We start from the raw sequence: 144179 nt of genomic DNA, 5'->3' as shown, positions 1-144179 counted from the left end.
ACAGAGAATGACTGTGTGGGGGCACAAAGCCATTTCAGCGCGGTCACACAAGATCTCTTGGAACTGAGACAAGAGTGACAAAATGAAGGGAGATGTGCAAAGAATTAGGGTAAAAGTATTCCAGGCAGAGGGAACAGGAAGTACAAAGGACTTCGGACAGTTAATATGTTTTGAATAGTTCTTTATATCTTAGAACACTTTCATATATATATTGTTTCATTTGATCCTCACTACCTGTAGTACCTTGAAGTAAAGATACTACAGGTAATATTATTCTCACCTTCAAATAATAAATCACACATCCAATGGTGGATCAGACAAGGACTTATGATGCCTCTGCTTCCTAATACATTGCGATACTTCCTGTGTCTCAATGATTAGGAAGATTCTATAACCATCTGAGCAGGTGGTTTAATAATTAGCTCCATTTTTTTCTTCCTTTCATGTAGGAAGTAGAGAAAGCTTGAACTCTGAGTCCAATGGAACTTTATTTGAGTTTCAGTCCTGCCACATTATTAACTGATATATGCTACCTTCTTGCCAGTTACCACAAATAGATCATCCACTTGCCTCTTAAAGCCAAACCCTCCCCTTGGACCCAGGATCCCAGCCCCTATAGCCTACTAAGGACATAAGGACATGACTGCAGAAATTCTCCCCTCTCTTGCATCATTACATTTTCTTTCTCTACCAGAGCATCCCCATCAGCCTATTAATATGTGACTATTTCTCCCACCAAAGACAAGACAAAGTTCTCCCCAACATGCCATGTCTTGGCTCCTCTCTTTTCTAATACTAACCCCCCCCCCCCTCCACGCAAAGCTTATTGTTACCAATTCTTTTATTCCTATTCACTATATTCTCCATAGTCCAGCTGATCAGGATAAAAACGTTACCTCTCTCACAGTCCTTATCCAATCTGACAGCAAGTCCAATTGTCTCTACTTTCAAAATATATCCAGAATCTAACCACTTTTTACTATGTCTGCTGCACCAACCCTAGTCCAAGCCACCGTCATCTCTCGCCTGGATTACTAACAGTCTCCTAACAGGCCTGCCTGCTGCTGCAGTCTATGCCCAGTGCAGCAGCCAGAGGGATCTTTTTCAAAAGTCAACCAGATTGGTCACTCCTTGACTCAAAACTCTCCAGTGGCTCTCATCTTGCTCAGAGTTAAATCAAAGTCCTTACACTGACCTGTAAGGCCCATGTGATCTGACCCCACCCCCCCCAAGCCCCTTTGACCTTATTTCCTACTTCCCTCCCCTTGGGTCACCCAGCTCTTGCCTCATGGACTTCTATCCCCTGACTCATCTCCTAGAATGTGAGCTCCACAAAGTCTTTGTCTGTCAGGGGTCTTTGTCTGTATGGGTCACTCATGTATCCCAAGGGCCTGGAACAGTGCCTGCCACATAGTAGGCATGTAACGTGTATGTGTTGAATGAGTAGTCCATGCCCACCTGACATAAAGTTAGGCGCAGATTTGCTTGGTTTTCATTTAATCTAATTGGTATATATAATTCCATCAGATCATGTCACAATGCCAATTACTGAATATTGTTCTCTCTTAAATAAATAAAACTACAAGTTGTGAAACTCTATCTCCCTATGTTTCATGCAGACTTAGCCATTTATTAATATCTCTCATATATTGAAAAGCTGTTCAATTGGCTGTAACCTTAGTTTCAGAATCTGACCTCCACATTGAGGGAAATATTGTTTCCTATTGTTCAGATTATTGGTTCACCACTACTTAAATAGTTAGAAAATAACCTCAAAATAAGCAATTTATTCCTTCCCAAAGAATCAGAATCAAATCTACTACTGAGTTTCTTTTGGGATCAGTGAAAGCTGCCATGAGAATACAGAATGTCTTTAACTCGTTCATGTAAATTGAAAATGGCTCCTTATGAAATAGAAACAAAACAAATACTTCCTTTTAAAACACTTTGTGGCTTAATAATTGAACTAGAACATTCTCTGGATTAATCAAGAATTTTTCCATACACATCAGAGGTGATGATAAAAACAAGGTGTTCAACGTATTGTGGTGATTATTTCACAATATATACACGAATCAAATCATTATATTCTACATCTGAAATTTATATGTTACATATCAATTACATCACAATTAAAAATAATACCCAAAGTGCTCAAATACAGCTAGAACACCCTTATATGGAAAAGCTGCTCTATTGGCTGCTACCGTAGTTTACATTATATAAATATATGACAGGGAAAACATAACATCCTCTATAATAAAAGGCTAATATGCAAATTGCCCCCTCAACCAGGAGTTCAATCAGGAGTTCGACCAGGGGGTGGCAGCCTGCCAACTGCCTGCGGTCCCTCTCCCCAGCAGGCCCCGCCCCTGATTGCCCCCCCCCCCCCCACCCGGCCAACCTCCTGCAGCCCCTCCCCCCAGCTGGACCCTACCCATGCACGAATTTGTGCACCGGGCTTCTAGTAGATAAATAAAATGATGGAGAAAGTAAAACATTTAAAATAATTAATTACATCTCTGGCTTTGATTTTTAAAAAATTATTGTACTGAAATCTCATAATTACTTCTTTTAACTCTATAACTGGAAACTTTATGGAAATTTTATAGGTTTTTTGCTTAACATTCTTGAACTGAGTTCACAATATGAGTGCTACCCTGTATCTCCTGTTGCTTATATATCTAAATTAAAAACAAACTTATTCTGAGAATGTATTTTACACTCTTCCAAAGTTCTTCTTGGACCTCTCAGAACTTTGAAATCTGATTATTTGAAGTCTTGATAGTTCCCCACACCCCTTTTCTTCTTTCTTAAAGAGAACTCAGCGAGGAGATTTCAAACCCTGGACACATTCTACTGGCCTCACAGAGCAATATTCAATCACATCTGGGTGCAGGCTTTGCTTTGCTTTGTTTTAAGGAACAGGATTCTCAATTTTCCACAAAGCTTTACAGAGGTGGTTACAATTGGGGACTGAAGAAAACCCAAAATTGATTGCCAAAGAACTCTTTTGGATTTCCTAGTCTTAACTCGGTTTAGTACAGTTCAGTTCAGTCTTACAGACATATATCTAACTTGTGGCCTGGTGCTTAAGCATTAAACCAATAAGGCATAACCAAGCCCTTTTTTAAATAAATATTTTTATTGATTTCAGAGAAGAAAGGAGAGGAAGAGAGAAATAGAAACATCAATGATACGAGAGAATCACTGATCATCTGCCTCCTGCAAGCCCTACACTGGGGATCTAGCCCATAACCCGGGCATGTGCCCTGACCAGGAATCAACTGTGACCTCCTGGTTCATAGGTTGATGCTCAACCATTGAACCATGCCAGTCAGGCAGGCATGACCCTGCATTTAATACAGTAAGTGCAGGGTAGACATAGGTGCAGGGTGCTCGGTAATGAAAGTGAGGCGTGCTTGCCTAGCCCCTCGAGTCAAAAAAACTTTCTGGACAAAATCATGCTGGGGCCAAATTTTCAAGTGAAGTATAAACCAGGCAAGACAAGGTGGAAAGGGCATTTACAAATTCCGACAATCCATTTTTACCTATTTGGACAGGAGGAAGGCTGAAACCTAGCATTTTAAGGGAGGCTGGATTTATTTTGCCTCCCGTTGTATGATTCTTCATAAATGTTAGTTGCCCTGGTCTGAATTTTGAGAGGAAAATGAATATATTCTTGATTAAGTCTGAATAAAAATTCACCTTTAACTCAGTAAAAAGACATTCAATTTAAAAATCAGTTTTAAAATTTTGACTGACTGTGGGAGATTTTTGAAAGAAGTATTCAGTTTGAGTTTTGCTTAACAATATTGGAAGAAATCTATTTTTTTTTAAGGACTGTATTCTGGTTTCTTCAATCCTTTGTTAGTTTATCTCCATGCACCCACTATGCTTGTTTCTATCACATGTGACTTTCCACATTAAAGCAAATCTGTGTTTGTAAAAAAAAAAAAAAAACTTCTGGTTTTAAATTCCAGTTTTTATTCCATGTATACCCTGTTATAAAAAAAGGTACAGATCATTGCTATTTTTGCCCAAATTTCTCCCTACAGAAATCCCTTTATTAAGAAATAAGAGTCAATGAAAAGTAGGGCTGTTTATATGGCTGCAAATATCACTGGGAAAATATTTCATGTTTACATTTTGCTGAACTATTTATAGTGGGGACTCATACTACTGTAAAGCCCTCTTTTCCCCATATAATGGATATCTTTGTGCCTGAATTCTATATACTTATATGGTTTGCACTTTTATTCAGTATGACCACATTTCATTCCACATTACTTTGTCCTCCAAGCCTAGCTATATTATAGCAACACCTTCTGGCAGAACAGAAACACTGAAAATCTAGTGAAATAAAACAGCGCCTGCCTAACAGTGTCTTAGCAGAAAACACAAGTGAAATGTCACTACTTAACAAATTTCTCATATCAATTATGAGGTTATTTTTCTATCCCCACTGGTGGTCTTGAAATCTCTCAATTTTAAGCATCTGAGTTTCTTCCTCTGAAGTAATACCTAATATCTATTGCTGTAGTTTATAGTTTAACTATTTACCATGGTGTATCTATAAATCTAAGTCTCCTAAAACATCTCTTGACTGAAGTACTGTATTGATGAGTGAACTTTGGAGTCCCTCTGCTGGTCAGTCAAGTCAGCTTTAAATGAGATATTTCTTACAACCTATCTTAACCACCAGCCTTACCCATCTGCTCTCTTATCTCTCTACCCCCACACCCAGCCACCCTATGCCAGCCCTACTCCTTGCCACACACAATTCCTAACCTCCTTCCTATAAGTGTATAAACACAATGTGAATAATTTCTATAAATTCCTAATAGTAGGTTGTGAGAACATTTTGCCCATGACATTGGATTGACAACAAAATACTCTCACATTTTATGACACTGCTAAAAGTTAAAACTATTGCCAGTTCCCTGGTTCCTCCAATAGAAATCATAGCTCTGGCTTTTCCTTTACTTAAATAAATTATAGAAATTCATCTTAATTTTTAAAGAATATCTTTCTTCATTTGCATGGCCCTTGATGACTTGCGTTTTCTTTCAGTCACCGGACTGAGTCCCTTTAAACATTCCTTTAATTTCACTAAGATCCCAAGCAGAGAGCAATTTTGCCCAGAGTAAACAGTAGCTTTGGACAGTCACTGTGCAAATGTCTTTCCTTCGGCTCCTTAGTTTTACCCACACAGGAGTGAAGTCTTCCTGGGACTGGCCCTTGAGCGATGAAGGAAGCTTTCAAATAGATAAAGTCTTGAACTGTGCTTAGAGGAGACTAAGAAGTTATTTACCTAAACAGAAATGAGATGTCTCCTTGACATTACATGTATTCCCCTTGCTGTTTGTGTCATTATCTGTGTTTCTAGTCAATGGTCTCAGAATTTCAGAGCATTCAGCATTCATTTCCCATGAGTTTGTGGTTATTCTGAGTGCATGTATGTTGCCTGCCTTCACTCTCAGTTGAAAGATATTCATTCATCTTTCAGGAATGTGTTTGCTTTTACTCAGAAAATGAGTATATTTAATTTACTGTTTAGAAGAGGAAAGGAATGAAAGTAGTTGATTGTATTGATACTGAGATCATCAAGACTCTTAAATCTTTCCAAACACATGGCTCCCTGAACACCTCTGAATTTACCCTCTTTCCCTCTTATTATAATGGATTTAATTAAGTACCAAAATGCCTCATTATGCATCACTAGTCATCAAATTTGATGTGTCAACCACCCATCTTATTAAATTAGACTGAGGAGAACTGAGTATACAACTTTGGTGGAAATAGTACAGATCATGCTTTTTAAAATCATAATAATAAAATATCATAAATCCACATATACACACATTTTATATTATTAAAAATAGTCAAACAGATAAAATGTCCACTAGAAGCGAAATATAAATAATGGTGCATTTGTTCAAAGTCAGCACTAATAAGGAATATTATAGTAAAAAAAATTTCAAGGGAAAGCATGAATGGCATCTGTCACTGCCTTTTCTTAATTGCTGCACCACAGCACATATGAATAAAAACAAACAAACAACAGCAGAATAACTTATTTTGCAGACACTTTTTCCCTGTGGTTTCTGATCTCCAATTCACTTTCATATACTGTGTGGCCTCAGGGTGTTCAATGTTTTTGAAGGTGTGTTGGAGTTCATGTTTTAATATTTGTAAGGGGGTGTAAGCAATTCAATATAGCAAATAGAAGATATGCCCCATTGTTGTTTGACTTTTTAATAAGTATTTACTTTTGAATTATAGCAACCCAATCTCCAACATCCTGGCATTCGTCATTAGTTGGTGAAGGTTTTCTGAGTCTGAAATGATGTGATTTGTAGACTTTCAGGAGGAACTGCTTCAATTGTTGTCATATGGTCCTAATGACTTCCAATTGGAGGATCTGGCTGACAATACTAGAAACATGGATGCTTAGCACCATCTATTGTTCAAGAACAAAACAACTGGATGATAAATAAAAGGGAAAGTCATTCTCAAGGTAGTACTTTTGAAGAGAGAGTTTGTATTAGTTTTCTATTACTGCTATAACAAATTATCAGAAACTTATTGGCTCAAAACAACACAAACATATTATCTTCAAGTTCTATAAGATAGAGGTCTGCAACAGGCCTCACTGGGCTTCAATCAAGGTGTCAGCAGGACAGCATTCCTTCCTTGGGGAGAAGCTGTTTCCTTGTCCTTCCTAGCTTGTAGAGGACACAGCTTTTAAAGGTTATCCACATTCCTTGGCTCATGGCTCCCTTCCTTCATCTTCAAAGCCAGCCACACTGCATTTATACAACCATTCTTCCATAGTCACATCTCCCTCTGATTCTGACCTCAGCTGGGAAAGGTTCTCTGCTTTTAAGGACTCATGTGATTAGCTTGGGCCCACCCACCCAACATAACCAGAATAATTTTCCCATCTCAAGGTTCTTAATGGCATCTGCGAATTCCCTTTTTCCATGTAGAATAACATAAGCACAGGTTCCAAGGATTAGAACCCAGACATCTTTGGAGAGTCATTATTCTGCCTACCTCAGGGTCTGAGAGTTAGAGCATTAATTAAAAATCTTGTGCAAAAATACCAAATTTAAGTCCTTGACTTTTGATGGAGTTTATTATAGACTTTTGGTGGTCTATTATCATTAATGTTGGAGGCAGCAAAGAGGAAGGCTGCACCATTTGTCATTTTTATCATATTAGTTCTTATGAACTCAGGTTGCAATTGTTAATTTTCTCTTCCTAATGCATAGTAGGTAAGTATTTTTTAAATGGCCATCTCTTAAGAACCTTATATGTTTAATTCCTTAGAGGAAATATCAGTCTTTATTTCTTACACAGACATGCCTATGATAAAGTTTAATTTGTAAATTAGGCCCAGTAAGAGATTACAGCAATAACAAATAATAAAATAAAACAATTATAACAATATACTGTAATGAAAGTTATGTGAATACAGTCTCTCAAACATCGCATGTACTCTACTCAAATTTTCTTGTAAAAGCACTTTATGGTTTCTGTTTGGCGTATCCAAATTGCCAGCATCACTACTGTTGTGCTCTGGGGCCATTATTGAGTAAAATAAAATAAGGATTACTTGACCACAAGCACTGCGATACCTAGACAGTTAATCTGATAACCTAGATGGCTACTAAGTAACTAAAGGTTGGGGAGAGAATGCAGTGTGGATACATCCAGCAAAGAGGTGAGTCACATCCAGGCAAGATGGATCAGAATACCATGAGATTTTCATCACACTAGTCAGAACGGTATGCAATTCAAACTTATGAATTGTCTATTTCTAAAATTCTCCATTTAATATCTTCAGACCATTTTTGACTATGGAGTACCGAAACTGCAGAAAGTGAAACTTCAGGTAAGGGGTGACTAACTATATAAATAACTTTCTCAGTCACCTTACAACATTGAAATGACATTTGTGATTATTCTTATTTCTTTTCTCTAGTAATGTTATTGATAGGTTAGTGATAGACAGCTTTGATAATCAGTACTCAACATCCAGTTTTATTGTATTCATAGCAGTAAAGCAGACATATGAGCTACTGGACTGTCAGGATGTTACTGGCATTCCATCACTAATCTAGAAAAACAGGCAAAGGGCCGGTGCTAGAGGGATGCCCAACAGATTGCCCATTTCTTCCCCAACCAGGGATCACTGGTGCATTTGAAAACAGAAGACATCTTATTTATAGTCCTCACTGATTTATAACTGGTGCCCACCACTTTGAGATCTCTGGGTGAGGAACTACCTGGAAAATAGTTTGTTCTGGCCACAATCACTCTGAGATGTACTTGATGCTTCTCACTTCAGGATGGAAACCACAGACATTTTGGAAAATAGCAGGATCTTTTTGTAATTTCTCAAATTTGGAAATAAAATAAAGGCACTGAGTTTTTGAAAGAACTTAAAAACTATGACCAGCCTGCCCACTGTGGCTCGGTGGTTGAATCAGTAGGTCATGGTTCCATTCCTGATTGGGGCACAAGGCCAGGTTGCGGGCTCGATCCCCAATAGGAGGCATGCAGGAGGCAGCTGATCAATGATTGTCCCTTTCCTTCCCCTCTGAAATCAGTAAAAAATATATATCTTTTAAAAAAACACTAATGTAACCGGTCAAGGTCTATCAGAATATCATTCACAAAATAACTAGAATGTATAGAGAGATTATGATTTGTAAATCACATTCACAACCATCTAACTTGATAATGACATTATGAGGCAGAAAGCATTTTACAGTTGAAGAACCTAGTGCTCGTGTCTAATTGAGTAGGATTCTGAAAGAGCATACTTGTTCACCAGGATATGGAGAAATGATCACTATTGTGTAACGCTGTTGGGAGAAGACTCTTTTCTCTTTTCTCTGTGAAATACAGTCAGTCAAGTTTTGATGACAGTGACCCCTCTTTATTAGTTAGTATATATGTTGAGTGTATACAACTACTGCTCCAAATAGTAGGCTTATTAGACAAGCTAGAAATGTATTTCTCTGACATGTGATGGTCCTGTCATAGGTGGTCCTGGACTGCTGGGCTGTCAGCAACAGAGGCTCCTTCAATGTTCTGCTCTGGAATCTCTCAAGCAGTGGTTCCCAAACTCCCATACCCAGAAATTCTTTTTTGATTGGCCCACAGTATAACCTGGGCATTGGAATTTTTATAAAGCTCCCTAGGTAATTCTAACATACAGCAAATGGATCTAACATTTTGACTATTTCAAAATGCTAAAACATGTCTTAAAGTCGTCAACCCAAAATGTCCACTGTAAATTATGTGTTCTAAGGAAAAGTTTAAGAATGTGAACAAAGACTGAAATAACGTGGTGTGCATCTCCAAGTTGTTTATGATAGCAATAAATTGGAAATCACCTATGGCAGAAACTACATATTCAGCAAAACCTGCCTTCCCTGCCTCCTGGACACACAGCAGGATTACACTTCCCAGCCTCTTCTGCTGGTAGAGGAGATTATAGGACTGCATTCTGGGTGATGGAGTATGGACAGAAGTGATATAAACAGCTCTAAGTTTTAGCCCAAAAATGCCTCCTGAGTGATCCTTCATGCTCTCTTGCCCTGATGTTGGTGAGATACAAAAATTCAGTGAAGAAACCCAAAGCTCTAAATTATGATAAAACTGCTAGGGGAAGGAGCCTGGGTCCTTCCTGGAATGACCCTGTGGAGAATATCCCCGACCAAGAACATACAGATTATGCATGCTTCATGTGAGGAAGAGATAAGCTTTTATTGGTTTAAGACACTGAGAAGTTTAGGGTACGACAGTTGAAGTTGACCTTAACACAAAATGTAGATGCCCATAATAGAGAAACTAGTTGAATAAACTTAAGTGAATTGCTTGCAACATAGACTTTCTTTGAATGACTTATTGACTGCAATCTGGGCAGTAGCCAAACCAGAATAGATATAAAAGCATGCATTTCCATTTTGCTTTATTATCATTGATTCTAATACCAGGCTATTAGATTAATGCACTATTATTCATTTGACCGCAATCATCATTGTGTGGCTGAGTTGGGGTTGTTCGGTTTCATTCTTGTTTTTGATATTATAAGAGGTAGCCCTGCTCCTCAAAGAAAGTATCCTGTAACTAAATCCTTTACAAATTAAATGACATTCTGACCAGTGATTTGCCATGGAGTCATAGAATTGGAGAATTAAGATGAATCAAGTGTTGGTTAAGCCAATAACTCAAATGGTTTGAATTCCAGCCACAACATTCAATCAAGGAGGCAACTGCCTCTTCCTTGAACACCTCTGATTATGGGACTCAATGAACATAGAAAAAAAAAGTAGCTGAAGCTTTTTGTGCCTGTTTTGCAGAACTAATAGCAAAGATTAAAAGAGGAAAGTAGGCAAGAAGACAAGCTGGCATTTATTGAAAGTCTATTGACTAGGTCTTGGGTATAGTACATCCATACATATTATTTCACTTCATCTTCACAACAACCCTGTAGGGTTGGAGTGCCCATTTCTCAGAAGACCTGAAGCTTGTTGAATTGAAATAATTCACTCTGCCAAGTTCATGTATCTCTGCCAAAGTGATAGATGCAGTGCTTACCCCACCAGAGTATGCCACCTCCTGAATCTTGAAAGAGGAAAAAAGGAAATGGCAGAGGATAAACAAAATTGGTTAATGATTGGTGAGATTACCTGTGGCATGAGTTTCCCTGGAGGACTGGGTAAAATAGATACCAGTAGGCACGTGGCTTCTAGAGTAAGACTGCTGGGACTTACATCCAACTTCTTCTGCTTTCTAGTAGCATAGCCTTGGGAAAGCTTCCTAACATCTCTAGGCCTCTGACTCCTTATCTGTGCATTGGGATCATGTGTAATAGCCACAACCTGTCATGATAGTGAGGCTGGTTTGAGATAATGTCCATAAAGTTCTTTGCACGATGTTTCACAGATGGTGGTGTTTGGTGCACAGAGAAGGGAAGGGTGGCAATAGTAGCATCAGTTAAGATGCAGTTTTCTCAGAGAAGTATAGATAGATATGAATGTGATATGAATGCATATTATAATTTTGAATTGCATATGTTTTATTTCAAGTCCATATTATTCTTATCAGGCAAAAATTCTGAAATATCCTGTGCTGTGTAAGTGAACATGATGTTATCGGTGTATTCTCTTTGAAATACACCTCTAGCCATTATCATGAATTTGTACTTGGTGTTTTCCACTCTTCTGCCTTAGACACTCCTTAGTTAATTCCTTAAACTAACAACCTAGACTCTTAGGGATATAGTTTATAATCATTAAACACTGGGGAGGGGGGAATATAGTTTCCTTAAATAGCAGAAACCATTACTTAGGATAGTAACCTCAGCTTTCATGTACACTTGACTCAGGTTTTGAATATTATGTCAAGATAATTAAATACTCCTCTTGGTTTCAGAACATATTAATATAAATAACAAACATAAATAAGGTCATATAGATATATATTAATCTGCTCAAAGCAAAACTGAGGAGTTTTCTTTGAGTGTTTCCATTTCGTAATTATATGCATGCAATGATTTCAGTGCTGAGAGAAAAGTGAAGGCTTGAATGCCTAATTGGGGTTATTGACAGTTCAATTCCAGTTGTCTCAGAATCAGGAGATGGGATGCAATTGTGAAAAAAGTGTCCTGGTGAGCTGCAAAAGACAAGCAGAACTTTGCGCTGCTGCTGAGGAATGAGACAGAAAGTTATATGGAACGGAGGAGAATTATTTGACTAGAGAATGGTAATGGTGGGGGGAAAGCAGTAGACTCTTTTAGCAAATAAAATCCAGTGGAACCCCATAGTATGAACAAGCTAAACACGGAGTTGCCCTGTTGAAGTAAAGTATGTAGAACATCATCTAAAAAATCCCTCCTCTGTTGAAACCTGGGCTCTTCGGACTACAGTTTGGAGATAAGTACCTATCCGAAAGCACAATAATCACCTGGGGATGCTTGTTGAAAATGCACATGTCCAGGTCCCAAGCCCACAAATTCTGATTCAGTAGGTCTGTGTGGATGTGGGAATCTTTATTAATAAAATGCCCTCCTACGGATTGTGATGTCCAATGAAGTTTGGAGAGTGCTAATCAAGCTCTTTAAGCTAAGGCTGTTAAAAAGAAAATTTTACAAATATTGTACCTCTTTGGGTATTTAACAAAGTAAAGTCATGTTATAGAATGAAATAGATTTGATGCTCTATATTAGCCTCACCCTAATAATGGAGGCAATGGAAACGGTTAAAGTTATATAGATAAAGGATGACCAAAGCTTGGCCAGAGGGCTTGGCAAAAAGGAAAAGGCAATACAAATGCCCTCAAAGAGAACAGAGTAGCATCTCATCTATCCTACAAAGCAGGCACAGTCACACCAAGTGGCTAAGCAGCATGGACTCCTCGCTCAATTCCTCAGCATGAATTCTGCTCTCTCCGCCTAGCTGTTTGACCTTGGCCAGGTTATTTAATCAGGACACAAGGAAGTACAGAGGTTACAGGAAAGCTTCCACCATTGATCTGCATCCACCTGTGGCACCACACTGGATAACTCCCAGGAGGAGCCCAGAAGCCAAAGGGAGCCACCATGGATGATCTTGGCTGCCATGAGAGAATGATGGCTCTCCCTTTCTGTACTTCTAAAACTTTATGGAAATATCTGTCATTTAGCAGAATTTAAACCAGAAGCATATTGGAAAGAGTTTCTGATAGTTATATTTCTGGAATTCTCCTCTGAAGATGAGAAGCTACATTGCTAACAGACAATCTAGCATCCCCATGTTGATTTCCCATGTTTCAATGCTTTCTGACTCTGCTCACTTACCCACCATGTTCTCTCCTGCTCCTGGTACTACTTGCCAGTCTGTTAAGAGTCCAGAATTTGCCATAGCCAAATGTTGGTACATTGCCGACTATAAATATGTATGCCACAGAAGTCTGGCAAGAATACATTTGAAAAGCAAGAAATACCATCCTATCTAATAATAGACAAACATGGTAATTAACCATACCTCCGCTATGCTTCCCATTGGCTAATCAGCAGGATATGCAAATTAACTGACAACAAAGATGGCGGCCGGCAGCCATGCAGCTGAAGCGAACATGAGGCTTGCTTGCTCCAGTGATGGAGGAAGCCAAGGTTCCCCGCCTGCTGCGGCCCAGCTCTGAGCTCCGGAAGCAACAATGTTGCAATTATAGAAGCTAAACAAACCCCAGATACCTGCTTTCAGCCAGCCGGGGCCTCAGAGCTTAGAGCACCAGTGACGGCAACAGAGTTTCAATTATAGAAGCTAAACAAACCCAGATACCTGCTTTCAGCCAGCCACGGCCTCAGAGATGGAGCTGGCTCTCAGCTCCAGTGACAGCCATAGAAGGTAAATAAATCCCAGAATAAATTTTTTAAAAAAAGAAAAAAAAAAGAGGCTGGGAGCTTCAGTCGCCTGCCAGCCTGAAAATGGCCCTCAGCCCCTCACCCAGACTGGCCAGGCACCCTAGTGGGGACCCCCACCCTGAAGGAGGTGTGACCAGCTGCAAACAGCCATCAGCCCCTCACCCAGGCTGGCCAGGCACCCAAGTGGGACCCTTACCCTGATCCGAGACACCCTTCAGGGCAAACCAGCCGGCCCCCACCCATGCACCAGGCCTCTATCCTATATAGTAAAAGGGTAATATGCAAACTGACCCTAACAGCAGAAAGACTGGGAATGACTGGTCACTATGAAACACACTGACCACCAGGGGGCAGATGCTCAATGCAGGAGCTGCCCTCTGGTGTTCAGTACGCTCCCACTGGGGGAGCTCTGCTCAGCCACAAGCCAGGCTGATGGCTGCCAGTACAGTGGTGGTGGTGGGAGCCTTTCCTGCCTGCTCAGCAGCGCTAAGGATGTCCAACTGCAGCTTAGGTCTTCTCCCCACTGGCAAGTGGACATCCCCTGAGGGCTGCCGGGCTGCCAGAGGGATGTCTGACTGCCAGCTTAGGCCCAATCCTCCAGGGAGCAGGCCTAAGCCAGCAAGTGGTCACCCCCGAGGGCTCCCAGACTGCGAGAGGGCACAAGCCGGGCTGAGGGAACCCCTACCCCCGAGTGCACAAATTTTTGTGCACCAGGCCTCTAGTACTAACTATATAAGGGCTTACTACATGATTTCTGTGAAGATGACCTGATTTCTCTCAGGGCTCGTGGGCACATAGTAATTTCCTCAGCTAACTGATACTAAATTCTTTTTGTATTCTCAAGGAGAAGTCCATTTTGAGAAAATTTCATAGCAACACTGCCTCGGGCCACTTGAAATACATAAGTCAATGGTTCCTTGACCATGTGTAATTGGTACTAACATAACTCACTCCTCTATACCCTTTCCACCCTGCCCCAGCATTATGCAAATACACTCCAAAACAGTAATGTTTGGAAATGAGAGAGACATCATTATATCATAAGATTTTTATAGGTAAGTCCAGATCCTCATCTGTCCTTAAGGCTATGTTCTAAAATAGAATTAAATTGACATCCCATCCCTTTTGGAAGCAGGCTGATGCACTTACTGCTATAGAGTACTATATAGAGAAATAACCAGGAACTTGCAAATTCATGTTAGAGTTCTACTTAGCTAATTAGTTGGCAATTAAGTCCTCCTGGGAAATAAAAAATTCCCCCATAGATTAGAGTATAGGCAAAAAATAAAACCATAAGAAATGATAAACCAAACCATGTCCATATTAGAAAGAGATTCAAATATACTCAGGAACCTAAAGGAACAAAGTGTCTATATGAAAAACTTCCAAGATATGTCTCTTTCTAAATTTTTTCATGAAATATTTTAAAAATAGAAGACATTTCTAGAGACATGCACATACATGAGCCTGGCACTGAAACCACCAAAAAAAAATTTAATGTCATATGAGATTTTTTTTCAAATTGCTACATCTAATTAAAAACATTTAACTTTAAAATGACTTAAATAATACATAATAATACAATAAGGAGAGCACACCTATCTTAAAAACCAGCTAGTGAGAAAAGAATTCAGAGGGTATCATTCTTATTTGTGAGCAACAGAAAGTATATGTTAATTTTTAAATGTTTAACTTCTTGGAACAAGAAAAAATGGCAGCATTCTTCAATCAAACTCAAGGAATGCTGGTCCTTTGCCTTTAATCATTGCTTGCTACACAAAAGATTAGTGATGACATTTCTTTGGTTAAGTTGTCCTTGTTTCCATCCCAAAGGTTAATATTATCAAATCACTTGAGAAGTACAATCACACTCTTTTAGAATTTGCTTTTCCCTCTTCTTTTTCTACAAGTGTAGTGATAATATACAAGTTAGTATATATATAAATATATATATATATATGAATTTATAGCTATAGTTTAGAGTATAGCTGGATTGATAACTTCCTAGAGATTTCTCACTTATTTCTCAGAATATTAGAAGATATATATATATACATATATAAATATATATTCATTCATCAAATTTTAGCTCAAAAATAACTATTGAATCTTGTAAGTGAAATCATATATATATGTATATCACAATATTTTAAGTTTAAATAATTGCTCTTCATTTCTATATCAATGTGACAATAGTTATTAGACAGAAAAGAACAAGATTAACATTTTTTGGAGACTAAAAGAAATCCCTAATCTTTCCTTAACAATAGTCAAATGGGTCCTGTTTACTAAACTACCTCCAGAAATTAATCAATGCTTCAGATTTATACTTAAAATATTTGTAAAATCCCCTCATGAACTAATTAACTCATTTAAGGAAAAATTAAGACAATTTAAAGACAGAGATTATTGAATAAGCCTTGGACTTATTCAATATCTGGTTTGCAACAGTGAATCAAGAAAATAGTATAGGCCTTAGAAGATGCAATGAGAGACAAATGCTAAAGAGAAAATATTTTAATTTAATTTCCATAAGTTGACCCCTATATATCTCAACCACTCTCAACCATTCTTTCAACCCATTAGAGAAAATACTTTATTTTTGAAATATTTATCCACAAAACTTGTGATTAATGGGCCATTAGCAAACATTCTGTTCAAAAACTTACTCTAGCCTGGCTGGTGTGGCTCAGTGGTTGAGGGTTGACCTATGAACCAGGAAGTCCCAGTCAGGGCACATGCCTGGGTTGTGGGCTTGATCCCCAGTGTGGGGTGTGCAGAAGGCAGCTGATCAATGATTCTCTCTCATCATTGATGTTTCTGTTTCTCTATCCCTCTCCTTTCCTTTCTGAAACCAATAAAAATACATTTTTTTAAAAAAGAACTTACTTTCTTATTTTCCATGGAAGTAAACAGTAATTAGGTTAACACCTAAACTAAGAAAAAAATAACAACACTTTCTCTTCCAAATCTATCAAAAATCTTTCTGAAACATTCTTTTCTCACACTTGGCCCTCCCTCTTTACTGCTATTATTTCATTTCTCCTCTGCCTACTCTATTATCCATTTATTCTTTCACACCACCTATGCGTGTTGTATGTGACATCTTCTTGTGCTTCTCAGTTTACTGCTGAAAATTTCATGGGAACATCTGTTGCTCAGATGTTCAATTCCTTCCCATCTTAATCACTTCTCATTCAACCAAAGAACGAAGGAATTTAGATGAGATTACTCATCTAACATGAAATTACAAAATCACATTGATAAAACTAGATCACCTGAACTTTTTTGTATTTACCAAAGGATGAAAAAAAATGCATCTATATTTAACTAGAAAGTTCTTATATCCAACCTACAAAACTACCATCATATCAGTTATCTTCAGTTCCCTATCAGGGTTGCAAAGTCAACATTGATACATATAGGAAATAGGCTGAACAAATCTTCCAATATTCTGAGGAAGTGAGGAATCTCTAGGAAGTTATCAATCCAGCTATACTTCTAAACTATAGCTGTAAATTCACATGGTCTAAGAAGCATTACCAAATTAATCCTACCCATTCTTTTTTAAAATATATATATATATCTTTTTACTGATTTCAGAAAGGAAGGGAGAGGTAGAAACAATCAATGATGAGCGAGAATCATTGATCGGCTGCCTCTTGCATGCCTCGCTCCCCGCACCCCCCCCCCCTCTCCCCGCCGCAGCCTGCCTCCAGGGACTGTGCCTGCAAGCCAGGCATGTGCCCCAACCAGGAATTGAACTGAAATTGAACCCGAATCAAACGGGTGGCCTCCTGGTTTCTGCCTTGAAGATAAATGCTGTGCTACACCCAGCTAAGCAATCCTCCCACTCTTAACAAGCTCAGGTAACATGTGACTTCCCCTACCAATCTTCCCCATATAAAAATCTTAAGTTTCTTTAGAAAAGGACTCATTTTCTGTTTACTAGGGTGTAAGAATTCTCGGGGACTTGCAGTCAAGGAATAAAATTTAAAGATAGAAAAGGGGGCACTAAGGGAAGTCACTGATGAGGAGGAGTGAGAACAGACAGCAGGAGTATATTCCTTTGTATTGAGTAGAAACAAATCAGAACTCACAGCTAATTTAAGACAGGAAGAAGAGGCCTCCATGGCATTTTGAAAGTGAAAAAGTTATTGCGTCTCCCTCAACAAAACAAAACCTATGCAAAGTCTGATGTAAAGAAAAATCCCAGAGTGTTTCTGGCAGCCAAAATCAATGAGGACCTCTCTAATCACTGGAGACAAGTTTAAAACGTTAAGTGAAATGAGTAAGAGTTGAAAAGTGCATTTTATCAGGAAATGTATGTTCAAGCCACTCAAGCAATGAAAATTAGATTATTTTAGAAAAGCCAGAATAAGAAGATAAAAGTGAAAGTAATGGGTTGTCTGGAAAGGCTGCAGAATAAGACATTAATTTAAACTCTATGGAAGAAGGTACAGAAACTATAATCTATAAAATATTCATCATCTTCTGCACATTATAAAGAATGCAGATTTCTCTACTAAAGGACTGATTTTTATGAGAGCAGATTTCGCTCTCTTAAGAGAACAAAATTACTCTTTTACCTTTAAAAAGTCCCAAATATCAAGCTGTGAGGTAAGCTATAGTATTAGTAAATATAGTACTTTTTAGTACCGTGTTAAAAGTTCAAGCATTTAGGAGCGTAACATCCCAAACCAAACCAAACTAATCTGGTAAGAATGACAATGCTACAAACAACACCTAGGAATCCACAGGTAAGACTGCCATACAGCTATAACAAGTAAAGGAGAAATGAGAACAAGCAGTTCAACCCAGAGCCATGAAAGGGTCAATATTAAACACAGAGAGGAAAATTGATCCATATTGTTAGAACTACAAATGACACTATACTAGGTTCTATCTATCTATCATCTATCTATCTATCTATCTATCTATCTATCTATCTCTCCATCCATCTATACATTTTAATCCAGGTATTTACTTAGTTAATAAGTAACGCTAAAGAAGGGGTGTGTGTGTGTGTGTGTGTGTGTGTACACGTAGGGAAGGCACTCATTAAATGCCCTAAATGAGAGGATCTAAGAGGAAACTATAGAATGATTCACCTAACTTTAAACTTCCAAAGATAAGAGATTTACTTCAAAGAAGCTTATTTTTCTTAGCATAACGAATGCTGATATTATCGTTTGGCAATTTATCAAAAGCGTTTTTGACTTCATACAGTCGCAAGTTCCACCTTTTTCATCTCTCAGAGTAAAGTTTCATGTCCATTTACTCATAAGAAAAAAGATGTTATATAATTAGAAAGAAAATAACTGACTTTAAACTTCAATGGGTTTCAAGGCAAAGGAAGCTAAGATTTACCAAAATAGCTTTAACCTTTATGCCAGGAAAAATTTAAATCTGGGAAAAACTAAACCAACTGGGACATTGCAAGTTGAAAAGAATAGTTGGGAAGGTAGAAATGATCATATTTAAAGAGATATTAGATGTCAATAGTTTTCTGGGTATTCTTCTCAACTAACAACCAGTTGATTAATAGAATGTGGAATCTGAAGAGGACCTGGAGATTATTTCTTAAAACCTCCACCTCCTTTTTTTTTTTTTTCCAAGAGGAGAATTTGGGACAATTCTCAGGGGAAAAGAAAAAAAAAAACACTGCAATGTAAGACACAATATTTTCATTAAGAATAAATGAGAAGTAATCCATAATGTATGGGTAAGGCTGCTGAAAGAAGCAATACTAACCAGGAGAAAAACTAAATTCAGTGGCTTGGGTTACTTTCATATGATTTAATGATTTAATGTCCTATTTAGCGTGTTAAAAATACTCCACAAGCATTCAGAGCTCCCACCATGGGAGAGTGCGAATGGTACCTATCATAAGTACCTGATCTGTAGAGCATACACTTAAAAACACAATTTATCATTTTAAGAGAAAGAATTGAAATCTATATATTTATACTCAGTAAAAACTCCCTGCAGGAGCTTATTCTCATATTTGAATTCAAAGAACTTTTAAAATTTTGGTTTAACATACCAGTTCTGGGAACACCACGGGCATGCTCATGCTGATAACTTTCTGTCAGAAGTGATTAAGGATAGAGGAGCCTGGTTAACAAAAGCCCTTTAGAAGAAAACAAAACAAAACAAAACAAAACATACGTTATTTCAATTCTTTGAAGCTGAAAGAGAGCAGTTTTTATCTAAAACTTCTAAGCAATGTGAATATCTTCAACAGGTGAAAAGGCATTCCCAATCATTCCTAGATGGCAATGCACTCATCAGTTGTAAGAATTAGAAAGTTGGACAATAAGGAAATTCCCAAGATGCAGCTGTTAATGGGAACAAAGTGTTTTGCAAACGGTATGAAATGCCTCTGCTAAAGTGAAGTGGAAAGGAAGTTGCCTAATACGAACAGGCCACCACTGTGTGGAGCAATAATGACTCATTCATTTTTCTTGCTGCAAATACATCTGTGGCATTTAAATCCAACGAAGCCAAATCCTCAGTAGAGCCTGTTGTTCTGTTTTAGCTCTGGGTAGTTCATTTTGGGAGCGAGACTGCCCATGACGTATGATTAACAACCTCTTGTTGGGAATGTGTCTTGTAGAGCTGGTGACCCTCTCATAAAAAGACTTTTTGTTTGCTGTCTCAAAAGGCTTAGGTCTTGGGCAAAATAATGGCCTGCTGTGGCTTATTGAAATGTCTCTTCTGGAAATTTCGAGCTGACATTGAAAGTGTGGTGGTGGTGATAACCCTAAAGTGAAAAATGATGATAGCGGGTTTCCTAATAACCAGCTTGTCACAGACTTGAAGCTTCAGGCCGTGAAGCATTGAGGCACTCAGTCCGTTTCTCTCTCCTTCCATAACCACAACACCTGGACCACTCCTAACAAAACTAAGGAAGAAAGTTCTCTAAGGGCATTTAAGTCTCATTCTATATTCAAATTTCCCCAAAGGCCTTGACCACCAATGTGGGTTCCCAGCCAGGGTGTGATCTATGAGCCCGCATCGCTGCTCGCTGCTGCTCCGTCCCTCGCGGCCTTGAAAATCTCAACGACCCCTGTAAACTACCTCCACCTTCACTCCCATCATTTTAAACTGAAATTGTTATTAGGATCATTGAAGATTCACAGGCTACATGTAAGCGATAATGCAGAGGCCCCGCACATGGCCAGCTCCCAAGGGCACGGACGAAGGCTCACCTGGCACCTGTAGCTTCGGAAACAGCTCTTTGGCCACATTCCCGGTCCCACATTTCCTAAGGATGCCGTGGACAGCCGGGCCGGAAGCTTCCAGAAGTTGGACGTGGTTTCACGGAGTCCCGTGCAGCCGAGGGGAGCTGCTGAAGGAAGGGGCGCTGAACAGCAGTCTTTGCAGCCCAAGCAGCGCGCAGGCCTCTGCTCAGAGCACGTCCTCCAGCCCGAGTGCTCTGGGGCCTCGGGAGCCACAGGAACCTGGACCACCTGTGCCCACGGAGCTCGCCTGGGCGCCAGGCAGCTGGGGAGGGAGGACGCAGAGCTCAGGCGTCAGGTCTGACCATCTCTGAATGGACACTCCCTCTCCTGGGAACTGACCTTGGGCCACTTCGCAATGGACATTCCCTCTCGCTGAGACCATATTCCACTGGCTAAGACCATTATCCTTCCCCTCCCCTGCCTCCACCTTCCCAGGATCCGACCCACCTGGAGAAGGCTCCGCCCAGGAAAAGCCCTCTCAGAGTCCTTTCCAACTCCTGACTCCCGGCCCTGGGGGCTCAGGCAGCCTGGTCTCCAGGTGACCTAATACATTTATAATCCTCACCACATGGCCTCCTGCGTTCCTCCTTCAGGGACCCTAACAGCTAACAAGGGTGGAAATGCCCGCTCTGAGAAGGCCCGCGCCCGAGGCCTGCAGGGTAGGTCCTGCCAGGGAGACCAGAAGCAAGGAGGCCCGGCTCAGCCGCCAGGCCCCACAGCCACCTGGTCACAGCCACGCCCTGTGGGACTTAGATGCAACAGGAATATTATATTTCATCTTTACCACAAAAACACAAAACTCTGTGTGACCCTGAAGGAAAAGGAGAAGCTCCCGAAGCGCTTGAAGGCCCAGAGCCTGGTGATGCAGAGGATGCACGCAGCCCGGGAGCCCACAGACACGGGGCTGGGGGAGGGGGGGCGGCCAGAGCAGCAGAGCTGATCTCATTTATGCCTAATCTCATTTAATGCTCCTGTTAAGTACTATTCTTACCCCCACTCTATAGTTGAGAGAGGCTACATGATTTGGCAATGGCAAAGCCAGGCCAATTCACTTACCTGCCGCACCACACGTGTCTTACTCTTCCAGAGCACCTCTCAGTGTTCCACAACATACAGCCTTACAGAGCTAGACTGTGTCCCGAGGGGAGTGAGGCTGGGAACACGGTTTTAAAATAGCTACAAAAGTCAAGGTCTCTTCTAGGGGATTTTTAGGGCAGTGATAAAGTCTAATAAAGTCTGTTAATTAAAAAAAAAAAATTAAGTCAATGACTCCTTCAGATGGACCCAACTAACAAAGTAACTGAAAATACTTTCTCTTTAGAAATTTCCAAACTGTGGTCCTTGAGCATTTGTACTTCACCAGCTGCCTCGCATTATCTGAAGTGGCAGGAAAATGGTGACAAAAACTCAGGCACTTAGCGGGTGCTCTGGGGACATATGTGGCTTTTTCCCTTCCACACGGACCTCCTCCGCAGCTGAACAGGGTGAGGGCAAACAGAGGAGAGAGTCTTAATTCCCATCCATGCCTGGGCCTGTGGAATTTGAACATAAGCTTGCTGCCTTGTCACTTGAACATTAAATCTTATATGTGAAGATACTCTTCAAGGCAGAGGACTTCGACGCGGTATCCCAAAATCTCTTTTCCATACTTTTTGGCAGCTCTAAACGAAAATTTTGCTACTGCTTTCAAAAATATTGTTTTCCAGTTCTTGCGGAAATTCGCAAGGGGAATATTATGTTTCATCTTTACCACAAGCAGAAATACTTCTGATGGAAATAATATTAGACAGGAATATCGTGGAAAATATGATCTACGCTTTCATATCGGGTAAGAATTTCATTGCATCTAAAGAGCCTGGCACACCTAGGGCAATCAGGGAAATGGCCCAGGACTGCCCGCTGGGGAACTTGCCCCTTTGACAAACATGCTATGCTCCCAGGCAAACTGTACCACCACACATTATCATACAAAACCAGAGAGACAAACGAATCTTAACAGCTAAGTGGAGGAAGATATCTGAACACGCCTCACCCTCCTCCGCCCCAAATCACAATCCAATATTAACTCATAATCTTTTTCATCGGCTTTGGTAATTGTACCCTTTGAAGACAATCTATGAATATGCATATGGCCTTTAGGCACTTTAATTGCCATCTCATCCAATTAACGGATAATTAAAAAGGCTCTGTCTGAGTATCTTTCCCCTCTTCCTTTTATCGCCAAAGAGTGAGCAGTGTCTGTGAGGAGGAAGTGCAGGAAGCAGTCCACATCCGTGACTTGTCAGGTGTATCAAAGACAAACACAGCCAGCTTCCTTCCTTCTCCAAATCCTTAGGTTTGGTGATTGCTATTCCCCTTTAACAGCTTCACTAGCTCTTATGGGACTAGTTATGAGATCTTCCCAGAGTTTCAGTGTGTTCTAAGAGTCATTTTCATGGAGAGTCTCATGGGCAGATCATTTTTAGAGAAAATAGGAAGTAAATCAAACTTATGACTAAATTGGTAGTGAGATCCATTTATAGATCGTGTAACCAGCTTTTTACACACTCATCAATGGGAGGAAATGGTATATCTAAGCTCAAGAAGTAGAACTTGATAGAATAATCAAATAAATATACTTCAGTGTGTTTTTTTATAACAATCAAGATGGGCTATGTTATGAATTAGCATATGGTAATGAAGTAACCCTCAAATCTCAATAACTCCATCCAGTGTTATTTCTCATTCATGCAACATGTCCAACATGGGTCAGCAGGGGTCTCTGCTTAATTTAGTCTCTCAGGGACCCAGGAGGACAGAGGCCTCATGCTAACTCATGATTCCATGATCACTGCAGCAGGAAAAAGGAAGTTTGCAATGAGCACCACCAATTAAATGTTTCCACATGGAAGTGACCCAGGTCACTTCCACTCACAGCTTATTGGCTGGAGCAAGTCACTGGCCAACCTTAACTTCAAAGGGTCAGGAAATTGCAATCTTAACCAGGCCTCCACAGGAGGAAAACCAGAATATTTGCGAATAGCTCTAATTATTACCATGCTGCCTATTCCCTGTGATTGACCCAGAGGAGATTAATAATTCAGTGCAGTTTGGTGAAGTTTGAGGATTTAGCATTGAGTGTTTCAACTATATGTGAGTGACCCCAGAAGTCTCTAATAATGTCAAGTAGGAGGTAGCTAGTTAGTTAATGAGTTAGTTTTGTGATTCTCTACCTGTTTTCACATTTGCTGCAATTTAAGGAAGTGATAAAAACTGTATCTCTTCAAAGCATGCTTAGTTGCCCCTTATAAAAACTTTTTATTGTTTTATGTACTAAAAAAAGTCTTTGTCTCCCTCTGAAGGGTTTGTTTTTCCCCCTCAGAAATAATTAGAATCTGTTGCCTTTGTAGAGAGCCAGGTTATAAACTTTGAAATAGCCCTGAGTTACCATATTTTCTTATGTGCTTTTAACCTTATTTTTCCCTTTGTAATTAATTTTATAATAATGATATTATATTCATCTTCTTTGTGGAAGAGATGGAGAGTAAATAAAGAATTTGAATTGGGGGGGAAAAAACTGTCACTGTTAAAAAAAAATACAATAGTTTTCCCAGTTATGTTATATTATGGTAATGTAAGATGTTACCACTGCGGGAAATGGGTGTGGGATACAAGGGATTCCTGTGAATTATTTCTTACAAGTGCATGTGAGCCTATAATTATCTCAAAGTAAAATAAAAAAATTAACCTACAATTAAAACAACAACAACCTACAATAGCCCCCAAAGATGGTTGACTGCTAGTACTAGTGTGTCAAGTCTTTTAAAAAGATTTGAAAATGGCAAGATTATCTTTCAAACCAATAATTTAATGAAGAAATGCCCAATTTACCAAGCAATAGAAATCATATGGCACGGACTTGCAACCACAGTCAACGAGTTAGTAAAAATAAAAAATGGCAAAAAAAATGCATACATAAAGTGCATGCTCTCTTTCATTCCCTCCCTTCCTTTCTCCATGTCTCTCTTCCTTCCTTCCTCTCTCCCTTTTTCTTTCTTTCTCCCTGTTTCTCTTTTTCTTTCTTTTTTCCTCTCTTATTTTCTTTTAAAAGATACAATAAAGTCCCTCCTGTTGCTAAGGCCTATGGTAAGTAATTGATAACCCTGAAAAAGTGTATGCCTACCTAGTGCTTATATTTTAATGGAGGAGACCATAATTCTGCAATTGTGATGCCTGCTTTGAAGAAAACAAAGAGTGCTGAGATGAAAATAATGGGGGTGAAGAGCCACTCTAGATAAGGTGGATATCTGAGGAGATGAAGGAGAAGAAATGTGTTGTGAAGGGCAGCATGGGAGTATTCCCAGCAGAAGGAACAGCATGTGCAAAAGGTCTTGGAAGGGGGTGGATCTGCAGGATTTGAGAACCTAGAAGTTGGCCAGTATGGCTGACAAGTGGTAAACAAGGACAAGGCAAGAGGTGATATTGAAAACATTGTGGGCAGAACACCAGTCTAATAATTCCACATGTGTTATAGGTAACTGTCAGGTAGGAATGACATAATTACTGATGTTTGTCTTAAAGTAAACAAATTCATTATTAAACTAATGGAACCTAAAGTTCTTATTCTTTGTCTCCCTGCTGTATAAATCATTACTATTCCCCATATTCTTCCATATTCAATTTCCAATGAGAAAGCTAATGAACAGGGAAGCTAAGCAAATACAAAATGGTAAAGTCAGAATCATAACTGTTGCTAAAGCCCTGCATATGCAAATAAAGTACCAGTGACATGGAAAATCGATTTGATGATATACATAGGACAAAATATAAGTATATTTTGATTTTCAGGGCCAGCTATTACCACTGGGAAGGATACTCTGCTCCCTACATCTTTTCCATTTGTCAAAAATTATGCTAAACACCTATGCAATCTATTTTATTATTAGAGATTAGGCTTGAATACAGTATACCTTGCAGGGTTAACACTATGACATAAATTTATATTAAAGACTAAATGACTATTCTGAAGAGTGTTTATCTCCTAAAGGTGGAAAGGGAATTGCAATAGATGAGAGGACAGCCAGAGGATTAAAATTTATGATAATACTTGATTAAAGTTGTGAGGTGGTTACATGGATGTTGAAGGTATTAATCTTTATAATATTTTGGATTTTATATATATTTCTTAATAGTTTTTTTTTAAAGTAGAGTATTACCTTCAGATTCTCTCCTGAATAGTTCTTAAGCAAATTATCTACGTATATCACATCCTACTTATATCAACAAATTGATTTTCCCTGTCACTGGTGCTTTATTTTTATATGTAGGGCTTTATCAACAGTTCTAATTCTGACTTTTCCATGTTGTATTTGCTTAGCTTCCCTGTTCATTTGCTTTCTCATGGGAAATTGAATATGGAAGAATATGGAAATGATAATGTGATAAACAGGGAAATTAAGGAGAGGGGTGGAATGGAAAGAATCATGGAAAAGACTGAGTACAGTAAGGACAGGTTCTCAGAGGTGAGGAAGCCTAGAATGAGAAGGGACCTTTGGGATCAAGTGATTGAATCCCTGCTTTCAGAGGAATCCATCTGTTCAAGGTTATGCAGTTGGGGGCAGAGCTGGTGGAGGAGGTAGGGGTCAGAGTCTCAAGTCCAGCACTCCTGATGCTCATCATTGCACTACAGCTTTCTTGAGCTTCCTTTGTGTTTTGGCACTGGAGATGCCAAATTTTATTTAAGTGATAAAAGGAATATCTAGGGGTTAGAAGTAGACCTCAAAATGGCATTTGTTGGCAAGCTGGAGAAAGTATCTTCAACAAGGATGATGAGGGGCAGTAGGGACAACTACCATGGATGAAAAGAAAATGGCACTGAAGAAATCACTAGTTGATTAATCAGAAAGAGTAAAGTGATGCCACAAATGAGCATCACATCAGGAAGTATAAAAATAATGCCACTTAAAGGGACTATGTCCTCACCATTGATCAGAATGTTGCTGAAGCTCATATCCAGGCCTGAAATCTGAAGGGTGAGAGTAACAAAGAGCTTTAAAAAGCTGAAAAGAATAGGAACAAAACATAAAGGAGAGAGAGAGAGAGAGAGAGAGAAAGGAGAATTGGAATTTCAGCTAGGGAAGTGAGAATTATTGATAACATTCTATCATATAGAAGCATATTACATTGGGCAAAATTAGATTTTTCTTCTGTTTGTAGATGTCTGTCCATAGGGAGAATAAGAAAAAAATTTGTGACAACAAAAAGATTTTAGACTTTAGAGAAAAACATTTTCTAACACTTTAAACATTAGAATGATCTCCTAAAAGGGCCAGGTGCTTCGCCTGTTCTGGTGATAGTTGAAAAAGAAAAAATTCCTGTATCTGTGCTGGTTCAGAGGCAATCCAGACCAATGTAAGAATTGCTTCTGGTCTACAATACAACAAGAACCACGTTTCTGGTGGAAGCTAAATCCAACTGACTTGACTCTCAGATTCCTAATTTCAGGTTCTAGAAAACTTACTACATCAGAACTGGAGAAGGATAACTCCTGGAGATCACTGGGGCCCAGCACCACACCTACAGTACCTCCTGAGAATACTCAGGTTCCTGCCAACCAACTTAGGTTATCAGCCAACCAACCGTCATTGGCACAGAACTTACTTTAATGTAAAAGGAAGCACTTACCTAAGTTCGTATTTTAAGAAACTTGTAACAGCTGCAACTTGGCTGGGAATCTTGTTTATCTTTTTTATTGTATGTATATGCCCAGAGGCTCTCTAATAGCTCTAAATATAAAGAATAAATAGTGCGCAGGAATTCGGTAATTAAGTCTCCTGTCGTTTCCTGTGTGGTAATGTTCACAGAGACCACCATGAGGACTTACTCACACAAGGCCGAGACAGAAAAGAAGTGCCAGGAGAAACCTCGGAAGGAATTAGCAATTTAGGAGGCAAATTTCTTTTTTTTTTTTTTTTTAAATATACTTCACTGATTTTTTACAGAGAGGAAGGGAGAGAGATAGAGAGCCAGAAACATCAATGAGAGAGAAACATCGATCAGCCGCCTCCTGCACATCTCCCACTGGGGATGTGCCCGCAACCAAGGTACATGCCCTTGATCGGAATCAAACCCGGGACCTTTCAGTCCGCAGGCCGACGCTCTATCCACCGAGCCAAACCGGTTTCGGCATAGGAGGCAAATTTCATAATCAAACTTGCATATGTTAGGTTTTGAACAAACTCAAGCCTACTAGTATCTTGAATTCCACGATGTAAAATCACTTCAACTTTGGAAAAAATGCCTTCATTTATAAAATTGAACCTGCCTTTCAAAGCACTCATTTCTAACCTCACCAAAGCTTCTTGATACTACCTCCATTTTATATGGCTCTGTTCAGCTGAGAAGTGTTTAGAGCGGCACTTTCACATTGGGAAGTGCAGATCAGTTACTGTGTTAAAATGTGGATTTCTGATTCAGTGGTTGAGCGTAGGCCTATGAACCAGGAGGTCACGGTTAGATTCCTGGTCAGGGCACATGCCTGGGTTATGGGCTCGATCTCCAGTAGGGGGCGTGCAGGGGGCAGCAGATCAATGATCCTCTTTCATTATTGATGTTTCTCTATCCCTCTGCTTCCCCCTTCCTCTCTGAAATCAATAAAAATATATGTTTTAAAATGCATACTCTCTGAAAATAACTAGGCAATAGGAAGCTAGGGTGATTTTCAATGTCAAAGGGTTATGCCTCAAAAGCAAGCTGGCAGACAAAAGCAGTGCCACGCAAGCCTCCACCCTGTGGAGGAGGTAGAAATCAGCCCAAATCACATGTCCAAGGGGTTATAGCAAACAGGTCTAATCAAGGCCATTTCAAAAAGGAAGAGCTGCAGTCTGGTTGAAAGGGTCCAGAAATAACCATAATGAACAAGAGGCAGTGATTTGTTTCAAAAGTGTCAATCTAGGTTGAAACTTGCTCCATCTATGCATGGGTGACCAGAGATAAAATCCAGGCTTGAGGTGTCTGGTCCCCCATCAAATGGACTGAGACAGTGAGTAGGGTGAATACTAAAGTGAAGAATTGTACCTGGGCAAAAATCCAATAAATTAGGATGGATGGACACACAGGTTGAGGGTTAGGGAGAAAGCTCAGTGGGATCCCAACAGCTCATCGAAGAGACACTAGATCAGTGGTTCTCAACGTTGGCTGCACATTAGAATCACCTGGGAATCTTTTTAAAATCCTGATTTCTGGGCTTCATCCTCCGGAAATTCTGTTTCTTTGTTATGGGGTGGGGCCACAACATTAGTAACAAAGAAACAGAATTTCCGGAGGATGAGGCCCAGAAATCAGGATTTTAAAAAGATTCCCAGGTGATTCTAATGTGCAGCCAAGGTTGAGAACCACTGCACTAGATGCTGGGATTAGGACAGCAAAGCTAATTTCATGCCCCTGAACCTCAGCTGTTAATGCACTATCAGAGCTGTTTCCAATTAACTCATGAATTGGGTGAGATTGAGCCCGAAGAAGAGAATTATTTAATATTTGGAAGTAAGTGGTACTTCGAAAAACAAAGGTGTGGAGCTGCCAAATATTGTGTACCTACTAGAGGCTAGGCACGCTGCTGGGTGCTTAATGATACTGTACTTCTTATACATGATTAAAGTAGTTTTCTCTGGGAAAACAGAGTGAATAAAATGTAATCCTTTGAAGAGTTACTAGTTATGTGGAAGAGACAACCATTGACATAATTGCAAGTTCTCACAGTCACCTAGATGAAAGGGGAAGTATAAAAGCAAAACTGTCTGTGGCCATCCTCACTTGACTGAATACAAGTCATTCAAATCGATGATTAGCAAGAAGAGTAACTTTTGAATAATATCGGGAGGAGTATTATTGCCATTAAAGAAAGTTTGCATTAAACTGCGGGAAACAGCCTTGCAGGAAGTGCAAGCATTAACCTCGTGATCATGACAAAAGCAAGCCCAAGAAAAATACTGTTCCTTCTCAGAGGAAATATGAACTCACCTTCTTCTCCCCAGAGAACAACTAAACTGGTGAGGAGCTATTTTGGATGATCTCTGTCCCCATCACTTATCCTCACTTGGCTTCTTATTACCTTTTACTAGTATATTCCCTTGTTAAATCTCTTTGGCGAAGCAGACCAATTTATTCTATTTATTTAGGAGTTAAAAAAATATATATAGTAACTTGCAAAATATAACTTTAATATATGGGGGAGATAAATAAAAGTCCAAATGATTACAAAGATGATTCTAAATTGAGCATGATAGTAAGTATGGATTTGAACCTGGTTGTCATGCAGTGTGAAGTCAGCCCTACATTTAGTAAATCTATGAAACTGAATTTTATCAGGGTGCTTCTTACCTAACTAAATTACCCACCCCTCAAGTACACCAAAATGGGAGTTCTTTCAGTCTACTGTGGCCACATAATATTTTCAAGGCATACATTCAGGCCACAAACACTAAGCCAATGACATTTTATGGGGCAATTAGTGGCCCAACACAGAAATATTTTTCTCACCAATGCCTGAAATTTCACTGGTGATGCCTGCATTCATTTAGTTAGTTTGGGTTGTGCAATTTTAGCAGTCCTGAAATTCTTATTTTCTCTTAAGAACTATGTTTACAAAAATTAGAGAAAATTATTGCTGGTACCTTATATGATTAACAATTTTCTGAACACTACGTGTGACTCAAGTTAAATAATTTGACTCAAAAGGGAATAAGATTGCACATGATTTTCTTTCTTAGGAAGCCATAAGTAAGAATATTGTTGTTGTATTAGGGTTCTATAAAGAAACAGAACCAATATATATAGAACTCATATATATTACATATTATATATTTTATGTATATAATGAAGACCTTCCTTATATATTATACACCATGTGACAAAAGTAGGTTTACAGCTGTATGTGAAAGAGCTTATTCTTGCATTTTTACTTATAATTGTATTATTTTCCAGGTGAACAACTGTAAATTTTTTGCCCCAACCTGTATGACAAAGACCTTTGAAGAGCATATCATGGGTTTCAATATAATAATTAATTAATTTAAATTATCTATATATATAAAAGCCTAATATGCAAAGTGTCCCCTTGGGAGTTCAACCAACCGGGAGTTTGATCGTTCTCTATGACGTGTGCTGACCACCAGGGGGCAGCACAGAACAAAGGAAGTCCCCGGCCAGCAGCTGGCAGCCATTAGGGACTCTACTCGTGCACAAATTTTGTGCACTGGGCCTCTAGTATTAATATAATAACATATATATGACAGAGAGAAAGAACTGGTTCATGGAATTGTGGGGGCTGGCAAATCCATAATTCATAGGTCAGGCTGACAAGCTGGAAATTAGATGAGACGTTTCAGTCTTGAATCTGAAATCTACACCACAAGCGAGGCAGGCTGGTGACTCAGGCAAGGTTTCTATGTTACAATCTTAAGGCTGAATTTCTCCTTTTTTGTGTCTTAAGGCCCTCAACTGATTGAATGAGGCCCACCCTCATTATGGAGAGCAATCTGCTTTACTAAAATTCTATCAATTTAATTAATCACATCTGAAAAAATAGCTTCTGGTCCTGGCCTGATGGTTCAGTTGGTTGGAGTGTCATCCTGTACAGCAAAAGGTTTCGGGTTTGATTCCCAGTCACAGTACACACCTATGCTGTGCATTCCATCCCTGGGCTGGGCACTTATGAGAGGTAACTGATCAATGTTTCTTTCTCTCTCTCTCTCTCTCTCTCTCTCTCTCTCTTTCTTTCACTCTCTCTCTCTTAAGATCAATTAAAACACACTCACAAACATATCCTTGGATGAGGATTTAAAAAAAATACCTTCTGCATAGCAACATCTAGGCTAGTGTTTGGCTGAACAACTGGGCATCATGGCCTAATCAAGTTGATGTATAAAATTAACCATTACAGTTATATTCATGTGGAATATGAAACATAACTCATATTTGTAAAAACTAAAAACATCTAATTACTTCTTAATAATTTTATCAATCATTGTTTAACCTAGCCCTGGCTTTTACATCTGGGCTTGAGCTTCAGTAGATCACACATTCCTAGGCTCCCTGCCCAAGCACTTTAGGAAAGCTAGATTATGCCACTTATCCTGTGGCAAGTGTTCGTGCTCTGGATGTAGGAACATTCACCTTCTCCACCAGGCACCGAGGGAGGGGCTGATCACCACAGCATCTATTTGTGAAGTATCTATTTGCCCTGACTTTGGGTTCATTCACTTATCCTATATAATAAAAGGTGAATATGCAAATCAATTGAACAGCGGAACAACCAGTCGCTATGATATGCACTGACCACCAGGGGGAAGATGCTCAATGCAGGAGCTGCCCCCTGGTGGTCAGTGCACTCCCACAGGGGAAGCGTCACTCAGCCACAAGCTAGGCCAGAGGTCCTCAAACTTTTTAAACAGGGGGCCAGTTCACTGTCCCTCAGACATTCCACACATGCGCACTGCGGGCCAGGGACGAGTTGGCTGCTAAGCAGGACAGGCAGCAGCGGCAAAAACACCCGGCAGGCCTGATAAATTTTTTCGGCGGGCCGCATGTGGCCCGCAGGCCGTAGTTTGAGGACCCCTGAGCTAGGCTCACAGCTGGTGAGAACAGCGGGGGTGGCAGGAGCCTCTCCCGCCTCTGCGGCAGTGCTAAGGATGTCTAACTTATGGCTCCTGGACTGCAAGAGGGCACAGGCCAGGCTGAGGCCCCCCCACCCCCACCGCCCCTGAGTACATGAATTTCATGCACTGAACCTCTAGTTTTGAATAAAATTCCACCAGTTTACACTTTACACATAAACTGTTATAAATTTTTTATAATATTAATTCATTAATCCTTATCACCCATGAAGTTGGTACTATTATGATCTCCAGTATAAGTAACTGATTCAAGATCAGAGTGTCAAATGATACCTCTTAACCATTCTCTTAATTATTAGACAACCTGCATGGCATCAGCTTAGAAGAAAAAAAATATTTAAAGGTTGAAAATTCACCCTTGCCCCCAGACCACCCCCCATTGTTTTGCTTGTTAGTAAACCAATGTAGAAGAGACACATTCTACCGTGAAGGAGACTGCTGTCTCATCTGATAAATCAGGGAAGTTCCAGTGAACGTATGTCATCACCCTCAGGAATGACAAGTCTATCTTTGTCACTCTTGTGGGATTTGGGAGTTGTCACTGTAAGAAACTTGACTAACGACCTTTTCCTGGGCCTTCCAAACTCGGCACGCAACTTCTTGACAAAGATCTTTATAAAGGCCAATGTTACGCAACTTCTTGACAAAGATCTTCATAAAGGCCAATATTCTGTTTGACAGGGCCTGGAGAAGGTCATTGAGCACTTTTACACTTTTACATTGTTGATAGTAACTCCTTGAAAAAACTTGGGTTTTGCTGCACTTGCAATTACTGAGCCAAATCATTAAAAAAATGAATATGAAATATGTGACCCTCACTCAAATATACTGCTTTTGGCTTTATTCTTTCAAAGATATATGCATATGAGGACAATTTATACACACATGGTTTGAATAAAAGGGCACATCATTGATGTTGACTAAGTTTAGATCAAATACCTTTTACTTTATAGTGTCTTTTATTCTAAAGCTGGCTAGCCATATATGGGTGTGCTGTTTTATCAGTGAAGTAGATTAATTATAAAAGTGAATGGCAAAAAGTGATATATTCCCCTATTCTGTGCAAAATTCCAAAGACAAAAGTAAACTTTACTAAAGATAGATTCATACCTAAAAGAAAGGACAGGCCTAGTTGGTTTGGCTCAATAGATAGAGCATTGGCCTACGGACTGAAGGGTCCCGGGTTTGATTCCAGTCAAGGGCACATACCTGGGTTGCGGGTTCAATCCCTGGTAGGGGGCATCCAGTAGGCAGCTGATCAATGATTCTCTTTCATCATTGATGTTTCTACCTCTCTCTCCCTCTTCCTTCCTCCCTGAAATCAATAAAAAATACATTAAAAAAAAGAAAGGACAATGCACATTGTATTTCTTATCCAAATGTTTGAAAATATGAGACACATTAATACTCTTCCCTGTTGTATGGTTTCAGGTCTTTCTGGTGTACTCAATTCTTTTCATTCCCTCAATGTCATTTTGGTTTTAAAAATACCACACTACATTTACATCCCATCACCAAAAACCTTGGAACAGCATGAAAAATGATAGGTAAGCATTATTATTTCATGCATCTAACCTTGCCAATTTCAAGGGACTGCACAAACAAGATTCTTTTAGGTTGTTTTATTGATGACAGAAGCAATGCATAATTAAAGATCTGACGAGGAACCTGCAAACAATGAAGACATTATTCCAGGTCCTTTAGACATTACAAAGTTCTTTCACACCAGACGGTTCCTATGTAACAAAGCCATTTTATAAGGTTTAATTGTGTTTCTACAAAACCTTCAAAGAATTAGATAGTTTCCTTTACCCACTACATTTTCCACAATTCCATCATTACACTTTTAGTGAGCTTAAATCCTTTTAGTATAACCTTTCAACAATTTTTCACAAAAGCCAACTTTTCTTTACAAAGTGTTTATTTCCTTTTACTTGATTTTTTCTTAAAGAGAATTTCAAGAATCACTACACTAGAGAAATTTGAGACTAGCAATGGCTGTGGCTTTTCATTACAATCAAATTTAGATGTGAGAACATGTTCTAAAAATTCCATAGTTAAGCTGAGATTCTCCTTCTCTATCTTTAAACTCTGATTTTAAAACTACTTCCTCAACTTATTTTCTCTCAGCCACCGTAACAAGTAAGCACACATTCTTCAGAACACAAGGTTGGGCTCCATGTATTAGCTAGTTGAGTGCACTGCAGGGTCATTCATTCTCATAGATCAACATGGAAACAATTTATAGATGCAAACAGAGTAGTCAGCTTATTTTTGAGATAATCCAAAATCTACTTACAGCCATACTCTTAAGAGAATCCTTGAACTCTTCAAAAACTCATCAATGAAGTAGAAATTGAAGCAGGTATCTGAATTTCTTTCTTAACCCTGAGAATAACTTTCATGACTACATAAAGTTAGCTCAAGGAAACTGCATGTTGTTGCACATTTTAGTTAAAAACTAAATGATAATCAATTGATTTCTAAATTGGTAATATTTTCCAAGGAAAGGGGATCGTGGTAAATACCATTTCTAAGGAGGAAAAATAGTCAGTCTATTCCAGTCACAGTCTACTCCTTGTCACTTATTTTTTATTCAGCCTCAAGAAGTTTCACAGATCTTGGAATAAAATGATTGAAGAATGACACAACAGATCTTGTAGAATATGCAATTATAAAATGAATTGTTATTCAAACAGGTAGTAATCTAAAGTGATTTCCATGTAACAGAACTCTCATCTTATTACCTGATGGCAATGGCCTAATTCTAATATCTGATGAACTGCCACTATATTTGGTTACTTCCCAATTGGCACTATTTATATTTGTCACCTGTTGAAAGCTGAAGATCCCTATGGCTGACAGAATAAGAAAAAAAGCTCCTTTGGAGAATGCAGAAGCAAGCCTGGTTCGTTTTGTCTCTTATCATTCTTTTCTTTCTCTACCTTCAGTTGTTCTTCCCTGACATCTTCTCTAGATAAATGTTTCTCCATCATTCAATAATGGGTAATGAAGAACCTAGCCATTGTGATAGTGGATATGCAGGGAAATCTGTCAATGAAACTACATTTTAATTCATTCCCATACCACAACTAAGAGTTGATTCTTACCATCCCAACAGCAGATTCCATAAGTCGAACTCTAGTTTTAGGCCCTACTAACTGGATCTACACTGGGATAAAAAAAAATATACTTTCAGACAGAATAAGTTTACTTAAAACTTCAATACTAGTACCCAGCAGATTTTAAAGACCACTTCATTTTCTAAGACTAAATTATATGCCTTTATCACTCATTAAATCAAATGTTTACATCTATCTGATCCCAATAAATTATTTACCTACAAAGACTACTACTAGTATATCCTGTTGCTGTTTCTTTACCAACTGCCCCCCCCCCCAAAAAATGAGAGAAGTATCATAACATATCCTGAAAATGAAAAATAAATCACTTTCTTCTACCTTTGTAGATTTAAAACAGCCTTTTTGGCAAGGATAAAAATGAGTCTCTTTGCAATAGTTTAAGTGGTCTTTTAAACCTCAAACTGTGAAAAATCATTATTAAATTAAAGTTAGTTTCCCACCTGCTTTTTCCTGAGTAGCTGGACCCACTATTTTCAAGCTAACTTTCTAAACACTTTGATTCATAATAGACATTTAAATAAATCACTGTAGGAACATTTTATTTCAGTATTATCTGACTTTAAGATCAGCAAAGATGCTGTAATTTGAAGTATTCCCTTGTTAGATGTACCATGACAACTCAACAGTGCTCCAAAAGAATGCAGTTAACAAGTGGACTAGAGGTTGGCAGTAAGTAGTAAACCAGGAGGAGGTAATGCACATCTCACAGGCAGTGGCTGAATGACCCCTAACTACCAAATAGACTGAGTAGTTCTGACTAGAGGAAAGAAAGGAATGGAGAAAACGACAATTTTCCTTTAAAAATGAGATGAAAATAGAGAACCTAGAGACAGAACCTAGACAGAGAACCTAGAGAGAGAACCAAGAGACAGTACTTGACTGGAGATCCTAGACAGAACCTAGAGACAGAACCTAGAGACAGAACCTAGCGAGAGAACCTGGCTGAAGAACCTAGACACAGAACCTGGCTACAGAACTTGGCTGGAGAACCTAGACAGAACATGGCTGGAGATCCTGGATAGAACCTGGCAAGAGAACCTGACTAGAACCTGGCAACAGAACCTGGCTGAGGAACCCAACTATGATGATCACCTGAATGCTGCCTCCGTGTCCTTCCTTCTTCACCGACTCCGTCCACACCTTTGGGGACCCCTGGACCTGCTGGGGCTGGACCCCAGCAACATCGATGTTCCTCTCTGTCTTTCCCTCTCTTCCACACTCTCTAAAAGATCAATGGAGGAGAACCAAGATGGCGGCGTAGGGAGCGGACCTGTGTGTGCTGCTCTCTCACAGCATCATTGAAACTATCAACTATGAAGTAAACAACCGCCACTCAGAACCATGGGGAAGTTGGCCCAGTGGGAGATCTACAACTGGAGGAAAAGAAAGAAGCGCAGTGAGACTGAATGGGAGCTACGGAGGCACCAAAACCAGAGGTACGCAGTCACACGCCACGCGGGCTGCAAATGGATTCTCGGTTTTTTACGAACCCTCGAATCCTCTGGGCTTGCCCGGGGCGGGTCTCTGAGGCCCCAGATCCCACAGGGAGAGGCGGCCACGGCCTTGCAGTGGTCGGAGAGCGAGGGAAGCTCTGATACGCGGCTGCTCGCCGGCACCGAGGGACAAGAAATCCTGGTGTCCCGGGGAGGCGAGGGGCGCGGAGACGCCGCCTTCGCTATATCATCCATGCTGGTGACTCCCTGTGACCCCGCCCTACCCTCAGGGCTGTGCCAGAGGCACAAGAGGGAATGACTGTGCTTTTACAAACTCTCAAATCCACTGAGCTGGTTCGGGCGGGTCTCTGAGGCCCCAGGCCCCAAGGCGAGAGACGGCACGGCCTTCCAGCGGTCAGGAAGCGAGGGAGGCTCTGGCGCTCGGCTGCTCGCCGGCACTGGGGGACGCAAAGTCCTGGAGTCCTGGATAGGCAAGGGGCCGCTGAGTCTCCGCCCCGGCGACTCCCTGTGACCCCGCCCTACGCAATTTACATTCCCATCTGGGCTGTGCCAGACCCACAAGTAGAAGCGCCTTTTCTTCTGCAAACTTTCAAATCCGCTGAGCTGGTTCAGGCGGGATCATGAAGCACCAGACCCTAAGGGGAGAGGCAGCACAGCCTTGCAGCCATCAGAAAGCGAGGGAGACTCTGTTGCACAGCTGCTCGCCGGCACTGGGAGACACAAAGCCCTGGCAGAGAGTCAAGGGGCCGCGGAGACTCAGCCAGTGCTATTTGCTCCGCCATGGCAACTCCCTGAGTCTCAGCCTTAATCAATTTACATCCCCATCCAAGCTGTGCCAGGTGCACAAAAAGACCCACCTGCGCTTTTGCAGCCTATCCCAACAAATTGCAGACTTCAACTGCTCGCAGCCATGAGAGACACACTCAAGAAGCAGACCCAGGAGAACCAGGATGGCGGCATAAGGAAGAGACCTGTGCGTGCTACCTCGCACAACAACATCGAAACTACCAAATATCAGACAAACACCTATCATACAGAACCATGGGAAACTTGGCCCAGTGGAAGCTCTACAACTGGAAGGAGAGAAAGAACATTGAGACTGAGTAGGATGTGACACCAAGTACAGAGCCCAACCCAACAAACTGCAGATTTCAACTCCTCGCATAGAAAGAAGCGCATAGAGACTGAGTAGGATGTGCTGAAGCACCAAGTACAGAGCCCATCCCAGCAGGTTGCAGATTTCAGCTCCTTGCATCTGGGAGGGACGCAATCGGGGGGCAGAGTCGGGTCCGGGGCCGGCCAGGGCTGGGCCTGACTTGGCCGGCACTGTGGAACTGCTGTACCAGCAAGCGCACAAACATGCCCACTGGTCCCAGTCTCTGGTGGGGCGCTGCGGGACAGCAGACAGGCAGTCTGTGCACTTGGTGGAGGGCAGGAGCGCTGGATGTGCAACCACCAGGAATGCCTGGAGATTTTGTCTAGTGGGGAGCCGCCGGCAGGGGACAGAGGGCCAAACTTCCTGTTTCCCCGGTAAGGCTGGGATGGCCCCGGTGAGGTTGAAACAGCCCCCGTGAGGTAGGGACGACCCCAGTCAGGTCGAAACGGCCCCAGTGTGGTAGGGACAACCCCGGTCAGGTTGAAACGGCCCCGGTGTGGTAGGGACAACCCCGGTGAGGTTGAAACGGCCCCCGTGAGGTAGGGACGACCCCAGTCAGGTCGAAACGGCCCCGGTGTGGTAGGGACGACCCCGGTGAGGTTGAAACAGCCCCCGTGAGGTAGGGACGACCCCAGTCAGGTCGAAACGGCCCCGGCGTGGTAGGGACAACCCCGGTCAGGTTGAAACGGCCCCCGTGAGGTAGGGACGACCCCGGTGAGGTTGAAACAGCCCCCGTGAGGTAGGGACGACCCCAGTCAGGTCGAAACGGCCCCGGCGTGGTAGGGACAACCCCGGTGAGGTTGAAACAGCCCCCGTGAGGTAGGGACGACCCCAGTCAGGTCGAAACGGCCCCGGCGTGGTAGGGACAACCCCGGTCAGGTTGAAACGGCCCCCGTGAGGTAGGGACGACCCCGGTGAGGTTGAAACGGCCCCCGTGAGGTAGGGACGACCCCGGTGAGGTTGAAACAGCCCCCGTGAGGTAGGGACGACCCCAGTCAGGTCGAAACGGCCCCGGCGTGGTAGGGACAACCCCGGTCAGGTTGAAACGGCCCCGGTGTGGTAGGGACAACCCCGGTGAGGTTGAAACGGCCCCCGTGAGGTAGGGACGACCCCAGTCAGGTCGAAACGGCCCCGGTGTGGTAGGGACGACCCCGGTGAGGTTGAAACAGCCCCCGTGAGGTAGGGACGACCCCAGTCAGGTCGAAACGGCCCCGGTGTGGTAGGGACGACCCCGGTGAGGTTGAAACAGCCCCCGTGAGGTAGGGACGACCCCAGTCAGGTCGAAACGGCCCCGGCGTGGTAGGGACGACCCCGGTGAGGTTGAAACGGCCCCCGTGAGGTAGGGACGACCCCGGTGAGGTTGAAACGGCCCCCGTGAGGTAGGGACGACCCCGGTGAGGTTGAAACAGCCCCCGTGAGGTAGGGACGACCCCAGTCAGGTCGAAACGGCCCCGGCGTGGTAGGGACAACCCCGGTCAGGTTGAAACGGCCCCCGTGAGGTAGGGACGACCCCAGTCAGGTCGAAACGGCCCCGGTGTGGTAGGGACAACTCCGGTCAGGTTGAAACAGCCCCGGTGTGGTAGGGACAACCCCGGTGAGGTTGAAACGGCCCCCGTGAGGTAGGGACAACCCCAGTCAGGTCGAATCGGCCCCGGCGTGGTAGGGACAACCCCGGTCAGGTTGAAACGGCCCCCGTGAGGTAGGGACGACCCCAGTCAGGTCGAAACGGCCCCGGTGTGGTAGGGACAACCCCGGTCAGGTTGAAACAGCCCCGGTGTGGTAGGGACAACCCCGGTCAGGTTGAAACAGCCCCGGTGTGGTAGGGACAACCCCGGTGAGGTCGAAACGGCCCCCGTGAGGTAGGGACGACCCCAGTCAGGTCGAAACGGCCCCGGCGTGGTAGGGACAACCCCGGTCAGGTTGAAACGGCCCCCGTGAGGTAGGGACGACCCCGGTGAGGTTGAAACGGCCCTGGTGAGGCTCAGACGGCCCTGGTGAGGTTGAGACTACTCCAGTGAGGTTGGGACAAATAAAGGGGACCAGTATGGACTGATGAACAGGTGTAGATACAGAAGCAGAGCAACATTGAACAGAATGTTAAACTACAATGGGGAGCCTGGGGAGGGTTGGGGGGGGATTAAGAGACCAACTGAAGGACTTATATGCATGCATATAAGATTAACCAATGGACACAAGACACGGGGCGGGGGGGGCGGGGGGTAGGGGCCGGGGGAATATCATGGGGGGGAAAAAGGAGACATATGTAATACTCTTTGTAATACTTTAAGAAATAAAAATTATTAAAAAAAAAAAAAAAAAAAAAAAAAATGAGATGAAAATATTTGTGATTTCTTGTTAACAGATGTGTTCTGGCTTTTGACCCCTTGTTATCTAGCTGCATTAAATGCTACTTTTATACCTAAAATTTTGTTAAGTATCATATAAACAGCATGAGGGTAATATATGTATATGTACCATTTATTTTCTAAAACTAACTTCCTAATCCCTATTGCAAGTTGTGTTAGATGTACATTTGTGAGAACTCAATAAACATTTATCAAATTAACTGATCAACTTGGCTGTAATCTCCATGATCCTTGTCAATGAATAGGTTATGATTATTGGGAAACTGGTACCCTTTGTCTCCTTTTTTGGGAAGATATCTGGAAAAGAAATAGCTAAACAAATTCTACTTGTAGCAAAGCAAAGTGAGAGGTGTTATAAAGTGTCCTCTGAAATTACTTGCCAGCATTACTATTTGTAACTTGGTTTTTTGCAAAGCCACATTACAAGGAAGAATTCTCTTTGATCATATTTAGAATCAGGACATGAAATAAGTGATCCTTACAATGTTCCTCTAACCCTTAAGCCCTTCACTTTAAGATATTCAATGAATATTTACGGCCTTAATATTTTCAATATCAGTCATTGAAAGTGGACAAATGCTATCATTTTCTGTTTAAAACACATTTTCCCCAATCATAATGATAAACTGAACATATATTTTTAAAAGGAAAATCTTTTTAAGAAATAAAGAATGGAGTGATTGCACAGAGTGGGGAAAATAAATAAGCTTATTTGGCAGCTGGTTTCACAGCACAAAGCCTTAAAGCAGAGTCCAAACTGCAGCTTCAATAAAGGGCTCCCACAATTCTTTGGACTAAGATACTTATCAATTGCCTTCAAGTGCCCCAAGCTGGTCTGATTTGAGAAAAGCAAGACTCCTTGCTTAGATACAACTATATCAAGAAACACAGCTGATATGGTGAAGAACTTTAACCAGGGTGTATAGCAGTGATGGTGAACCTTTTGAGCTCGGCGTGTCAGCATTTTGAAAAACCCTAACTTAACTCTGGTGCCATGTCACATATAGAAATTTTTTGATATTTGCAACCATAGTAAAACAAAGATTTATATTTTTGATATTTATTTCATATATTTAAATGCCATTTAACAGAGAAAAATCAACCAAAAAAATGAGTTCGCATATCACCTCTGACACACGTGTCATAGGTTCGCCATCACTGGTATATGGTGTGGGCTGCCCATATCTTCAAGGCATGCTGACATGACATGTCATATAGTTGACGTTATACTGCACTTTCTTCCTGCTAACTCTGACCTTTTTGTTTTCTTACAAAAATAAAATCTCTATATATAAAACCCTAATAAGCAAATAGACCAAATGGCAGAACAACTGAACCGGTCGCTACGATGTACGCTGACAACCAGGGGGTGCACATGGAACATGGCAGGCGTTGGTTGCAGGGGGATTGTGGAACAGGTAAGCGGGGGTGCCAGACCAAGGCAGGGCACTGGTCGTTGTCATTGAGGTGAGCCTCTGGTAGTTACTGAAAATTCTTTGCTCCTGCTTGCCGCAGTCCCACCCGCTGCTTGCACCTGCTGCTGGCGCCTGGCGCCTGCCCCAATCGCTAAGATGTGAGCGGCGCTGCCAGCCCCAATCGCCCCTGAGGGCTTCTCCACCTCCCCCTGCTACTGAGGGGCAATCGGAGCAGCAGCTGCTGCTCGCACCCACTGCTGGCGCCAGCCCCAATTGCTCCGTGTAGTCAGTGGGTGTGAGTGGTGGTGGCTGGCGGGAACGGGGCTTCAGGCAGAGAGGGGAGAGGGGGCCGAGGCTGGAGGGGCCGAATGGGGGCACGGAGGATGGGCTGAGAACTGCCCCTGTGCCCACTGCAACCTTGTGGCCCAGAGTTCTTTCAAGGTGCACGAATTCATGCACTGGGCGCCTAGTTTTTTGGTTTTAAAAAAAGCCTTTTGAGAAAAGAATAAAGTCTGTTTACCAGGGAGGAAAAACATGATTCTCTAACAAATTTTCTTGGTCACTTTGCTTTTTGTTTTTCCTTTGTGCTTTTGAAAGCAAAGGGTAAAGCAGGTATTATCAGTTTATCCATTCCTGCCAGCTGCATGGTCCCTGGTGTGGACTCTTGCTTTGGTGGACCACGAGTTAATCCTTAATAAGTCACTATAACTTAGGACCTTTCTTTTTTTTTTTTTTTTTTTTTTTTTTTTTTTTTTTTTTTTTTTTAATATATTTTATTGATTTTTTACAGAGAGGAAGGGAGAGAGACAGAGAGCTAGAAACATCGATGAGAGAGAAACATCGATCAGCTGCCCCCTGCACACCCCCCACTGGGGATGTGCCCACAACCCAGGCACATGCCCTTGACCGGAATCGAACCCGGGACCCCTCAGTCCGCAGGCCGACGCTCTATCCACTGAGCCAAACCGGTTCCGGCAACTTAGGACCTTTCTAATAGCAACTATTTTTAGGAAATGCTCATGTTGTGTCTATGTTGGAATGTTTCCTTTTAAAATCTTGGTTTCTACTGTCGTGCTTTGGGAAAAGCTTACAAACTTGGTCTGAAATGAAAAAAGAACCTGAGAAAATGTGGGAGGAAGAGAACATGCAAAATAAGTTAATCATTATCATTTCAAGTGCCGCCAGTTCTGTTTATATTCATGTACATGTGAATTGCTGAATCTCATTTGATCAACCAATTAAACATTAAATAGTTGCAGCCAATTATGCAAATATCAGCAACAATATTAATTTGTTGATCTTTTTGAGCGATTAGCCTTACATGTTCCTATGCTAGACTATCTTATGCCTTAAATGATCAATTAGTGTTACAATAACTAAATCTCGAAGAATGGATAATTGCCTCGTTACAATGTGCCACTCTTGCTGTATTAATCCACTGCAATTAAATAAAATAGTACACAAGGAAAAAGGCTGTGGAGATGTTCCCTTTAAATCTATTTCACAAATTAGCATCAAGGTCAATTTCTCGTCTTATTACTTAAAGAGGAATGGCAGATTGTGTTCTCTGTTAGATGAGACCTTCAGTATTTTTAAAAATATGTATTCTCAAATGTCACAAGTCTGGTGGGAAGGGCTTAAAATGCTCTTACATTTTGAGAAAAGAAATCATACAGACGTAATGTCAAAACATTGTTCTCTAGCTTTTGTAATGGACATGCCTTGCCATACTAAATTTAGGGATGCAAAGTATAAAAAGCATTTAGAGCAAACAAATGATTTCTATTTCTCTTAGGAATGTGAGCCTGGTCATGTATGTGCTACTTGACAGGTTAAAATTACCGGGAAGTCTTTTCTAGAATACTGTGTTAAAAATGAGGTCCCAGGATTTAGCCAAGGCGAACACATACCCTTAGAGTGCAATGTGGGGAAGGAGTGTGGAGGACAGAGAAAACTCCTGAGGGCTGAAAAGAACACTCTCCCAAGACTTCAGATCAACAATTAAAAGCCCCCTAAAAGATATTTTTGCCATTCTTTTTCATCTTAGATTTCTCTAATTTTCATTTTACCATTCCTATCTGAAAAGACCCCGTGGCCAAAAGTCTTGGGAAAGAATCAAAGCCCCATTTGCTATGTGCTGCTAAATGCCTTAAGGAAAAATTTTCAGTGCATCAAACTTTTAGAATGTTATTTTCCCTTGCTTTGAAAAGAGAATAAAATATGATCAGCAAGATGAAAGTTATTAGTACCGAAGGAAACCAAATCAGAATGTCTGAGAGCTGACCTTCCAAGGGTAAATGTTTGCTATTTTACTTTCACTTTCCCCTAGATAACCAGGATACAATTTTAACTCAGAGCTCCTAAACGAGGAAAATATCATCTATAATTGCTCTCCCAGTGCCCTAACCACGTGCTCATCCAATTCCCATTCAACCGAAAAGATCAACTGTAAAACCAAACGTATAAAAACCAGAGCATACCTCTCTTTGCTTCCCACTAAAAAACAAAAAAACAAACAAACAAAAACCTCATTATGATGATTTATTTTTTATTTAACACATAACATTTGTCATTTCCATTTGGTAGGAATGATATCATGACTTCTCTGTAGAATTATACTTTCAATTCCAGGACAGTCTTTACACATGAAGTAATTCCTCCAAGGAACGGTGCCTCTGAGTATCTCTAATGACTTAGCAGTCCATGGAAAACAAATGGCAATAAGAGGTAAGAATACACAATATCAGGATCAATCACCATTCTAATAAAGAGGTTTCATAATATAGAAACAAAGAAGGTTCACTTCTATAGAAGGTAAATATTCATTTATTCATTATTTACTGAGCACCTACTATGTGCCAGGCATTGGGGATACAAAGATCTCTAAGGCACAAGGCCCTCAGTGTTGTTGTGGAGCCTACCAAGCAGCCAATTACAATACAATGTGGAAATGTGCACGAATCTAGCTGACGCACAAGGAGAGCTAAGAGCAGACTGCAACCCCAGGAAGAAGGAAGACATTGACCTTAAAATGAACTTGGGGGCCTGCAAAAAAAAAATGAGACATGAGGAAATTCAGTTTTTCAAAGTTTTTGATTAAAAACAACAACAACACTTTCTGAGGATGAAAACATGTCAGAGGAAGTGTTACCTATAAAATTTACTCAGATCAGTTTTCCAACACACACACAAAAAGTCATTTGGTTGAGGAGCAGAATGTAACTTATGCTAAAGAAAAAACAAACATTATTGTATCTGAGTGACATACTAAGGGCGGCACCAAATTATTGAGAGAATGCTATGCTATATGGCTTACATTGCCATCTTTCTAAGGGAAGGTGAGATAAGCTTCTACTACCAAGTTTACAAAACACCATTTGATGGTTGCAATTCATTTTCTCTGGCATGAGGAAACAATCACCCTGCTAACCCTGATAATATATACTACATTATGCAAAACTAAAAACAGCTAGCCAAAGAACCTATCGTAATTCAAGAACAACAGTCTGTCCCATTAGCACACAGAAAATATCCTGTATTTTCTATTCAGGATAGGATGATTGTCCAGTCACTCTCTTCTCTTCCGTACTGCAACAAAAACAAGAAAACATGTTTCAGTTTATCAGCTAACAATGCTGGAATAGTTTATAAATAAACTCAAAATAAACAACATTGTACAAAAGGTTCGCTTCTGTTTTGAACATAAAAAATATATTCGCATGAAAAATAAGATTAGACAACCCTAGATGGTTTGGCTCGGTGGATAGAGCATTGGCCTGTGAATGGAAGGGCCCTGGGTTCAATTCTGGTCAAGGGCACATGCCCGGGTTGCAGGTTCGATCCCTAAAAGGGAGTATGTAGGAGGCAGCCAATCAATGATTCTCTCATCATTGATGTTTCTCTCTCTCTCTCCCTCTCCCTTCCTCTCTGAAATCAATAAAAATATATTTAAAAAATAAGATTAGACAGAAACAACCAAATATCTGGAATCACAAATCTTATAATTGTTGTTGAACTCAAATTTACAGTTGATATAGGTCCTTTCTATGCTCACGTGCATGCTGTTTCATTACCAGTTAGCTTCTGCTCTCCAAATGGCATAACTGGGTTTAACTCTGTCATCTTTACTCTGAGTATACACTGAGTGGCCAGATTATTATGACCACCCCATCAGTACTTTGTTGGGCCACCTTTTGCCTTCAATACTGTGGCGATTCTTCTTGGCATTGATTCCACGAGATGTTGAAAGGTGATGCGAGGAATCTGACACCAGGCCTGATGAATAGCGCTGTCCAGTTCTGTGAGATTTGATGGTTGTGGAACCAGCTGCCTGATGGCTTTTAACTTTGTCCCACAAATGCTCAATTGGATTGAGATCTGGTGATTGTGAGAGCCACCTAAGCAAGGTAAAGTCTCCCTCATGTTCTTAAAACCACTCCTGCACAATACGAGCACCGTGGCATGGTGCATGGTCTTGTTGGAAGAAGCCATCTCCATTGGGATACGCCATCAACATGATAGGATGAACTTGATCAGCAACGATACTTAGGTATGTTGTGCTATTCAGATGTTTATAATGATCTGGCCCTCTAGCAACTTCAGCGTGAAATTATAGCTAATTTGCTTACAAACATCAGGTAATCATAATAATCTGGCCACTCAGTGTATTTCCCAGATGAGTACATCAGTGTCACCTGGCAGCATGTTAGAAATGCAAAATCTCAGACTTCCTGAATCAGAAACTGGGCAGGTGTGTCCCAGCAACCTGTGTTTCAGCAAGCACTCTGGGTGATTCTGATGGGAGCTATGGTTTGAGAAGGACTGCTCTAGCATCCCCCTTCCCCCTTCTCCAGAGCCTTTTATGTTCACGGACAAAAATATTATATTGACAAGCCCAGTGGGTCTGAACAATGACTTTGTTTTCTAAGTGAAAGTTGTTTGTGTTATGTTATCATCCCTTCGAAAATCATGGATCTGCATCATAATCACAATTAGATTACCTGCATCAGCAAGTTAGCTTTTGCAGACCTAAATTTTCATATTTGAAATGGAATTAAATGAAAGATTAAAATATTCCAGATGTCAGAGACAGGAAGCCAATTCCATATTCATGTGTTCATTCATTTGTTCAACAAACATGTGTTTAAATGAGCGTTCATTCACACTTTGAGCAAGGACTGCATGCCAGTACCCGTGCCAAGAGCCTTACAGGCTTATTACCTCAGTTATTCCCACAGTAACCCCAGATAGAAGGTGCCATTGTCAATCCCATTTTATGAATGAGAAACTGAATATCAGGGAGATTAAATAAGTTTCTTAAGGATGTGGTTCGTAAATAAGAGAGTCCAAACTCCAGCCAAGGTCTCTTTCACACCAAAGACCAGATTCTTGACCACCATCTGGATTTCCTTGCACATGTTCACATAGTCATGCGTGGAGACCTGGAACTGACCCTCCCTACCCAAGTAGCATGCCATGAAGTCTGCCACTAGGCATTTGCCTACATCAGAGGATGCCCCCTTTTCACATGAATTGGTTCTGTAGTCCTAATCTCACTCGGCTGAAATTAATACAAAACATCTGAAAACTCTGAATTGGAAAGAACCTTAATAATCCTCTTATTTGGATGACCCCAATAAGTGGGGCTCTGGTTTTTACTTCTTCACTTCAGAATAATAATTCCACTTTGACTGGTTTTGTATACTGGGATTCAAGGAAAGATTCCTTTTGCAGAAGGCACTGCTGCTTAAAAATCAACTGTGAACTCATAAACCAAGCTTCTCATTGTATATATGAGGACACTGAGGCTCTAAGAAACTTGTAATCGCAAGTTCAGTTCTCCTACGTCACATTGTCCATGTGCTATGTTCAAGATGTCAGTGAGCAGAAACTACCGAATCGGAAAAATTACTGGGAGCCAAGAAAGGGCCTACCTACAACCTTCTGGTTTACATGAAAAGGAGAGTGAAGGAAGCCCAGTGATTGACTGTATGTGACCTGCTTAATCCACATCAGAAATGGATACCTAAAGAGTGTGGCCTCCACTATTGACTCTTGATTCATGGAGAATGTTGGATAAAACATTCCCAGATTCTGTCTGATTTATGTACGGTGTCAACATGATGTAAGGTAAGAGCAAAATATATGTTTTATTTTTCTTATTTGTATTCCCATTAATACATTAGACACCTTTCCCATTAATAACACTTGGATGTCAACATATTGACATTTTAGCAGATCTGTAGAACTATGATTCATGACCACTATAATTTCACCTTCAATCTCATCAGTTAAAGTAAATTTGTGTTCAATTAGTTGTTTTAGTTTTAGAACGATTGGAAAATCAATTTTGGTTACAATAATAGTCATAGGCCATATTGCTCTGTGAACCTGCATAATATGTATTAAGTTTTACCCCTCTCATCCTGCAATTCATGCTCTTATGTAAAATCATAGCATTCTGAGATGTATCCCAGAGATAGGATAATATGGATAATTCATAATGCTAGACTTAGGCAGTTAGCAATCAAACTTTTCATGTGCATGATGGATAATTCAATTTAACTTTGCAAGGGAAAATAATTCAAAGTAGAGATGGCAGATTTTAGCAGAGATAACAAATTATATGTTTTCCCCAAGAGTAGGTGTCCTGAGGAGGAGGGGAAAGAGAACACGTGCCTGCCTGGGCTAGGCTGTCCTTATACCATTGTCAGTATCATTACAAACCACAGCAGCAGGCCCACCCCTTCAGCACTGGGCAGGCCTTCTGTAAGTCACATTTATTAAATTTTGTTCATCGGAATCAAAGATGGGGCTAAAGCAACACAACAGATCACATTGACGCTGTGGGATGGTACTTTGAGCCAATGTGGAAAACTATCTGTGTGATGTGCAGAATTTTCATATTTCACGAATGCCAGTTAGAACCCTCAACCAAAACATGACTAATGTCAAGTTCATTACTTCATAATCAATGTATAATGGCAAGTAATTTTACAGGGCCCTTGCTAAAATGTTTTTATATTCAACAGAAAAAGTTCTTAATTCTTAGCAACATAAAAGGATAACCTATGTATCTAATAAAGATGGAATATGCAAATTGACCATCACACCATCACAAACCTAGCAGCACCCATCCCCCTCAGTCCCGCTGGAGTCCCCCAGTCCTTTCAGCCCTGCCAGGGGAATGGCAGGTGCACAGTGTGGCCGGACCCACCCTCAGGCCCCAGCCACCCAGGGCCAGCCCAAGGCACAGGCAAGCCTTGGATGGTGACTGCCCGGCCGCCCGAGACTCAGGTAACCAGGGCCAGCCGAGTCTTGCGAGTCTTTGCAGTGGCAGCAGCAGAGGTGTGAGGGGGGCATCGCCTTCCCCTGATGGCTGGGTCGCCTCCCACCCCTGAGGGCTCCCGGACTGTGAGCAGGCCGGGCTGAGGGACCCACCCCCTCCAGTGAAAGAATTTTCATCACTGGGCCTCTAGTAAAAATATAGTAAGTGCTGTCTACCGGGTAACAATCTGTCATTCTTCTTCAAATCCCATTCAATGGCCTTGCAAAGTTCTGTAATGCCATAGCATGTGGAGAAGTGTACATTAGGAAACAAAGAGTGGCTGAGAAGCTGGTCACAGGCCTGCATCCTTAAAGCAACCAGGAAATGTTCACTTAGAATGCACACACTCTGAAGGACAGCTCAGGACATCTACAGGGAAAAAAGGTGGAGCTCTACCTTCTTATGCAACTGAACCACATCAAGCTGTTCCACTGAAAACAAGAAAAATTCCATAACTGCAAAGGGTCTTTCAAAGCTGTAGCCTCTAGTGAGAAAATAGATTTTTCTGTCAGCCTTTTCTTTTTTCTTTTAATTTTTTAAACAGACTATCTTTTTTTTAATAATCCTCACCAGAGGCTATGTTTGTTTTATTGTTGTTGATTTTTAGAAAGAGGGGAAGGGAGAGAGAGAAAGAGTGAAACTTTGATATGAGAGAGAAACATCAATTAGCTGGCTCCCAAAACCCAAGTATGTTGTGCCTTAACTGATAATCAAATCCACAACCTATTGGTGTACAGGACAATGCTCCAATCACCTGAGCTACCTGGCCAGGGCTAAACAGACTATCTTGAAGTTAATTTTTCAAATTAAATTTATTGGGGTGACATAGGTTTTAAATGCACATTTCTCTGATACATCATCTGTGCATTGCACTGTGTCTTGCAGTCGCTACTTCCCCCTTCCTGAAACCTCAGAAGCAGCACAGCCCATTACTCAAACATGCTCCCCTCATAGTTAAGACCTGGGTTCCAGCTTTTAGCTAATTCCGACACCAGTCTTGATGTGTATGTCATTTTGAAAAATTCTAAACCAGATTATCTGAAAAACTTTTGAAGAATAATTTGGCATTATTCAAGACCTCCTCCCACCTCCTCTCAGAATGTGTTAATATACAAGACCAACCCATTGTTGCTCTTTGGTATGTGCTTGGTCTATTCCTCACCATTCATCCCTTTACTCATTTAATCAGGAAACATTCTTGAGTATGTACTATGGCCTAGAGTTTGTGCTGATGACTGGGATTACAAAAAGATAATTAATCCCTACATTCAAACAAGCCCAGCTCATAATTTAAAGGCCATCATGTAATAATCATGGGTAATAAGGAAGCTGGAGAAAGAAGCAGCATTGAAGTGGGTGAATGTATGTTTGTACTGAGGGAAGGGAACATTGTTCAAGAGAGATTTCAAAGCTTCCTAAAGAAGATGTGTCTTAAGGACAACCAATACCTTACCACATGGACACATTGGAGCAGGTACAGAGGCAGGAGGAAGCAGCAGACAGCAGAGCATATTGGAAAACAGAGAATACCCCAAGTGGTCAGAGCAGGTGAATAGGATGGTGAGTAACTGGAGTAGCCAAGAGTAATGGGAGGAAAAGGGATCACGGGCAACATGGAGAATGCTCTCCAAGTTTAAGTTTGGTTAAGTGTGAACACAGAATTGATTTTCTTTGTTGTTTAAAAAGAGAAAAATAGAAAACAAGAAAAAAAAAACTGCCATTTGACATGTTCCCCTCCAAAGAGGTATTGGTAGTGTGATCGAAGACCCAGGAAACTATCGGAATGATTAGCCAAATGGGATGAATATTTAGCTTCAGAGATTCTTACTCATATACAAAAATACACAGGTTAAATGACAGTCAAATCTATAGTTCATAAGGAATTCCCGCCCCTCTCCCCCTGACCCCCAGTTACCTTGGAAAGAATCTGAAGGGCTTTTTTGGCTGTTGCTACTCTTCTTCAATTTATCAGAGCCTTTCGTAGTTAATGTCCATGTTTCCATGTAATGTCAGAGAGTCAAATGTGAAACGTGACACAATTCTACGCTTTTCCCTCAATAGTTACTTAAATGACTTCTCTTGGAAAGAAACAGACAACCTGGTAGCTGGGCTGACAGCACCAATTTGCCATCTTGCAAGAGAATCATTGTGAAACTTTGGGTTTTGTGTCCGAAAACAAAATAATTGAAGAGGAAAGATGTGGTCTCAGATTCCGCATGATGGTCCTTTGTTACTTAACCGTTTGGAGCAGGGTTGGTGCTTTTGGTTTGTGACTGAATTCAAAATCATTTGTATTGTCCCATGTGTTCTGTAACTGTCTCCTTTTGTCTCTTTGTTCAGTCTGAGCTCTGAATGTATCATTAGTTTTTAGTGTTACTACCATTATCCATTACACTAGTGCATTACTACCTAGGGTAAACAGCAGAATTATTAACTTCTTCTTAGCCACAGGCACTAAAGTATATAAGAAAATACAGGTAAAAATAAAATACGTTTCTTCTCTGTTCTCTCTATCTTTATCTATTTTTAAACCTTTTTACATTGTGTCACATGAAAATTGAGTATTAATTTTGTCCTTCTATATCAGTGTGCTTTGACTGCACTAATTATTTGTCCCTTTTTTTAAAAAAAATATATTTTGTTGATTTTTTACAGAGAGGAAGAGAGAGGGATAGAGAGCTAGAAACATCGATGAGAGAGAAACATCGATCAGCCGTCTCCCGCACACCTCCCACTGGGGATGTGCCCGCAACCAAGGTACACGCCCTTGACCGGAATTGAACCTGGGACCCTTCAGCCCGCAGGCTGACGCTCTATCCACTGAGCCAAACCGGTCAGGGCTATTTGTCCCTTTTTTTAACTACTATCACTAGCACTTGAACACCCTGTTTGTGCTTAATACATATATATTTGTTGAATGAATGAATGAATGAATGAATGAAAATATCACTCTGTAATCTACATTCTTGGATTCCATAATTTTACTCTCAAAAATGCTTTTTCTGAGAATGTTTGCAATGGCTTCCCATCTTGTCCCAAAATTATGTCTTTGGGTTTCTCTTTTTCTCATACTTTAGGGCTCTGATGCTTATTTTTCCACCATCTCAATGATGATGCACATTTCTGCTCTTCGCCTTCCTTAGCCAAAGCTTCATGATTATATTTGTTGAACACCTCCACTTAGAACTTCCTTCCAATTCAAATTTAATCTGATTTTTTCCTCAGCCTAACTGACTACTTTTCCTTTCCATCCTTTATAACCAAATCAAGTCAGTTCAAAATTTCTTATGTCATATAATCTCCAAGAGGTAACCCTGATATCTCATTATGTATTAACTGCTATGAAATATAACATTCTTTCTGTACAATTTGTTCAAGAAAGTTTTCCAAATTAGTTTTTGTTTCTTATCACTATAATGCACTTCCTCTCCTCTTAAAAATCTCTCAACTTCTGTTTTGGATAAAGGTTTTTATAATCTAGCAAATTATATATTTTAGTTGTGTTTGTAGTTTTTATTTGAGCAAATCTCTAATAACATTACTCCCATCAGATTTACTCAGAGAACTCTAAAAAATATAGTGTGTCCTCCCAAAAATGTATACATATACTTTGAGTAAGTATAAAAGCAGTGTTTATTAAAATACATTTTATTTTCAAAATTGAGCTATCAACTGTTAAAGTGTGCATATATTTGGGGGGGACACCAAAATATAAACACCCATAAAGTTTCATTAAATTTCTTCCAATTACTTCTAATTGTTTCTATGTACAAATGTAGAAAACAACTCTGAATAGATTTTATGTCTTCAATATTAAGATATTCCTTTATTTAATTTGCAGAAAATTCCTATAGAAAATGTTTGTTAAAGGGTGGAAGTTAAGATAGCTCATTGATTAAAAAAACCACTATTATTCTTTCCTTTTGTAAATACTATAAGTTTTACATAAAAGTTGCTAGGTATTCAAAAATACCATTTTTATAACTATCCGAGGACCTCAGTTGCTCTGCAGGATCTGCTGCCTTCCCAACCAACTGAATTTCTGCTTAGTTTTAAGACCCAGCACCACCTGATGTCACCCAAACTATCAAATTTCATTTTATGTTTCAGTATCTCAGTTCCCCTTGGTTATTTTCACTGACTGGCAATCGTGGGTTCAACAAAATCTTTGAATAACTTTTGAAGTATTTACAAATTATAGAACAGTCTTGTATTTCCTGGTATTTGATATGCCTACCTAGAAAGATGCTTAAGTACCTTGTAAGATGCTGAATTGTTGAAAAAAAAAAAAAAGGCGCAACAAAGGTAGCATATAAAAAAAAAAAAATAGGTGTGCACACTCTTTGACCCAACAATTCCAATTCCAGGAATTTATCCCAAGGAAATAATAAAAAATGTACTGTTTATAATAGTAAAAGAAGCGCTAACAAAATCAATGTATAATAGCTTTCTTTAAAACTTATGGTACGTAGGCATAATAGAATTCAATTTAACTTCATATGTGGAATTAAAGTTATTTTGATATGAAAAAGCAAATGATTTATTAAATGAAGAAAGCAGATAGAAATTATGTATAATTCCATTTTGTTAGAAAACAAATTTCTCTAAAAATATATAAATGCTTATAAAATATTAAAGGTTGAGATATCAAAAATTAACAGTGGTTATAACTGAGTGCTGGAATCACAGGTGATATTAATTTTCTCCTGTGCTTTCTTCTACTTTCAAGATTTTTTTATAAAAGTGTTATACATTTTAATGACATTTATAGATTTATCAAAATTTATATATTTTTTAACTTTTAAATTAATTTTTTAGAGAGAGAGAGAAATAGAGAGAAATATTGATTTTGCTGTTCCACCTACCCATGCCTCCATTGGTTGCCTCTTGCACGTGCCAAGACTGGGAATCAAACCCCCAACCCTGGACAACCTTGGTACAACCCTGGTGCATCAGGATAATGCTGCAACTAATTAAGCCACCCGGCCAGGGCTCTCTCTATATGTTTTCTAATGTTTAGTAATTTAGATTCCCTAACAATTATTTTCTTTCTTTTTTAAAAAATATGTCTTTTCTTCCCCATTTCTGTATTGCTTATGCCCACACATACTATCAGGAACATCTTCCTTAAATTTAATTTGTTGACCCCAAATGGCAGTATTTACTCTCTTCTTGCCATTGAAATATGATTTGATTCTAAGTGTTGATTAAAATAAAATGACAAAGAACCCCTTACCTGAATATCAGTCAATTTGTCCAATATCCGGGTTGCAAGCTTAGTCCCATTCTCCACAGATGGAATGTGTAGGGTCTATAAAGAAAACCAGACACGAGATAATGAGGATATTCATGTATGCTGTGCCACAAGTATGACACTCAGTGATGCCACTGTATGAAGGCACCTCCTGGAAATAAGAAATAGCTCTATTATAATCTGATTATTTTAGCTCCAAAGCCTATTTTCTATTCTAAATTTGAATAAAAAGTAACTAGCCAATGATAGGTTGTCCATTGCCTACCAACTGATTTTAGGGCACAACTTGTTTATATGCCAGTCTTCCAGATAACTTGAGAAACTAATGAGAAGCTATGGGTGACTAAAACAGTGGTTAAACTTCAGAGAACCCGACCTCTTCTAGCATTCGTCAAATCAACAAAGATAAATGGTTGGCTTCCATATTTAACCCTCTCAGCAAGAAATAAGAACTCAAAGATACTTTGCATTGTAGTAAATAATTTAGGGACATAAATTAAAGTAAGCCTATGCCTTTGCAAAAGGGGCTTCTAACCCTTTATCTGTTACAAGCCAAACTTCCAGGGACCACAGCCTCCATAATGTTGGATCGCATGGTTAAATTCAGGGCTGAAAAAGATTTAAAGACCCTAATTCATATTTTAGTCATGTCCATTCATGCCTCGCTGGCTTGCAGGCCTTTGATAGTCTGATTTTAGCATATAGTCCATGTTCTCACCTTTCTTATTATGCCCTTTAGGATAATAGGATAATTAGATGTACCTTTTGGCTCTGAATGCCCTCTAACACAAGACCATTAAAAACATATTAAATTTTATAAACTTCTTATATCTATAGGTGAAATAATAATTGGACTTAAAGATATCTGATCTAATGACAACCACAGTTCATTAAAAAAGTAATCGATGTCTAGATACTACCATAATAAAATATGAAACAGTAGCTTTAAAATCAGTACAAGCATTGAATGATAATAGAATCATTCTTCTCTCTTGAAAGTCTGTAGATGGAATTAGGTCAGGAACCATTCCCTAAAAGCAAGTTTAAAATTCTCAAGCAATGAAGCAGCCACCATTAAAATCAGCAGAGAAAAAAAAAGAGAAAAAAAATCTGCCAGCTGAGAAAAAAATATTATGGTGTTGAATATTAAATTTCAATAGAATTTATATTTAATATAAGTGATTTAAGCCATCTCACATTTTAAGAATAATACTCAAATGACTTTAAGTTACAAAGTTAGGTGTTGATGTTAATCATAAGTATTGGATCTTTGTTATAAAGGGGAAAGCAAAAAAAACTGACCCAAAAATGGAATTACAGCACATATAAAATCAGACGGGTTTACTGGGAGGAGAAAATTTTTTCCAACTAAATGCTTGAATTTTTTTCTGGAAGATTTTAGTAAATGTACCAGATTTGCCAAATAAAAAAAAAATTGTTGTAAAGTGGTCTAAATAAAAACAACATCAATAATATTAAGAGTAATAAATGCAGGAATTGATTGTTCAAATGCATTTCCCATAACTACTAGCCATTCCTACTTCAGGAGTTTGGAACTACTTTTGGCAACCAGAAATCAAAATCTAACTACCTGTAGAACCTTCCGTACAAAGCCAGTAGAAAGTAATGAGTGGAAATCTAGTGACACATCTCAAAACCTGAAATTGACAAAAGGCAGATATCCTTGTTCAAGGACAAAACTGACCTCCCACCTTGTTGAAGCTTACACAAACTCACTGAAAAGGTAAGAGTAAGTAATTTGCTAATACAGATTCATGAGGACAATCCACCCCAGTTAATGGAATGCCAAGCTACCAAAAAAAAAAAACCAAACAAACAAAAAAAACCTTTGCATTCTGGGTCCAACTAGTAATTTGTTTAGACTTTAAAAATTAAAGTATAGGCAGGTGCTTAGAAATAGCGGGCTGTCTTACCTCGCCCTTGTACAGGATATCAGAAACCGGGCAAACAATGCAGGCGGTGCCAGAGCCAAACACCTCCTTCACTCGGTTCTGCTCCAAGGCTGTTGTCAAATCACCCATGGTGAGGTACCTCTCCGACACCTTAAATTCACCCTGTTCGCAATATCAAAAATAAAGTGATACATATTTTTAAGGAAAAGGCATGGGGGGAAATGCCCTGCAGTACTACCTTTCTATTTTACATTCTTAGAGGGGAAAGCTGTAGAAAGCACCATCTGACTGGTGAAACACAGTGAGGTGTTAAGCACCTACTACTCCAAGGTCACAGGCTCTCTAAATGAGAGGATCAGGATACAAAATATAATATTATCAGCATAAAATGCACGGTGTATTTTTAAGACATGTGTGCTTTTTTTTTTTGGGGGGTGGGGGCCTTTTATTTGTTGTCATGGCTAGAGCCAAACAGGTTGATGTACACTGGTGCTACTTAACGTGTACTCTAAGTTGACAGGGTCTTAAGTGCTATTTACTATAAAAGAGAATACATTATCATAACATTAATGATTATAGCTACCATTTATTGAGCATCCATTGCATGCCAACTTCTCTGATTTTTAAGGTGGGTATTATCATCCCCGTTGTACAGATGAAGAAATAAAGGTTCAAGGAAGTTGAGTGACTCCCCCTAAGGCCGCACAGATAGTAAACGGCAGGAAGTGGACCTGAATTCAGGTTCAATCCAACTCCCTCCAAATTTGGTCCTTTTTCTATTGTGTCTTTTATGGAGTAAAAACATAGACCGAGTTTAAACATCTGGAAGATTTCATTACTTTAAAACAGTGAAAGTATATTTGGACTTTATTTGAGAAATTGCATTGTATATTTTTTCTTCCGAAATTAAACTCACTGATTCAGTTGACTTTACCGCAGTAATCCTCTTCCTTACTCTTAGAATCATGTTAGACTTTCATCACAGAATTATCGATATAACCTCATCAACTTCTGCTGAACTATTGGAACATTTTATTTGATCCAGAATAGGAAATAAAAACAAACAAAAAAATTCTGATTTTTTAAAGCTATCTGGTTAAACTATTTAATACACATTCTTTCATCTGTTTAATTCACATTCTTTTATGTTAGTGGTTAAAGCTCAAAGTTTGTCAACAGGCTATTTGAATTAAGGACAACAAAAAATGGACAGATTTTTTAAAAATAAAATGAGAGTATTTTTTAAAACCTGCAAATCTACAATAGATAAAAATGGAAATCACAGCTCTTGGCAAGATTCAAAACATTAGAAGAATGCATCATGCTGTAAGCATATATTTGGAAGGGTAGGAAAATATGCCTGTGATAGAAATATGGCTTTTTGCAAGTTTCAATTTATCTCAGTCTGTAATTGCAATTATGTTGTTCAAAGGTAAATAAATTCCAGAAAATCAGCCAAGTTAACTGAAAACAAGCTGAGCTCTGTGTTTTGGAAAAGGAAAAAAAAAATCTTGTAAATAAACAGAATTGTTTTTACTCTGCTCACCCTTACTTATCTTTGGACAATTTCCCCTGTCTGGCAAGTAATGGTAACCCCCCACATGGCTCTTGGCATTTATGTCTCACTGTTTTAGAATAGCTTTTAAAATAAATTACAGCTAAGGAGTCAAGAAAAAACTTCCTCCATAATAACCTATTTTCATGCTAGCAAATCATTAGTGTGGGAAAGCATTTCCACTTGCAACTTGTCATCAACCCTTCTGTACGTGGTTGAATTTTTTCTCTAATAAAACAAAAATTACTGAGCTTGGAAAATACATCTTTGCAACTGCAAACATATTTAGGACAGGGCAAGCTGTTTGAAATTATACAAACAGTTTGTAAATGCCATGCCCAATGTGCCAGCCAGCATGTGGCAGCTGTGCTATAAATAATTCTACAAAACCCCGAAGTAGACAAGGCCCATTTCCTCTATTTCCAAAGTCTTTTTCCAGAGGAAATGTACTGGTGCTCTCCTAGATAATGTGTGTTCCTAAACATTTGCCTTATTAGTACTGTTTGACCACAGAATGCTCACAGCCTTTTCATGTCCCTTGGACATCAGTTTAACACATGGGTCAAAAGTTCCACCCAAGAACCTTTGCCAGATAACCAACTCATTCAACATTCATCTTAAGTATGTCGTTTCCAATACTAAATAGTTTAACATGCTTGCCTGTGTCACGTGAATCAGAAAGTCTACTGAAAATAATTTTACACTTGCGTGAGTGTTTTGATTTTAAAGTCAGCATGTATGAGCATTTGGAAGGACAGGGAGCATGAAGGAGGGGAGGGAAAGGCAGCCAAACTAATAATGTTATGTTAGTAAACGCTTATGCCAGTAGAATTCTTTAATTTCTATGATAAGCATGGCTATGCTGGAATAAACAGAGGAAGAGGAGAACTACAAATCATTGCCATGTGGAAACAATAGACTTAGACGTGAAAAGTTAAGGACTGGCTAAATGGAAGCACACAAATTATAAACCAGGTGAGCTGGTGGGAGACACCTGATATAGAACTTGAGATTAGTACTGGAATACTTCTTCACCAGGACAACCTGACAGACTGGTTTCTCTCTGCCCTCCCTATAAACAATGCTCACTTGATAGTCTTGCCAAGACAGTTCTCTTAGAAGAGTTCTTTTCACTCAAGCTAAGATTAAAGATTAGATAACATTGGTTGCAACTTCAGGATATTATTTCAACACGAAGCTGGGCTTATTTTGATAACTTTTTGTTTCATGCTGAGAAAAGTTGCTCATGTCAAAAACCCACCCACTTGCGTGCCAGGTCCAGAATGCTCTGCCTTGTCACTCCCGGAAGAATGATGCCATCTAGTGGAGGAGTTGCCAGTTCTTCTTCTGTCAATTAGAAATTGGAATATTTTCAGACTTTAACTATACTAGCCATGCCTTATACCAGCGGTTCTCAACCTGTGGGTCGAGACCCCTTTGGGGGTTGAACGACCCTTTCACTGGGGTTGCCTAAGACCATCGGAAAACACATATATAATTACATATTGTTTTTGTGATTAATCACTATGCTTTAATTATGTTCAATTTGTAACAATGAAAATACATCCTGCATACCAGATATTTACATTACGATTCATAACAGTAGCAAATTACAGTTATGAAGTAGCAACGAAAATAATTTTATGACTGGGGGTCACCACAACATGAGGAACTGTATTAAAGGGTCGCGGCACTAGGAAAGTTGAGAACCACTGCCTTATACCAATAGCCATTAAGATGACAACAACAACAACAACAGAACAAGCAAACAAACAAAAAACACCTTTGTCTTGCAACTTGGCTAGTAATAAACATGAAGATGTTACTGTTCTGCATTGTCAAATTTCTCAACTCAATTCACACTTCACGTAGATCTTTATTCGAAGAAAACGATGAAGAAGGAGGAGGAGGAGAAGGGAAAAGAAAGAGAGAGACAGAGAGAGAGAGAGAGAGAGAGAGAGAGAAAGAGATACTACTCATCCATTCATCTTCAATGTACCCTTAACCAGTAAAAAATGAGATGGTTTTCCACTAACAAACAGCAAGAGTTATAGACTACTCTTAGAAGGAACATTGTCAAGTCAAAATTTAGTGGGTTAAAGCTGGTTAGTAATTAGAACAATGTAGATAGGATCATACTTGGGAACACTGGTCATTAGCAAACCTTTTAAGAATACTGTGGCCCTAACCGGTTTGGCTCAGAGGATAGAGCATTGGACTGCGGACTGAAGGGTCCCAGATTCGATTCCCGTCAAGGGCATGTACCTTGGTTGCAGGGACATCCCCAGTAGGGGGTGTGCAGGAGGCAGCTGATCGATGTTTCTCTCTCAATCGATGTTTCTAACTCTCTATCCCTCTCCCTTCCTCTCTGAATAAAATCAATAAAATATATATTTTTTTAAATTAGAAGAACAAAATGAATACTGTGGAGGAGCCCACCCCCAAGAAGAGTGGGTGCCTATTCAGGCCAGCCACTGCTCCCATACTACCCCTTGAGAAAGCTCTCTAGAGTGATTTTCAAACTATAAAGTGAGTGTACACATCATATATAGAATTGTTGACTTCACCCTCTGAGTTTCAAATGTAATAGGCAGGCTCAGGATGGGCTCAAGCACATATTGGCTAACAAAAAAAGAAAGAAGAAAAAGAGAAATCCAAAAAACAAAACAAAATTCTATAGGTGACTCAGAGAGAGTCAAGGCTAAGACACTGGTCTACTTAGCACAATCCCAGGCACTCCAAACCACCGTTTGGTCTGGCATGACTATCCATCTGCAAGAGCCAGTGTGGCCCATGATCCACAAACACCCCTTACATAAGGGAATCTCTGGTACTCAACATCCCCTTCTCCTCCCCACCTCTGGCACCCAGGAATCTGCATCTTGTGAGGAAGTCAAACCTTAAATCATTGCTTTATAAAGATGTTGAACCTCGTAACAGACCATATGTTGCCCAGCATGTGTTTTTAGGGGAATTCACAAGGTATGCTTGTAAGAATCACTAGGTAACAAAGGCTGTGCAGAAATCACACCGGTGACTCTGAGCTCCCCAAGTCATGTTCTGCAGCTAAAAGGGACTTTGGAAATCACCGAGTGCAATCCTTACTTTACAGAAGAAACTGAGGCCCTACAAACATAAGTGACTTGCAAGGTTGGTGACAGTGGGGGACAGAGCTTCAGGGTCCCAACACTGGGGTCTTTCCCTTTCTGACGGGGTACTGGGGTCTGGGCTCACCTGTCACACTGTGGTTACATCACACATCCCCAACAAACAAGCTGAATAAGTTTTGGAAGACCAAAACTCTATATTCATTCCTGTGTCCCCATAACTGAGCATTCTGCCTGACTCAGAATGGACGTAATAAGTGTTTTTGAAAAAAAAAATGAATAATCTCTTTGCTAGGATATAGCAGTATGATTTTTTTTTTAATGTGTCTAAAAATCATCCAAATGATGCTTTCGGGAAAGAGGAAAACTTGGTTTTGGCAACGTCCTTGGGGCTACTTGGAAATGTTACTCTCAAAATAAACCTGTGTTTTGCAAGAGTTAGCTAGCTAGACACACAAATGTATGGATCTACATGTGTGTGTGTATATACGCACACACTCCACACATAGAGACAAACATACTTCCAGTGGCCCCAAACTGGACCTTTTCCTAGAGCTTGCCGAGCTCTAAGACTCCATCAAGTTAAATGAAAACAGCGGCCCCGCCTGTGCAAATGCAGTTTTGTGAAATATATTTAACACCCAAACTGTAACCACTAGCCTGAGGTCAAGGAACAGAACATCTGTTTCCCTGGTTGCCAGACAGAGATGATGACATGACAACATTTGGGTGAGAAATATTCATTTTCCTCTGCAACCACAAACATGCTTAGGAGAGCCAGAACCGGCTCCAGATGGCCCAACATGAGGAAAACAGAGCCTACAAATGCAGCTTGTTTTTGACAGAGAAATCATTTTTAGAAGCTGAAGAATTTAGAAGCAACAACAGCAGGATTCATCTGTGACATCCCAAAGTCAAGCACTAATGGGAACCAGGAATGTGGGTTTGCGTAAGAGCCCTAAACATCATCAGCACAATTATTCATTTATTCAACAAATATACAGACGGGCCTGGCCTAACAATGCTTTGACATGATTTTTTTTACTTTTAAGATGGTGTGAAAGTGATATTTATTCAGGAAAAACCAAACTTTGAACTTTGACCTTCTCCCAGGCGACAGATGTTCAGTCGGATGCTCTCATGGATGCCGGGCAGTGGCCGCGAATCGCAGCTCCCAGTCAGCCTCGTGATCTCGAGGGTAAACAACTGGTACTCTGTGTACTGTGTTGCCAGCGTTTGGGGATATTGTGTTCTAAGCACAATAAGGTAGGCGAGGCTAAGCCATGACAGTTGGTAGGTTAGGTGTATTAAATACATTTTCGATTTATGACATTTTCAATTTAATGATGGGTATATCAGGCTGCAACTCCATCATAACAAGCATCTGTGTATTGAGTGCCCACCATATGCAGTTGGCTTATCTCTATACTCAGGATAAAGCAGTGAAGAGAACTGACATAACTCCCTGCTTACTTTCTAATAGGCAGAGGCAAACAATTGTTATGTTAAATAGTGTATTAGACCATGAAAGGAAAAAAGGGGCAAGGTGATAAATGCTGTGAAGTGGAGAGAGGAGTTTGCAAATATTTTTAAATGTATTTTTATTGATATCAGAGAAAGAGGGAGAGGGGGAGAAAGAGAGAGAACCATCAATGATGAAAGAGAATCATTGATCGGCTGCCTCCTATATGCCCCCTACTGGGGATCGAGCCTACAATTCAGGCATGCGCCCTGACCAGTAATCAAACGGTGACCTCCTAGTTCATAGATTAATGCTCAACCACTGAACTACACCGGCTGGGTGAGTTTGCAATTTTTAGTAAGGTGCTCAGGAAAGCCTTACTGAGAATGGGATATGTGGGCAAAGACTGGAAGGTGGGATCAGAGCACACCAACAGACGTCGGAGGGAGGAGGGCTCCAAGCAAAGTTGGTGTAAATGCCTGATGTCCAAGAAGGCTCTCAGAGCCTGAGCAGACTGAGCAGCATCAACACTCACTGCCAGGATCATTCTCCCAAACTATCTGTGAACTCAACCACAGGAACTGGGTCCAATTCTCAGGGTGGCTCCCGTGTCCAGTAGGAGGTAAAAATTGTTCCAACAATCGTATTAGTCTCTGCAAGTGTATGTGTTAAATTACTCATCCACTGAGTAAAAAGGAGAATCGAGGCTGTGGATCTTTTTTTTTTTGGTTTTCATATTTTTTTATTTTTTTTTTATTTTTGGTGCCCGTGACCGGAATCGAACCTGGGACCCTTCAGTCCACAGGCCAAGAGGCTATGTGATCTTATTACTGGAATTAAAATCCACATGAGTTACAGGACAATTGCCACATATAGTCGGCATGCAAAGCATGGTGCTGTGAACAGATTATCTACTTTAGTGACCTTTCAAAAGCAGCAGAGAGAGTGGGTGCGCATGACAGACGGCAGGTTATTACTAAAAGAACTCTGCATATACCTGCTGTTGACAACATTTGTAAAAATCAAAATTTTGCTGATTTCCATTATTCTTTATATTTCCTTTTTCTTTTTCTAATCCTCCTTACCCGAGGATATTTTTCCATTGATTTTTAGAGAGAGTGGAAGGAGGGGGAAAGACAGAGAGAAACATCAATGTGAGAAAGACTCATCAAATTGTTGCCTCATGCACGCACTCTGACCAGGGCCAGGATGGAGCCTGCAACAAGGTACATGCCCTGGATCAGAATCGAACCTGGGACCCTTCAGTCCTCGAGCTGATGCTCTATCCACTGAGCTAAACCAGCTAGGGCTCTTTATATTTTCTTAAAGGCACATGGTATAAATCAAAGTTACTATAGAGTTGCCTCAATGTCTTCTGGTTTTAGCCCAACAGTTATTCATGGTATTCTACTGCCTTTTCTCATAGTATTACCCAAACATTTATTCCATTTCCTTTCTCTTTACTTTAATTTATATTTAATCTGTTAAATGTACGTCCTCAAACTGAAGGGGCACATTCACATTAAAACTAAAGTGATCTCAGGCAATCATAATCTGAATAATAACTCTTAAGGTTTTGTATATTTTGTAAGAGTCAGAAGACAAATTCACTCATTTCTATTCTGACCTTTAAAAGCCATAGTGGAAATGGTCCATGACAATTGTTTGGATAAGGCTTAATTTTTCACCAGGCCTGTTTCTGGTTAAATCATGTAGCTCTGATTTAGACTGTGCTTAAATCCTGACATCTCCCATCCTTAAATGATGATGTAGACACTTCTGAGTGATGTAACTGTTTTTGTTTGGAGTTGTGTGGGTTTTTGGGGAGATGATGGTGGGAATGGACCAGTGGGAAGAATGAGTTGAATCAATCTCTTATCTCCTATGTGCAGAGTTCAACACTGGCTGTCATCTTTCAAGCACAGTGTATGATATATGTCATATGCAAAAACTCAAATTTAGAAATCACAAGTATTCCAGTAAAATTTTTGTTTTTAAATAGTGCCAAGTACAAACAGCAGGGATGGAAGAATGAGCGTGATCTGTATCTGCCTTTTCATGTGCCAAAGATTACCAATGGCCTATCCCAGGACAAGTGTTTGCACCACACCTACTATTCTACCTCTCACTGGAATGTAGGCTCAATTTTACTACTCTCTGCAACTAATGCTCAAATCAGTGTATAGCTCTTATGTATGCCACAAGTCACCAGTTTCCTCTATTTGTAGCCAAATGACAAAAGAGCTACTTTAAAATAAACATTTCACTTAAAATTTTAAGTAAAACCAATAGACTTTATAAGTATCTGGAAACAATATTTTACATTTCTACACTCAGTACTATGAAATGAAAACCCTAAGAATGCAAACAAGTCTAAAAATGTCTCAAATTTTTTTATGACTATTAAAATTCTAGTAGAAATAAATGCATACATCTGGATCCCCCCCTCCCCATTATTGGGCATTTAATTCAATACTACAGACATTGAACTTCAATGAACTCCTATGGTCTCTGCCAACTAAGAACAACAACAACAAAAGCAAGCTGCAGGGGAGTTGGAAGAGGGCATAGAAAGGATAAATGGTTATTAAAAAAAATAACAATAAATTTAAAAAAATAAAGAGAAAAAGTAGCAAAGAGAAATAATGGGCATTCAGGATATTAAAGGAAGTAAGGAAGTACTGATTTTTATAGTACACATATATTAATAAGCTTGAATGAACCAGGATCTAAGTACAATTCCAAAATAGAACAATATGTTCTAAAATTACTATGTTCCAACTAAAGTGAGCTCCAGAGTAAACCTGGAAGGCTTCTGATATATTATCAAAATAAGTATAAAGTGCAACAATTTTTGAAAGAATTATAGCAAGGGAGTATAGTAAATTTCTTATCAATAAAATCAATAGGCTGTGTTTCTTACTATAGCATTTTATACATACTATACGGTGTATGACCATTGAATTGATCTGAGACCTAACTCCAAATGCAAGGGATTTCCGATAAGAAAAAATGTTAGGAATAAGGTATCAAATCTTCAAATTGTGGAGATTCAAATTCCTTAAGTTGACATCTTAATAATACATACATATAAAGCCAAAAAACAAAACCTTTAGAAATTCTGAAAACTTGAACTCATGTCTATTGGACAGCAAAAGCACAGTATGTTATTTAGACATTGGAATTGTGCTACTTGTTTCTTTATTCTAAGGTCCTAGTTCTTTTCTTTCCAATCCCACTGAAAATGACTGAAGGGGAGGAAAAAAGCAAGGAGCTGAAATTTGAGTGGATTACCTCCATCTTCATTAATCCAGTAAAGGAAAAGATTCATAGTTCCAACTTCTGTTATCTGATTATCCTCTCCATGGAGCCACAGAACCTGCTGACACCCGTTCTCCACTGCTTCACATTGGGCAAAAAGGGAGGAGCCATAATTCCTTTTAAGAAACAGGAAACATACTGATTATAAATATACACTTACCCCATCTTCCACACCAAAATACTAAAGTCTTTAATTCACATGTGGATGTAATCAATGTATTATGTTCTTAATATGCACTATGTTCTTAACATGTTAACTTTCTAGGTAACAGCATAACATTAAATTAGAGCCTAAATAATCTAATTGCACTCATCTGAGAGAAAGAACACACACAAAGCAAAATTGTGGAATTCTAACTTGAAAAGTAGAAATATGAGAACACAGATAATAACCAAATTCATAACAGTTAAAAGTTATTGAATATATTTTTTTCACTTTCCAAGCAATTTTACATAAATTATTTCATTTAAACCTCACACCAGTATTGAATTAGCCCCCAGGATAATTTCCATTATTCAGATGAGAAACCGAGGCTTCTGCTTCTCCAACAGATCCACTGTTACCACCCTACTTACCTGAGCCAATCAATCCCTTTACTACTTAAGATGGCTTGAGTTGTTTTTTCAACATGCAACTGAAAGTATATTGACTCATAACTAAAATATTCTAGAAAGCTATGAGAAATAGGCACTAGACTACATGGCTATAGCAATCTGGGCCATGATGATGTTTACTCACATGGAGGTAATGTAAGAATAATTAAAAGACCTTCAAACACAGATAATAAAATATAAATTATCGGTTAATCTAAAGATAATACAACCCTGGTATGTGAGGCTTTTATTTAATAAAAAGTCAGATAACCTTTATTCAGAATCGATGTTGTATAGGCAATAACTGAGTTAAATTATGAATATGTTTAAATAATGAGTATTAACCCGACTTTAGCGGGCGGTCCAGTAGAAAGGGCATGGGTTTGGGGCCAGCAGGCTAAGGGCAGCTCCTGCACTTCTACTATTTGGCTCTATGTGAACTTAACTGAGTTCACATTTTTGCCTCACCCAATTCATCTGGCAAATAAAAACTCTTGTTATATACTGCATAGTGTTGTGTAGAAAAAATAAAATGATAACAATAAAAGCTAGGAAACAGGTTATATAAGCCTCTTCTATGCTAGTGAAATTCATTTAAAAAAATAACTATTATATGCCTAGCTGGGGCTCAGTGGTTGAGCATCAACCTAAGGACCAGGAGGTCATGGTTCGATTCCTAGTCAGGGCACATGCCCAGGTTGCAGGTTTGATCCCCAGGAAGGCATGCAGGAGGCAGTCGATCAATGATTCTCTCTCATCATTGATGTTTCTATCTCTTTCCCTTCCTTTCTGAAATCAATAAAAATATATTTAAAAATAAAATTATAAAAAAATAACTATTATAATTGACTTTTCTCTAGTTCACAGACACAGCTGTTGAGATTTTTTCCATATCTGACAATAGAGAAATGTTTATCTCATAAGAAAAATTCCCTTTACTCTATTAAAAAATATACAAAATTTTCACAGTATGAATATTTAGCTGTTTGAAGAAGCTTCTAAAAAAACAAACATACACACACTTTTGAGAGTATGGAAGAATTAAAGCTATGATTCCTTAGCAACATCAAGCTGATTGGGCAGGAAAGAGAATTAAAGCTGACTGTTTCAGTGCATTGAAAGGAAAAGGGGTTTTATTTGTTTAGTTTGTTTAATCATCATATTCCATCAATGGTTTGTTTTTTTTCTCTCAAAATTCTCTCAGACATAAGCTATACTTTAATGTCCACAGGGTAAGTGATACTGTAGTAATTTATTTGGTTCATTCCCATATGCTGCTAATATTCAGAAGAGAGACACATTTCTTTGGAGGAAAGAGAAAAATTAAAACAAAAAGGGGGGGGGACTGTCTACATGGAAATGTTTTAATATAATTTTAAGTGGAATAAATATCTGAGAAAAAGATATATTAAGTACACCTTTCCAAGAGTAAATTCCATTGTATAAAATCCAATTGATTGCTCCTAAGATAGAGTCAAGGAGATGAACAAGAAAGCGCTTCATAATATCAACTACTGTCTGTTGAGAGACTCCTACCTGCAGACAGGGTACTAGGTACTTAATCCTCTACTAGAGATCAAGCCCGCAACCTGGACATGTGCCCTGACCTGAACTCGAACCGTGACCTCCTGATTCACAGGTCAATGCTCAACCACTGAACCACACCAGCCAGACCCCACTATATCCCAATGTACCCATGTTATCGTTTCCCTAGGCAGGTCAGGGGAGCTAGAACACAAGATATAAAGAAGATAAACTATTTTAAATTATTACCTCTTTATCAAGATTGTTGATTTACTGCAATGTGCACTCTAAGAGAAGTTTTAACAAAGTAATACAGACGCTGTGCAGTGCATATGAAGAAGTCTGAGCAAGTAAATGAGAAATCAGGAGAGTAAATCGAAGCAGTTTCAGCCTGGCTGGCCTAGGACACATTCAGGCAGGAGCGCTCTCAACCAGAAGGAAAAGAAAGGGACTTCTTACTTTAACAAGCTGCACTAGGATTTCTCTATCCAGTGACAGAATGCAGTTGCTGAGACTACAAGCAGGGATGACAGGTCATAGAATTTTATAACCTTTTGTGTGTGTGTAGAAATAGAGAAAGACTACCCGAGGGTCAAAGCCAGCTTCAGTGTCTCTCTCACATCCCAGCAGCACATCATTCGATTCTCCCAGGATTTCCTGACTCTGCATTTTGTACGAGGCCCAGAAGACTGCCACTGAGCCACCTTCCAGAGCTGCTACTGCCCGGATATGTGACCACATCAGCACTTGGTATTCATACAGGAAGAGCCCATGCTGGTTAACACAGCTATTCTTGCTCACCCACAGGAGCATTCCCCATTCACGGCCAAGTCCACCCCTGACATTGTCTAACACTTCTCAAATGCTCTTTTCTTTCCAGCCAGCTACATATGGCCTATGAGACTGGCCTGCCGGAGCCAAAGCAGGGCTGTCCTTCAGCCAGTTGGCAGCAGGTATGGCTACAATCTGTAGCAATGAAGACAGCACTTCAATGAAGCAGGCACCTTCCCCAGACAGGACCCCTTGGAGCCATCGGAGGGCCTTGGCCCCAGCACCAGACACTCTTTAATGCCAGCCGACAGCCTGCAGCCAGAGGGCCAGCGTCCAAGGGCAGTTCATTCAAATCACTGATTTGATTCCTCTTTTAATTACTTATTTCAATTCATGGCTAAGCATAACATCCAATGTTTCTCCCAATAGAGGGCAACAGGTTATTACTTTAAACAACAAGTTCAATGAAAAATAAACCCAAAACAAAAACAAGCATTATGATTGGAATATTCATCTATGTATAGGTACCGAGGTGAAATGGCACTCAATGATCCTGAAGAACTCTTTCCTTTAGACAGAAACACAGATTTACTTACCCTCCCATCTTGCAGTCCCCAGTCCCACCTTTCCAGGCTCTTACAAACTTCGGATTGGCCCACAGGGACACGGGATTTAAGGTTTCCTTCGAAAAGTAAGATCCCACTGGGCTCAAGATCACAAAGATCATGGCTTTGGTAGGCTTCTTGACTCCAAGAGAAGGCTGCAATAAATTAAAAGTACACACAACTGTTCATTTAAAATGTACACATCAGCCTTAAAGTCTGGAATGGAGCTGTAATTATCTCCCAAAGGGGAGAGCAAAGGACAGATGCTGTTACTTTTAATAGTGAGTGACACAAAGCCCAGTGGTCTTCTAAGAAGAAAACACAGAGAATAGAGTACATACATTTCATTATGCTTTCTTTTCTGAGTTGTTTTGATTTTTAGAGGAAAAGCAAGTATGTCCCTTTTTGGTTAGTAGGGTTTTTAGTGAAATATATATATATATATATATATATATATATATATATATATATATATATATATTTAAAAATATTATATTGTTTTTTTACAGAGAGGAAGGGAGAGGGATAGAGAGTTAGAAACATCGATGAGAGAGAAACATCGATCAATTGTCTCCTGCACACCCCTTACTGGGGATGTGCCCACAACCAAGGTACATGCCCTTCACTGAAATCGAACCCAGGTTGCTTGAGTCCACAGGCCAACGCTCCATCCACTGAGCCAAACCGGTCAGGGCAGTGAAGTATATTTTTAACAACCAGCTATATAACACCCTTCAATGTTGCATTGATTGGAAATGGAAAAAGGGAAGAACCCAGACATGATTTTAGTCTTTGGGGGTGAGAAATATAATATTTGCTTCTTCTTTTCTTTTGTTTGTTGATCCTCTCCAGAGGATGTTTTTCCATTGATTTTGTTTTTAAAGAGAGTAGAGGAAGAGGGAGAGGGAGAGACAGAGAGAGAAACATCGATCAGGGCTGGGGATTGAGCCTGCAACCGAGGTACATGCCCTTGACTGGAATCAAACTTGGGACCCTTCAGTCCACAGGCCAACGTTCTATCCAATGAGCCAAACCAGCTAGGGCTAATATTTGGTTCTTTAACCTCCCCTTCTGTTTCCATAGACATGCCAGGGCCTCCAGCATCAGGTAGATGTAGGAAACTGTGCATTACCAGGCCTCACTGTGACAGGTACAGACAGCAAGGGTGTAGCAATGCTAGAGGCAAACACCAGACAAGGTAAATCTAACTCCCCAAAAGTCAGAGGATGACAAAGACAGAGATGGCCTTCCCACCAACATTCACCAAAGCCAACAGTACAAAATCATATGCATTCCTCCAGCAAAATGGCAGTTACAAGCAATTAGTGTCAGTTGTTTATTAAGGAGAAAAATTGAGAGGCTGGAAGTTTTGAAGGCTACCTATCATTCAGGCAGCAGAGGTCACGGGGCCATTCTGTGCCACTCAGGAAGTGAGAAAACAAATCAGGACTCTTCCATAGAGTGTCCTGGGATATAAAATGCTTGTGTTGAGTCTTCACTAGAGCCTGGTTGGCTGAATGGGGGTAGAAATCTACCAGAAAAAAAATGAGAGGAAATTCAATTCCAGTGGATTCTGTGGCTTTTTTCTTGTTTGATGAAACAGGCTGAAAGTGGATCTGGTGATATATTTTTTTCTGAATTTTAATTATATTTCCCACTCCCCTACCTAGGCCTTGTTCCCCCTACTTATGCACAGATCATCAAGAATCAAGTAGGTAGCCCTGGCCAGGTAGCTCAGTTGGTTGGAGCATTGTCCCCTGCACCAAAAGGTTGCAGATGCTTTTCTTTTTTGTTTTTCATATATTTATATTGATTTTAGAGAGAGAAGGGGAGAGGGATAGAGAGATAGAAACATTGCTGAGAGAGAAACATCCAGTAGCTGCCTCTTGCACGCCCCCTAATGGAGATTGAGCCTGCAAACCAGGCTTGTGCTCTGACCAGGAACTGAACCGGTGATCTCTTGGTTCATGGGTCCATGATCAACCACTGAGCACACCAGCTGGGCAAAAGGTTGCAGGTTTGATCTCCAGTCAGGGCACATACAGGAGGCAACTGATCAGTTTCTCACATGGATGTCTCTCTCTCTCTCTTTCTCTCCCTTCCTCTCTCTCCAAAATCAATAAAAACATATCCTTGGGTGAGTATTATTTTTAAAAAAGAAGAATTGGGTAAGCAAAATATTCATGAGCATAAAAAAAATGTGTCTGTATCTGGTCACACTGATGCCATCTGAAAGGCATGCCCCTCGAGAAAAGGGAAGATGATTCTACTCACATCCCATGTAAACATGAGGACCAAGCCTGGTGGCCACAGAGGAAATGACACTATGATGGGTAACCAAGTAAAAGAAAGGAGTCAATAAATGACAGATTTTTGGTTTTTGCTCATTCATGTTTCTTCTTTAACAGAGTCTGAACAGAGCTCCCCCACCAATACAGAGCGAAGAGCCTTAAAGCTTCATTTGCCTTTTTTTGTTTCATTGTTTGGGAGAGAACACCTCAGAATACAGGCATCTGCCTTTCTTCCCAGCTTGGATAAAAATTGACTATCTTATCTCTGCATTTTTACTTACCTATCAGTTAAGTACAATGATCCCTTCCTAGCACAGGAGCTTTGAAGCTTAATATTTTAAATTTTTATGGAGCCTCATCTTGAGAAATTAAGAGATGCCTCTGAACATAATTTAGAAGTACAATAGGCAAGACACAGTCTCTGTGATTTATCCAGCTTCTAAGTTTCTGAATAAAATAGCTTTATTTGTGGATAAGCATGTTATTAGATATCACATGAATTCCTGGGCTTTCTTCACTCTGAACTCATGCATTTTTTGCAACCTGCATTATTACTCAAAAAGTAACAAAAACTCATCATCATGGAAAATGTTTTCCAAGATAAATTTCATCTTACTCATTTCCTTCTCCCAATGTTAACCAACAGGCAAAGTTCATATATTCCACTAGGTGGTAGTCAAGAGAGCACTGATGGGAAATGGAGTAAATCCACTTCTGGGAGAAAATATCCCAGTAAATCTTTAAGTGATACTTCTATTCTTAGCAAGCAAGTAGATTATAGACTAGAACTTTTCAATGCTGAGAGAAAATGTGTTTATGTGTACTGACATTTTATTTTCTGAAATTTAGGCAAGGTCAACTGATGTTTCACAAGTACAACTGAGTTGCCTTCATCCTTAAATGATAACTCATATTGACTGTCTTTCTAAGAAAAGAACTCTGTGGCTTTACTGAAAAAGGTCACAGTGCTTCAAGAGTGGAAATAAATAAAATGTAACTCCATTAGGAAGGGAGCTTGCTGGTTGGGTTTCTAGCCTCAGGAATCATTTGTCTTAATTCTCCCTTTTATCCTCAAAGGCAATTTAAATTCTGTGCAACAGCTACAGCTAAGAGCAGTTTGTTATATAATATAAGTCAAACAGCATAAACATAATTTCATAATGACAAGGTCAGGCTTCTGATCAAATAAAGCAGAAGTCATAAAAATAGAGAGAAGTAATGAAAGACAACAGCTGATAAGTTGTGTACATCAGTTTCAATGTCTCATTTCCTTATGAGGACTTTGATTTTTTCATTCTTCTCTACTAGTTTCTTTTGATTATTTTCACACACAATTAATTGAAGAGGGCATTTTAAAAACCGCCCCATCGTCTGGTTGGTGCGTCTCAGTGGTTGAGCGTCGACCCATGAACCAGGAGGTCCCGGTTCGATTTCTAGTCAGGGCACATGCCTGGGTTGTGAGTTCTATCCCCCGTAGGGGGCATACAGGAGGCAGCCAATCAATGATGCTCTCTCGTCATTGGTGTTTGTATCCCTCTCTCCCTCTTCCCTCCTCTCTCTGACATCAATAAAAACATATTTTTAAAAAATTTTTAAAACACCCATGGAAAATGAGGAATATAAATTTCAGATGCAGGGTACGTAACTTCTCAAGGGACCACAATGAATTTGAAATTGAAATTCTGATGTGCACAAAACAAGAAAGACTTTTCTTACTCTATATTATACCTCAGAAATACATATACAAGAGTATTAAACACATATATGGTTTGCACAGAATAACAAGGCACTTGGGAGTGATGAAAAATAAAGAGACCTGTCACAGTGAAAATTACCACTCTGTCCGAGTCAGTCAGAAAATCAGCTTATAAAAAGGCAGGATTTCAGAGATACTCTGAACCACGGCAGAAAGAGCTTAGTGAGCTGAGGAAAGCAATAACAGTCACGCGTTTTGGCCCGGAGGACAGAAGAGCACAGAGGCAGTGAGGCTTGAGAATAATTCTGTCTAGGCAAGGCACAAAGGACAGAGAAGAAACAGGATAATTGGGAATAACAAACATTTTTCAGAAAGAGCAGCGTGACTTTTTTTTTTTATCCAAAGAACAACCTGTCTTTGTTTTTGTTTTTTCAATTTTGCCAGTCCTTTTAAAAGATAAGCAAAGAAAACAGTAAAGAATATTGGACTCCAGGGTAGTCCATGCAGGGCCTTGAGAGTGTATCACAAAAGGAAGGGATAACAAATCCACCCACGCAGTGTTTTTGTCAAGAAAACTATTTGGTTTGGTGAAAGGTTTTTTTAAAAATCCTCAGTAATTATACAGCACTTTTTTGTTCCTAAGACATTTCACAGTCATTATCTCCTCTCAGCCAACAATCCAGGAAGTTAAGGGTTATAGTATGACTGTTTTTAAATTGGAGAAACTGAGGCTCAAAACAGATGATTTCCCCAAGGTTTCAGAGTTATTAAACTCTAGATCCTCTCCTGTTAATTCAGAGCTCTTTTTACAATGTAAAAGTTTAAGGGGGAGAAATCAGTGGGGTACCTAAGATTTCCTAACCTGACGAGTTCAACCCGGGGCTCGCTTCCCTGCACCCCCAGCCTTCACCATAGCGCTCACACTCTAAGCATCTTAAGCTCCAGCCACAGGGAACCCTTTTCCCTTTGGATTCCTCTTACCTTCCTACCTCTGAATGTTTCCCTGTCCTACCCCCTTTACCTGGAATACTCTCCTTCCATCCTCTCCCCATTATGAAGTGAAATGTGTCTGCCCCCAATCTATATGTTGCCGCTCTAACCACCAACCCACTGTACTACGAGATAAAGCCTTTAAGAAGGTAATGAAGGTTAAATGAGGTCAAAAGAGTGGAGCCCTCATCCAACAGGGCTGGGATTTCTCTTTAGAAGAAGAAGAGACACAGGACGATGAGCCTCAGCTCCCCCCCCCCCCCCCTTTTCTTCTCCTCACACACAGAAGGCCCTGTAAGGACACAGTGAGAAGGTGGACATCTACCGGGAGGCCTCACCAGACACCATCCCTGTTGGCACTTTGATCTTGGACTTCCAGACTCCAGAATTATAAGAAAATAAATTCTGGTGTTTAAGATACCCAGTATTTAAGATACATGGTATTCAGTCATGGCAGCCAGAGCAGACTAAGACATCCCCTCTCTTCCCTAAGTAATACAAACACTTCCATCTCCATTTAAGTGTCGTTGAAACATTACTTCAGGAAATGAGACCTCTAGACAAGGTTAAGTACTCGTGTTATGTGCTGTGACAGCATCCTGCACTTCCTTAGGTTTAGATAAAATGCCTATCTCACTTTCTTACAAACGTTTAATGTTCTGCCTCTTGCTAATCGGTACACTTCATACAGTGCCAGACCATCTTTGTCCCCTATACATAGCATCGCACATTGTTATATCAAGTTAACTAAATATTTGCCAAAGGACTGTACATTTAATAAGATATTGTTTATAGAAAAAGGGCTATAAAAGCAACCTAGCTGACTATTTACCATACTTGAATTTTTTGGTTGTTGTATTTTTTAATTTCATACAAAACCTAATATACTACATTGACACCAGAGAAAAAAAATGATCCTTTGTCTCTTGCCTGGTTTCCTTTAGTGAACCTCTAGACTAACAGATGATTAATATGTAGACATTGAAAGAATCACAGGAGAAGCTAAAGTCTCGACTCTCCCGAGACTTGTTCTAAGCTGGGTAAGGAACAGGACTGTTTATTTCTCTGTTCAAAGAGAAAGATAGTATAAATTTAACTGAGCACTCAACTCTCTTTTAATTTTTAAATAAGAATGATCTTAAAATTTATTTTCACAAAAGCATACGTTTTAAAGGAAACTAGAGATAAGGTGAAATAGACAAAAAGAATGTCTAACTTTCTTACCTAACATGTGAAGGCAGTGATACCTGCTCATAGGGTCAGGATGAGGATTGCATTAAGTAATCTGTGGAAAGCACCCTGGCCTGACCTTTTTCTAATTATTTAAGAAAGAGCAATTGTTATTTTTGTTTTTATAAATAACTAGAGGCCCGGTGCACAAAAATTTGTGCACTCAGTGGGGAGAGGGGGTCTCTCAGCCCATTCTGTGCCCTCTCGCAGTCTGGGACCCCTCAGGAGATAATGACCTGCTGGCTTAGGCCTGCTTCCGGGTGGCAGAGGGCAGGCCCAATCCCTAGGTACAGCCCCTGGTCGGGCTCAGAGCAGGGCCGATTGGGGAGTTGGGGCGCTGCCCCCTGTCATGCACAGAGCAGGGCGGATCGGGAGGTTGTGATGCCACCCCTAGTCACGCTCAGGGTACAGCCGATTGGGGGGTTGGGGCACCGGCCCCTGTCACACTCAAGGCAGGGTCAATAGGGAAGTTGCGGCGCCACCCCCTGTCACGCACAGAGCAGGGCCCATCAGGGGGGTGGGGGCTCCATACCCTGTCACACACAGAGCAGGGTCGATCAGGGGGTTGAGGAGCTCCCCCCTATCAGGCAGAGAGCAGGGCTGATCAGGGGTTTGGGGCGCCTTCCCCTGTCACGAACAGAGCAGGGCGGATAGGGAGGTTGTGGCCCTGCCCCCTGTCACACACAGAGCCGCAGGGTGATCAGGGGGTTTGGGCGCTGCCCCCTGTCACGCTGATCCCAGTGCCGGGAGGCATATTACCCTTTTACTATATAGAATAGAGTCCTGGTGCACGGGTGGGGGCTGGCTAGTTTGCCCTGAAGGGTGTCCTGGATCAGGGTGGGGATCCCCACTGGGGTGCCTGGCCAGTCTGGCTGAGGGGCTGAGGGCCGTTTTCAGGCTGGCGGGTGACTGAAGCTCCCAACTGCTCCTTTTTTTCTTTTTTTCTTTTTTATTCTGGGCCAGCTTTAGCTCTGAGGCCTCAGCTGCAGAAAGCAGGTTTCTGGCCTTTGTTTACTTTCTGTATTTGATACAATGTTGCGGTCCAGCTGGCTGAAGCCCAGCTGACTAACGCAGGTTTCTGGGGTTTTGTTTAGCTTCTATATTTGCAACATAGTTGCTTAGAGTTGCAGCTGAGAGGCCGGCAAGTCAGGCGGGGAACATTGGAGTCCGCAGTCATTGGAGCAAGCAAGCCTCCCTGTTCACTTCAGTGCATGGCTGCCGGCCGCCATCTTGGCTGGCAGTTAATTTGCATATCGCCCTGATTAGCCAATGGGAAGGGTAGCGGATGTACGGCTAATTACCATATCTCTCTTTTATTAGATAGGATTATTGATAATAGTAACAATGGTGAGTACATCCAACGTGTGCCAACACACAGAGCGTTAGGATGACTGCCAACGGGACCACAGAACTAAATTCCGCACTGAATGCTGGAACTGTGGAGAATAAGTATTGGGGGAAAAGACAAGAAATCTTATACAGATGACCTGAGAAATACAGGTTGGAAAATTTGAAATCAACAGAAATGTTACCCTGAGTAGTTACACAAGTCCTCAAGACTACTCGAGGGGGAAGCACTCAGGAAGAGCCAGAATGAGTCAGCCTCGGGAAACCATGCTTCACTTCCCTTTCTGAAAGGACTTGAGATCGGGGCCAGAACTTCAGCCTGCTGCCCATTTGTTAAAAAGTTGTATTGGAATGTGCGCATTCATTCACGAGTTCCCTGTTGCTGTGTTTGTGATACAAAGGCAGAGTTGAGAGTTGAGCAGCTACCTAGCCCTTCACAGACAAGTTTGCCAGCCCCTTCTCTAGATGATAGGAAATTCCTTGTACCATCACTGAGCCTCAAAACCAGATTCTCCTCACGGACCTAGCCTCAGCACTCAGACCGATTGTGATTCCATCCAGCTTGGTTCCATGGGCTGGGCCAAGCACAGCACTGAGCCTGAGATAGAGACAGAGAAGACCACCACTGGGAGCTGACAACTACAATTAATAGACAAGCCTCACTCCAGGCAACCATGTGAGGAAGAGGATCCTGAATGGGCTGCTAAAGGGGAAGGATGTTACACTCAAGGAAAGAGCCTTCAATAATTCCCTGGGTTGTATATTTTGAAACTGCTCGTTGCTGTATTACATGAAGTAACAGGGAAATGGAATCCCAGGAAGGGAACTGGGACAAAGTGTGGTAGATGCTGAGACCTACAGGACAAAATCTTTTATATAAACTAATATTTCAGACATACAAAGGAATAAGAGATACTTAAAAACACATACAAACCAAAAGAACATTTACTCAATACATGAGAATAATTTCCAATGAGGGAAGAGGAGAGGAGTGGGAAATGAAGACAAGTGGGAATAAAACAACAAGAGGGACTTCATATGACCTGTAACAACACATGCCATGAACGGAGGGGTGTAATTAGTAACCAGGTGCACCATGACTCCAAAAAATAAAATTAAAGATCATAACAATCATCCCCTGTGATAAAGTTGAAATGGACAGGCACAGACTCAAGAGGGTTTCCATTGGTAGGAGTGGGCTGATAATAAGCTGATTATCACAGACTTTAATCAATGCAAATAAGCTGATCTCTAAAAACAGACTCAAGGTCTGAAGATTCTAGAATAGGGCTGTTAATATGAAACTTGTTAATAGTTATGCAAATGACAATTTAATGTTGTTTATAAGCACTCAAACAAATATATTTATATCTCAAATAAGGTTACAGAAGAATACATTAAGTGTGAGCAAAACCCCAGTTAATGATTACAAATTGCTGCTTTGACAATCTATTCAGCTTCTTTAGTGCAATAGAGGCTAATTGTGAAAAGATAAGATATAAATAAACAAAGGCTGTGAATAAAGATAATTCTTTCCATGGAACTGTTCTGTTTATTGGTTAAATTAATTGCCGCTCTAACCATGTCTATAAAATGTTGTCCCTACCATCAGATTCAACCCCTCTAATGACACTTATTCTCAGCCCTGATATTATTAAGTACTGTCTCCCTCCACCACCTCTCTAATGGAAAGAGTGATGAAATCCGACTGACTGAAAAAGTGGAAGCCTAGGAGCAAAGATCAAAGGAATTTCAGAAGTTGTGGTTGTGCATAGTTTGCTGTTGACTATGGTCAAAGCACCTGTACACTGATAAGAATCACTGAAAAACTAAAAGTGTGCGTCCACGCATGTGTATGTGGGTGTGTGTGTGTGTGTGTGTGTGTTCATATAGCTGAACCTTCCTGCAGTTACTAAATAGGGTGAAGTTGGATGAAACAGGTGATGAAATCAGCAAACGCTGTTTTTCTTAGATGTAGAGTTATAAGATATCCAGAATTGAATCTAACCATCTGACAATTATCTAATTTAGCTTCTTATCTGGTAAAGAAAAAACTTAGAAACTATTTGTGTAGATGTTCTTTATTTAAATATTTTTTATTTCAGATTTTACCTTAATTTGCAATTGAAGCACTCAAGCTTTTAGTTTCTCATAAAGTTTTTAACTACCTATAAAGAAGTGTTTCAGAAGATATTGATTAAAATGATACTGAAATTCTTTTATTACAAGAAATATTTTCGTAATATAGATGATTTTGCCCTTAAATTTAAACATTAATACATTCCAGATGTTGTAAATGTTTCCCTCCACATCCCACATGGTTCAGGGTTCAGGATCTGGAAGTGGGGCCACACACAAATGAAAGAGAAAAGAGATAATTTGGGAATATTGGGGGGCCAGGCGGGTAAGTCCAACTCAAGAGGAAGGACTTCCACCGGTGCTCAGGCCGCACCAAGCATTTGTTGGTGGTCATTGTATTGATGGTTAGTATTTTGTTTAATAATGTGAACTTTATAGAGCAATTGTTTTTCAAATTTTCACCCACTGAAAACATAGTATTTTTATTAACAACTAGAGGCCCGGTGCACAACAATTCATGCACTTGCGGGGGGGGGGGGGGGGGGGGTGGTTTCTCAGCCCGGTCTGCACCCTCTCACAGTCCAGGACCCCTCAGGGCAGCAGTCGCCAACCAGTGGTCTGTGGACCACTGGTGGCCCATGAGGTCCTAAAGGTTGGTGACCACTGCCTCAGGGGATGTCCACCTGTCAGCTTAGGGCTGATCCTCAGGAGATTGGGCCTAAGCTGGCAGTCAGACATCCCTCTGGTAGCCCGGGAGCCCTCAGGGGATGTCGGACTGACGGCTTAGCAGGCCTAAGCTGCAGTCAGACATCCTTAGCACTGCTGAGGAGGCGGGAGAGGCTCTCGCCACTGCCTCTGCACTCGCAGCCATCAGCCCAGCTTGTGGCTGAGCAGAGCTCCCCCTGTGGGAGCACACTGACCACCAGGGGGCAGCTCCTGTGTTGAGCGCCTGCCCCCTGGTGGTGAGTGCACATCAAAGCGACCGGTCGTTCTCAGTCGTTCTGCTGTTAGGATCAATGTGCATATAACCCTTTTATTATATAGGATACCTACTCACTGGTTATAGGGGAAGAGGGCCCTTCACTCCCACTCCTTACCCAAAGGGCAATCCCAAGACGTCAGGAAAATGAAAATAAAAAGTAGCAGCTCTCTTTCCTTTAAATTTCAAAATCATTTCTAGTTCTAGACCTGAAGAAGTACACATGGAGCAGAGGCACTACACTGGTAAACTGAGGAAATAATGGTTAGTCTTGATTAGAGGAAGGCAAACAAGCTCATTCCTTGCTCATTCCTTTACTCATTTACGTTCACATCCATGGCTACTTTTGTGCTATAATGGACGAGTTGAGTAGTTGTGATGGAAACTAGATGGCCCACAAAGCCTAAACTATTTACTCTCTGGCCCTTTGAAGAAAATGTTTGCTGACACTTGGCCTTGATTATCAAAAGAAAGGAGTCATTAGTGATGCTACTGGGAACTATTTCACACCCCACACTAGAAGTTTCACACAAGAATAAACAATGATAACTTCCCCAGCAAAGTATCCCCAAATAGGGAGTCAGTTGGTACCTCAGTTCCAATGAGTGTAGGACGGATATATAGACTAGCAGATGTTGAATATGGAACCCATTCTTGATCCAATTTCACAAGCTGTAGAATACACTCCATAAGCTCTTCTTTGTCAAATCCCTAAAGAAATGAAAAACATGATGAATAATGGAATTTTCTTCATTTTTAGCAATATAATAGAATCCTCAAGAAAGCTTTAGACTGTTAAAAAGGTAATAAAACCCAATAAAAAATTTTTCAGTGGTATTTCCTCCCCAATTATGATAGGGCAATGGACTGTCCATATGGAGAAAATATAAAATTGGATCCCTCTTACCACACCCCAAATATCAACTATAATCGGGTCATAAACTTAAATGTGTAAAACATAAAACTTTTATTTTTTTAAAAAATACAAAATTTGGTGTCACCTTAAGGTAGAAGAGAATTCCTAAATAAGACACATAAAGTATAAATCATAAAGAAAAATAATGAACAAAATTTGACTATTTAAAACATAAGGACTTCTATTCTTCAAAAGATGTAAGAAGCAGGAACTGGGTGAAGTTATTTGTAACATAACCAACAAATATCATACTGGAATATATTACAATATTCTGAAAATTAGTAAGAAAAATACAGATTACCCAGTAGGAAAATGGACAAAAGCTAAGATGCAGTTTATTTCTAAGGAGGAACAGATTCTCATATACTAAATGAGTGACAATCAATAATAATAAAAGGGTAATATGCTAATTAGACCAGACGTCCGTCCTTCTGGAACAAAGCCGGGGCCGGAGCAAAGCTGCCTGGGACCCGGGTGCCTGCTGGCAGCCGGGGGAAGAAAGGCCTACTCTTGCACGAATTTTTCATGCATTGGGCCTCTAGTTTGTAAAATAAGTAGTTTCTACTCACTTGGAAGGATAGAGAAACATACTTTCAGAAATGTGGTAGGTTATCCAAGGTAGAAATAAGTCAGAAATATGTATCTGAATAGAGCTCATAACATCAGGATTTGGCTATTTAAATACTAATTTTTAACAGCAGTCACAGTATAATATTACAGAAATTGGGATTGCCAATCATATGGGACATAAAACCCCCCTGTAACACCTGCTTGGGTCTCTGGTACTGCTGTCTAGACATAATGTTTAGTGGAAAGGGGACCTGACTAGGACTTTAAAAACGTGCACCCACTTTCTTACCCTTCATGCTGTGTGACTTTAGGCAAGTCGTTTAACCTCTCTAGGCTTGAGTGTTCCTCTCTGTACGAAGGTGCTACTAAAATTTACAATACATACACCTTCTTGACAGTGGCTTACTGTTATGATTAACCAGATGAAGTATATAAAACACATAACAGTTTGTAGCATAGTTGCTATCCAATAAATATTACTGCCCTTTCCTTCTGTCCCCATTTTAATGTTTTCCCCAGTGATCTGTCTGTAATGGTAGATGAATGAAACTAGGACCAAGTCCAAAGAACTTACCTTAATTTCCCTTCTGCTATAATATTATGGCCTTACAAGGAGGAAGCATGGGTCACAAAAACAGAAAGAAGGAAGAGCCTAGCTCCGTGGTCGGCAAACCGTGGCTCGAGAGCCACATGCGGTCGGTTCTTTGGCCCCTTGAGTGTGGCTCTTCCACAAAATACCACGTGCGGGCGTACATACAGTGTGATTGAAATTTCATGGCCCATGCACAGAAGTCGGTTTTCGGCCTGGGCAAGTCTATTTTGAAGAAGTACTGTTGATATTTGGCTCTGTTGACTAATGAGTTTGCCGACCACTGGCCTAGCTAATAAGGAGTAGTTACTCGGGTTTAGCCATTCTGGGGTTCTTTTATGCACAGCTTGGGCTAGGTTTCTGGAGGCTAAGTCCTCAGAATATAGAAATGGCAGCTGGTCACATCTCAGGGAATGAAAGTAATCAACATCATTTCCACCTACATGTAAAGTTTAGCTTCTAAATCTAACCCACCTTATAATGAATTCTGCTCCATAACAAAGTCATAGCCAGGATCCAATGGCCATGAAAAACCATTTTGATATCATGGTGCATCTTTTTAAAACAAAACTTGGGGTAAAATATCCAAATAATGACTTAAATAACTGTATACTTGCTAGTGTCTAAAGCAATTAGGCAAAATAGCCCCAAATACCTGTGTGGCACACCATGTTTTCCTTTTTCAATGTTATAATTTCATACAGACTTTAAATTTTATTTACTTTTGTTTGAGGCATGTTTTTATTCCTTATCCTTTTATGTCCCACATACACATTAATCCCCCACAGACACTCTAAGAAATAGACTGAGGAATTGCCAAATGGTATTGGTTGCTTCCTTATATTTTTACCTCATTAATTACAAAGTAAATCAGATATAACTTCAGTGTTCATATGGTTTGTACTGAATATATAAGTATTCCGAAGTTATTTCTTTGGTGGTAAACTTACGTCAAGAAAAACACAAGCCGAAACCGGTTTGGCTCAGTGGATAGAGCGTAGACTTGTGGACTGAAAGGTCCCAGGTTCGATTCCGGTCAAGGGCATGTACCTGGGTTGCGGGCACATCCCTAGTAGGGGGTGTGCAGGAGGCAGCTGATCGATGTTTCTAACTCTCTATGTCTCTCCCTTCCTCTCTGTAAAAAATAAATAAAATATATTTTCCAAAAAAAAAGAAAAACACGAAAGAAATCCCTAAATTTACCTACCGGCAAAGTTGCCCTCAGAGCAGATCGGTGCATTCTATCCATGTTGAGGTTTGGCCGGAAGAGTCGAATTTTATTATCTACATCTCGAAATGCCTTCATTCCTTCAAATAACTGAAGATGAAAGAGAGATAAGTCTTAGAGGTTAAGTAAATGAAAACAATACCTGTGTTCAAAGGAATGATTTGTCTGTGGGTGCTCATCTCCTTCATCCTGTAAAGCTGTTGACCTTGACCTCACCCAGAGATCCCTAAATCTAGAAATGCAAACAATTGACAGATTGGTAACAGTAATCACAATAGAAAGAAGTCATTTTATTACCAATATCTGGTGGGGATGCAATCATAATGTGCTTAGATAGAGCCATATTGCCGATATATTTATGAGGATTAAACGAAAACCATCCCCAACCGCACAACATAGACCAACTGCCTAGACAACAGAGGCAGAAGCTCAAAATACCCAGGTATCTTTTCATTGAATCTGGCTCATTCAGACTCTGGATAGTAGATAATCTAGATATGACCAGAGCCAGTTAAGTTCCAAGAACCATAAAAACCAAGCAGGTCAAGACCATACTATGTCGGGGCTATGTCACCTTTCTAAACGTGCTGCCCCAGACAAATCACTACGCAGAGATGTGAAAAGACTGAGAAGCAGGTATGTACTGGCAAATACAAAAGAAAGGGGAAAATCAGTCATGTTAGTGGAAAATTTTAACACAGATTCTCTAGGTAACCAGCAGAAAAACAGGCTAAACTCAATAAAGGTATGAAAGACTTGAAAAAGAACAACAAATTAACCCACCAGACAAAGCCCAGCCCACACCACCTGCATAATGCATGGTGTTTTCACATGTTCTCCACCAGAAGATAAGCCAAAAATCAATACGAGAAATATAACTAGAAAATGTCCATAGTTTGGAAAAGAAGAAGCCCATTACAAAATAAAGCATGAGTCAAAGAAGAAAAATAGTGGAAATGAGAAAATACATTAAACTGAATGGTAATGAAAAGTAGGGCTATTAAGAGGCTCCTAGCCTTAAAGCTTCCATGAGAAAAGAGAAGTATAAATCATGTAGCACAATTAAAAAGCACAAAATTCAATGTTGCCAGGGCAAATATAGGAGTAATTTATTAAATATAATCAGAGTAAAGTTTCAGTGAAAAGATAAGGCTATCAAATTGGACTCACTAAAAAACAACTGAAACAAAAAGATCTAGAAAGCAATATATTATACAAATACTTTCTAAAATAGAGCTAGCAGGTGCAAGTAGTAGATAAATAAGCCTTAGATATTTAATGTACAGCATAGTGATCATAAGTAATATTGTACTATAAACTGCAAAAGGCTAAAAAACTTTGTCTTAACTATTCCCACCACAACAAAGAAATGATAATTATGTGACATGATAGAGATATTAGCTAAGGCTACAGTGGCAATCATACTGCAATATACACAATGCACACCTTAAGCTTATAGAATGTTATATGTCAATTATATATTTTTTTAAAAACTGATGGGTTATATTACTAAATAAAATGAAATAGGTAACATAGATTTTATTTACTTCACAATTCTTAGTGCATTTGATATAGGTTCAATTAGATGCAAAGCTTATATAATAATATTGAGTAAAATAGATGCAAAATATACAAAAGGATAACACAGTATGACTAATTGGGATTTATCCCAGGAAGAGAGATTGGAAAATCAATTAATGAGATTATATTAAGTGTATGTGGGAACCAAGGGGAAAAAATATATGGTCTTCTCATTGGATGTGGTGAATGGATCTGATAAAATCGAACATTCATTTATGACTTTTTAAGGTTTCCCAGATAATTAAGAAAGATAAAAGAGAGCTTTCTTACATGACAAAGGATGTCTAAAACAAACTTGCAGAAAACATTATATTTAATGGTAAAACTTAAAGCTTGCCTTTTTGGATTGGGAACATCATAAATTGTCTGCTGTGACTACTTAAGTTCAATATTCTACAGCCAGTAATAATAAAATAAAATGCATTTCATTTAAAGAAAGAAAAAATAAAAATGTCATAGAGCATGAAATATAGAAAAGATTAAATATCTAGAGAACCCAGAAAAACTGACACAACCTCTTGAAATCATTTGCTTAGGCAAAGTAGCCAGATACAAAATTATACTTCTATGGAACAGCAACATAAAAACTATTTATGATAAAATTAAAAATAAAAGCTATTTATGGTAAAATTAAAAGGAATACTAAGGTGGGAAAATCTAACAAAAGAAGTGAAAGGTCCATAAGGAAAATACAAAACTTTCCTAAGTCATTAAAGAGCTAGCTAAATGTAGAAAGCAATCTCATGCTCATAGATGGAAAGACTTAATATGATATGATGCCAATTCTTCCCAAATTAACTTATATATTGAGTGCAACCCAAATGAAAATCATGTCAGGGCATTTTATTTTCTCTTTACAAACTGAATTATGAAAGTTGACTGACTTGATAAACTGCATCTAACAGTTATATGGAAAAGCAACTGACCACAGAGATTGAGAGCACTACGAAGAGCAAAACAGAAAGACGTGTCCTGGCAGACATCAAGACTCATTGTAATGATTTGGAGATTAAGACCATGTGGTATTTGTGTAGGTAGACAAGTAACACACTGAAACAGAACAGAGACCCAGATGGACAAGACAATGGGACAAACTGGAGATACAGGAGCAGACCTATGAATATACAACAGAGGTGCTATGACATATCAGAGGGAAAAGGACAGTCTTTTTAAATAGTGCTGGGACAACTGGGTTATCTGTAGAAAAAAAAAAGAAGAAGAAGAAAAGGGGGGAAAAAACAGAACTACTTCATCTACAAACCAATCTAGGATTAAAGACCTAACTGTGAAAGACAAAAACCAATAATATACCAGTAGGAGGATATCTTCATAATCTAGGGGTAGAAGAAGAATCTTTAAACAAGATACAAAAGTATCAAATATGAAGCAAAGATTGATAAATTCAATTTTTAAAAAACAATGTATTTCTCATCATCAAAATATTATATACAGATGCAAGAAAACAGTGTCCTTGCCCTTTCTGTCTGTCTGATTGTGGCAGACAAGACTGAATGGGGGAATACAGGAGAGAAAAAAAATTATATAGAGTAAAAAGAGTGAAGATATTTAAAACACATGTAACTGACAAAGAACCCATATCCAAAATACTTCTACAAGTCAAAAAAAAAGACAACACAATAGAAAAAGTGAATAAAAGATTCAAACAAGCAGGCCCCTCAAATAAGAAGATATCCAATGGGCCATTAAACATATGAAAAAGTGTGCATAAATTAATATCACAATAAGATGCCATTATACTAAATTGGTTAAGCTTTTAAAATCTGACTTTACTGAGACATAAAAAGTTTGTAAAACAATAGAAACATTTATTCATGGCTAGTGGGTATAAAAATGGTCAAAACCACTATGGAAAATAATTTCCTTAACCCTATAAAATGGAAGATATGTCCTATGACCAGTAGCACCATTCCTAAGTATATCCTTAAGGAGCATTTCTCAATTTTTTTTTTTTTTTTTTGGTGTCAGGATGCCTTAAAACTTATATTCTTAAAAGTTTTGAAGATTCAAAGAGCTTTTACTTATGATGTTTTTCTGTCAATATTTACCGTATTAGAAATCAGAAGTAAGAAATTTACTTATTTATAATTCTAAATCATGACATGTTAAAATATTTCAATAAAAAATACCCCAATTTTTCCAAAAGAATTAGTATGAAATGTGGTACTATTTTCAATTAATACAGATCTTTAATGTTTGGCTTAACAGAAGACAACTAGATTTTCATATCTGTTTCTGCATTCAATTTTTTTCAGGATGCTGTTTTAATTGAAGCACGTGCCCAAAAGAAAACCCGATCTCACACAGATATGTAGTTGAGACAGGGAGAGGTATTTCTGGTATCCTTTTTCAGAGAATTATGGATATTCTTCTCTGTTCTCATTCCTAAACTTGTCAAGGGATGGTTCCTTAAACGTTGTAATACAGAATCTGAAACCATATCAATGAAGTCTTCATAGTCTGATAATTTATTTTAAAAAATTGTCTACCAGACAGGGTTCAACTAGAGAAACAGAACCAGTAGGAAATATATGTAATATTAACAGACTTATTAGAAGAAACTGGCCAATGCAATTGGACTCACTGACTAGGTGAGTCCAAAATCTGTAGGGTAGGCAGCCAGAAAAAGAAGGTCACCAGGCAGGCTGCACCCTCAGGTGTGAGCTGCAGCTCATCCACGTGGGGCAGTCAGGAAGGGACACATGGGGCAGTCAGGAAGGGAGAGGCAGAGGAAAAGAGGGAACACGCAGGTCTAGCTAATGTGTGGGGTCTCTGACCTCATGAAATCCTAAGGTCAGGCTCACCCAGAATTCTCTCCCTTCCGATTTACTTTAAATCAAACAATTAAGCCACATCTGAAAAATTCCTTCACAACAGCACCTACACTAGTGTTTGATGGGAGGTGTGTGTATGCAATAAAACAACCACTGCTTCCCTCAGCACACAAGAGAATGTCTTATAGTCCATTCTAACCAAAAGGAAGCTAAAAATGGAATTCTAGGGACTGTAGTTCAGACTAGCCAAACTGACATATCAAAAGCCATTATGTGTTAACTATCATTGCAGTAATTATATTGCAATTAATAGGTGTATCAAATCATTACATTGTGTATCTTAAATATGGTCCTATGTCAATTATATCTCAACAAAGCTGGAAACAAAAGTTAAAAAAAAGCCATCAGAGCCTATCTTGCACTTTGAATCTTTACTTGTGCAAAAACATGTCATGTCATGCGATGGCCATTTAGAAAATGTTGGTTCAATGAGTTATGCAGATCTTCCCAAAGCTAACATCTCTTTCATGTATTTTTTAAAACCTATTAACGTCACCACTAATATCACCAGAAAATTACAGAGTGTATCAAAAGTAGGTGTCGAGCTGTTCATGTGGAAAATACAATATACGATACAACAAAATACAAAACAATGAAAATACAGTAATTAATAAATAATCATACAAGAATAAATTCTGTGCTTCATATATTCACAGCTGTAAACCTACCTTTGCCCACCCTGGATTTAACAGCAGAAAGGGTTAAGTTCGCAGTGGTAAATCCAAGTTTTCTGAAATTCTAATTTCTACTGGAGGGCTAAAATGCTAGCATTGGCACCAAATAGAGTCCTTTGTTTCACTTGAAGTCACAGGCTCACTTTGTTCATTTTTTAAGAAAACACACACAATGTAATCCCATTTTTTAAAAAAGTTCATGCAAGGTTAATAGAAAAGTGAGGATAATCATTGCCAGAGACACAGGATTTGTGATGTGAAGGGGACACTGGAAGGCCTCTGGGGTGCTTAAGTGGTCTCTTTCTTTACCTAGATGAGCATTCATTTATAAATATTCATTAAATAGTATATATATATTGATCATTTTTTCACATTATATTTAATTTCACTAAATATTTATTTCAACCAGAAAAAGAAGTGCCAGTTATCATTTCATTTTATTTTAGCCATATCCCCTACTCATAGTTTACATTTCTCTCCTTCTCTATTTGAAACTTTCACTTATTTATCAATCAAAAATTTGCAGTATTAAAAAAAAAACTACATGTAGTTGTGAATCTCAAAGTAAAATGGATTCTAAAATCAATAGGGCTGATGAGTGGAAGAGAAAGATGGCCAAGAAAAATCACTCTTATATTTACATGTGTATTAAAAAATACAATAATTATTGAACTTAAAAAAATCATGTTGGCACATGATAACATAAGTGTGTCAGTATAAGAGAAAATGTTTCACCTAACATTTGGGAAGGAAACCTTTGAAATAAAGTATCTGCCTAACTTTCTCAGTGGGTGTTTAAAAAAAGAAAAGAATTCTGAGGGCAAGATCATGGCTAGTTTGTTTACCACCCTATCCCGAGCACTTTGCACAGTCCCAAGCACATAGTAGGCACTCAACATCCATCGAATGAGTGAACAGGAAATGAAACAAATATGCCTTGTGAGAAAATTCAGGGACCCTGAGGTTCTCCGCACATGGCCATCACACTTCCTAAATTCCTATGATACTCCCCTAGCATCTCTCCTGTTAACTAAGTGCCAAACTGATGAAGAGGTAACCAAGCACATCGCTTTATCTCCCCATTTATCACTGATACATGTTACAGACTGTAATTTCCAAAAATAGCCACACAATCTTTCCAGTCCCTCATGATCTTCTAGAACTTTGACATTCCTCATCGGGAGGTGAAGGGTATATATGGTATAGTATATTCCCTCCTGTTGAATTTGGGCAGGCCTTTGTGATCACCATGACAACAGAGTAAGGCAGAAGTAATGCTGTGATTTTGATTCTAGGTCATAAAAAGCACAGAGCTTCTATCAGGGCTCAGTTGCTTGTGACAAAAAAGCTTTGGAGCTCAAGTCACAGAGGACAAAGTCTAGCTACTCTCAGAACACCATAATGGGCGCACCATGTGGACAAAGAGTGATGCCAAGAAAGCCCCAGCATTTCAGCCACAACCTCTTGGAGTTTCATCGGACATATGTGTCAGGAAGCTTGAGCCAACTCCAATCCCAGCCACTATCTGACAGCAACTACATAAGAGACAACAAACCAAGAACTACCAGCCATCCTGGTCAACCCCCAGAATCATGCAAGATATAAAATGATAGTGGCTGTTCCAAGCTATTAATTTTGTTATGTCGCAATAGATAACTAATGTGAAACACAGTCCAGTTCTTAATGCAAAACAACCCCTGTGTTTATATTATTCATGGAAGACTAATAATACAAATTTCATTTCTTATTTAACAAAGGATAAAAGCAATTAAAGGTTTTTTGAAAAACTATCCTGGTCACAAAAATCTACATTGGCAAAACTAATCGACTCATTTAAATAGATGTCCAGTGAGTTTTAGAAACCAATAGCCATCAAAATATTTTTTAACTTTCAAAATGACCTTAATCCTTTCTTGTTTACTTCCCACAAGCCAATGATTCACAAAATGTGGTTCCGAGAGTATTAAGATGACATGGGAACTTAGAAATCAGAGCCTCAGAAGGTGGAGGCAGGTGATTCTAATGAAAGCTATGTGAGAATTACTGCCAGATTCCTTCTTTCAAGTTCATAAGCATTTTATTTCATTTGTTTTTTCACTGTACAAAGTGACATAGGCAAGAGCAGCTACCATTCTTATTTTATAATTAAAGAAACTGAGGATTGGACTAAATAATGTAAGAACTCATCGAAGTTGGTACAGTTAAAACACAAAGATGGGAATGGAAGCTTAGACTTCCAAATTCAACATTTAGTGGATACATTGGGGCAGCTAATATGTTTCTGATGATTTGAATTTATAATTTTGAACAAGTTAACTGGACAGGCCTTTTTGTAATTTAATATATATGTTTGGGGAAACCATCACAGGGATTATGAGCTTGCCATTTGAACCCTGACTCCTCCCTAAATGCTACACAATTTTGAACGAGAAATTTAACTTTTCTGAAGCTGCTTCTATAATAGGTGATAATAATTTTTCAAGGGATAGTAATAATAGCTAATAACAAGGCTCTCATTATGCATCAGGTATGCCTCTATATGCTTAAATGAATCACCTTACCTTCTTCTTATAACATTATGAGGTAGGTATTATCATCACTTCAATTTCATCATTAAATATTGGAAGCATACAGTCATTAAATAAGTTTCCCAAGTACCCTTTAGAGCAACAGAGACAGAATTTGAGCCCAGAAAGTTGGAATACAGAAATATATGCTTTCTCACTTAAAAATAATAACATGAGATGACCCATTATAAAGTACCCAGTGCAGGTCACACTGCAGGAATTCAATTTAAAAAATTCATTATTGTTATGAATATTTAATATTACCATCTTTTAGTCCCTTAATAGGTAGACTATTGCTTATTTTAAGCATCCCAATATTCTAAGTATGTCTAACACATTACAAGTAAGTAAAATAAAATCAGGGTCAAGGGAATGGGGAGTGTATTGTGTATCTGGCTAAGTGTGAATCCTATGAAGGACCAGAGAAAGCATCGCTAAATATTTAATGCTTATAATTATTCCACTCATGCCTGAAGGATGACCTTTAATTACATGTCCCTCAACATGCATAACTACACATTGCTGGTCATAAAAACATGCACTTAGCATTAAAATCTAACCAAATTATTGTACCCAATGGCCTCTTCTCAACCATTAGAAGATCTGAGAAGACAGGTGACTTTATAAAATATTAAAAGTAAATTCTTTTTTATTGCAAAGTTTCTTACCATCTTTCTTATTTGCTCTAAATGACTTTTATTGATGTTATAGAAAACTCAAGAATATCTAAAAAATTAGTTAAGACTTACCTTCAATGAGACTGTCTATAGGAAAAGTTTCAAAGACATTTATGACTCCCTTTAGTAAATATGACCAAGTCCATGCTTCCCAAAAGCTATTTTAGCAGAGGGAGCTACTTGGTGCCCCTAGTGAAGAGCAAGCATGTTACCACCCTCCACTGCAGTGTACTTACCTCCACTGCATAGTGCAGAGCCGACGAGGCAGGGTGCAACGACAGGTTTTGAAAAGGCTTGATGTGTGGTTTCTCCCATCCAAACTCGGAGGACCACTCGATTGTCAACATGTGGTCCGTGAAAACGGTTCCAAAAACCACAGTATTTGGGTCAGGTTTCTCCTTTAAAATGGTGGCTGGTGTGATTATTAGATCTTTAGCCTAGGGGGAAAAAAAATCAGCCCCATTAGAGAAAAGTAAGTCACCATCTACTGGCTACAAATAAATAGAGTAAAAAAACAACATAAAATTTAAGTCATTAGCCACTGAAAATTGAAATCGCTTGACTCTTTTTTTTCTATCCCCCAAATTTATTTATCTTATAATTGGAACTGTGTACCTTTTGATCACCTTCACCCATTTCCCCTACCCACACTTGATTTTTTATTTTATTTTTTATTGATTTGAGAGAGAGAGAGAGAAATATGTTGTTCCACTTGTATATGCATTGATTGCCTGATTCTTATATGTGCCCTGACTGGGGACCAAACCCAAAACCTTGGTATATTGGGATGATGCTTTAACTAACTGAGCTACCCGGCCACAGACCCCACTTTTATTTTATTTTATTATTTTATTTTATTTTATTTTATTTTATTTTATTTTATTTTATTTTCTTATATGTATGTATTTAATCCTAAAAAAGGCAGACTGCCACATATAGTGCCTCATATGTGTTTTTATTTTTTAAAATGTGTTTCCTATTTATTTCAGAGAGGAAGAGAGAGGGATAGAAATATCAATGATGAGAGATAATCATTAATCAGCCATCTCCTGCATTCCCCCAATGGGAATCAAGCCAGCATGTGCCCTGACTAGGAATCCAACCATTACTTCCTGGTTCATAGGTCGACACTCAACCACTGAGCCACACCAGCTGGGTGTAGCATCTCACTTGGATGTGTCTGAAGTCTTGGAAGCTTGACTACCCTATATTCTCCTACAGATGGACCTTAAGAGCTTGTTTGGAGGTTCTAGCAGAGGAGCACAGCTACTGTGTACTCTTGATTAAAGACCAGTCCTCTCCTCTGGGGAAAAGGTCGTCCTCTTGATTAAACGTGCAACTTCGGGAGGAAAGCACCTGGATTGCACCTGGATCAGTGAGGGAGGGAGGAAGGGGACACCTGCCTTGCCAGCCAGATCAGCTGAATCAACCCCGGTGGTCAAAGAGGTGACAGATGTTGCAGCCAGATCGCCCTCACATCCCCCACTTGACTTTTAAATGTTGGCAACTGACTCAGAAATTTAACAGTACGTGAGTCAAACAAATGATGCCGGCATTCAGAATCGTGCCTGTTGTTTGAAATCTCAGCCATGTATACTGCCTAATAAGTATCTGAACCAAAATTCAGTGATATACAGAAACAGGGACAAAAATAGCAGATGGAGTAAAATGATGAAAAAGGAGAACAACATTGTTATAATCATAGGGCTCATGTTTAGCACTTGGCAAAGAAGAAAGGGAGGTCATCTCTAATAAATATAGCAACACCAGCAATAACTTGTTGTCATTAAGAAGTGAACATCTTGGTGATGGTTATAGTTCAACTCCCCCAAAGAAGCCTTAACCACCTCCCCGTCCCCCGCAACACCCACCCCAGAGAGAACTATAGAAGCAATGAGCAGAGCGAAGCAACTGTGTTCCTCTTTAAACACAGAGAAGTAGAAAATGAACACCAACATATTAATCCTCTGTTCCGTACTGAGGAAACAATGAACAAAGGAAGCTCTGACTAAGAGGAAGATAAATGAGAGTAATAGGAAATAATCTCACACATCAGTATTTCACCAACACACCACACAGCCAGCTTGTCCATTACAAATGACCAAACCCAAATACATGCAAGTCACAGGCAACACCATCAGTAACTTTTTCATAGCTATAGAATGCTGACAAAAACTACAGGTGACGGAAGGTTTTGACCAGTTATAAAACAATATTAACTAGGCACAGGTTCAACCTGTTAACAAGCTGTATGGAAGGTCAAACTCCACTTATTTAAACACAAAAAGTACTTATCCATCCCCCCACACCCCAAAATCAAATATAGGTCTTTACTTTATCTCATCAGCTCTTATCATTATTTTTAAATGATCTAATTACTTTTGATTAATTCACTGCCTTACAGCTGCCTTAATCATTTGGTTATATTATACATGATGACCAGTTTTATTTTTAGAATAATACTCCGGCTGAAATGCATTCTAAAACAAAAGCTCATTACAAATCTAAAATGGAACATAATATTTCTTCCAAAACTTGGTCTCTATTTCTAACATTCATATTACTTTCTACTTCTTTCCTTCTTACCCCTTAATGTGCTGAATAAGGGCAATGCATGTTTATTATTTTACTTAAAAACTTGACTGCAAAGAGGGAAGAAAATGAAAAGTATAAAATCCCCAACTACTTTCCGGGCCACCGCATTCCCACTCCCCAGAGATGACCTTCACTAACAAATTCCTTTGTGTATTTTTCTGTATTTTCTGTGCATCGTGTTACTTCCAAGGTCATTTGTCATTCTCATATTCTCACAACCCTTGGTTTCCCACATCAGTCACTGAACCGAGACACTTGTCCTTTCACGTATTTCGTTAGTAGGTCTGATTCCTCAGTTGCTACTACCCCCTCAGTAGCAAATACTCTGTATCTTTTTCCTGTTCAATGTCCAAGAACAGTTACATGGCTACAGATTCATGTCCAAACAATTTAGCCCAACTCCCTTTTTCAAATCTACCTCTCACTAATTAATGTTCTGCACAAGTCTTTTACTTATCATTTATTAAAGCATCCAGCGGCACATAAATCAAAAACTAATAGGAGTTGGTTTTCTCACATAACAAGTCTGGAGGAGCCAGGCCTGGCAGTGTTCTGGAACCCTGCGGTTCTGTGATTTTTTCTTGGCTTCTCCTCAGGGTTAAAAAAGGCTGCTGCAGAGGTAGCTTCAGTTTTAATGATCTAACCAAAGTCTAGAGGAAGAATGGCGAGGACGATGGCAGACTTTTCTGTTCCCTTTAATCACAAAAGCAAAATTTTGCCAGAATATTTCTTACGCCTTATCGAATTGCAAAAGGTTTGGTTTGGCTTCATAAAAACCTTTTAATTGATAGGAACAATTGGAAAATGGGAGCCATGTTTCTTTCTTGTGTTGGCCTAACTCTCATTTAGCACAGTAACTATTATACATATCACTTATGTCTGATTAATTCAGTTCTGAACTTCACAGAACTTGAATTGATCTTCATGGTTTGGATACTGACAAGAGACTGGTACAGTTTTGCTCTCTTTTAAATGTACTTACCATAGTTCATAAAAGACCTTCTGTTGTTGCAAACCCTTAAAGAATCAATGCCCATTATATAATTTTTACTTTTCTAAAAACTCTTCTTTTTCAATATATTTTTATTGATTTTAGAGAGGAAGGGAGAGAGAGAGAGAGAGAAACATCAATGATGAGAGAGAATCATTGATTGGCTGCTCCTGCATGCCCCCCCCCCCCCCCCCCCGTCCCCGGGGATCTACCCCAAGGCCTGGGCATGTGTCCTGACTGGGAATTGAACCATTACCTCCTGGTTCCTAGGTTGATGCTCAACCACTGAGCCACACCCATTTGGGCTGAAGACTCTTAAAATACCTCTGGACCACCCATGATGAGCCATTGGCCCAGATAGATCTACTTAGTTAATGACAAAACAGAGGTACTGAATAAGGTGTTTTTATGCTCAACTTAGTGCTCTTATAGTAAGAACTTGCTAATCCTAGTTAAGTTTCTGGAAATTGAATATAAAAAATATATATTACTAGGTAAACCACTACATTCTTTTGTAAGACATGCAATTTCTCATGATGTGAGTAGGAGCCCTCTAACTTTCTGCATAAGGATTGCCCTCCATGCAGTTTTTCAAAGTAATGCACTATTTGGTGACTTTAGAGTTTCATCAACCATTCCAATTGTCTTTTATTTGGGAAAATTCATGCAATTCTGGAAACTAAGAATAACAGTTGTTAACTTGAGTTAAAAAAGAAATTACCCAAGAATACTAAATTTAAAAAATTAGATGATACAGTTGAATGAAGTTGAAAAGTACACAATATTAACTAAAGGTGTGTGATAGGTTTTGAGTAGGTATGAAATGAAGTTCTAAGGTACAAAAATCACTGACATGAAAGAAACAAATTTCATAAACAATTTTTACCTGTGTTCTTTAAAAACCAATTTCTTTTTCTACATTTCCTTTCTGAAGATGGATAAACATTAACTATTTGTAAAATGCTACTTTCTCCTGCATAATTCATCTGTCTGTTTCCAATGCCCCATGACTCTTGATGACTTCAAGTCAGGAAGTTTCATACCAGATACTTGTGGAAAAATTTGGAAGGCCACCATGACTGGATTGTGACATGACAAGAAATACTGGCAAAAACAGAGCATATTAAAAAAACAACAATTTTTTAACTCAAAACATGTGCTTGGGTAATCCTTTCCTCTGAAATGCGGAAGCCCACAGGAGGCTAGTGCAATTTGGCTGAGAACTCTGAGGACTGTATTAGCCAGCACTCTTCTGCTTCTGCTCGCCACTTACTACTGCAGCTGCAAGTCTCTGCATTGGCCACAACACTTCAACTATCAAAGACTATCTCCGCATTACAACTGTAGCAGAAATTGCATAATTGTGTTCTATAATAAGTGCAATTTTTTTCTATTGGGAAAGTGTTAGGTGTTCTGTTCATTATCTTTCAGAGACACTCAAAAGCCAATAAGGAGGTATGCAGAGGAGAATTACAGATTTGGAGTGTCACACTCTGGGATCTGTAGAGCAGAGGAGTGGGAAGAAAAAGACAGCTGGCCTTTTGGAAACAAAGAAGACTCCGGGGTCCGCAAAAAGATGCCTTGGATGCCCCGATCATAAGGCATCTCATAGCTGGACCCTGCTGGAAACCTGCATTCTCACTGTAAAATGGCCACTTCAAAATGGGGGAGAGGATGCAATATGAAAACTATCCACAAGAGACCCAATGGCAACTTAAAAGTCATAAATGGGGTTAATCGAGAAAGAGAGCCCTAGCCAGTTTGGCTTAGTGAATAGAGCATTGGGCCACGAACTGAAGGGCCCTGGGTTCGAGTCTGATTAAGGGCATGTACCTCTGTTGCAGGCTCGATCTGCAGACCTGGTAGGGGGCACGTGGGGGAGGCAACCAATCTATGTGTCTCTCACACTGATGTTTCTCTCTCTCTCTCTCTCTCCTCTCTCCTCTCTCCTCTCTCCCTTCTACTCTCTCTATAAATCAATGTAAAAATATCCTTGGATGATATTTTTTTTAAAAGAGATTTAAAAATAGGTCAAAAGCAAAGATGTTCCTATAAACTCCATCATTTCCTCCCCCAAGTTATCAATTTCATTTACAAGCACCATTAGAACACATGTTTTGATAGGTAAATACATGAATGTAGAATGTCAATATGCACCCTCCCCCCCAACTAAAATCGAATACATGGAAGTCTAAATTAACAAATAAAGACATAATTTACTTTGTGAATTCTTTACTTTGCAAAAAAATATATATATATATATTCTATGTTTAAAGTTTAAAGAGTATGTTCCACCTCCCAGGAGCATGCTCATGCCTTTCCCTTCCCTCTCTCCTTCCCCCACAGGCAGGCATCTCCTAGACCAGGGGTGGGCAAACTTTTTGACTCGAGGGCCACAATGGGTTCTTAAACTGGACCGGAGGGCCGGAACAAAAGCATGGATGGAGTGTTTGTGTGAACTAATATAAATTCAAAGTAAACATCATTACATAAAAGGGTACGGTCTTTTTTTTTTTTTTAATTTTATTCATTTCAAACGGGCCGGATCCAGCCTGCGGGTCGTAGTTTGCCCACGGCTGTCCTAGACACTAAGGGTCCTAGGAGACTAGCAACCAGGAGTGTCATGGGCAGTGGCAGCAAGTCCTGGGCTAACCCCCTAAGCTTGTCTCCAAGGCCCATTTTCCACTTTTCTGTGACTTCTCAGTGAGCCAAAGCAGTCTCACCAAGGTTCATTTCTTTCCTATGACATTTCTAGGGAGCGAAGCAGCCCCACCTAGGCCTCTCCTGCTGCTTCTTCTATCCTAAGCCCTTCCTTGTTTCACTGTCCCCAACTCTAATAAACATACTCTCAAAAAAAAAAAAAAAGTATAATGAACTTCTGGGGAAAGTTGTATTTATCTATACCCTTTGAGGAATTTATTGACTGTATAAGATAACCCTTAGAGATGATCAAGTATGAGTCCCCTTTATCTTACTCTCTCAAAAACCCATCTCAACATCTAAGTTCCCAAAAATGTATTAGAAGCAAATCGGCTACAAGGTTGTAGAGGATATTATCTCTAAAGGACCAGGAATAATATGGACAATAAAATTCACAAACTTATTTTAATGAGGGAATGACTATATTCTAATGTTTTGATTTTTTAAAAAAACCTGAGAGCAGAGACTTTGTCTTGCCTGTATTTTTGGACATCCACTGTCCAGCACAGTGCCTGGTACTCAGTAAGAGTTGGGTGTGTGTGTAAAATTGATGAGTCAAGGTTCACTCCCTCTCTGCATCCTGCCAGGATGTGAGGTCATGAGGACACGCTGTGCTATGGTTGACAATGGATAGTGACTGAGACAGGCAGCAGGAGAGCAGAACCAGCCTAAAGAGAAGCAGCAAACCCTCCAGGGTTGGGGAGGGACTATAGTGATTTATAGAGAAAGTCATACTTCACATTTGTATTTTCATGATGCCCTTATTCTACTTGAATAAGATTCTTTCTCAGTTGCCCCTCGCTATTCCTCTGTGAAGTATGAGATTTAATACATAAACCCACAATTCAGAGAGGAAAGAAGAAAACACAACACTTTAAATGTAAAATATTAGGCGCTGCTTAAAAAAAAAATTATGAGTTTAAATCTTTCCAGAAGTGGAGTAAAGGTGACACTTATTATACAATCAGATAAACCTTTAGGTGAATAGTCACGAATTGATTACTTGCCAAGAGAAAGTTATGATTTATGAAATACTGCAAGTAGTGAACTGCCCTGTAGTTTTAGATGTGATGAATGTACTCCGGCTCCCCAAATTGTTTTCCCCCTAAGAGTGGAATTTAAAATGCACAGCAGCATATCAAACTACTGTATAACCCGCACGGTGAAAATCGACCCAAAATGTCAACAAGCAATGAATTTATCCAGTCGAATTGTTGTCTCACGGAATCTCAGGCAGATGACTTACCTTCAACGTTCCCATGACCGGTTTTGATCCTGCTTCTCCCATACATTCCTCCAAGCATCCATTATTGCAGTCCTTAAAGAAGAATGACATCCATTAAGCCAAGCCAGGTGGGTAACTGGGGCCTGGGGTATTCACTGTCACTCACCATTACCAGGTGGGCTCTGCAGCGGCACCCAAACAAGCAGAGAAAGGAGGATGGAAGGAACACCCAGGCACAGCCCCAAGGAGAGCGCCTTGGAGAGCGCTGCCCTTCACCCCCCCACCCTGCCCCAGGCCGTGGCTGCTTCTGTCCGCCGCCGCTGGCTTAGAGCAGGCTGCTTAAAATCCAGGTTCGCCCCCACAGAGCCAAGGTTCACCAGCAACGAACAGGAAGGTAATTGTGTCCCTTATATCCCAGTAAGTCGTCTAGACTAGGGCTTTAAGCCATTTATAGAAAAATCTCCTGGGCGCGCCAGCCTCGCGGTCTTGTCAATCACAGGCGCACAATGGCCAAGCTGGAACAGCCCAGGGAGGAGAGGGAGCCCTTCTCTCCCGGGAGGGTCCTCGGAGGCAGGGTCCTCGGAGGCCGGCGCACAGACACAGCGAACCCAAGCGCCAAGGACAAAACCTCCTGGAGTTGGGCGTCATCTAAAAGATACTGAGGGACACAATGGGAGAAGGGCGAATTGAGAAAAGATGCAGACCTTCAAAAAAATAAATGAAATAAAACAAATACAACCTAATCTGCTAAGTAACTATGGCAGAGAAGGAAGAAAGGGATTCAAGGAGGAAGAAGGCTGCGGGAGAGGGGGGCCCGAAGGCACGCAGGATGTGGCTGTCGGTACTGGCAGCCCAGAAATCCCGCTCCCGCCTCCTTCCCCAAAGCGGCTTCCATGGCGACCCTCCCTTCCCCAACGGCTGTGGGCGCCGAGCTCCCGGCGGGTCACGGTGGGGCTTTGGACTTGGTTGGCGGGGACTCTCCGAGGCGCAGGTCGCCGGCTGGGGACCCTGGATGTCGGGCAGGGCTGCGGGAAGAGGGGATGCCTCTGTGCAGGCGGAACAGCGGTGCAAGGTGAAGCAGGATGTTGCAGGCAAGGCGGCAATGAGTCCAGCCAGGCCCGCGCGCTTCCAAGACCCAGAGTCTAATCTGCCCCCTTCCTCAAACCCCCTCCTTCCTCAAACTCCCAAGATCGAGGTACCTGGGGCAGGCTGGCCATGGGGAGCCTCCGGGAGCGCAGGGCAGCGAGGAGCGGCTGTGGCGGCGCGCAGGGCGCAGTTGGATGTGAAAGCGGGCGGCGCGACCCAGCTCTGGCGCACGGACCGCGTGGCACCGGCTGCCACCGGGGCTGCCACCGCCAGGGGCCTTGCGCAAGGACAAGACGCAAGGAACCACACAGCATCCCAGAGAAAGGAGCCTCCGCCCGCCTGGTCCCTCTTCGGGCGGGAAAAGCAAAGCCCTAATCCCGGCCACTGAGTCTCCGGCAGGGCACAAGAGTTCGTGCCAGCGGGGAGCGCCTGGAGTGCCTTTCGGAGTGCAGGCACTTCGCGAGCATCCTTATTTATTAAACTACCCCTGGGTGAGCGGCCCGAAAGCCCTTCGGCTATGGCAAAGGCAACCTCGAGGAAATATATTTACATAGGCCAAATTTCCCGTTGGCAAACAGACAAAAGGCAGTCCTGTCCCATCCCCAAACCCAACCCCCACCCCCCACCATCACCATCCTCCCCCCCCTCCCGTCTCCGCCCCCTCCCACTCCCCGCCCCCGTCGCCCCCACGAGAGTTTGCAGCCAGGATCGGACAGTTTGCATGGGCTCTTATCTGCCACCGACCTCCTTGTGCAAACTAAGTCAGTCGGATTTATAACTTGAGGTGTCGCAGGGCTACCAGGCTCATATTCCCTGAGAGCTGTTTCTACCCACATATTCATCATTTTCAGCCAAAAGGGACTACCAAGGGCTCCCAATGAAACTGTTTTGACAGTTTTCCGATATAGGCCTGGGAGAGCAATATTTAGAAAGAGGACTGGGAAAGTGATGCTTGAACTACTACTGGAATAGAAAGATGTAATATCTATTGTCTCCTCTGGTGTGTTCCCCTGGCAATAGGGTAATGTCAGCCTACACTATGAGCCTTCAAAAAGGCTTTTAAAGTAATAGGAAGTGATGACTTGGGCTGACTTGAACTAGGGAAGGGAGGAGGGCAGTTTATTTTGGGTAAAAGCAATTAAACCTGGTCTGGTTTTAGAGTTGACTTTATACAGCCCTAAAGATAATACAGCTGTAATCTTATCAAAAAAACAACACATCCTTCTTCCTCTCCCCCTCCCCTTTCCACAAGGCAAAGAAAAGCCTCTTTTACTGGGGTGGAGTCCCAGGCTCCAAGGACCATAGAGCCCAGGCAGGTCCCGTCATCAAAATGTGTCACTGGAAACCTGGAGTCTCTTCTTAAAGAAAATTTAAAATCAAATCTATATACATAAAAGCCTAAGCAACCCACCAACCAGCCGACTGTCTGGTAGCTATGACATGCACTGACCACCAGGGGCAGATGCTCAACGCAGGAGCTGCCGAGTGACAGCAACTTTGCAGAGTGCCCTCTTGCACTCCGGGACCCCTCAGGGGATGTTGGACTGCCGGTTTTGGCCCAATCCCCACAGGCCAGACCGAGGGACCCCACCAGTGCATGAATCCGTGCACGGGGCCTCTAGTTTTTAAATAAAAAAATAAAGACTATGTAAACACTATAGCTGCCAGTTTGAGACTCCTGCCCGAAGCTTAAGAATAAGAAACTCTTGCCCTGCCCGTGTGTTCAATGGCTAGAGCATGGGCCCATGTACTACCTGGTTAGATTCCAGGTCAATGGCAGGTACCTGGGATGCATGTTCATCCCCATCCCCATCAGGATGCTTGTGTGCAGGAGGCAACCAACCCATGAGTATCTTTCATATGATCTCTCTCTCTCCCTCCCTCTCTCTCTCTTCTCCCTCTCTCCCCCTCCCTTCCAATCTCTCTAAAAAAATAAAGATCAATGGAAAAAATATCCTCAGGTGAGGATTAACCAAAAAAAAAGAAAGAAAAAAAAGAAACCCTGGGTTGAATAATTATAAACAACTTATTTGCACTCCGAAGGTTGATTTAAATGTCTACACATGACATTAATTCAGAGCCTGTGATTGTTTTAAAGGTAGCCACTACACAACTTCATTTTTTTTCATTTTTATTGCTATTTTTAATATATTTTTATTTATTTCAGAAAGGAAATGAAAGGGAGAAAGAGAGAAACATCAATGATGAGAGAGACTCAATGATCGGCTGCCTCCCGCATGCCCTCTACTGAGGATCGAGCCTGAGACCTGGGCATGTGCCCTAACCAGAATCAAACAGTGACCTCCCAGTTCATAGGTTGATGCTCAACCATTGAGCAACACCAGCAGGACAATTTTCTTGCTATTTTAAAAGTTACCTATAAATCCACCCTTTTCAGTCAAGAAAGCATACATAATACAAGACTGGTGTTCTGAAAGAATAAGCACAGTGCCACCTCTACCTTTCCTCCCTTTCGAGCCAAAATCTTTGAAAATGCCACCTGTATTAACTGCTCCTACTTCTTCCCCCTTCAAGTGACTATAGTTTGATGTTTGTCCAATGATTTCACCAAAACAAGGTTCCTAATAGCCTTCATTTTGCTCAACCCAATGGCATTGCTTCCTGTGCATTTTCATGGTTGTATCTATACACTGATGACTCCTAAATATAGTATATACTTTTTCATTCTACCTCTTTCTTGAGCAGTAAGTACTTAACAGTAAAAACATCTATCTGACATATTTTGATGTATGTAACATGTGTGAAGGCACTGACCTAGGTACTGGGGATGCAATGTAACTTCACATCCATCCCATTATCATGAATTGCCTCCAGCCAGGTAGAAAAATTTTACTGATGTAACTAATCTCACAAAGGCAAAATTGCAAATCTAAAGTGCCACCTACACTTTCAGAGCCTCTAATAATAGAATGTAACACACTTAGAAAGGCCTGGAAAGGCTTTCCATCAAGATTCTTAAGCAAAGATCTAGAGGATAAATATTTATATTATATTATATTATATTATATTATATTATATTATACTATACTATACTAGAGGCCTGGTGCACAAAATTTGTGCACTTGGGAGTTCCTCAGTCGAGAGCCCTTAGGGGATGTCCGACTGCTGGCTTAGGCCCAGGAGGGGGCCTAAACCATCAGTCAAACATCATTAGCACTGGCGTGGAGGCAGGAAAGGCTCCCACCACCACTGCTGTGCTCACCAGTCATGATCCCGGCTTCTGGCTGAGCAGCGCTCCCCCTGTGAGAGCTCACTGACCACCAGGGGGCAGCTCCTGCATAGAGTGTCTGCCCCTTGGTGATTAGTGCGAGTCATAGCGACCGGCCGTTCTGCCGTTTCAGTTGATTTGCATATTACCCTTTTATTATATAGGATCATATCATATTATATCATATCATATCATCTTACCTAATAATAGACAAACATGTAAATTGACCAACCCTCTGCTATACTCACCAGCCAATCAGGAGAGTATGCAAATTAACCCAACAAATATGGTGGATAATTTGCATACGTAGGCGCAAAGCGAAGACTGAAGGCTCTGGCTGGAGCAAGGAAGACTGAAGGCTCTGGCCGGAGCAAAGGCCTGGGTTCCGGGTGCCGGAGGAAAACCGGTGCCGGCAGCCAGGGGAAGGGAAGGCCTACTGCATGAATCTCTTCGTGCAACAGGCCTCTAGTATTATATCATATTATACTAGTGGCCGGGTGCACGAATTTGTGCACATTGAAAGGAAATTAATTAGAAGAAATATTTTAATATCACTATTCACCCTTTCTCTATACTAGAAGTGTCAACCAAATTCACGATCAACAATGACAGATCAAAACATACGTGTGCGATTGGTACCAGCAAGAGCTTTATATGTATCATGCATGCGTGAGTCAACTTAGCCTTTTATATAGAGAGAATAAACTTGCTTAATTAGACCTGCTTTCTGATTTAGCTAAACTTTTTCCAGCCCAGTGAAGCACCCCAACTTCTCTTTCAGAGAATTGTCAGCAACACAGCAGTAAATAACATGAAGCAGATTATTATTGTAGATCACACAGAAAGAACAAAGGGTAAAATATTTAACTGCAGCAGTGTTTGACTATATTCTGTGCAGTGAGAAAACCTGAAGTCATTTTCATGGTCCACCATTTCTTAGTTCTTTTCAGTCAGGTCAAATGTCTAAGCTTTCTAAATCTCTGTTTTCGGGCTAATGAAAACAGGATTCCACCGAGTCTCCTCTCTACCTACTCCAGGACTTCTGTGAGGATAAAATGAGATAGGCATGGGAAAAATGCTTCACAGACTTTCGGTTAAAGTGTAAAATGTTTGCACCTGGCTATAAAGCAAGTCGTGTTACTGGGCTGAGGAAAGTGCAAAGAGGCTAGTAGCTAGGGAGAGGAAGCTGGGCGTTGCTACATGACGTCATTACCTGGCGCCCACAGCTACCGTTTCCAGGCTGGGCTGTGCTGTGGGCAGAATAATATCTGCCAGAGGCTCAGCCACTTATGATATTCTGGGCACTTTGGGTACACATTTCTTATCTAATACCCCAAAGAGCCCCCCTCCAACACCACCACCACACACCATAGGTTCTATTTCATGGATTTCCAGAGAGGTCGGCTACATTTCCCAAGATCAAACAGCTGTAGGTCAAGTCAGTTTGACCACAAGCTTGGTCATCTTGCCTTCAGTTCCAATGACTCTAAATTTTATGTTTCTGCACTCCTATTAATAATAATTTGATCATGTGTGGCATCTTCTATTTTCCAAAGATCAGAATGCATTTTCCAAAGATAGCTTCAACCTTTTATCTTTCATTGCATATGCTCTTCTGCTCAACCCCATCATGAGGTGGTCTATTTCCCCCCACCCTTCTGAATCTAGGTGGGCCCTGTGACTCTCTGACGAATAGAATATGGCAGAAGTGTAGAAGTGGTGCCGTACCAAGTCTAGACATACATTTTAACTAGCCAGGGAGCTTTTGCTTTCTTCCTCTTGAAGGCTCTTGAGACTTCCCCATCTGGAACCCAGCCACCAGGCTGTAAGAAGCCCAAGCCCCATGGAGAGCCATGTGCAGGCTCACTAGTCACCAGTCCCAGATAAGCTCCCAGCCAACATCCAGCATCAACTGCCAACCATGTGAAACGTCTGTCTTGAACATTCAGTCCACTTAAGCTTTCAGATGACTGAAACCACATGGTAGACCCCAGACTAAAACTACTCAGCTGAGCCCAGACAATGTAGCAGATCGATTTTATAGCGATGTTAACCCAAACAGCATGCAAGCCTAACATGTTTATTCTGTTATTTAAGAAAATAACCAAATACATGTCATACACAAAAATAAGAATAAAAAAGATGAGATAAACATGAAATGATTAGCATTTTAAAATATCTTCCTAATTATGATTGTTTTCTTGTACCATCCTTGGCTAAAGGCACAGGACCAAGGAATTATAAATGATAATAAATATATCTTTTAAACAGTCTTATTGATGGTACCAATATCTTGTGCCCCACTGTTTGTCAGTTCTGACTACAGCATTGCTATTTTTATCTCAGAACATGGATAATGAAGAACTTATACTAAGAAATGGAAAAATATTAGCTCTGTCTTACTTTTTGTTGTTTTCTGGTTTTTATATAACTAATATTTTATTCTGGCTTTCTGCTGTTATTTTTTGTTTGCAGAAATCTTTTAAAACCAGTTGTCCCTTTTGTAAGGATTATCAGTGAACACAGGCTGACATAATCTGTAAATCTCCTTAACCAGGTTCCCATAATCACAATCACAACCTGCTAAGGGAGGGTGACCGCACAGGCTGCACAGGGACCTCTTAGAGCAGTGACACTGCCCCTGCCCCACCCCCACACCCCCTACACAGCTCAGAGTCTGTGACAGTGTGATAACTTGACAGGCTGCGCAGAGGGTGCCCATGTCAGCCATTGTGAGTTAAAATATAAGTACAATTTAATTTTTTCCTACATGTTGGAGAAAACATAAACCTATATAATGAATGCGTCTGACGCCCACTGGTCTCTGTTACACATCCCAGGTGCACACTCTCCACTTTGAAACCATTGTCTCGAAGTGCAACCTCCTGAGCTCAGTCTGTGGGGTTCTACATGCGCTGGAGCTGCCTGTCAGAATTTTCTCTTGCTTTATCTGTCCCTACCTGACCCTCCCCTTGTCCTCATTTGCACTCCCCATGCCCTTTGTACACAGAAGAAACCCTTACCGGTACAAGTGCCTAGGTCATCACCAGGTACCCTGAAAAGGAGTGATGGTGGAGAGAGAAACAGACAACCAAGGGTTCTTGATAGAAAGATTAGAAATTTCATTTCATGTTTAGAAACAATTCAGCTTATGGTTTTGGGGGTTTTTGTTGTTTTTTTACAGAAATATAATCACATAATTTCAAGAGGGAGAAATTAATCCTAATTAAATGAGACTTGTTTTTAAACATCCAGGGTATTATATCCTGGATTGCTTTTTAGAACATTTTGTTCTACACCAGAACGTAAGTAGCTGCTCTGCTGTTAAGAGTGCAGGTTAATTTACTTTGAGGAAATTACTTGTAGTAGAATCCACAACATACTCCTACTAAGAAAAACTAAAAGGTATGTACCAATGGAAAATGAGATATTTTGGGATGCTGTAATCTTTTGGGAATGATGAAAATGGTTTTCCTGCCCTAGCCGGTTGCTCAGATTGCTCAGTGGTTAGAGCATTGGCCCACAGAGTGAAGGGTCCTGGGTTCAATTCCGGTCAAGGGCATGTACCTCAGTTGCAGGCTCTATCCCTGACACCAGTTGAGGTGCATGCTGGAGGCAACCAATCGATGTGTCTCTCTCACATTGATATTTTTTCTCTTTCTGTCTCTCCACTTCCCTCTAAAAAAAATCAATGGAAAAAAAATATCCTCAGGTGAGGATTAACAAAGAAATTAAGAAAATGGCCGAAACCGGTTTGGCTCAGTGGATAGAGCGTCGGCCTGTGGACTCAAAGGTCCCAGGTTCGATTCCGGTCAAGGGCATGTACCTGGGTTGCGGGCACATCCCCAGTAGACGTGCAGGAGGCGGCTGGTCGATGTTTCTCTCTCATCGATGTTTCTAACTCTCTATCTCTCTATCCCTTCCTCTCTGTAAAAAATCAATAAAATATATTAAAAAATAAATAAATAAATAAAAAGAAATCAAGAAAATGCTTTTCCTGTGAGTCATATATGTTCAAGAAACTATAAAATACCAACTTCTCTGTGTCCCTTTTGCTCCATCAGAAGTAAACAGGGCCCTTATCACCTCCTCCTCTTTGAGATCATTCCAAGTGTGCAAGAGAGACATGAATGGATGAGAGAGTCCATCAAGCTTTCTCATGGTGAAAGGGCCAAGGGCACACCTCATATGTTTGTTATCCCTGGCATGGCTTTTAGAAACCTCAAATACTCAAATATCAATACGGAGCAATAGTCCTGGAGCCATACCATAGATCTGTCACCTGGATGAAACAAGGGCCTGCCATCATCACTGCTCTGGGGATTTGCAGACCACAGTCAAGGAGATGGAAGAAGGCTGGGTCTGTGAAAATGTGCCCTTGCTCCTGCTGCTTCTGAATGGAGAGTATCCCATGCACACCAAACCTTTCTGTTTCTAGGGTCCTATTGCACCTGCAAGGGAGTGTGAAACAGCAGCAAGACAAAGACAGGAAGCCTGATAACAGGTTTGTGGTGACTTGACTGGAAGAGGTTTTACTGATACAGTAATCTGACCCATTCCTTTCTTTAGCCCTGGTGGTTTTGCAGCGTGCTGGACAATTTAGAGGGGATGAAAGAAAAGCATTTATTTTGTAGCATGTGAGAGATGGGTGTTATAAAATGGGAGGTGGGAAAAGACTACTGGCAAGGTGCTTCCTGCTGCAGGCAAGATTTGGGAAACACTTCGATGAAGGTGGGGAGCCTGGAAGCTGAAAGGCTTCCTAACACTTGCCTGTCCTGTGTGCCGCTTTGGAAAGTTTTGCTGTGTGAGTTCTGCAGGTTGGAGACACTAGTTTAACCCGCCATTTACTGAATCAGTTAGGACACTTGAGGGTTGCCCTGCTGATTGCTGTGCCAGTCCCCTCCTGTCCGGGCAATGACTTTATTCTCTTGGATTTCCAGTGCTTAGTACAGTCAGGCAAATGTGAACCTCAAAAGTTTTTTTAAATAAATTGATTGAATGTATAAATCCACCATGTTTTTGTTTAAATTAAAAACTGATTTCCCTGGCCTGTATGGCTCAGGTTGAGCATCATCCCATGCACCAAAAGGTGACTGGTTCCATTCCTCATCAGGGCACATGCCCAGCACATGCCCGGGTTTCAGACTTGATCCCCAGTAAGGGATGTGTAGGAGGCAGCTGATCAATGTTTCTCTCTCTCTCTCTCCCTCTCCTTTCTTCTCTCTCCCTAAAAAATCAATAAAATATAAACTCATTGTGTTAGGAATAAACAAATCAATACTAGATTTTCAATATGGCCATTTGTTCAGGCTCTGTGTCTGAGATATATAGACCCTTACTAAAAATGCCTTCATCTAGTCACAACATATTTTGCCTATCTCCTCTAACTTCCACATACTTCTGGATAGACATTGAAATGCCCCTGGGAATTTTTCCTAAATCTCATTAAGCTGTGAGTTCCGGTTTCATTGCAAGATTTGTTTCAAGCTCTACCCCCATTATCTAGTAGATATATGACCTTGGGCAAGTCACCTCATGTCTCCAAACCTTGCATTACTGACTCTGAACCTCAGCTGCCTTTGCTATAAAGGCAAAAAAGAAATATGTAAGTTAGAGTATTTTACAAACTACTGAACTCGGAATATTTCTCCATTGTTTCTTTGTTCTAACATACGGTTATCAAGCTGATAGGCAAACCTTGTTGTGCAGCAGTGAAGCATCTAGCTTCTGGAGTGACAATGCCAGATTCAATAGCTTTGCAAGCTTGGTCTAGTTACTTAATCTCTCTGTGTCTCGATTTCTCCATTTGTGAAATGCTATGAATAATAGAGTTTTCGTGAGTACTAAATGAGAGAATTTGCATAAAACCTCTGCCAGTACCTAGTGCAGTGATGGCGAACCTTTTGAGCTCGGCGTGTCAGCATTTTGAAAAACCCTAACTTAACTCTGGTACCGTGTCACATATAGAAATTTTTTGATCTTTGCAACCATAGTAAAACAAAGACTTATATTTTTGATATTTATTTTATATATTTAAATGCCATTTAACAAAGAAAAATCAACCAAAAAAAATGAGTTAGCGTGTCACCTCTGACACGCGTGTCATAGGTTCGCCATCACTGGCCGAGTGCGATCTTAATTTATGTTAGCTATAATTATTACAGTGCAGATTTAAATTAGATCTGAAGGGTTTTTGTTTTGAGAAAATTTGGCATCTATTAAACTTAAATTATTTATGATTTTTAGTGAGAAGAAAGGATTCAGATACTTCACCTCTCTATAAATTTGTGCTATGGCTTCCTTACAATCCTGCTGCCCAGCTGGGTTCTAAGTGGTAGTTTGACCTTAGATGCTCCGAAAATCCTCTTGGCAATGTGACCACCCCAGATGGCCAGCACTTCTCCCATTGTACTAGGAGGTCCACTAGCTTTTGCTGGATCAACATACAGAAAAAGCCATCTTCCACTGGGGTTTCTTCAACATTTGGATTTGGTGCAGTCCTCAAGTGAGTTATAACCCACTTCCTCAAAGAGTCTGGTTAATGTATATCTCTATTTTAAAAAATTGGTTTGGAGGCTCTTTCTCACGAGTGATGGCATCCATTTCCCCCCACTATAAGCAAGCCCAGAATATGACAGTCTTAATATACAAAACAGATATGTCACAGGATTTCTAATATGCAAATGTATTGCCACAAATGGCTTTTAAGTAGTAAATTCACTTTGTGCATGAGTGTAATTACTTTACAAAGTAAAAAATAGATCTTGTAAATGTATAATAATGTAATCACCAATTATATAAAAATAGGCTCAACAGTAAAGAACTGTTTCTCCCTACCAGTCTATCTTCTGCTAGAGAAAAAGAAGATTTTGCCAGGCTGTCATGGCTCAATGGTTGAGTATCAACCTATGAACCAGGAGGTCATGGTTGGATTCCGATTCCCAGTCAGGGGACATGCCCAGGTTGCAGGCTTGATCCCCAGTATAGAGAGTGCAGGAGGCAGCCAACCAATGATTCCCTCTCATCATTGATGTTTGTCTTTCTCTCCCTCACCCTTCCTCTCTGAAATCAATAAAACTATATTTTTAAAAAAAGAAAAAATGTTTTAGAATTGTGAGTATATGTATGTGTGTTTTATGTTTACATGTTTTATCCCACAGTGATTCCAGCTACTTCAAACTATCAGGATAATACCCTATTTGGTCTGATGAAATAAAAGATGCTATGACAGATCTAAATTGCAATTCATCATCATATAACTCTTTAAAGCAGTCAGCGGTAAACAGTAAGTAAGGGTTAGTAATAGGAAGTTTGGAAATGCCCTTGGCAGTCCCGGATCTATCTCTTGCTTCAACAGTGTTTGGACAGAACAGACCCAGGGATGCCCCTTCTCCCAGCCTCCGGCCACTCTCCTGCGTCTCATCCAGTCACCACCTCAGAACCACCTCCGGACCAGCCAACACACCGGTGTTTTTTGTTTTTTGTTTTCTACCATAACTCCTTATTGCTCCCAAATTTGTCAGAATTATTCCACCGAGGTGGAGGCTGCGGTCAACCGCCTGGCCAGCCTGTACCTGCGGGCCTCCTGCACCTACCTCTCTCTGGGCTTCTATTTCAACCGCGAAGATGTGGCTCATTTATTCGAGAGTTGCCAGAGAAGAAGCGCAAGGGCGCTGATCGCCTCTTAAAATTGCAAAACCAGTGCTATGGCCGCATTCTCTTCAGGAGGTGCTGAGGCCTCCCAGGATGAGTGGGCAAAACTCAGGGCCATGGAAGCCGCCCTGGCCTTGGAGAGGAGCCTGAACCAGGCCCTTTTGGAGCTGCAGGCCCTGGGTTCTACCCGCACAGACCCTCATCCTGTGACTCCTAGAGAATCACTTCCTGGGTGAGGAGATGAAACTCATCAAGAAGATGAGTGACACCTGACTCACGTCCGCAGGCTGGCTGGCCCCCAGCCTGGGCTGGGCGAGTATCTCTTCCAAAGGCTCACCCTCAAGCACGATTAGGAGCCTTTGGAGCCCAGAGGCCTTTGAGAGGCCCCTCTGCATCCCCTGGTGTCTGGCTTTTACCTGAGCCTCTTCCCGAAACTACTAGCCATTCTTTGACCACCCTGGAGCCCTCTCCTATGCATCGGACCAAATGAAACAATAAAGCTTTTTGCAGCAAAAAAAAAAGAAAGAAAGAAAAAAATAGGAAGTTTGAGAAATATAAGATAAAGGAGACTAATGAGAACTAATTTAGGGAGATAGTACGAGGATTATTAAAGAACTTGTATGCCAATAACCCAAAAAATAGGAGCAGACAATGAAGGGCCCTCTTTTGGGTCACAGACTTCTCATCATGTCCTCAGTGGTGGAAGGGGCAAGGGATCCCTCTAAAACCCCATTCTCCCCGCATCATGTCTTAAATATGCGAGCATTAATGGACAGTTCCCGAGGAGGGATAACTCTTTCAATGTGAGACTGTTCTAAAACTGGAGCCACAGAGCCCAGAGCCAGTATGGCCTTGGACTTCTGCCTTGAACAAGTGTGATCTGTACTTTCCTTGTAAGCCAGCTTTCAGGCAGTACACTGCTTGCGGTGTTCAGGCATGTTACCTACCAGCTGGTATGTATTCTCAGTGGTTTGCTTTCTTGATCATAAGAGATATCACATACCTTGGAGAGCTTTGTACTCTTTAATAAGGCATTCAGCAACATTCCTCCGTCTCAAGACAGCCAAAGGACAAACTTTGTAAAGAAAATAGTTGTAGCGGGAGCAAAGTTTTATGTGATATATCTTTGGTGCATTTTGTTTTAATAGCTTCCACTAGTCACAACTTAATAAACTACCGTAAAGTTCCTCTCTAATTCCACTCCATGCCCCTTCCTCACTTCTGCAACTTTCAGCCTTTAGAATAGGTCATGTGTACTATTCTACAGGCTTCCAGGCGCACATCAAAGGGTAGCATGAAGAGAAGGAAAGGGAAACAACCTTAGTTTGTTCAGGCTACTATATCAAAACGGGCACAGCACCATATAGACAGCAAACATTTATTTCTCACAGTTCTGCAGGCTGGGTCATGGTGCCGGCATGCCTAATGGGGGGTCCTCTTTTGGATTGCAGACTTTTTGTTACCTCCTCAGTGAAAGGAGGGGTGAATTATCTCTCGGGAGCCTCTTTTAGGAGGCACTAATCCTACTCCTGAGGGACTAGTCATTCCCAAAGGCCCCACCTCCTCAAACCATCACATTTGGGAGTTAGGATTCAACATGTGAATTTTGACCAAACAAAAATAATTTATTTCATGTCTATTAAGTGAAGAAACTAATACACACACACACACACACACACACACACACACACACTTTAGTGAAAGGAACAGGGGTCTTTATAAGCTGGCATGTGAACCTGTTTTCATCAAATGTGTCATCCAAGATTTGAGAGTTAATTTACTTGAATGGATATGTCAGTATTACTCTGACAAAAAGACGGGAGCATGAACACATAAACACAAGATGTTCTTTATATCAACATACTCCAGAATAACAATCACCCTCTATCAGATGCATCCTACAGCGGGCCCTTCATTCCACACATGTTTCATAATCATCACACCTCTTATAAGGTAGATATTATTATCATAAACCCCATCTGACAGATTAGAAAATTGGCCACAGTGCTCACAGCTAAGATTTATTTGACACAAGGCAAATCAGGGAAAAGGTAAATGGGACAAAGTCCAGAGGAAACTAGATACAAGCTTCCAGGAATCCTCTCTCTGTAGTCATGCTCTTCATTACTCCACCAACAAGTTAAAACAACACATGGAAAATGTTGTCTACCATAGAAGCTCATTAGAGATTCAGTGCTCAGGTTTTTATTGGGCGGGGGCTGGTCATGAAGGCATCCTATACCTAGCACATACCAAAATTTCCGACTCCCAGAACAGAAGCAGATGTTCAACAGAAACCACATTGTTTGTGTAAATAGTTTAGACACAGTGAGCCACTCTTATCAGGGAATTGGGGGAACCCCCTAGAAACCTAAATTCCCAGACACCAACCAGGGGCCAGCCTTGCAGTAGACCTTTGCAAGCCTAGCAGTCTCAGGTGTACTATGTTAACTTTTTTCTGCATAGGAGTAGACTGAGAGGATGTTTTGTGCTGGTCTCAGTCTATCAAAAGTAATGCTATTGGCTAGAAATGCCTGCGGGTCACTCAACTGGGCCCAGTAAGCTTCCCACTTACATCTCTTCTTTCTAAACCAGTGGTTCTCAACCTTCCTAATGCCGCAACCCTTTAATACAGTTCCTCATGTTGTGGTGACCCCCAACCATAAAATTATTTTCATTGCTACTTCATAACTATAATTTTGCTACTGTTATGAATCGTAATGTAAATATCTGATATGCAGGTTGTATTTTCATTGTTACAAATTGAACATAATTAAAGCATAGTGATTAGTCACAAAAACAATATGTAATTATATATGTGTTTTCTGATGGTCTTAGGCGAGCCCTGTGAAAGGGTCGTTCGACCCCCAAAGGGGTCGCGACTCACAAGTTGAGAACCGCTGCGCTAGAGCATGTAACCTTGGTGTGTGGAAGGCTATACCACCAGTCTCCATGCCCACCCAGCACAGCCAGGTAACTATTCTTTCCTGACTGCAGCAGGACACAGCAGGTTTATTCACTGGAGAGATGAGCCACAAGAGATCTAGGCTTCAGGAAATCTAAACACTGTTTTCAAGGAGATTAAGTGGTGAAATATCTAGTCTCCTGCCCCTGGTGGGACCACAGAATAAAGGCAGGAAGTGCTATGCAGGTTGGGTGATTCTTCCTGCAAAATTAATAACACCTTAAATGAGGATATAGAGTTAAAAAACATTTTGGCCTAGTCACTTCTATGTAGACAGACATGAGCAGAGCAAGGACCATGGGTCAGGTACAGGAGGTCACCAGGGCAGAAAGCCCCAGGTGCCTAGCAACAGACAATTGTAAGGTCACCCCCAGGGTGACTTTTCTCCCCTAGATTTCAATGATCATTCGATTAAGACCAGGATGCCCTGGACCTTTCCTCCCTAGAGATTGAAAGGGCGAGGGCTATGCCCTCCATCTTGCCCCGTATCCTCCATGTTGGGGCAGCAGCCATGTGCTACCTTCTTCCAGGAAGCCTAAGCCTCTGCTAGCCACGCCCAGGATTTCTTTAAACTAACCAATGACAATCAAGGGAAGTGCACACCATAAAGATGACCACATCCTGTGTAACGAGACACCGACTTGCGCCTCGCCAATCAGCAGGGCCCACAGTCCCCTCTCCTACCCTGACTCCACCCCCCTATAAAACTCCTCTTCACGCCTGGCTAGGACTCTCTCTGCTTCCTGCTGCTGTGTCGGCGAGGTGGGGGAGCCGAGCTAGCTCGAATAAAAGACTCTCTGCTTTTGCATCGGACTCGGCTGGCTCCCTGGTATGGTCTAATGGGGATCTTGAAATCTGGGCATAACAGAGATAACACCTATGCCTCAAGCCTTAGGACCAGCTACACTGAATAATGACCCCCCTGCCCTGGTGCCAGCCATTCAATCAGTGGAGAACTAGACCCTGACCGTGATGACCAGAACTGTGAGCCGAGGTGTTTTTCCCAGGGTCGTATCTCTCGATGCCAAAGAATGATCTTCATGGACCAAAAGATTTAAGCAAAAGTGTGGAAAATTTATTACAAGCAGATTCAGACTCCCCTCAAGGGGAAGGGGCCCAATAATGGGCTGCCCGTTAAAGCCTTATAGTCCAGGGGTATATATTTGCTACAAGCCTGCTTCCATATCTATCCGTGTCGTCACCTGACTGATTCCCTCAATTGTTTCTGCCAAGCAATGGATCTGAACTTTCCCTGTTTCTATGTGTTCTTTCTCTGTTTCCATGCTGAACTTTCTCTGTTTCTATGTGTTAGTACACCTTATTGTTGCAGGCCCTCCCTTGGTTTCCCATGCCTCCCGCTTTGAGTCCAGAAACATTTTATTATTTCAGCCTGGTTGGTTTCTGTGATTAGGCTGCTCAAACTGCCCTGTCTACCCCTGCCTATGTTCCACCTGCCTTTGTTTTCCACTGGCCCCCTGCTCTGTCTGCCTGATTTTCATGTTAACCCTCTCAAAAGGACACACCTGAAAAGCTGCTGAATATTCTATTGAGATCTTCCCCTGGTGTCTCCCCTAAAATCTCAATCCTTAAAACCCTAGGATAGAGGAACCAGTGCCTTTCCCTCCCCCCTCCCTGCCCCAGGCACCTTACCATTAGCTTCCTCACTCCCCAGCTCCCAGGGCCCTTCCTTTACCTCCATAACTCGTTTCCTAAGCCCATTTCTTCGAGGAATTACTTTTTCTACCTCTGTGATTTACCAAATGAATGTTCTCTTACAGTTTGGGTCTTGGGTCTGAATTCTTTCCTAGCCAGAACCCAAGTACCAGGGTTGCTGAATCCAGGTCTGGTCTGACCCCACCAGTTAGATGCCTTGTGCCATTCCCACTATCTACAGCAGTCATGTTGCCGGAGTCCATTCATTGTCTTCACTAGCTGAGTTTAGACAGACCCCCAAAAGCTAGTAACCTTTGAAGTCCTAGCAAAGGTCAGAACTGTGCACCACCCAGTTAATCTAGGAACCACCCAGTTAATTTAGGTAATAATAGTTGAAGCAACATCCCCACCTTAGTTCACTTAATTCCTTAGATACTTATGTAGATCCTTGTTGATTATTGTTGATCAGATACTCTGCCTATTCCTGGAAATCATCTACTGATGAGCTAATCAGATACTTTGTCTATTCCTGGAAATTGTCTGCTGATCTGTGTGTCATTGAAACCTCCTTACCCTAAGGGCTACTCCAGATCAATAAAAGATTGGAGCAGCCTGAGCGTGGGTGGAAGTCCTTCGGGACTTGCCCGCCTGATCCCCCGATATTGCAAAATTATCTCGTGTCATTTCTCTCTCATTTGTGTGCGGTCCCTCTTTCAGATACCGAACCCTACTCCACGCAGAACATGGAGGGAGTGTTACTTGACATCACATAACAATGAAACAACCAGAGGAACAAAGTGTATGTACAGAGTTTCCTATAGGCTTCTTAGAGGCCCACTCTTAAATATAATGGATTGATGTATAGTACAGAATAGGGAACATAGCAATATTGTAATAACTATGTATGGTGCCAGGTGGGTACTGGAAACATCAGGGGATCACTTTGTAAAGTACATGATTGTCTACCACTATGCTGTACACCTGAAACTACTACAAAATAATGCTGAATGTAAACTGGACTGAAAAATAAAATTTAAAAGACACATATATCTATATAAATGGATCAACACAAGTCATCAGCTAGTCGGGGAAGGCCTCCAACATGAAATGTACCACCTCCCAAAAGAAACAGAAACAAAGAGATGTGGGGGAGGGACAGTGCAAAGAACAGGAGAAAACAGTTTTAATTATAATTATTTTCCTCAGAAATATAGGTTTTAATTATAATTAATGTGTTCAGAAATATAGGGAAGTTACTTCATCCATGAAACAAGAACATGATCATTTTAAAAAGAGAATTTTATTTTATTTTTTTTAAAATATATTTTATTGATTTCCCACAGAGAGGAAGGGAGCGAGATAGAGAGTCAGAAACATCGATGAGAGAGAAACATCGATGAGCCGCCTCCTGCACATCTCCTACTGGGGATGTGCCCGCAACCCAGGTATATGCCCTTGACCGGAATCGAACCTGGGACCTTTGAGTCCGCAGGCCGATGCTCTATCCACTGAGCCAAACCGGTTTCGGCTTAAAAAGAGAATTTTAAAAGCTCTTAGAAATATGGAGGCTAACATTTTAAATGAAATAAAAAGGCTGGAATATAACATAGGTAAAATCTTCCCCCCTGAGACAGGCAAGCAAGGGAGGACAGATGAAGCCGGGAACCTGAGACAGTTAAATGGCCAAGCAGTTTACAGCCATCTTAAAATTGCAAAATCTTATCTTCCCTAACTAAGGACACTTAGGAGTAAATGGTTCACACTTCTCCCCACCAGAGGATAAATAGCTTAAATTACCCTACTCAGGGAGATAGATAGCAGAAATCCAATACTGTCATTGGTTCCAACCACACCAAAGGGTAGATGAAGTCAGGGGAATAAATCTCATTTTAAATTACAAGCATAAAGCTGATGACTATTCTATTGAGATCCTCCCATAAGTCCTCCCCTACACTCCCAGCCTTTAAAACCCTCAAGAGGAAGAACCAAGACATGTTCTCCCTCTAGGGAGCAAGTCAGAGTCTTTCCCTTCCCCCTCATCTCCCCGCCCCCCTCCCCCACCGCCATGTGTTATCTTTGCCTTTCTCCTAAGCTCCAGGGGCCCTTCTTTAGCTTCTATATCTTGTTTCCTGAGCCCACACAACCCAGATGGCTCATTCTACTACCTCTGTAACTTTCTAAATAAACTTTCTCTTATAACTTGAGTTCTTGGCTCAGAATTATTTCATTGCCAAACTCAAGAACTGAGGTCCAGTTTCACTGCCATTTCCACCAGTAACACCCCAACCCAGAAAACTGGAACACAATGAGAGAAAAATGTTTTAAATTATAGGATCAATCAAGGATGTCTAACATCAAGCTAATAGGAGTTTAAGAAAAACAATAACAACAAATACCAAAGAAACAAAAGAAGAAATTATCAAAGATATATGACCAGAAAATTTTCTAGGATGAATGACTAAGGACTCATGTTACCATCAAACTTTCAAACACTAACTTAAAAAGAGTTGCTGAATGGATCAAGAAAGAACAGAAAACAGGTCACAGGTAAAAAAAGATGTGAAATAAGCGTGTTCTCGGACTTCTCATTAGTGACACACAGGAAACTAGACAACAATAAAGCCATTCCTTTAAAATTCTGATGAAAAATCATTTCTAACCTAGAAGGCTATTCACAAATATCAAACTAGTCTGATAGTAGAACAAAAGTATTTCAGGCATGCAAGAATCAAAATATTTACCTCTCATGCACTCTTTATTTGGTGACTATTGCAGGAAATGCTCCACATGAAGGAGGAAGTAAACTAAGGAAGAGGAAGCTTCAAGACTCAGAAATCTGGAGACGTAATAAAGAGGATAATGGGTGGCAAGGAGAAGTCTTAGAAAGACAATTTGCAGCTGGCCTGGAAAGAAACCAGGACAGATTGGAACAAGAACAAGAAAAGTAGCAGGAAAAACAAAAACAGTACAGGAGGAAAAACAAAAAACTAACAGATAAGTGGACGTATTTGACCTACGCAAAATTATATTGAGGCTACTAGATAGTTGGGAAGAATTCACAATAAATACATAGTAAAGTAAGCAAATGGAAGAAAAGAATGCAATAATTAACTAAGAAAAACTGAATGTTGAGCAAGAAAAGAAATGTAACCATTGTGTATGATAGGTCCTCCCTTCCCCCAACTGGTGGGCGAAGTATGACGTAACCTGCAGCTCGGAAATACCTGAGTGACTAACCATGTACCTTATATGATCTATACATTGAACCACCAATCAACACCTGCCAAATACCCTAAGCCCTTGTTCCTATATGGACCACACATTAAGCCACCAATAAGCACGCACCAAGTACACTAAGCCCCCATTCCTTCCCATTCCCCCCCTCAAAAGTAGTGCCCACTTCTGCAGGGGTTGCTGTTCTCCCCTTGTGAGACAGCTCGGCAGGTCTCTTTCCCTAATAAAGCCTGTAATCCTGGTTTTCGGCTCCCTACTGGTCTCTCAGTGTACTACTTGACTCAGCAGTGAATTTCAAAAATTTCCATCTGCTTCTCCAAACTCTCCAGGGACATCCCACTGCACTCGGAATAAAATCTATACTCCTTAACATGGTCTAAAGGAGATTTTAGGATGTGGCGACTCCTGCAATTTTTCCCTTTACTCACTAAACCCCTGGAAGTCTCATTTGCTGCTTCCTATACAAGGAACACTACCTCCAGATCACTCTGAAGGGTTTTGGTTTTCTTTGTATTTTGATGGTGGTACTCAGGTCTTAGTTTACCTTTCTGTGAAGCTTTTCCTGACCAGCCAGTATGAATTAGTGCCAGCTTTCCCTCAATTCTGCCACTGCTATATATTTTATATCATTTTATTTTTAATATTTTATCTTCTTCCTGTTGCATAACTGCTGGAAGCCAATTCCAGCATGTCAGCAGGGCTGAATCATCTGGAGATGGCTGAAGGCATTTCCCCAAACCTGAAAAGTATGCATAAGATGATTGCTTACTGCCAGACAGCTGAGGGCATTTCAATCTACATGTTATTGCCTCCTACTGGCCAAACACCTGAACAGCCACAGGCAATTTCCCCAATCTGACAATGGATTCTGTATACCAAACCTTACCTTTTGATGTGTATATCTACCTTGCCTAGGACAATTTGTGTTAATAAATAGCAAGGGGTCCTGAGACAAGGGAGGACTTAGTTCCTTTAGCTTAAGTCTTCTCTGACTCCCCATAATGCCTTCCAAAATTATGTTTCGTCTCTGGACTCTAATCAATTTACACACAGCGCCTTCTCCAGATTCCTGAACCCTTCTAGATGCTGAATTAAGACCACTGGCATTACATCACTAATGGAAATATTTTGTTACTACAGTCATGCATCATTTAACAACAGGGATATATTCTGAGAAATGCACTGATAGGTGATTTCATTGGCCTGCTAATCTCACAGAGTACACACATCTAGATGGTATAGCCGACTACACAGCGGATTTTCCTCTAACCTTTTGGTTCTTGAATGACACATCCGGCAGTGCAATGTGACCAGAATGTCATTATGCAACACATGAGTGTATATAAGAGTACATTGTGGCAATATTAGTTAATATTTATGTAGTACTTATTTGGACCGGGCATTGTTCTTTACATTTGTTATTTTATATAATCCTCACAGCATTCCTATGAGGTAAGTATTATTACTACCAACAATCTATAGTATATATAAAAGGCTAACGTGCAAAGTGTCCCCTCGGGAGTTCAACAGGAAGACTGGGAGTCCGATCGCTCGCTATGACATGTGCTGACTACCGTGGGGCGGCATGGAACGAAGGAAGGCCCTGTCCAGCAGCTTGCAGCTGGGGAAGGAAGGCCCCGGATGGCAGCTGGAAGGCCCTAATCACCGGCCAGGCTAGGGACCCTACCTGTGCATGAATTTTGTGCACCGGGCCTCTAGTTTATAGATAAGGAAACTGAGCAAAGCTGGGATTCACACCCTGCCCCAGTTTGTGCTGAAACCACATGGCCTTTCCTTGCAAATGTCATGAGAACAGAGAATTTACCTCCTCTTCATTCTTTTAGCCTCAAGATCTTATGCAGTTACTGATGCTTACATGGTAAGTACTCTTCAAATATTTGCTCAGTAAATACATTACAGCAATCAGAGGTCATCATCCCAAGGGAAATGAAAAGAAGGGGAGACTACTTATCCTCCTTAGCTATTAGATGTACCAGTGAACATGTCTCAGCTTTGTCTGGCTTTCAGCACTAGCTACTCTGATTCTTCTGGTTTTACAGTCTCTTGACCAAGTTATTTCTGCCTTTGTAGGCTTCAGGTCATTTTGCTTCTTTAGCATTTGTCCACTACCCAGTGACTGGAGCACATGATGGTCCGACTCTCTGGGCTGTCCCCAAGGAGAAATGAGTATAGTGGTGATTTTCCCATGGACCAAGTGAATCCAGTAAGTTTCCTAAAGAATACCAGAAGACTCATTGAGTAGTGGTGTTGGAAAGAGCAGAAAGCCACGGACTACTCCTCACTGGATCCTTAGTATAAATTGTTGCTGATGTGTATAAGCAAAAGAAAAGGGAAATGAGTTAATTACCAGAAAACTTTTAAATAGTGAACATAGTAGGAGGAAGAATTTTGACAGAAGATTTGGAAAATCTTAGTTCCTAATGAATAGAATTGAAAGTTAGAAAAATAAGGTCAAAAGAACAATCCTTCTTTGGCAGAAGTAAATGCCTAAAATGACCTAATAGATTTTTCCTTTCAAAATTTTAGTATTCAGTGAACAGTGCCTCTGAGTGCCTCTTTTGTTGGATTTGTTTGTCAGTGTATGCATTAATTAGTTTGCTTAAAAACAGCATTGTTTGCAACAAAAGAAAACCATGTTTACCAGTACTGGAACTGGTTAACATCCCCAGACACATGACTTTGTTCTATAGTGTAAGTCAGTTCCTTGGGATATAACATGGCTGTTTCCTTTACCTATTGCCTAATCTAAAAACGGTGATGATTTAGCAGACTGGCATTACTGGTTTTGTTTCTTATAATCTTCATGGTATTCAGTTCATATTGCTATGGTATTCAGTTCATATTGTTATGTTGCAGCTTTTTGTATGAACTTTCCCAGAAATAATTACAATTTATGCTTACAGTGCTGTACAGTTTCACCACTGACATTCTTTAAAAATCAATGAGAAAATAGCAGCTCTATAAGATGAGTTTGGCAATAGGCATCATAATGTACTGTTCTCTATTTTTTATAAGCATCTATCTTTTAGGAGTCAATTGGATTCCAAACAAATCCAGACATGGAAAAATGTACCTGCTGTTCAAAAACAAGTATAAAACAAAAAAATAGCTTCCCAGACAAGAAAAAGTTGAAGGAGTTCATCACCACCAAACCAATATTACAAGAAATATTAAAGGGACTTCTTTAAGAAGAAAATTAAAAAATATGAGTAAGAAAACAGCACAAAGAAAAAAATTCTCACTGAAAAAGGCAAACACATAATAAAAGCAGTGGTTCAACCAATACTAAAGCTAGTACAAAGGTCACAAGGCAAAAGTAGGAAGATCATGTTAATTACAATTATCTCTTTTTAAGAGATACATACAAAAACATACAAGAAGTAAAAAAATAATAATGACAAAAACATAAACACAGAGGGAGTCAGTAAAAATGGTAGTGTTTTTAGAATGTGTTCGAATTTAAGTGACCATCAACTTAAAATAGACTGTTAAAACATAGCTTGATATACACTGAGTGGCCAGATTATTATGACTACCTGACATTTGTAGGCAAATTAGCTATAATTTTGCGCTGAAGTTGCTAGAGGGCCAGACCATTATCAATAGGGAAGCAGGTTGTATACCACGACAATAGAAGTGATTTTTTTTCTGAAGATATGGGTAAACAACATGATTTAACAGCCATTAAACATGGAATATATATATATATGATATATATATATACATATAGTATATGAAACACATGTTAACCACCAACCAAAAATCTACAAGAAATAAAAAGAAAGGAATCCAAACACAACCTTACAAAAAGGCATCAACATATAAGAAAAGAGAGCAAGAGCATAAGAAAGAGAGAACTACAAAAACAATAGGAAACAATAATATAACAATAACTACATACCTATTAATAATTACTTTAAATGTAAATGAAGTAAATGTTCCAATCAAAATACAAATGGACAAAAAAAGTTGTAGATATCTACAATGGAATATTACTTGGCCATAAAAAGAATGGATTTTTACCACTTATGACAACATGGAGGTACCTAGAGGGTTTTATGCTGAGTGAAATAAGTCAGACAGAGAAAGACAAATACGAAGTGATTTCGCTTATATGTACAATATAAAATATAAAATAAATGAACAGAATGGAAACAGACTCAAGGATACAGAGAACAAACTGATGGTTGCCAGAGGGGAGGAAAGTTGGGGGTGCTAAGTGAAAAAGATGAATGGATTAAGAAGTACAAATTGGTAGCCACAAAACAGTCATGGGGGTAAAATATGACATAGGGAATGTAGTCAATAATATTGTAATAACTACATATGGTGTCAGGTAGGTGCAAAAAATATCAGTTATATAAATGGCTAAGCATTATATTGTATACCTGAAACTGATATAATATTGAATGTCAACTGTAATCTATAATAATAAAAGCACAATATGCTAATTAGACTGGATGTCCTTCCAGACGAAGCCGGGGCTGTAAGGGAAGCCCAGGTCCCAGGTACCTGCTGGCAGCCAGACGGAAGCCTGGGTCCCAGGTGCCAGAGGGAAGACAGTGCCGGCAGCCGGGGGAAGGAAAGCCTACTCTTGCATGAATTTCATGCATCGAGCCTCTAATTGAGAAATAAAACTTTAATGAAAAGAAAAAAGTCTATATCTAGAAGTATGGGAATAGGTAGTTGATGTAGCTCAATTAATACTGTAAAGCACCATTAAAAGTGCAAGGTTTATGCAGAGGAACTATAAGTACAGAGAGATTACAAGATATAATAAATATCTTCTTTCCTGACTTCAAAAGTTTACCCTACCCTGACCTTCCCATCTTCCACCCATATTCATTCCACTGTAAAATATAGTCACTGTTCTAAACAAAATACCTGGGAATGAGTGAACCTCATGATGAGTGGCATCATGGAAGGTATAGATGGAGAAGAGGTATAAACAGGGAGGAAGGACTTAGAAACAAGCATATGGAAATGTGGAAACTCATTTTAGTAATACTAAATCCTCCGTTAAGACCATACAGGCGGATAGAAAAAACCAAGATGGCCGCATAGGTAAACACCTGAAATTGCTGCCTCACACAACCACTTCGAAAATACAACTAAAAGACAAAACCGACATCATCCAGAACCACAGGAAGGCTGGCTGAGTGGAAATTCTACAACTAGAAGGAAAGAGAAAAGCACACAGACTCAGAGGAGGTGCAGAAGTAAAGTGCAGAGGTACGAAGGCACGCACAGAAAGGGCTGGCAACTGAGGACACGGTTGTCTTTTTCAATCGAGAGGGAGGCACAAGCTCCCAACTACTCTGAACTCTAGTTCCGGGTGAGTCTATGGGGACCCAGACTCATACGAGGAGAAACTGGACTGTGTGGCAGTGTTTGGAACTCAAGGGCAGCTTTCTCTCAGAGGTGCTTGCAGTGATTACCTCCAGACACTGAGACCCAGGGCCTCTTAGGGCAGGGCTGAGGATCAGCCATAGCTGTTTGCTCCACCCTGTTGATTCCCTGAGACCCCACCCCACCCAAGCTGTGTGCAGAGGCTTTTGCATATGAATGGCCTGGCCCTTTGCAATCTAAAATTACCTAACAAACCACAACTGGGTCAGAGAGACCCAGAACATCCGAAAGAAGGCTCAAGGCCCCACAGCAGCTTGCATTGCTTCACAGCTGGGCCTCATCAGGGCACCTCCAAACCCCAAACAAAGAAGAGGAATCTCTCCATAGCTCCTGCTGGGTAGCCACAGGCAGGGGCTAAATTAGCACCTCCTTAGAGATCCAAGACCCAGTGTACCCAGTGGTCAGAGTGGGACCATCAAGATTACAACTCCTCAGATCCATGAGGAAAACACTAAGGGGGAAGACTCAGTGAGCACCAAAGCCCCACTGAAGCAAGTCTTGCCCCAGAAGGGTGTCTCCAGCACAGAAGTTCTCCCACTGTAGACACAGCTGATTCTCATAGCCAATTGGCCTGGAGGTCAATTCCTCCCAGTGATACCTACAACAATCAAGGCTTAACTACAGCAAGACTGTGCACAAAGCCCACAAAGGGGTGCACCAAGAGTGTCCACCTCAGGTAATTGGGGAGGCTGAGCCACTGGGCCCTATAGGACACCTAGCACACAAAGCCACTCTATCAACACAGGGAAGCATAAAAAAAATGCAGAGACAAAGAAACAGGTCACAAATGACAGAAATGGAGGAAAGCAAACTACAGGATATAGAGTTCAAAACCACACTTACAAGGTTTTTCAAGAATTTTCTAGAAACCGCCGATAAATTTAGTGAGACCCTCAAGAAATCTAGTGAGACCCTCGAGGTTATGAAAAAGGACCAACTAGAAATTAAGCATACACTGACTGAAATAAAGAATAATATACAGAGATTCAACAGCAGACAAGAGGATCGCAAGAATCAAGTCAAAGATTTGAAATACGAAGAAGCAAAAAACACCCAACCGGAAAAACAAAAAGAAAAAAGAATCCAAATATATGAAGATAGTGTAAGGAGCCTCTGGGACAACTTCAAGCATACCAACATCTGAATTATGGGGGTGCCAGAAGAAGAGAGAGAGCAAGATATTGAAAACCTATTTGAAGAAATAATGACAGAAAACTTCCCCTACCTGGTGAAAGAAATAGACTTACAAGTCCAGGAAGTGCAGAGAACCCCAAACAAGAGGAATCCAAAGAGGACCACACCAAGACACATCATAATTAAAATGCCAAGAGCAAAAGACAAAGAGAGAATCTTAAAAGCAGCAAGAGAAAAACAGTCAGTTACCTACAAGGGAGTACCCATAAGATTGTCAGCTGATTTCTCAATAGAAACTATGCAGGCCAAAAGGGAGTGGCAAGAAATATTCAAAGTGATGAATAGGAAGAACCTACAACCAAGATTACTTTACCCAGCCAAGCTATCATTCAGAATTGAAGGTCAGATAAAGAGCTTCACAGATAAGAAAAAGCTAAAGGAGTTCATCACCACCAAACCAGTATTATATGAAATTCTGAAAGGTATCTTTAAGAAGAAGAAAAAGGTAAAGATAAAAATTATGAACAACAAATACATATCTATCAACAAGTGAATCTAAAAATCAAATGAATAAATAATCTGATGAACAGAATAAACTGGTGAATATAATAGAATCAGGGGCATAGAAAGGGAGTGGACTGACAATTCTCAGGGGAAAGGAGTGTGGGGGTGCAGGAAGAGACTGGAAAAATATCGTACACCTATGGATGAGGACAGTGGAGGGGGTAAGGGCAGAGGGTGGGGTGGGAACTGGGTGGAGGGGAGCTATGGGGGGAAAAAGAGGAACAACTGTAATAATCTTAACAATAAAGATTTAATTTAAAAAAATAAAATAAAAAAGACCATACAGGAATGCATGCACACAGAAGAATGCTGGAAGAATAGATTCAAAAAATGCCTCATGTAGTAAGCTAAATTCAGTAGACACTGAGGGAAGCCACAGAGGTATTTTGAGTGGGGGAATGAAATAATCAAAATAGTTCCTTAGGAAAATTAAGAAAAATTAAGCTTGAGATCAGTTGAGAGAAATTTGAAATAATTCAAGCAAGAAGTGCCCTCGCCAGTTTTGCACAGTGGAAAGAGCTTCAGCCTGCGTACTAAAGGGTCCCAGGTTTGATTCCCAGTCAAGGGCACATACGTTGGTTGCAGGCTCAATTCTAGGCCCTGGTCGGGGCATGTGCAGGAGGCAACCAACTGCTGTGTCTCTCTCACCTAGATATTGCTCTCTCTCTGTCTCTCCCTTCTCCCACCCCACCACTCTCTCTAAAAATCAAAGGAAAAATACCCTTGGGTGAGGATTAACAAATAAAAGAAGAAGTAATGAGAGCATAAATCAGTACTCTAGCAATGGAAATGAGAGCACATACAGATACAGAGAAAATAGAATCCACAGGATATGATACTAATTAAATGTGGGGGCAAGAGAATAAGAAAGAAGTAAAAGATGGCTGGACTTTGGTCAAATATGCACCCTTGCTACAATCAGCTGTGGCTGAGGTGGGGTAACCTGTCAGGAACATAGATAGCCATGTAGGCCTGTCCCTTTGACAGGAACAACAGGTAGGGACATTATCTAAGTCAGAAATGGGAAGGCTAGTCACCCCAAACTACTAAACTCTACTAAGATACTGTATTACCCCTGTTTAACAAAACAACCAGGCATACACTTCAAAACAAAATTAAAATTTAAAAAATGAGAGTGCAGATTCTGTGAATCAACTCCTATTCTGTGACTATTGCAAGGGATCAAAATGTTCCACTTTAGCATAAGAATCAGTTTGAGCTGAAGGCACTTAACATCCAACAGATGCAGAAGAAAGCCTTCGTGTGGCTTCCTTCTCTGACTAAAAGCAGAAACCTCAGAAATGAGGACTGCCATAAATCTCTCCTGGGGAAGGTTTATGGCTGAAGAAGGCAGGAAGCCAGCAATGAGTTGGACCTTCACTAACAAACCTTGTCCTGTTAGTTTTCCCATATATTTACCCTCCCACAGTTTGCCACCCCTCAAAGCCTAAAGACTTTACCTTCATCTTGTCACTTCTAAACAAAGAAGAAAGTGGTAATTCATGTGGTGACTTAAAAAAGAAACAAAAAACAACAACAATAACAACAAAAACTCTTGGTTGCCTTTCTGTTTGAAATAAAGGTAGGTGAGTGGGCTTTTCAATATTCAAAGGGCAGTGTGGATCTCTTGCTTATACTAGTATATTTTTATATTTCCAGTTGACCTCAAAGGCAAGAGACAATGGCTCTTTGCTGCTCTAAATAACTAGATCACTTCAGTATTTTCTAACAGTCTTCCATGAACTCCATTGTTTTGATTTTAGTAACACATAATTTAGATATAAAATATTGTGCCTATGAATGTTTGTACATTTTTCTAGGGAGATTTTCCTACTTTTCATAAGATTTACAAAGTGATGTCAGATCCAAGAGTGTCTAGAATCCCTAGTAAGGTGGAAAGCAGACTGGATTAGGAGTAGTTCTCATTATGCTTTGCTATTTCTTAAGCAATTCTAGTAAGGTTTTGATTTTCATTTTTCCTCATGCGTAAAATGGGGCTAATCATAGCTGCAATGCTTTCCTCATACAAATGTTTTGAGGTCACAACTCAATGTTATGTAATTTACGTAGAATTTAAACATAGAAAGCATCATTCTCTTAGTTAAGGCAAGAAGTCTTTCTTCAAGCCTGGATGTGTTCTCTTATAAACACCAGAGTTACTAACCTTGAGAGCGTACAGAACATTCACCAACACTGACCACCATGGAATCCCCAAGTAATGCATTATGCTTGCCCATGTAGACTTTATCACTCTACCTTTTGTCTTCAATGTTCAAAGAAACAGTTATTGTGATTCCAGATTCCTGAACCAACATCTAGTAAGTACTACAATCAAAACAATTTAACTTTGAATCTGAATCTGAAAAAAGTGAAATGCACATGGCAAAACTACCCTATAATGTGGTGTGGAATTCTAACAAATGCTAAGTGACCATCCTGTGCAAATCCACCCTGGGCCTCAGGCCCAAACTGTGTTGAGTCTTTGTTAGAGACATCTATGGAATGTTTGGCCTAGAACATCCCAACAGGTGCTCTTTCTGTCTAGATTTATAGGGAGTCAGACATAATTTGAACTCTCAAATTCCATCCTAAGCTTCTTAGGGCTTCCCTAGGCAAAAAACCAACTATTGTCAAAATAGTTAAAAACGTTTCTCAAACTAAGGGGTAGACTGTAAATGCAATTGGCCAAATATTCAGATCTACATATCAAAATAAAGAACTAACAAGTTGGTTCTTTTTAGATGAAATGCAACACTCGTATCAATGGAATTAACTAATTTTACAAGTATTTCACAATTTTTCAATCACAAAGAAGCATGGGTCTTTTAGTATGATTTCTCTGTATGATTGCTTTCTGTAGTGTTATTTCTTCTATTTGTTAAACATTTTTCTCCTTTCCTCTTGACTTTTTTCTATAAGTTTGGAGCATGATTATCTCTTTTAAGATTTTCTTTCTCTCGTTAACCACTGAACATAGGAAAATGTTTTGCAAGATTAATTTTTCCCACAAAAAGGCATGGCCTATATGACAATAGGAAAGTGTTTATGTAATGTGCTATCCTGCATTAATGCGGTGATCTAATTCCTAAGTTATTTTAAGGAAATAGGTACTCAGTTTCTAGAGGTAATATTATCAGCTTGTGAATTTGAGGGGGCTAATTGGAAGCATAGGTGTTTCAGGGAAGACCAATTCTGCTTTGGCTTTGCATTCACCATTGACATTATGAATCACAGACTACAGCTTATGATAAAAATGTTTGCACATATTTGCAAAGTTATGTTTATGAATCAGAGCATTCCCAGTCCTTAATGTTGCAACATTTCAAAACTTACAGTTGCACCTCACCTTTATGTCTCCGTTGAATTCTATAGAATCCAACTTTAGAGGTTTTAGTTGAGGGCACTGACATTTATTACCAAACTAGAGGCCTGATGCATGAAATTCCTGCAATGGGCTTGGCCCCTGCAGCCCCTGAGGCTTCCACTGCCTCTGCCTCTGTTCCCCACCCACCACAGCTTCCTCCGGAAGGACATCCGGTCTAATTAGCATATTACGCTTTTACTATAATAGATGGGCTACAGAGTCTCAGGAAAGCCCATCAGCAGGAATGTTTACCATAAGTCACATTAAATAGTTAGCACTTTGGGGCAGCTGTTCAGGGGATAAAGTTACAACAAAAAAAGCTGCTCACATTTACAACTGTAAAGTGAGCAGACTAGTCAGCTTCCTTCTGAGCTCAAAGAGAATGATAGTATCTCACAGAAAGTAGAGGATGCCTGGGATAATCATTTCCATCGTAAAAAGTCCCAGATCCTCACTCTGATATGGTAACGAGATCCCCTTGGGCGGCGTAAGGCTGTGCAGGCAATGGGATTTCACAGGGTGGTGGTTGCCAAGCCTAAAAAGAAATAGAGAAAGCTCTTCTCTTTTCCATCTTCCTACTCCCATTCAGAGGCAGGCAAAGAAGCAGACAACATAAAGTCCCAAAAGATATAACCAATCCAAACCTTCAGGATGTCCACAGTTTAGAAACAAGCCTTCACTGATACACAGAAATAGTTTACTAAAAAGCCTAGACCTCCCTGGCCTGTATCTTGATATTAGAAATAAAGAACTAAAGGGGAGCAGCATATGCCAGCCAAGCAATGTGTGAGTGGCTGCAGACGCAGGAGAATCTCTGAAAACAGAGAAATTGCCCTTCTCTTACACTTATTAGGGAAATTTCCATTTGTAAGAGTGTCTCCCTCTCTGTGCCAGAAAGAGAAAGACAACAGAATCTCTAGAAACTCTTACCAATAGAGAAGGCTCCTACTTAAATCTGAATAACAATCTTACCCTTGTTTACTGTGCTTTTCCTGATAACATCCCATAACTTTCCCCCCAACATTGGTGTTTTATTTTTTTTCTTTAGCTGAAGATGGTCTATAAAGGGGTAGCTTGGGCCATTTCAGGGTGTCCCTTAATTTTTCTGGGTATCACCCATGTTTAGTGGAGGTATACATGCTATTAAATTTCTGTTGTTTTTCTCTTATTAATCTGTGTTTTATAACAGGGAAATCACAGGCAAGAACCTAGAGGGGTAGAAGTAAATTATTTTTCTTCTCCTATAAAATTAAGAGTCAGGACCTGAACTAAGGGACAAAACCTAAAATTATGGCCCTAGCCGGTTTTGCTCAGTGGATAGAGCATCAGCCTGTGGAGTAGGGTCCCAGGTCGGATTCTGGTCAAGGACACATGCCTGGGTTACAGTCTCGATCCCCAGTGGGGGGCGTGCAGGAGGCAACCAATCAATGGTTCTCTCTCATCATTGATGCATCTATTTCTCTCTCCCTTTCTCTTTGTCTCTGAAATCAATAAAAATATATTTTTAAAAAACTAAAATTATGAAAACAATTGAGATGACATACACAGCTATTGAATAAAACCATAATTTGTTTTCAATTCTTAGCACAAACCTCTATAATAATGAAATGACTACTTTCAACTTTCTTTCATTAAGGTTTTAAATCCATTTCACATAATTAAACCTTCTTAGTTTCCATGAGCTGACAGGCAAGAGAAATTCTTACATACAAATGGAAAATTTTCTTAACTCTTCTTCCTTTCTCTCCATAGTTCTAAACTCAAATGAAGTTATTCATTACAGAAGCTCACTAGATGAAAGATTGGCTAAAATTAAATTGTCTTTCCCCCCCCCCCCCCCCCCTTTCCTTTTTTCTCGCCACCACATGTCCCATCAGTGCTCTTTATGTAGGTCAGCTCAAGTAGCTAGCTCTGTATCTCTGAGCCCTGCCTGCGGGGCCACACCTTGTGCCTGGAATGGGAACCCCTCTCACATCCAGGCCTCAAGTCCTGCCCCCTTCCTTCACTTACCCAGACAATGACTGTCTTATCTGTCCTTCTAGGGTATGTGTCTCTTTAAAATTTCCACCTTATATATCTAGCAAAACATAATATGTACATATCATTTTTATATACATTATTCAATATATGTACTATCTTTCTTATTCTGTTGCCCATTCTGTGTGTGTCTATCTTAAAATATAAGCTCCCAGGCCAGACCACATCTTGAGAATTTTCAGAGGACAGAACTCATCATGGTACCATGTGTAAAGAATATTTTAGAAAATAAATTATGATGATAGCAATACTTAGGTAAAAGTAGGAAGGCTTTTGAGATCATAAAAACAAACTTAAAAAAACCTCACGTACCCCTTAGATCACACCTAGAGTACAATCCTTTCGTTCCAGATCTTAGTAATGTTTCAAAAAACAAAACTGAGACCACCAGAAGATACCCTCTAGTTTGCTGCATATAAAATTACCTTGTAAAAGAGACAGTGGTTTTTGAACCCATGTTAAAGGGCCCATGAACTTAGAAAAAATGCATCATCAATTACAACTTTATGTAAGAGAGAGAAAAGCTGGAAAAGCAAGGCTGTTTATTCTCATAATTTCCCCCTTTTACTCATTAACGCTATACTCAATAGAAGTGTATTTTCCAGCTGCAATTATACAGACATCAGCAAGCCAGAAATAGAATATCTAACCATAGAAAAAAAAGATTGCTACTGTTTCACTGTGGCTCGTTGGCATGATCTCTTTGTAAGACAAAACAGTGTTTCCATTCAGTTCTGCTTAATCTTCGTGGGCACTTTTGTTTGATGAAAAAAGGCACCATTTACTTATTATTTCTTGTAGGTGAGATTGTGGCTACCCACAGTTGAGAACCACTTGAAGCATGGCTTTACTTCTCCTAAAAGTTCAGACTGCATGAAGGAATCTCTTACTTCCTAGATGTTAGATGGAAGACGAGTTGCCCATCCACTTTCCTTTTAAAAAGCTGCTCTACAGTTTCCAGTGTCATTGCAAATTTCCCATGGGGTAACCAGGAAAATGGAAGGCGTAGTGTTCATCCCCACCCCTAAACCTCAAAAGTTTCCGGAGCTAATTAGCCTTGATTAGCATAAGAATGACAGCCATTAGGGGGCTCACTCCGTTTCCTAAAAGAATGCCCTCCGGTTATAAGATTTGTAACTCCTAAAAGCTTTAATTTTCACAAGGTACAAAGTAAAGAGACTTCTGCTTTTCCTAGCGATGAGGCAGTGTAACATCCCCCAGCCACCCTCGTCACCTAGTGGTCCATCCCTCCATTAGGTACCCTCAGCCGAAAGCCCCTGTCTACAGCCAGGGACACCCGCAGGCCTCTTCTCCAACGCCCCCCACCTCCCGCGCATCTTCGACATTGAGAAAAGCTTCCCCTTCCTTTGCAAACTTCGTAACAGGCAGGGAAGGAGCCGCCAGCCGCCTTTCATCTCCGCTCACAAATGCAGCTGTGAAAACGCCTCAAGAGGCACATCCTGTGAGCGGGGGCCAAACAGAAGTCTGAAAAGCATGCAAGGTCCCGTCCGTCCAGCCCCGATTGACAAAGAAGCTATCCCAGCACAGACCACGGCGCTGCATCGTCCGCCCCCTGCCTGCCTGCCGTGTCTTTGAGGAATCGCAGGCTCCATCCACACACACGCACACACCTTCTGTAAAACAGAGTCAAAATCGTGAGCCGTTACCTTCATTGTCCCGGCGGCGGTGGGGATGGCTGGAGCTGAGTGGAGCATCTACCCGACGTGTCCCAACCTCGGGGCCTGCTGGGTCGTGGGCTGCGGAGCGTCTGGGGAAGTGGCCGGGGTGGTGGCTGCTACACGTGGCGGGGACTGCGGGCCGGCCCTCTCGCCGAGAGATGCTGGCTCCCGGGCTGATTGCATCAGCAGGAAGAGCGGTGAGGGTGTGTTTCCCCCAGACCGCCCCCTGAGGGTAGCTCGCTCCCAGCACGAAACTCCGGATCCCCGGCCCAGCCCTGAGCCTCACCCACCCACCGCTCACTGCTGGGACTTTGCCGTTTCCAGAGCAGAGCACGTTGTAGTCGCTACCACCCAGCACTGCAGCGTTTACGGGGCCCATTCCTTGCTTTACAGTTGCCAGTTGACTTTGGTTCGTGCTACTTGCGTTCCATGTCCCATGGCATGTGCGGTGCAGTGTCCTTATCTTCCTTTCGCCCTCGGGTACAGCAGCCACTAGACATCCTTTTGGTTTTGGTCTAGTCAGCGGTTCTCAACCTGTGGATCGCGACCCCTTTTGGGGGTCGAACGACCCTTTCACAGGGGTCTCCTAAGACCATCGGAAACCACATATATAATTACATATTGTTTTTGTGATTAATCACTATGCTTTAATTATGTTCAATTTGTAACAATAAAATTGGGGGTCACCACAACATGAGGAACTGTATTAAAGGGTCGCGACATTAGGAAGGTTGAGAACCACTGGTCTAGATGCATCATTAGCAACAATACTTTGAGTATGGACTTGTTCTCGGGTCTTCCCCGGGAACCGGGTGCTTTCCAACCTGGGAGTCTCTGAGCAATTCAGTCACCGCCAGCCACGGGTGCCCACGGAGCAGTTGAAAAGTGGCTAGTATGACTTACCATTTTGAGACTCATGAAAGCTAGAAAAATATGTGTGCTCTATCATTTTATTATTTCCTTATTTATTTATGCTTTTATTTGTAGCCTTCTTTTTTAAGAAGAGGTTTTCATAGATGTAGGACTTTGGTAGAATTTACAGAAAACCTTAGGGGAAGGTGTTATAAAGTCTATAATTTAAAAACTTCAGTGTAGTTGGCAGAATACTACATCCATGGCATTCATTTAAAGGGACCTGCTCTCCAGCATGTGTTACAGGATGGTCATCTAGCACTGCCCAGGAAGGCCAGGCTCTCTGCTAGCCTATCTCCTCCATCAGTCGGGCCTCTCGAATTAGCATATTAGATATTAAATATGGGTTTCTATTGGCAAGACTAGTGTCTGTATATTAAGAGGGTAGATGTTAGGAACTAGTTCTTATTGGTGAAAATAATATCCTTTCTATAAATATGTATAGGCAAAATAAGTTAGGGACACTCTCTAAAGCAGTTCACGGTTGTTGGTATGGTAGGCCTTCCCCCTTGATGCCGGCCTTTGTGTAATCCCTTACCCTAAACTGGGCTAGATTGAGTGACTTCGTTGTAATGAATAGTCTACGGCAGAAGCAATCACTTCCAGGATTAGGTTTAAAAAGACTTGCTATGTTGGGGTGTGTGTATGTGTGTGTGTGTGTGTGTGTGTGTGTGTGTGATTCTCTCTCTCTCTCTCTCTCTCTCTCTCTCTCTCTCTCTCGTCTCTTTCTCTTGGATTGCTCATCCTGAGGGAAGCCAATGCCAAGTTGTGAGGCAAGCCTACTGAGAGGCCCATGTGGAGAGGAAATGAGAGCTGCCAATGATCATGGGAGTGATCCTGGAAGCAGAACCACTTAGCTTCCAAGATCACTCCCATGATTATTGGCAGGCCTATGTTCCCAACCCACAAAAACTCTGACATCACAAATGTCTATTGATCTGGGCCTCTAAATCTTGAGATGATTTGCCTTTCAGCAATAGATAATTGATAAAGATGGGCAAGACACAGAGAAGCTGAGAGAAATGACTTGGTGTCTGGAATATATTTGGCTATAACAGAGCTAATGCTCAGTGTGCCTATGATGTGTTAGGCAAGGTTCCATGTATGTTACATCTGGCAGTTCATGTAGTCCTCATCTGACACTGTTTTCTTTGCCATTATAGAGATAAGAAAATTGCTGTGCCATATTCCTGCTCCTTTTGTGGTTGATTAAAGCAGAAGAGTGAATCAAACTCCACCAGCAGACCCAAACTCCATTCACCAGGGTGAATGAGCAAAGAGGAGAGCTTGGTAATGCTCACTAAAGGCTAAGTTTGAGTTTATTAAGCAGAACCTACATGAAAGAAATTACCCGACCCTTTCTCCCGCTAACAGCAACCAGCAGAGTAAGAGAAAATCCTTCTATTTTGGCAGGAGGGGCATTTTTCAAGGGAGTTAGAATAACCAAGTCATAGATGTGACAGATATGGCCATTTCTGCTTGATTGTGATACTGTTTTTTTTTTCTCAAATAAATTAACATTTCTATCCCACTGACTCCCTCAAAAGACATAAATTCATCAACAGATTGACCCATAAAATTTCCTCTAAGATAAAGCAAAACATATTATTGTGACTCTTCACAAATAATGAAAGTCACAGGCTATTTTGATTTCTCTTCCTTTTCAGAGTGGCCTCTGTGCAGCTGCCTCTGGCATTTAGAATAGCATGAAGGGAGCAGGCACCTGGGGATCTCAGCAGGCCGCAGACCGGCTTCACACTGGGTCTTGTCCTTGCAGAGGACATCAAGAAATCCCTGCTATTGCATTGTGAACACTGCCTGACCTCACTGGTGAAAACAATAAATCCCCGGCACCCTTTGGTCATTGCTGATAAAAATTCTTTGTCAAGCCCGTCTGGTGTGGCTCAGTGGTTGAGCATTAACCTCTCAACCGGGAGGTTGTAGTTCAATTCCTGGTCAGGGCACATGCCCAGGTGGCAGGCTTAATCCCCAAAGTGGGCACGCATGAGGCAGCTGATCAATGATTCTCTCTCATCATTGATGTTTCTATCTCTCTCTTCCTCCCCCCCCTCCTTTCTGAAATCAATAAAATATATATTTTTTTTAAATGCTAGAAACATCAAACAGATTGTCAAACGACCGAGGGAAGGCTGGGGAGAGTTTGGGGGGTGTGGGTAGGAGATCAACCAAAGGACTAGTGTGCATGCATATAAGCATAACCAATGGATGCAAGACACTGTTCGGGGGCGGGAGAGGGAATGGGCCGGAGGTGATGGCATGTGCCAGGGGGTAGTGGAGGCCAGGGAAGGTCAATGGAGAAAAAAAAAGGACATATGTACTACTATTCGTAATAGTTTAAACAATTAATTAAAAAATAATAATAAAATAAATAAACAATGCTTTGTTGAGTTTCAGAAAATTAATCCCAGTTTACTTATCCCAGCAAGCTATTGTAGGCAGTGCATAACCGCATGTTGGGAAAAAAAATTCCTGAAGATATTCATACTGATGTCTCCCTCTTATGACCTACATCAGTGATGGCGAACCTTTTGAGATCAGCATGTCAGCATTTTAAAAAACCCTAACTTAACTCTGGTGCCATGTCACATATAGAAATTTTTTGATATTTGCAACCAGAGTGAAACAAAGACTTATATTTTTGATATTTATTTTATATATTTAAATGCCATTTAACAACGAAAAATCAACCAAAAAAAATGAGTTCGCCTGTCACCTTTGACATGCGTGCCATAGCTTCGCCATCACTGACCCACATGGTGCTGCTACGTGCTAGGCATCAGGATCATTTTGCCCTGACAACAGGTTCACACCCAGCTGCTGGTTCTCAGTAGAAGTCCTTGTCTGAGGAACTTTCTGTCTCCTGTAACATGCAAAGCTCAGCCTGTTGATCTGCACGTATAGAGAAGCCTAGGTTTTATATGGTGTTTGATTTATTATTCAACTCCCTGTGCTAGTTACTTTGTGAATAGTTTTATAGGGGAAAAGTCCTGGTGAATAAGTGATTCCATTTTGTGTGTCATAAAAACAAGAAAGTGAATGCAATGTTTATGTAGCACAACCTTAACACTAGTTCTTATCTGCCAGGGAAGAAAAATAAATACATGTTGATCTTGTAAACATAATAGGGCTGTATTTCAAAGTATTTATGACTGTACATTTGGGAAGAATGACATACCTTTTCTATTTAAAAACACTAGAAATGTGTTATTTTAGTGTATAACATGGAAACATGAACCACTCAAGGTTTTCTGGTTTTTTTAACTTTCTTGTTACTTGTATTTTATTTTTAATATATTTTTTATTGATTTCAGAGGAAAAGGTGCGGACAGAGTTGGAAAGGAGGGAATGACGGGGAGACAGCGTTCAGTTGATGAGCAGCATAGCCAGGTTCTCCAGCCAGGCAGGTTCCGTCGCCAGATTGCCAGGGCCTAGCTGCACGCACAGACTTGCTGGTGCGTTAGCTGGTGTCCATCATCTCGTTGTAAGCATCCAGCTGGGCATCCAGCTCCTCCGCAGAGATCTGCTGCCTGGAACTCCGGCCGGTGCCCCTGCCTCTGCCCCTGCTGCCTCCGCGGGCGCCTCTGCGGGTGCCGCCACCAAAGCCTCCAGATCCTCGGTTCCTAGTCCTCCCGCCTCTGTTGACACTGGGTCCCGGCCTGCGCTGCGTGTCTCCGTGTGAGGTGACCAGCTGGATGTTCATGGGGCGGCCGTCCAAGGAGATGCCGTGGTACCGCTGCATGGCTGTCAGGGCGTCTGCCTTCTGCTCAAAGTGCACGTGGGCCGATCCCAGGCTGCGGCCAGAGCGGTCGTAGTGCACGCCGGCCTTCTTCAGGGTCCCGCAGTCCGCAAACAGCTCCTGGATGTCCGCGTCGGACACTCCGAAGTCCAGGTTGGACACCAGCAGTTTGCCTCCCGTCTCCAGGCCGGCGCCCGCGCGGAAGCCGCGATCTAAAAGGTCGTGTTGCCACCTGTCGGGAAGCTGTCTGGGCCGGCTGTAGGGCGCAGGCCGGTTCCTGCCTCGGCCTCCTGCCCCACCGCCGCTGATGAGGGCCGCCCGGTTTCGGTTCCAGATGGGCCCGCCGCCCCGGCTCATTCGGGCTGCGGCCTGCGCTCCACAGCCACCTCGGCCTCCCTGGGAGCCGGCCCGGCCTGGGCCCCAGTCCCTGCCGCAGCCGCGGCTGCGGCCGCCCCGTTGGCTCCGGTTCAGCTGAATGATGTCATCCAGAGACATGTCCATTATGTCGGCCATGGCGGGCACAGAATATGCCTTGGCTTGAGCCCGAGTGTCAGCACGTTGGTCCCTCACTTTGGGCTGGGCCGGGCCAGCGTCCCAGGCGAGCAGTGGTCGCTTGGCTTCAGGAACAGCGTGGCAAGAGGGCGCTGTGGTCCGGGCGGGGCTGGCTGAGCTGTGAGGTGCCTGGTTGAGGTCCCAGTCCTTTTGGACCTTCTCCGCACAGAGTTGGCTCTGCGACTGTAGGAAGGCGGCTCTGCAACTGCAGGTTCTGTCTTGATTCTCCTGCTACATCTGTATTTATACCACTTGATTTTAATCCTATCCATTCTATTCCAAAGGTTAGGGCGTCTGTTATCTCCATTCCAAGGTCACTACTCCATTGTTCTGTTAAGCTACAAGGGCGTAACTGAAGAAGATTATCCTAAGTAAAGCTTATGTGGCATAAGGGTGATGGTTCCTAGTTAATGTGATTACCTATCCACCTGGCACTTAGTTAAGGGGTTTTACTGATTAGTCTGTTCCTTAGTCCTGTGAATCCCTAACTCCAGGGAAAAATACCCACCTGGGAAAACAAATTTTCTAGGAGACATGACCTTGGTTAAAACACATAGTGCTAAGAAAGGAAGCAAACATATTGAGAACAGTATGCCATATACGCCAGGACCCTTGAAACCTGCGACACCCTTGAGGAGGAGGGGTCGCAGGGCCTGTCACTGACCCTCGTACCCACCCCCTCTCCATCTGCTGCATGGATTTGGTCTCTGGAGTGTGCATTTCAAGAAGAGAAACGTTGGGAAAGTAGAAGGCGGCAGTTGCCCCTTCTGAAGAGGAATCCCCAAGTGAGGACTGGACCTCGAGATTCTGTTTCTCTCATCACTGTCATTCAAGTCAGCTGTCCTTGGACTGGGTACTCCACGGTCGGTCAGTTGTTTGTGTCATCGGCCCTGGTGGAAAGGCTGCTAAATGCATAGAGACACGCAGAGTTACAGAATACACTGCTCTGGCTCTTCTCCTCGGTGGACTGCGAACTGCCATCTGGCTCATCATAGCTCTGGACGGAGGGTGAGACTTCCCTGTTCCTGCTTAGTTTGTGAACATGAGTTTGGGAAGTCTCTCATCATAACCATAGGGAACACATGGATGTCAGTGTTGAGTGATAAGGGTAGCCAGTTGGTCTAGAAGAGTGTCAGAAAGAGGATACGTTGGCAGGATGTAGAACTTGCCGACTCTCCTAGTATCACAAAGCTTCCCAGAAGCACACATCAAAGTGCTTTTGGATTCCGTCTCTGGAAAGGCCAAAAGGAAATGTGTGCAGAAACAAAACAACATTTTGTGTTTGTGTGTGTGTGTGTGTGTGTGTGTGTGTGTGTGTGTGGTGGAGGGGGTGGGTGTGGGTTCGTTTCGCCTTTGGGAGGTGACCCAAAGTGGAAGATACCATCCCTACAGCACTAGAGTGGGACAGTGGGGCTTATATGCTTTTGCCCCAACTGGGTGTTTCAGAGGCCATGGGGGAGTAGGGGAAGGCTACAGAGCCCAGGAGCCCTGTAGACACCACCGGAGGAGTTGTGCTGTGAAGGGTGATGACCCTTTGAAGGGAGACCACGGACCATGTCATTAAGGCCTCTGCCGCACCCTGCACGCACAGGGAAAATTGGAGTGGGTCTGCTCCCTCCCCGCTCGCCTGCTTAGTTCCCCGTGGACAACACCGGCTGTCACTCTGTGCCTGTCCGGGGTGCTGAGCTTCTAGGGATGCTGGGTAAAATGGCCAAACCTTGGGATCGCGCCCAAAAGGTTTGGAAATCAATTCGGGTGCCCCTGGAGACGCTGGCGTAGCACCCCCTCAGGGCAAGTGTGGGTCACCGCACCGATGCAGTCAAGGTCTTTGCGGTCGCTCCCCGGGTGTTCCTGGCCATTGGGTTTGGTCTCCTGTCTCATCAGAGCCTAAGAGACCACGTGAAGGAAAGACGCCTCCGCCTCCGCGGGTGCCAGACCGCTCGGTGACACAAAGCACTGTGGGAAGGAAAAGAGACGTAGACTTTTCGGAGACAAGAAGGATTTGTGGATTTTATCTTTATTTGTGCAAGTTAAAACAGGTTCATGATCAGGGTAATAAAACAGAACAAAACACGGGCTCAAGGTCAGGATTCACAATCACGCACAGTCTCAGGTCTCCCGCTCTCCCTGCGTCCTTCTGGGAAGAGGGTCAGCAATGAAAGGGTTGGCGTGGTGTCATCTCCCCAAGGGCAGCGGGAAGAAGCCGCCATGTCCCAGCCACCACCACCCGGCTCCCTGGGAAAGCAGGGTCCAGCCTCGGAAGGGAGAGCCTGTCCTCTTACCCAGTAGCTCTCCACCCGAGGGTGCGGGCTCCTTCCTGGCAGGTGGTCTTCTTCACCCGCCTCGGCTCACCCAGCCAGCTCCATGTCTGCAGGTGCCTTGCAAGAGTGGCGGCCCACGTGGGGCAGTTTTGAGGAAAACGGGATCCGTCCTGGGTGAATGAATGGTCGCAGAGCAAGGGAGACAGAGGCGCTGCAGCGCCCGCAGTCCCGGCCCCAGGAAGGCTGCGCCCTGGGCCCCAGGCATGCGTCCTAGGGGAACAGGACATCTCTGGGCTTGACATTGGGCACTTTGCCCTTGGTGCTCAAGCTGCGCACGGCCTCCCTGAGATGCGGGGGTTGCAGGGGCGGCGTTCGCTCCCTCCTCAACCCCCCCACCCCCACCCCAGCTATGGCACACCTCCGTCCAGGGCCTCTTCTACCACCTCCCCGATGAAGACCTTGGCCAGCCCGGGCCTTGCGATGAGCGCATTCTGCTCTGTTTCCATCCGGCCCCAGCAGGTCCAGGGGTTCCCAAAGGTATGGAAGGAGTCGGCAAGGAAGGAATGACACGGAAACGGTGTTCAGGTGATGAGCAGAGAAGCCAGGTTCTCCAGCCAGGTTCCATAGACAGGTTGTGTGGCCAGGTTGTCCAGGCCCAGCTGAACGCACTGACTTGCTGGTGCTTTAGCTGGTGCCGTCCTCGAGTTGTAAGCATGCAGCTGGGCATCCAGCTCCTCCGCAGAGATCTGCTGCCTTGAACTCCGGCCAGTGCCCCTGCCTCTGCCCCGGCTGCCTCCGCGGGCGCCTCTGTGGGTGCTGCCACCGAAGCCTCCAGATCCTCGGTTCCTAGTCCTCGCACCTCTGTTGACATTGGGTCCAGGCCTGTGCTGCGTGTATGCCTGTGGGGTGACGAGCAGGATGTTTATGGGTCGGTCATCCAAGGGGACGCCATGGTACCGCTGCATGGCTGTCAGGGCGTCTGCCTTCCACTCAAAGTGCACGTGGGCCGTTCCACCTCTCAACCGGAGGTTGTAGTTCAATTCCTGTTCAGGGCACATGCCCTGGTTGCAGGCTTAATCCCCAATGTGAGCATGCGGGAGGCAGCTGATCAATGATTCTCTCTCATCATTGATGTTTCTATCTCTCTCTTCCTCTCCCCCCCTTCCTTTCTGAAATCAATAAAGTATATATTTTTTTAAAATGCTAGAAACATCAAACATTGTCAAACGACAGCGGAAAGGCTGGGGAGAGTATTTTTTTGGGGGGGGGGGATGGTAGGAGAGCAACCAAAGGACTTGTGTGCATGCATATAAGCAAAACCAATGGATGCAAGACACTGTTGGGGGGGTGGGGGGAGATTGGGCGGGCAGTGAGGACATGTGCCAGGGGGTAGTGGAGGTGGGGGGAAGGACAATGGAGAAAAAAAAGAACATATGTACTAGTATTGGTAATACTTTAAACAATAAAATAAAAAACAATAATAACATGAATAAATAAATAAATAATGCTTTTTGAGTTTCAGAAAATTAATCCCAGTTTACTTATCCCAGCAATCTATTGTAGGTAGTAGATAAGCACATGTTGGAAAAAAAATTTCCGGAAGATATACATACTGATGTCTCCCTCTTATGACCTACATCAGTGATGGCAAACCTTTTGAACTCGGCGTGTCAGCATTTATAAAATCCCTACTTAACTCTGGTGCCGTGTCACATATAGAAATTTTTTGATATTTGCAACCAGAGTGAAACAAAGACTTATATTTTTGATATTTATTTTATATATTTAAATGCCATTTAACAACGAAAAATCAACCAAAAAAATGAGTTCGCCTGTCACCTTTGACATGTGCGCCATAGCTTCGCCATCACTGACCCACATGGTGCTGCTACGTGCTAGGCATCAGGATCATTTTGCCCTGACAACAGGTTCACACCCAGCTGCTGGTTTTCAGTAGAAGTCCTTGTCTGAGGAACTTTCTGTCTCCTATAACATGCAAAGCTCAGCCTGTTGATCTGCACGTATAGAGAAGCCTAGGTTTTATATGGTGTTTGATTTATTATTCAACTCCCTGTGCTAGTTACTTTGTGAATAGTTTTATAGGGGAAAAGTCCTGGTGAATAAGTGATTCCATTTTGTGTGTCATAAAAACAAGAAAGTGAATGCAATGTTTATGTAGCACAACCTTAACACTAGTTCTTATCTGCCAGGGAAGAATACTAAGTACATGTTGATCTTGTAAACATAATAGGGCTGTATTTCAAAGTATTTATGACTGCACATTTGGGAAGAATGGCATACCTCTTCTATTTAAAAACACTAGTATGTGTTATTTTAGTGTGTACTATGGAAACATGAACCACTCAAGGTTTGTGTGTGTGTTTTTTTTAACTTTCTTGTTACTTGTATTTTGTTTTTAATATATTTTTTATTGATTTCAGAGAAAAAGGTGCGGACAGAGTTGGAAAGGAGGGAATGACGGGGAGACAGCGTTCAGTTGATGAGCAGCATAGCCAGGTTCTCCAGCCAGGCAGGTTCCGTCGCCAGATTGCCAGGGCCTAGCTGCACGCACGGACTTGCTGGTGCCTTAGCTGGTGTCCATCATCTCGTTGTAAGCGTCCAGCTGGGCATCCAGCTCCTCCGCAGAGATCTGCTGCCTGGAACTCCGGCCGGTGCCCCTGCCTCTGCCCCGGCTGCCTCTGCGGGCGCCTCTGCGGGTGCCGCCACCGAAGCCTCCAGATCCTCGGTTCCTAGTCCTCCCGCCTCTGTTGACACTGGGTCCCGGCCTGCGCTGCGTGTCTCCCTGTGAGGTGACCAGCTGGATGTTCATGGGGCGGCCGTCCAAGGAGACGCCGTGGTACCGCTGCATGGCTGTCAGGGCGTCTGCCTTCCGCTCAAAGTGCACGTGGGCCGATCCCAGGCTGCGGCCAGAGCGGTCGTAGTGCACGCCGGCCTTCTTCAGGGTCCCGCAGTCCGCAAACAGCTCCTGGATGTCCGCGTCGGACACTCCGAAGTCCAGGTTGGACACCAGCAGTTTGCCTCGCGTCTCCAGGCCGGCGCCCGCGCGGAAGCCGCGATCTAAAAGGTCGTGTTGCCACCTGTCGGGAAGCTGTCTGGGCCGGCTGTAGGGCGCAGGCCGGTTCCTGCCTCGGCCGCCTGCCGCGCCGCCGCCTTGGCCGAGGGCCGCCCGGTTTCGGTTCCAGATGGGCCCGCCGCCCCGGCTCATTCGGGCTGCGGCCTGCGCTCCACAGCCACCTCGGCCTCCCTGGGAGCCGGCCCGGCCTGGGCCCCAGCCCCTGCCACAGCCGCGGCTGCGGCCGTCCCGCTGGCTCCGGTTCTGCTGAATGATGTCATCCAGAGACATGTCCACTTGGTCGGCCATGGCGGGCGCAGAATATGCCTTGGCTTGATTCCGAGTGTCAGAACCTTGGTCTCTCACTTTGGGAGCGGGGGTCCCAGGCGAGCAGTGGTCGCTTGGCTTCAGGAACAGCGTGGCAAGAGAGCACTGTGGTCCGGGCGGGGCTGGCTGAGCTGTGAGGTGCCTGGTTGAGATCGCAGTCGTTTTGGACCTTCCCTGCACAGAGTTGGCTCTGCGACTGTAGGA

General features: G+C 41.2%; 1 protein-coding gene and 2 pseudogenes across 4 annotated transcripts; all 3 read right to left on the bottom strand.

The window, feature by feature from the left end:
• Positions 1 to 44388: 44388 nt before the first annotated feature.
• Positions 44389 to 133193, bottom strand: BCAT1 (branched chain amino acid transaminase 1). 4 transcript variants are annotated; one of them, XM_070410546.1, is made up of 11 exons: positions 133082 to 133193; positions 99087 to 99158; positions 91791 to 91991; positions 83183 to 83293; positions 80492 to 80611; positions 69280 to 69443; positions 65768 to 65910; positions 59166 to 59251; positions 56371 to 56511; positions 54419 to 54493; positions 44389 to 45443 (listed from the first exon to the last, which is right to left on the bottom strand). In XM_070410546.1, the coding sequence occupies exons 1-11, from the start codon at positions 133127 to 133129 to the stop codon at positions 45402 to 45404; spliced, it is 1203 nt and encodes a 400-aa protein (XP_070266647.1). In that variant the 5' UTR covers positions 133130 to 133193; the 3' UTR covers positions 44389 to 45401. The 4 variants fall into 4 exon arrangements, with proteins under 4 accessions (XP_070266647.1, XP_070266646.1, XP_070266648.1 ...); XM_070410545.1 differs by lacking the exon at positions 133082 to 133193 and adding an exon at positions 100265 to 100600; XM_070410547.1 differs by lacking the exon at positions 133082 to 133193 and adding an exon at positions 99232 to 99297.
• Positions 133194 to 137483: 4290 nt separating this feature from the next.
• Positions 137484 to 138275, bottom strand: LOC139005615 (THO complex subunit 4 pseudogene; annotated as a pseudogene).
• A 4887-nt stretch (positions 138276 to 143162) lies between these two features.
• LOC139005614 (THO complex subunit 4 pseudogene) lies at positions 143163 to 143963 on the bottom strand (annotated as a pseudogene).
• Positions 143964 to 144179: the final 216 nt, after the last annotated feature.

Source organism: Myotis yumanensis, unplaced genomic scaffold, assembly GCF_028538775.1.
Source record: "Myotis yumanensis isolate MYYU_CA2020_CCGP unplaced genomic scaffold, mMyoYum1.0.hap1 SCAF_3, whole genome shotgun sequence".
In the NCBI taxonomy this organism is placed as follows: domain Eukaryota; kingdom Metazoa; phylum Chordata; class Mammalia; order Chiroptera; family Vespertilionidae; genus Myotis; species Myotis yumanensis.
Note: the sequence above shows the minus strand (reverse complement) of the source record. Positions and strands in the feature narration are given on the sequence as shown.

Bases quoted from the DNA above. Each gene is read 5' to 3' on its own strand.
- BCAT1 (XM_070410545.1), bottom strand. From the start codon at position 100,465: ATGCTGTGTGGTTCCTTGCGTCTTGTCCTTGCGCAAGGCCCCTGGCGG. The intron at 83,294-91,790 runs GTAAGTACACTG...TTTCATCTTCAG, and splicing joins CTCTGCACTATGCAGTGGAG to TTATTTGAAGGAATGAAGGC. The intron at 65,911-69,279 runs GTAAGTAAATCT...GTTTCTTAAAAG, and splicing joins GGGGACTGCAAGATGGGAGG to GAATTATGGCTCCTCCCTTT.